This window comes from Nicotiana tabacum, chromosome 7 (assembly GCF_000715075.1).
Source record: "Nicotiana tabacum cultivar K326 chromosome 7, ASM71507v2, whole genome shotgun sequence".
Classification (NCBI taxonomy): domain Eukaryota; kingdom Viridiplantae; phylum Streptophyta; class Magnoliopsida; order Solanales; family Solanaceae; genus Nicotiana; species Nicotiana tabacum.
In genome coordinates, this window is record NC_134086.1 from 37,630,140 (window position 1) to 37,774,318 (window position 144,179).

The 144,179-nt window shown below is 38.9% G+C and overlaps 5 protein-coding genes across 6 annotated transcripts; 4 read left to right on the forward strand and 1 right to left on the reverse strand.

Annotated features, from left to right (window-relative positions):
* Window positions 1–2,828: 2,828 nt before the first annotated feature.
* Window positions 2,829–3,143, forward strand: LOC142162054 (uncharacterized). The gene has a single exon (XM_075218355.1). It carries the CDS (start codon window positions 2,829–2,831, stop codon window positions 3,141–3,143), a length of 315 nt encoding a protein of 104 aa, XP_075074456.1.
* Window positions 3,144–11,062: 7,919 nt separating this feature from the next.
* On the forward strand, window positions 11,063–19,080 carry LOC107764289 (putative acyl-CoA dehydrogenase IBR3). The gene is made up of 17 exons (XM_016582844.2): window positions 11,063–11,421; window positions 12,748–12,882; window positions 12,990–13,130; window positions 13,252–13,383; window positions 13,673–13,858; window positions 13,999–14,076; window positions 14,259–14,378; window positions 14,728–14,826; window positions 14,944–15,061; window positions 15,566–15,804; window positions 15,905–16,096; window positions 16,371–16,513; window positions 17,352–17,436; window positions 17,522–17,731; window positions 18,004–18,156; window positions 18,276–18,380; window positions 18,468–19,080. Exons 1-17 carry the CDS (start codon window positions 11,287–11,289, stop codon window positions 18,657–18,659), a joined length of 2,463 nt encoding a protein of 820 aa, XP_016438330.1. The 5' UTR covers window positions 11,063–11,286; the 3' UTR covers window positions 18,660–19,080.
* Window positions 19,081–20,049: 969 nt separating this feature from the next.
* On the forward strand, window positions 20,050–22,639 carry LOC107764290 (pectinesterase-like). Its single transcript, XM_016582845.2, has 2 exons — window positions 20,050–21,152; window positions 21,729–22,639. Exons 1-2 carry the CDS (start codon window positions 20,162–20,164, stop codon window positions 22,406–22,408), a joined length of 1,671 nt encoding a protein of 556 aa, XP_016438331.2. The 5' UTR covers window positions 20,050–20,161; the 3' UTR covers window positions 22,409–22,639.
* Window positions 22,640–53,744: 31,105 nt separating this feature from the next.
* On the reverse strand, window positions 53,745–59,311 carry LOC142162055 (uncharacterized). The gene is made up of 6 exons (XM_075218356.1): window positions 58,815–59,311; window positions 58,273–58,715; window positions 56,353–56,908; window positions 55,499–55,911; window positions 54,832–55,309; window positions 53,745–53,808 (listed from the first exon to the last, which is right to left on the reverse strand). The coding sequence occupies exons 1-6, from the start codon at window positions 59,309–59,311 to the stop codon at window positions 53,745–53,747; spliced, it is 2,451 nt and encodes an 816-aa protein (XP_075074457.1).
* A 22,988-nt stretch (window positions 59,312–82,299) lies between these two features.
* On the forward strand, window positions 82,300–88,553 carry LOC142182675 (uncharacterized). 2 transcript variants are annotated; one of them, XM_075257115.1, is made up of 2 exons: window positions 82,300–86,041; window positions 86,966–88,553. In XM_075257115.1, the coding sequence occupies exon 1, from the start codon at window positions 83,207–83,209 to the stop codon at window positions 84,863–84,865; it is 1,659 nt and encodes a 552-aa protein (XP_075113216.1). In that variant the 5' UTR covers window positions 82,300–83,206; the 3' UTR covers window positions 84,866–86,041; window positions 86,966–88,553. The 2 variants fall into 2 exon arrangements, with proteins under 2 accessions (XP_075113216.1, XP_075113217.1); XM_075257116.1 differs by having other exon boundaries at window positions 87,738–88,553.
* Window positions 88,554–144,179: the final 55,626 nt, after the last annotated feature.

The window sequence follows — 144,179 nt, forward strand, 5'->3', positions numbered from 1 at the left end:
CACGTCATTTGTGCGCGGTCCGCACCAGACCCTCAGGGATATTTTTATCCGATTTTTCCTGTGTAGTATAAATAGAACATTTTACTTTTTAGGAGCAGTTTTTAGATCTGTTTTGAGAGCATAGAGAAGCTGAACTTGGGATTTCATGATTTTAGCCTATTTTGGGCAATCTCTTCTAGTATTAACGTGGATTTGAGTAGATTAACATTGTAGTTAATTGTTATGTCAATTTCATCTATTATTTCTTCAATTTCTGTTCCTATTATGGCTAGCTGAACCCATTAGCTAGGGTTGTGGCTCAACCCTAGTGTGGGTAATTAATGGGTGTGATTGTTTAGTGCATGAATGATGTTGGGTATTTGTTAATTGAATTAATCTTATGTTTTCATTAAGATTTGGTGGTTGCAAACACTAAGTCTAGCTTAGTGAGTCTTGACTCTTCTTGAGAAAGAGAGTCTATGACCCCAAGATTAATTCTAACAAGGAATTGGGATGGACCCATGAGAATGGTAGTCCCAATTAACGGGTTAAACCTCGAGAGAGTAATTACCCAACTTGAACCATAAGTTGCTTGGGCAAATTGGCCTACCCAATTGGTCTCGAGAGAATCAATTGGGCAAAATCACTCTCTCTACCGAGAGGTGTGAGAGTGAGTGTAAAAGTGCAATGGTTATAGCATAAGTCCCATAGTCATCATTCTTGCATTAGGAATCTTTACCCGTTAGTTGACCACCTAGGTACATGCCACGGCCCTAGTGCCTTTCTCTATATTGCATACAACTTAGAATCATAATTTTAGCATAACTTAGCTTTACAATGGTAGTTGATAAATTGTAACTATTAATCAAAAGAAAACCAAAAATGTTAGAAGATCAATTAGGAGCTAAAACATAGTCCTAGACTATACAAACACGCAACTCCAAATTGAAGTTCCCTGTGGAAAATTGACCCCGATACCGCTATTGGGTAAAAGTATTAGTGCCCACTCTTCCTCAGGTCGAGTCCAACGCGATCAGTGGTCGTGGTCACGGTCGTGGCCGTGGACAAGGAAGAAATTTTCCTGGTGTTAATCACTCTCCAAAGAAATCACCAAAAGTGGAAAGGGAAACATGAGAAGCCAAAGGCAAATGGTTCAGAAACTAAATGTTATCGTTGCGGTGGAAAAGGGCATTGGGCAAATATTTATCGTGTACCAAGACATTTGATTGAGCTTTATCAAGCATCTCTAAAGAATAAAGGCCTGAATCCAATTTTGTCTCTGACAATGATTTTGACATCACCCACTTGCATGTGGCAGACTTCTTTGAGCATCCTGATGGGAAAATAGACCACTTGATCGGTGATGGATCTTTGGTTAAAGATGATTGAGTAGTTTGATTTTTATTTTTATATATTCGTAGTAGCTAATAAATATCATGTAATCATAGTTCTTTACATGAGTAGTACTCATTAATATCAATTAGTATTACTTTATGAATTAGTGTTAGTTCATTTGATTAAATATAATTCTAGTATTTGTTTTAAAGAATGTTTCAGTTTGCTTAATATTCAAGGATAATATATTCTTTTTTAGCCTAAACATATAAACATCATCATCATTGCCCCTTTATGTACCTTCCATCAAAAGGTTGTCGATTGAGGAAAGCAGATACGTAGTAGTACTAGGAGAAGTAGTATTCTTTATGTTTCTGTTTTTCTGTTTCATAAACAAAAGGTTGTTAGTTTATTTACTTGTTTTGATAACGGAGGAAAATCAATCGCGGAACAGAGAGCGGGAACCATCTTTTATATTGATACAAGCTACTGTATATAGAGACATTTAATCGCAATATGATTTAGTTATTTTTAATCATTCTAATATACACTCTGAAAATACTAATATTTATTTGTATATTTCTTTTGTATGACAAACAATGGGAAGCAAATATGGATATCTCACAAAACAAACTTGGATCAAAGTTCAATGGGAACAAGGTAGCCTGTAGGTTGAGAGTTGGATCGTGGAATATAGGGACGTTGACGAGTAAGTCTATAGAGCTGGCGAAGATTCTCCAGAAGAGGAAGTTCAATATAGCGTGTGTGCAAGAGACTAGGTGGGTAGGATCAAAGGCGAGGAATGTAGACGGGTATAAATTATGGTTCTCCAGAGTCGTGAAGGGCAAGAACGGAGTGGGCATTTTGGTGGACAGGGAGCTTAGAGAGTCGGTGGTAGAGTGAATGACAGATTGATGGCGATTAAGGTAGTAGTTGGAGGGAGCACTCTGAATGTCATTAGCGCTTACGCGCCGCAAACGGACTTGGACGAAGAGGTAAAAAGGCGCTTCTAGGAGGCGCTGGATGAGGTGGTGCGGGGTATTCTGCTGACGGAGAAGCTATTCATAGGAGAGAATTTCAATGGTCATATTGGGTCGTCGGCTAGTGGCTATGGTGAGGTGCACGGTGGCTTCGGCTTTGGTGATAGGAACGGGGGTGGTACCTCACTATTGGATTTCGCTAGAGCTTTTGAGTTGGTGATCGTGAACTCTATGTTTCCGAAGACGAAGGAACATTTGGTTACTTTCCGGAGTATGGTGGCTAAGACTCAAATTGACTATCTCCACCTCAAGAGGTGTGATAGGGGGTTGTGCGAGGATTGCAAGGTGATCCCGAGTGAGAACCTCGTAACTCAACATAGGCTCCTAGTGATGGACATCGGTATTTTGATGAAGAGGTTTATACGAGGTCCGTCGAGGATCAGGTGGGGAGCTTTGTCTAAGGATAATACGTAAGAGTTGGAGGGGCGGCTGACAAATATGGGTGCCTAGAAGAGTGGTGGAGACGCTAGCGCTATGTGGACGGCGACGGCGAACTGTATAAGGGAGGCAGCAAGAGAAGTGTTGGGAGTTTCAAAAGGCTATTATGGCGGGCACCAAGGCGACTGGTGGTGGAATGACATGGTCCAAGGTAAAGTGGAAGCCAAGAAAGCGGCATACATTAAGTTAGTAGAGAGCATTGACGAGGATCAAAGGAGAGCGAACAAAGAAAGATATAAGGAGGCTAGGAAGGAGGCAAAAGTAGCGGTCACAGAGGCTAAGACTGCTACTTTTTGTCGGCTTTATGAGGAACTAGGGGGAAAGGTGGGGATAAGAAGTTATTTCGATTAGACAAAGCGAGAGCGAAGAATGTTCGTGATCTGGATCAAGTGAGGTGTATCAAAGACGAGGACGGTCGAGTATTGATGGAAGAGGCCCAGATTAGGCAAAGATGGCAGTCGTACTTTCATAAGCTTCTGAATGAAGAGGGGGATGGAAACATCGTATTAGGGCAATTGGGGCACTCCAAGAGTCACCAAGACTTTAGGTATTGTAGGCGCATTAAGGTTGAGGAGGTCGTGGGTGCGATGGGTAAGATGAGTCAGGGCAAAGAAACCGGACCTGACGAGATTCCAGTAGAGTTTTGGAAATATGCGAGTAGGGCAGGCTTGGAGTGGCTGGCTGAGCTATTTAATGTTATCTTCAAGACAAAGAGGATGCCTGATGAGTGGCGGTGGAGTACAATGGTTCCGGTATACAAGAACAAAGGGGATATCCAAAATTGTAACAACTATAGGGGTATCAAGTTACTAAGTCATACCATGAAAGTCTGGGAGAGAGTGGTGGAAATGAGGATAAGGAGGGCGGTGTGTATATCGGAAAACCAGTTCGGGTTCATACCGGGCCGTTCTACAACGGAAGCTATCCACCTTATCAGGAGGTTGGTGGAACTATACATGGATAGGAAGCATTTGCATATGGTGTTTATTGACCTAGAGAAAGCATATGACAAGCTCCCTGGGGACGTCCTTTGGAGGTGTCTGGAGGTGAAAGGTCTGTCGGTGGCTTACATTAGGGCGATAAAGGATATGTATGATGGAGCTATGACTCGGGTTAGGACTGTGGGAGGTGACTCAAAGCCTTTTCCGGTGGTTATGGGATTGCACCAAGGATCTACGCTCAACCCGTTCTTATTTGCTCTAGCGATGGACGTACTGACACATCATATCCAAGGTGCCATGGTGTATGTTGTTCGCTGATGATATAGTTCTGATTGATGAGAGGCGAGGCGGCGTTAATGGGAGACTGGAGGTATGGAGGCAGACTCTAGAGTATAAAGGTTTCAAGTTGAGTAGGACTAAGACAGAATATGCGGAATGTAAGTTCAGCAACGTGACGGGGGAAGCGGATGTGGAAGTTAGGCTTGACTCACAGGTCATCCTCAAGAGAGAAAGTTTTAAGTACTTAGGGTCTATTATCCAGGGAGATGGGGAAACATGGGGATGTTACACACCGTATAGGAGTGGGGTGGATGAAATGGAGGTTAGCGTATGGAGTCCTGTGTGACAAGAATGTGCCACTGAAACTCAAAGGTAAGTTCTATAAAGCGGTGGTTAGACCGGCCATGTTGTGTGGATCTAAGTGTTGGCCAGTCAAGAATTCATCATATCTAGAAGATGAAAGTAACAGAAATGAGGATGTTGAGATGGATGTGTGGGCACACTAGGCTGGATAAGATTTGGAACGAAGATATTCGGGAGAGGGTGGACGTGGCTCCCGTGGACGACAAGATGCGGGAAGTGCGACTTAGATGGTTCGGACACGTGTGGAGGAGAAGCCTAGATGCACCGGTTAGGAGGTGTGAATGGTTGACTTTGGCAGGTACAAGAAGAGGCAGAGGGCGGCCTAGGAAGTATTGGGGCGAGGTGATGAGGAAGGACATGGCGCGACTTCAGATTTCTGAGGACATGGCTCTTGATAGGAACATGTGGAGGTCGATCATTAGGATGGTAGGCTAGGGGGTAGTCGAGAGTTCTTCCCTCTTTGTACCGGGTAGTCTGTTAGAGTTTCGCTAGGTTTGTTAGCGGTCTTTGTTGTATTCACATTGGTGTTTTGCATAGTTTTGTGTTATTGTCCTTTCACTTATTTGTTGTGGTTATTTTCTTTCTGGTATCTTTTATTGTTACATGTATTTTCTCTTATTTCTTTTCTGATATTATTGCCTTTCTTGTTGAGCCGAGAGTCTCCTGGAAACAGCCTCTTTGCCCTTTTCGGGGTGGGGGTAAGGTCTGCGTACACTCTATTCTCCCCAGACCCCACTAGTGGGATTTTACTGGGTATGTTGTTGTTTTTGATTCATGTACAACACATACAATATTCAAAGAGAAGAAATATTTCTCTCATTTAAGTATGTGTAAGGCAAATGTTGCTACAATTTCTGGTAGTAGTAAATTAATTGAAGGCTCTAGAAGAGCTACTATAACTCTGCCTAAGGGAACAATACTTATCATAGAGAATGCAATGTTCTCCTCCAAGTCCAAGAGGAACTTGTTGAGTTTTAAAGGTATCCGCCGAAATGGATATCATATTGAGACAATAGATGAGAATAATCTTGAATATCTCATTATTAACAAAAATGGCTCTGGCCAGAAAAGGGCTATTGAGAAGTTCCCATCTTTGTTTTGTGGCTTGTATTGGACAAGAATTAGTGCAATTGAGGCACATTCTATTGTAAACCAAAAGGTTACTGATTCCAATACTTTTGTACTTTGGCATGATCGATTAGGACACCCTAGATCAATTATGATGAGACGAATTATAGAAAATTCAAATGGGCATCCATTAAATAATGCATTTTCTTGCACTTCTTGTTAGGCAAGTTAATTATAAGACCATCAGCAACAAAGGTTGGGATTGGGTCCCCTGTGTTTTTAGAACGTATACAAGGGGACATTTGTGGACCTATTCACCCACCTAGTGGGTCGTTTAGATATTTTATGGTCTTAATAGATGCATCTTCTAGATGGTCTCATGTGTGCCTATTGTCATCTCGCAACCTCGCATTTGCAAAATTAATGGCACAAATAATTCGTTTACGGGCGCAATTTCCCGATAATCCAATTAAGTCTGTTAGACTTGATAATGCTGCTGAGTTTTCATCCCAAGCATTTAATGATTATTGCTTATCAATTGGGATAAAAGTGGAACATCCTGTAGCTCATGTTCACACTCAAAATGGTCTTGCAGAGTCTTTAATTAAACATCTGCAATTGATAGCAAGACCGTTACTCATGAAAACGAGGTTGCCCACTTCTGTTTGGGGTCACGCCATTTTACATGGAGCGACGCTAGTTCGTCTTAGACAGACAAATTATTATAAATATTCCCCGTTGCAATTAGTTTTGGGTCATAAACCTAATATATCCCATTTAAGAATTTTTGGATGCGCAATATATGTGCCTGTAGCACTGCCATATCGCACCAAAATGGGTCCCCAAAGAAGGTTAGGAACATATATTGGGTTTGAATCACCCTCTATTATTCGCTATCTTGAAACATTAACGGGAGATTTGTTTACTGCACGATTTGCAGACTGTCGATTCGATGAGACACTTTTCCCAAATTAGGGGGAGAAAATGGTGAAACCAAACGGAAAATTTTGTGGAAAAATCCATCATTATCTCATCTTGATCCACGTGCCTTTATTTGTGAAAAAAAGATGCAAAAGATTATCCATTTGCAGAGAATAGCAAATCAAATGCCAGACGCATTTACGGATCTAAAAAGGATAACATAATCACATATCCCTGTAGAGAATGTTCCAATCCATATTGATGTCCCTGTTGGACAATCTTCTAATGTCATAGCTAATGAGTCAAAAGCACGCCTAAAACGTAGGTTCTAAGGATCGAAATCCTAGAAAAAGGAAAATAAATGATCAAAAATGACACTACGAAAGAATCTCATGAAGAAATCCACGATTTAATAAATTCTGAGATTCATGAGGAATCCACTGAGGCCGAGACTCAAGAAAATAAGGAACTATCAATAAATCCAATCAATATTGAGACAAATTTGAATCAATTGGATATAGTGGTGGATTATGTCTTTGCATATAATGTTGCATCTATAATTATGCAAGATAGTGAGGATCTTGAACCTAAATCTGTTGGAGAATGTCTACAAAGACGTGATTGGCCAAAATGGCAAGAAGCAATCCATTCAGAGTTGAATTCACTTGCAAAACGTGAAGTTTTTGGGCCTGTAGTCCAAACACCTAACGGTGTTAAGCCTGTTGGCTATAAATGGGTCTTTGTACGCAAAAGGAATGAGAAAAATGAGGTATAAAGATATAAGGCACGCCTTGTTGCACAGGGATTTTCACAAATACTCGATGTCGATTATGAAGAGACATATTCACCCGTTATGGATGTTATAACTTTCATTATCTCATTAGTTTTGCTGTCCATGAAAAGCTTGACATGCATTTAATGGATGTGGTTACCGCCTACCTTTATGGATCACTTAATAATGAGATATACATGAAAATTCCCTAGGGATTTAAAATGCCTAACGCACATAATTCAAAGTCCCGGGAAATATTTTCAATCAAATTGCAAAGATCTTTGTATGGTCTAAAGCAATCAGGACGAATGTGGTATAATCGTCTTAGTGAGTATTTATTAAAGGAATGCTATATAAATGATGCCATTTGCACATGTGTTTTTATAAAGGAAACAACATCGGAATTTGTTATACTTGCTGTATATGTTGATGACATAAACCTTATTGGAACTCCTATAGAACGCCAAAAGGCAATTGATTATTTAAAGAAGGAATTCGAGATGAAAGATCTCGGAAAGACAAAATTATGTCTTGATTTGCAAATTGAACATTTGTCAAATGGAATTTTTGTTCATCAATCTGCCTACATAGAAAAGGTATTGAAACAGTTTTACATGGATGGAGCACATCCATTAAGTACTCCGATGGTTGTTCAATCACTTGATGTGAATAAGGACCCATTCCGACCTCAAGAAGAGAATGAAGAGCTACTTGGTCCTGAAGTACCCTATCTTAGTGCAATTTGGTGCACTAATGTATCTTGCCAATACTACAAGGCCTGACATAACCTTTTCAGTTAATGTCTTAGCAAGATATAGCTCTGCTCCTACAAGGAGACATTGGAATGAAATCAAACACATATTGCGGTATCTAAAAGGAACTACCGATATGAGTTTATTTTATGGCAATAATTGCAGACCTGATCTTGTTGGTTATGCCGATACTGGGTATTTATCCGATCCACACAAGGCTCGATCTTAAACAGGCTATGTGTTTACATGTGGAGGCACTGCCATATCTTGGCGATTGACTAAGCAATCAATTGTGGCTACTTCATCTAATCATGCTAAGATAATTGCTATTCATGAAGCAAGTCGAGAATGTGTGTGGTTGAGGTCTATAATACATCTTATTCGAGACAAATGTGGTTTGAAGTGCGACAAACTACCCACGATTTTGTATGAAGACAATGCAGCATGCATAGCCCAATTGAAGGGAGGATTCATAAAAGGAGATAGGACAAAGCACATTTCACCAAAGTTATTTTTCACATATGATCTTCAAAAGAATGGTGATATCAATGTGCAACAGATTCGTTCAAGTGATAATATGGCTGATTTGTTCACAAAATCTCTACCGACGTCAACCTTCAAGAAGCTAGTACATAAGATTGGGATGCGAAGGTTCAAGGATGTGAAATGATGCTCTTATCAGGGGGAGTTTAATACGCATTGCACTCTTTTTCCCTTACAAGGTTTTGTCCCACTGGGTTTTCCTTGCAAGGTTTTTAACAAGGCAACCAAAAGACGTATTGTTAGATATGTGTACTCTTTTTCCTTTTCTAGATTTTTTTCCCATTGGGTTTTATTTTAGTTTAGATTTTAATGAGGCACATTACCCATCGAGTAGACATTCAAGGGGGAGTGTTATGAATAGAATTTTATTTAGAGTGAATGTCTATCTTGTAGAGAGTTTTACTTTATGACTAAGTCATTTTTCCCCTATAAATAGAGAGGTCTTACCTCATTGTAGATCATCCCAAAATTCATTGAAAATTCCCTCTCTATTTCTCTGCAATATTGTTCTTCTACTTTTATTGTTTATTACACCTCCAATATTCTTGAACCGCTCAAAGTATCCTATTTGTTTAACTTTTTGCTATGCTTGGCGAAACAATCCTATAAAATGGAATAACTGAGTCTTAATCTTCACAATTTCTAGTCTAGTTAGTAAAAATAGAATATAAAAGACGAACTAGGATAAATAAGATATACACAAACCCCTTCGAGAAATCCAAATCCTTTGGCCAAAGATACATCATTGGTATTATTATACACTAGTGTATTTGTTCGCGTTTCGTATTGGCATTATTATACACTAGTGTATTTGTTCGCGCTTCGCGCGATTATATATATAATTTGTAAAAATTGAATAAAATCAGAAATATTAAGTATTTTCAATGACAATGTGATTGTAATTTTTATACCTTCAATACTATACATGTTACAAGTTTATCATGAAATGATATAATTGTCCTCACATATATAAAGGGATTAATTTGTATATGTAAAATCGATATGTATTTCTTATATTATCTCTTTGATTTTCTAAAAAGTTGAAGAAATTTAAGAGATCTATGTTTTTTTAATAGAATAATAATTGTCCTCACATATATAAAGGGATTAATTTGTATTTGTAAAGTCGATATGTATTTCTTATATAATTATCTCTTTGATTTTCTAAAAAGTTGAAGAAATTTAAGAGATCTATGTATTTTAATAGAATAATAAATGTCCTTATTTACTATATGCATATCTAAGTTAGTTTTATTTTTTAAAATTTTGTTCGGATATTTTTCCTTACATAAAAAAGAATGTAAAATTATAATACAGTAAAAATAAATTAAAATACAAACAAAGAAATTTGTACATGATGAAATAATAATTAAAAAAGGAAAGTTGCACCCATTTAGGCTGTTGGCCGTTTCTATGTTGAAAAACACAAAAAATAATTTTTTAGATGTGATCATCTCTTTTAAGAGATTTGTAAACTCAATTCTTGTCCTTCATAGTCGCTTGAAGATGATTTTGCTTAATTGTTTTAAAAAGAAAATAGAAAAATAAAAGACCCGATCTTACGTATTGCCATGAATTCTTGCATGATTTTTTTTACGGTTCTTGCTTTTTATCACTTACTTTGATGGAAATCAACTACCAATTGTATTTTTAGCAATGTTATTTGTTGAGTGTTCCAAGTTGGCATATTCCTTAAAACTATTAGAGAACTATTCTACGACATATGTATTTATATGTGTTTTCACTTGTAGTATACATCCAAAATACATTAACATCAGAAAAAATATGCTATTCATTCATGAATCTTACACCGATCTTAAAGCGAAGTACATAGATACAACATTTCTCAAAGTCAGAGAGAAAGAAAAAGGAAAAGAAGAAATAAAAGGAACCTTAATCATAAGAAAATAAAAGGAAAAAAGAAATATAGAAGCAGTGCATAGTTTCCCGAGCTGTTGTTGATACCTCTCTTGCAAACCGATCATCATTCAAGAGCCTTCTCCTCCAGCAAAACTAAAACATGAATCTAATATTGCAATAAATATAACACCATTACTATTTCAGATATGGAATGAAAAAGGTTAACCTTGGGTAGGAGTCTCATGAAACAAAAATTATGAATTTATATAGGCAAAAGTAGAGGAATACCATAAGGTATCTTAAATTTTTAAATTAAATATTTGAGGGTTATGAAAATCATAGGAGTTATAGATAATTGGACATTATTAAGAGTGGAAGTTAAAGAGGTGTGTGAGTTACCAAAATAAAAATTTTAAAACAAATAAAGGACAAAAGATGAATACAAATTATCATAAATTTACATATTTGGGGTTTATGGATATAGAAGGCAAGGAGTTATTGAGATTATTAAAAATATAGGTTATCAAGATAATAAGGTGAGAGTTACGAAGATAGAATAATGATAAAAACTTAAAAAGAAAAGGAGAAAAAAATAAATATATTTTTTGGGAGGTGTCACTTCACTTTTCTAGTGTAGATTTTTAAATATAAATAGATATAGATTTTTAAATATAAATAAATATAGATATAGATTTAAAAAAGACTAAATTAAGAGTGAGCATAATTTTGCATGAATATATTTAAGAGAAAAATCTTATCCAAGTTACAATCGTCAGCGTATTGTCATAATATCGTAACATGACAAATAATCAGTATCGCCAGTTCCAAGGCCAAAACCTTTGATCTTTACCAATACCCTTTTAACTTTTGTACATTGTTTCCCATTTCTTCTCTTTTTGGGTTTTTTTTCTAAGTTAAATTTCACAATTTTCTTACTCCAAAAAGTTCTGTATTTTCAGCTTCAACTTCTCTGATCTAATCCAAATTCCAAAGATATGGCAAATAAAACTTCCGATCTTGTTGGGCGAGTAGACCCAGCTCAGAGTTTCAATACTGAAGCGCTGCTTCGCTATGCCTCTGCTAATGTTGTTGGCTTCCCTACAAACCCTTCTCAATTTACTGTTTCTCAGGTTTTGTATGCTCCTTCTTTTTCCCCCTTTGTTCTTTTTTGTAATTATTTGCTAAAGAATCATCTGTAGGTTGTGACTTTGACAAGTAAATACTTGCCTTTTTTCTCTTTATTTTTGTTAATGAATTTATCAGTGTGCAAAGTAAAAAGGAAGCTCCAGAAACCATGTTGCGTGATTGATTGTATAAACATACATATAATGTGTTAAATGCTGGAATTAGCAAAAGAAGAGGATAAAGAAAAGACTGAATTTCTTGGAATTGGGGTAAATAAAAGAAGAAAAGTTTTGTGCTTTACTGTGTTTGGCTGGAGTTAAGCTTCAGTTAGGTGATTGGTATACCGGATTATGGTGGCAAAAGGAAGCTTAAGATTAAGAAATCCTCTGTTTTAGCTTAATGCAAATTTCTTTCTTTTTTCTCCTTCTTTCATTTGTTTGCTTTTTAAATTTAATCTTTTTGGGATTGGGCGTGTCGAATCGGTAGAGACTCCATGGAAGGTAGAGATATGTTTGGAGGGAATGTTGCCTGATACTAGGTGGTGTAATGTATATGGCAATGATAAGCTTATGGCTTTATGCTTTATGGGAGGGAATTGTAGCCTAGGCACTCCAATTTGTTTATCTAGTTAGAAAGAAAAATGCGTTATTGCAAAGGTCAAAATTGATCTACACAATGAGTGGCTATGAAACATGAAAAAAAGGGCAGCCTAATGCACGTAGCATCCCGCATTTACGTAGGGTCCAGGGAAGTGGGGTAAATGTAGGAAGTCTATCCTAAGGCAAGCATCAGTAGTTGATTCCACAACAATGAGTGTTATGAAACATAGTGATGAAAAAGAAACACCGTTTCATTGTAATTGATCTTGTTTTCTAAAGGAAAAGGAGAATTCTTAAAATGATAAACAAATGTTTTTATAAAACTTCAATTCTGGCATGTGCTTGTTACTAACATTATCATCTAAATTCAAAGTCATTATTATCTTGAACAAAATATAGAAGCTATCCGAAACAAAAATTGGAAGTGCTTTCCTCAGATTAGTAATAGAAGTTCTAGTTCCCTTTTAGGAATTCTTCCTAGCGAAGGAAGGAGAATAGAATCAACACTTCTAAAAGTATTCTTGCCAATCTGGATATGAGCTCAGTGTTAAACCTGCTGAGATTTGAATGCTGTCAATCTGTATTAGTTTGATATTGGAAGATACAATTTTCTTTACTTCTGTGCGGCTTTCATCTGTACTCAGAACAAAGGCTTCCATGTCTAATGCAGTTTTTTGTTGCAAAGTTCTCACTTTTCTTTTGTTTTTAAATGTCATCTTCATTGTGTTACAGTTTGGGCATGGTCAATCAAATCCCACTTTCCTCATTGAGGTCCATTCAGGAACCTTGGCAAAGAGATATGTGTTGAGAAAGAAACCTCATGGAACTTTGTTGACATCTGCTCATGCTGTTGAGAGAGAGTATAAGGTTGTGGTGTATTCTTTCTTTCTCTTGTGAAGTAAATATGTTCAGTAATATGTCATGCGTGTGCATGTTCTGTGTTTAACTTTGAGATTTTGATGTTGACATGGCAGGTTCTACATGCAATGAGTACTCATACGGTGGTTCCAGTCCCAAAAGTTTTCTGTTTGTGTACAGATTCAAGTGTGATCGGAACTCCATTTTACATCATGGAGTACTTGGAAGGACGTATTTTTATAGACCCTAAGTTACCAGTATGAATTCCGTTTTCAAATATTTATCTGATATTTTTTAGCTTATCAAAATGAAAATTGTGGTATCACTAGGATAATATTGATTCATAAGATAAATCGTACCTTCTATTGTCTGGAATAGGATGTACAGCCTGAAAGAAGAAGGGTCATATATCGTGCTGTTGCTCAAGCTTTGGCTGTTCTTCACTCTGCTGATGTTGATGCAATCGGTCTTGGTAACTATGGGAAGCGGACAGACTATTGTAAGCGACAGGTAAAGAAAACTAGATCTCTGTCCCAAAATAGTTGGGTTCGGGAACATGAATCCTGTACATATTCCTGTTAAGGCCCATTTCATTCTAATACATATCTGGAAAAAAAATTGTGCCTTATTTGCTTTTGGTTGGTCTACCGCTCTTGAGCATTGAAAATTGTAATGCAACTGGAAATATCACATTTGTTTATGGGTTTGTTACCTGAATAGTTCAGTTACTTTATTCATGACACTTTCTTGTGCTGGGTGACACTTAATATTGTCTGATTATTTGTGTAACCTAGTTCAGGTAGAGAGGTGGGCCAAACAATATCTTTTGTCTACTGGTGAGGGTAAGTCCAGGAGAAACCCTAAAATGTTAGAGCTGGCTGATTGGTTGCGGCAACATATTCCCCTTGAAGATTCCTCTGGGGCAACAGCAGGTCTAGTTCACGGTGACTTCCGAATTGATAATGTTGTGTTTCATCCTATTGAGGTGCGGTGCTTGAAAGCATCTGAAACTTCCTTCTGTTCCTTGTAGTAGCCTATGCTATAGGTGTTCTTTTTCATGTGTGCCGCCCTTCCCTGCCCCGAAAGCGCCTATAGTGCAACTGACTATGTTAGTTGATGTTGCAGGATAGAGTTATAGGTATTCTTGATTGGGAACTCTCCACTTTGGGTAATCAAATGTGTGACGTTGCCTACAGCTGCTTGGTACTACCACTCTTTTGCGGTTTCTACTTAATTTCTCGATATTATTAGGCCAATGACATGCACCATCCTCAGAGTCATGTTTTCTGTATTTAGTAGCCTTCACTAGGATTTTGTTTCACATGATTGATATATAGACCCAAATAACTTTTTTCAAAGTTATAATATCTTTTCTTTCTTATCAGGGACATATTGTGAACATAGCATCCGAAGATATAGAAGAGAATAATGGCTTTGAACTCACCAGCTTCCCTGAAGGAGTGCCTTCACTTGCCAATTATCTCGCAGATTACTGCTCAGCAGCTGTAAGGCCTAACTTTCTGCGTCTTTGTTAGATGGTTATTCCTGAGCAGGGATTTCTTGTATTTATCTTTGAACTGACTAATAGAGAATAAAAGTAATAAAGAAAGCATGGCCACATTTGTTCCTTTGTTATGCAAGGAAAAAAAAACTGACTGGAGTATAGAGATTGTGATGTCTTTTGAAAATGCCTGCCTTGTAGTATAATCCCGTATTCAAAATGTTAAAACGTTTGTGCATGGTTTATCATCTTTGTTTTTTTGGAGGGTTAATTATCAAGAGAAAATCAGCACTCTCTAATACGGTGCAACTACTTGTCTCTGACTTCTTTTGGCTTTGTTTTTTGGCATTCAGGGAAGACCTTGGCCAGTCGATCAATGGAAGTTCTACATTGCTTTTTCCTTATTTCGCGGGGCTTCAATATATGCTGGTGTACATTCCAGATGGATCATGGTAATCAGATTTCTTATTAATCTTGTGGTGACATCATTTTGATGTTTTGACCAACAATTTTGTTATGTACGTAAGATTTATTATCTATATTATAGATCTCTAATAATCGGTTTGCAGGGTAATGCTTCAGGAGGTGAACGTGCCCGGAGCACTGGAGAAAAGGCTGATTCCTTCATCAGAACTGCATGGTCGTTTATCCAAAGAAAATCTGTTCTCCCTCAGCACCCTCCAACCGGTAAATCCTATACCTTAACAACTTCTTTGCTGTTTCTAGTTTAACTAATCTCTCCAATTATGGATGGTCATTCTAGCCTTTTTAGTATCATGTACACTCTTATTATTCGTAATTCTTCGAATACCATTCTGCATACTCTCTATGTTTCAACTGTAATTTTGCTCCAGCTCTACATTCGAAACTCGTGTAACATTAAAAGTTTGAGCCAAAATTCTCCTGTGTTCAAACTCCACTTTTCAGTGAAATTGCAGATGATTCTAGTCAGTACCCAACCTTTAACATGTCTCTGCAGCAAAAAGAACAAATCTGCACTTGAAAAATTGCAACCTTTTGTCCTTCACATTCATTTTCATGGGCATTGAATGTCCATAAGAACTGGTCACTTTGCTGAATAAAATCTGATAGGCTACTATGACTTTATTGGTCATGTCGCTTGAGATAGTAAAACTCAGTTGTAATACCTGTTCCCTCTATCAAAGTTTTCTGTTGTACTCAACCATGCAGAGACAAGTTCAGAGCATAGCCCAAATCAAGGAATGCCAGTGGGAGGGAGATTTGTGCCCAGTGAGAAGGTTCAAAAGTTGAGGCAGAAATTGATAAAATTTATGGAGGATCATATATATCCAAGGGAAAATGAGTTTTCCAAGCTTGCACAGTCTAACATGCGTTGGACGATTCACCCAGATGAAGAGAAATTAAAGGAGCTGGCAAAAAAAGAAGGATTGTGGAACTTGTGGATACCAGTGAGTTTGTAAAGCTCTATTTTGGCATGAAGGAGTGAATGATTCCAGACATTTGCTTTCTAAGAATGTACCTTATGTCTTTTTTCCCACTAATATGCAGTTTGATAGTGCTGCTCGGGCAAGAGAACTGATCTATGGCAGCAGAAATGGTCTAAGCAATAATGATTCTGATAGATTATTGGGTGCTGGCCTTTCCAACCTGGAGTATGGATATCTATGTGAAATTATGGGTCGTTCTGTTTGGGCGCCGCAAATTTTCAACTGTGGGGCACCTGATACAGGAAATATGGAGGTAAAGTAAACATTACTTAATGTTTTGTAAAGAGATGGTTTGCGGGCGGCTACTACAGTAATATTCTTTTAACTAGAATCAACGAAAGACTCCAGTTGCAAATATATGATAAATAATATTAAGAATGCTTAACTAGCTCGTGCAGCTGTGGTGGAAAATTTAACTGGTGAAAAGTGAAAACAGTAATAGGTTCATAAAGACAACTTGCTATGCCCTTCGATGCATAATTGCTTATGTTCTGACTTATCTTTTTGGGAGTGATTCTTCTTGTCAGGTATTACTTCGGTATGGGAATGAGGTACAGATGAAGGAATGGCTTGTTCCCTTGCTTGAGGGAAAGATACGCTCTGGCTTTGCAATGACAGAGCCTCAAGTTGCATCCTCAGATGCCACCAATATAGAGTGTTCCATTAAAAGGTAGACACAAGCTACGATAAAAAGGATATGAGATCAATTTCCCCTCCCCCCCACACCCCCCTTAGGGGCTGAGGGAGCTAAAAAACAAGGAAAATGAATGACATGCGAAAATAACAGAAGCAAAGCTGAAAATGAGATTCTCAAGTGAAATCATTGGAATTATTAACAAGAAGTTCTGAATGGTTTTCCCTTTTTATCTTGTCCCTTATCTCATAATCACAACACTTCTCCAAATGTCATGTTACTATATATACAAAACTCCATTGCTCGGGCAATTATGATGAATTTATCTTTTCATCGTCGCAATCTTTTCCTCTTCTCTTGGTGACTTAGTACTTTAGATGTGTAAAATGAGATGCAAACGATATGTCTTATGTTCTTAGTGGTAGAGGAAACCATTGGTTCAATGGTCATATTAAGGTTTTAATCCCAAGATGGTAAACCTAAATTTCTCAAAATTTTGTCGGAATGTTGAAAAACATCTATGTGTCCTTTTTTTGGTTGAGAAAGATAACATTGAAGAACATTTATCTGTCTTAAACTACTTAATAAATATTTCGGAGAGAAATTTGTAACATTGGGATCAGAATATTGTGCAAGATGTTGAACATGAATCTTGAGGATTCTGATGGAACCTCTATTCAATTTAGAAGGGCTGTGTTCAGCTTAATCATCCTATGCTTTGTTAAATACACAGGAAACATTAGAGGGATTTTGGTCATATTAGAGTCAAATGACTAGGACTTACTCGCCCCCCAGCCCAGAAAAAAAAAAGAGAGTCAAATGCTGAAATTTGTTAGATTAATAAAAATAACTGTGGGAGCAATGGATTGTACAGGCACGGGGACTCATATATCGTCAACGGGACAAAATGGTGGACCAGTGGAGCCATGGACCCCCGGTGCAAAATTCTCATTGTGATGGTTAGTTATTTTTGCTTCTCAACGAGAAATAATTTGTTCTGTTTATACGTTTTTGTTCAACCCAATTAGTCTGGATGAATGGCAGGGAAAAACTGACTTGGCAGCTCCAAAGCATAAACAACAATCCATGATCTTGGTGGACGTCAACAGTCCTGGTATTACCGTGAAGAGACCGCTGACAGTATTTGGTTTTGATGATGCCCCTCATGGTCATGCAGAAATATTATTTGAGAATGTACGTGTTCCAGCCAATAATATCCTGCTTGGTGAGGGGCGTGGTTTCGAGATTGCACAGGTATTGACTTCAACATATCTTATGATATTTAATGAGCTCATTTTTTTATTCCTAAATCTGTTTTATTCAAACAATCATTATGCTTTTGCATTCTCCTTTGAATTTGATACATCCCAGGAAAGTAATTTAATCTCCCCGCATATATGTGCTATGATATTTGAGTATCACCCTTTGTTATTCAAAATATTAAACGTACGGGTTTGAGGAAAGATATCTGCAGCATGTCGAATAGTATCTGAAACTTGGTTGTTGCTGTATTCTTATTCTTGTAGGGTAGGTTGGGACCGGGAAGGTTGCATCATTGCATGAGACTAATAGGGGCAGCAGATCGCGGCATGCAGATGATGGTTCAAAGGGCCCTTCAGAGAAGAGCCTTTGGAAAATTAATTGCTCAACAAGGCTCATTCCTTTCTGATGTTGCTAGGGTAAGTTTTTGTGCATTTAAGCATAATCTCCCATAACAGAAACTGCTTTGCCAGAATATTTTTGTCTCTTCATTTTCCATAATTCTATTTGAAATGATACATGACAATGGACTTTACAGTGTCGAATTGATCTGGAGAAAACCAGATTACTGGTTCTGGAAGCTGCTGAGCAGCTTGATCGGCTTGGAAACAAAAAGGCCCGTGGTACAATTGCAATGGCAAAGGTTAGTAAGAGCATCGTGACAGTGATCTACGTGATGAGCGTTATGTCTCGTTCTGAAAATACTTTACCATGACTATATGGTTTATAGGTTGCTGCTCCGGATATGGCATTGAAGGTGCTTGACACAGCAATGCAAGTGCACGGAGCTGCTGGTTTATCAGGTGACACTGTTCTTGCCCATCTGTGGGCTACAGCTAGGACGTTAAGAATCGCAGATGGTCCTGATGAAGTACACTTGGGGACAATTGCAAAGATGGAACTACAAAGAGCCAGACTATAATGATATAAATCCTTTTCTACACCGTTGGATGATCCAAATAGTTTGTTTGTATATAACCTCAACCTCTACCCACAACAAGAAGAGAATAATTGATAAATCCAAATTATTGGAAAAAGCGGGCAGAGAGCATGAATCAGAAGTCTATAGATCATAAAGTAAAATAATCATGGTGAAAATGAGTATAAGCAATATGGTGCTTGGATTATATTATTTGTATTGGTCAATAATGGTGTCAGTTTGTGGCAGCTACCTAAATCTTACCAACTGATGTATGCATGATCTCCAAGTTCTTTGAGAATTCTGAGTTGCAACGTCTTGGTTTTTGCATGAGCTTTCTTCACTTTGCTCTGTTTGAAATTCTTGAAGTTGTATTAGATTGCGTTATTGGAACATAACTAGTGTTAATTTTGAGCTTTCCTCACTTTTCTCTATTCTTTATTTTTCCAATTTTCTTTTCATGATACGTAAAATAAGAGCACCTGCTTTGAAGGACTCGATTTTATGTCCAAACATCACATGCCAGCAAATGTGGTCACCATTGTAGGTACTCAAGATATTGTGTATGGGGAGGTGGATATATAGGATTATTAGTTGCTTGATCAGGAGCCTAGCTCTACTGCGAGTCAAAAATCCAATTTATACGTCCCTTTTTTTTTTATTTACGTAGATTTTATCAATTATCAGCCCCGATGAACCTCCTCATCTCGTGGCTTGGAACATCTATGTAGATGAGATTGGATTTATAGTGCTAATTAAGGGTGGTATAATGATTCTAAAGGTCACTAAAATGAAATTTATAATAAGGTTATCTGTCTTTTGAAAAAGTAACTGATGCATTATTAATAAACTTAATCAGTCGTGTTTTCATGTACTTTTTCATTTTTCGTTCGAAAAAAATAACATGCATTGTAAGTATCAAATTGTTTTCAAAGGGGAAGTTAGCATTGAAACATTTTATTTATCACTTTATTTATTTGATTAATGTGTTATCTAACTCTGTACGCCCTAATACTTCTATCAGTAACGTGATTACGTGAATGTTCACGAGTAAAAGATGATAATTTGCTGATATACTCTTCTAAAGTTATTTTTGCTGATAATTTATAGATTAATTATAAATTCTGATATTCAAAGGGCAAAGCTGTATAATGCACAAGTTAGAAACAAACAGGAATTGAATTGACCAGTACAATTCCATTTACCAAACCTTAATTGTAGGAAAATTAAAGTTAAAAATGAACACTAATTAACAGCCTCGTCTTTCCTTAAAGACCATTTCACAACCTCACATCCTCAACTGAAACCAACAATAATTTTGCTATTGTACTTTGTTCCATTACAATATAAATAGGTTTTCCATTTTGAACAAATATATCTTTCAGAGCCAAGGGGCATGTACCCTCTCTAATAAGAAAACACCCCCCAAAAGCTCTGCTATCAATAGAACAAAACAAAAAAAAAAACATTTTTTCTTTAAGGGAAAAAAAGAAAATTACAAAGTTATGGCTAACAAAATAGCCATTGCTGGCTTAGCCTCAATTCTTGTTGTGGCTTGTGTGGTAGCAGCAGCTGTTACCATTACTAAAAGAAATAGCAGTGATTCATCATCTAATAGTGGTGATCCTGTTTCCAATGATAGCCAAATTTCAACCTCTACAAAATCAGTACAAGCAATGTGTCAACCTACTGATTATAAAGAAGCTTGTGAAAAAAGTCTTGCATCAGCCAAGAACACAAGTGATCCAAAAGAACTTATAAAAGTTGCTTTTGAATCAACTATTACTGATATTAAAAATGCCATGAAAAATACTAGCTTGATTCAAGAAGCTGCTAAAGATCCAAGAACCAAAGATGCTTTACAAACTTGTGAATCTCTTCTTAATGTCTCTATTGATGATTTAAGAAGGTCATTTGATAAAGTTGGTACCTTTGATATCAACAAGATTAAGGATTATACTGATGATTTAAAAACATGGATTAGTGCTTCAATTACTTATCAAGAAACTTGTTTAGATGCTTTTGAAAACACAACTGGTGAAACTGGTGAGAAAATGAAAAAATTACTAAAAACTGCAGGGGAACTTACTAGTAATGGTCTTGCTATGGTTTCTAGTTTTGGTGAAATGCTTACAAATTTGCATATCCCTGGTATTAGTCGACGATTATTGACAACAGATTCTGAGTACACATCAGCGTTTGTTGAGGCCGGTTCTCGTCGGCTTCTTCAAGTTTCTGGTGCAAAGCCTAATGCTGTGGTTGCTCAAGATGGAAGTGGACAATATAAGACTATCAAAGAAGCACTTAAAGCTGTGCCCCCTAAGAATAACCAGACCTATGTTATCTTAATCAAGGCTGGTGAATATAAGGAAATGGTTGATATTCCAAGAAGTATAACAAATGTTGTATTTATTGGTGAAGGCCCAACCAAGACCAAGATTACTGGCAATAAGAATTTTGCTGATGGCACTGGCACTTATCACACTGCCACCGTTGGTATGTCATTCAGTTCAATAAATGAGTTTATGTTTTGTACACGAACGCCGCCAATCTTTTTTCTACACGAACTGTTTAACTTGATCAACAACAACAGATAACTCTTTACTTCAGTCCTGGTATAACAACTTGAAGAGTAATAGCTTGCCATAACCAGTTAAATTGCCCTATAGTGTAAGAAAAAATCTTTACAATGTTAGTATATATAACTTAAACAAATAGCCGACCGGATTCAGTGTTTACTTTTTCAGCCGGTATACATAGATTATACACTGAGTATACACATATTATACATAAAGTATGCATATATTATACATGTGTCAGCTATTTTTAGTCTAAACGGCTGGGTAGGCAGCTATATAGGTTACTTCTTCTAACTTAAACTCCTTATGAATACTATTTCACACTTTCTTGCTAAAATTTTGTTTGGAATTTTGAAGATATCAACTTTCATGTTACGAATTAGACTTTATTATAAACAGTTAAGTTAACCAGTTCTCCTTTGACAAACGTCATAATATATAGAGTTTATAAAAGAGTCAGGGTATAAAAGTTAAACTCTTCTAAATTGTGCAGCCGTGAATGGAGACGGATTCGTAGCAAGGGATATAGGATTCGAGAACACAGCAGGAGCAAAGAAGCACCAAGCAGTTGCGCTCCGCGTCTCAGCTGACAAGACAGTTTTCTACAACTGCAACATAGATGGATACCAAGACACACTCTACACACATTCCTACAGACAATTCTACAAGGACTGTACTATAACAGGCACCATTGACTTCATCTTTGGTGATGCATCGGCCGTGTTCCAGAACTGCAAGATGATTGTTAGAAAACCAGGAGACAATCAAGCTTGTATGGTCACTGCTCAAGGAAGAAAAGATCATCGCGGAGTTGGTGCAATCGTATTACAAAACTGCGATATCAGAGCTGAGCCAGCTTTTACTAGCACGCAGCCACCAATTAAAGCGTACCTTGGACGTCCATGGAAAGAATATTCAAGGACTATTATTATGCAGTCGTATATCGACGCGTTTATTGATCCTGAAGGGTGGGCCCCATGGAATGGAAATTTTGCACTTAATACTTTGTTTTATGCAGAGTATCAGAATAGAGGACCAGGAGCAAACATTGATAAAAGAGTTAAATGGGGTGGTTACAAAAGAAACATTTCACCACAAGAAGCTGAAAAATATGCTCCTGCTCATTTTATTGACCAAGATAACTGGATTAAGAAGACTGGTATTTCCTACTAGGAAGACGAATGTTTAACTGAAAAAAATGAGATTCCCTAATCCTTTTAACAAGTTTTATTTTTATTACAGATAAAAATATGTATTCAATTATGTTATTTAGGTTTCTATTACTCCTATCTAGTTTGCTTTTCTATTTTCTTTTTTCGTACCTTGTGATGTACTTAGTTTTAGGTTATTGATATCTATATTTTAGCTTATGCAAATTCAAACTTGGATTATTCTTTCTTTCCATTTTTATTTGCATTATTATATCCCTTAAAATCTTTTTCATGGTTTCTTTTAACCGTTTAATTTTAATTTGGGTTGCTCTGTCTTAATATATATCTGTCGACTGTCCTCTACCTCCCATTTTAAATTACTATAAGTTACGGAAATTTCATCGAGAATTATGTTGAACGCCACTTAATTAGTAATTATAGAAGTTAGTAGGATAAATGATGTAAAAGCATAAGTTGAGCATTTGTCTGAACTTCTCAATGTTATTATAAGACTAATTTGTGGATGAAATCACCAATATGTTGGTTTATATGTTGTACAAAAACAAGTGTAGAAATATCTCAGCAATGCATAACTTCCCAAATTAAACGAGGTGTGTTGTAAAATCATTTCTTTCTCCAGAATTATTGAGTCATTTTCCTATATATCCCCTAACCACCACCTACTGAATTAGAAACACTCAGTTCAGAATTCAAGAACTAAACTTATAAATTCTAGTATCATAGAATAAAAGTGGAACAGAATTCACATCATATAAAATGTAAGACTATATAGGGTAAAATATGCTCATATTAAATGTTCGCATAATAAAGCGACACATAGAACCGAATGCAGATGGAAAGCGAGGCAAATGACAATCAAGTCCGAAGGCAGCAATCTCATTTGTTCTCGAAGGGAATGTTGTTCATAAATACAAAATAAATACTTGCCATCCGGTAGCAGTTAATAATGAATATTCTATAACATTAAGTATTTAGTCCGTTACAGAGAATATAGTATTCATTGCCTACCGTTACACATTTTTTAATGGCTCCCATAATTGTCATTTAAGAGAGGCTTGATCCTAGAACCTTGTTCTCTAGGAACTTATAAATAGTGAGCTCAATAGCCATTGGAAGGGGCGAATTTTCTGACAAGCTTATGCTACATACTGTTCAAAGCTCAATAATATTTTATCTTCTTGCTTATTAATATCGTTACTACTGCCCCCAGAAGCTCTGCTCCCGGAACCAAGATCTCTGCTTTCTTATTTCAATTTCAACGCTAAGTCCTTCATTCTTGTTTAATTTATATATCATTTTGGGATCAAATCGATTCACTTGACTATAAACCACGTATAAATTTAACTGTAAAGTTTTACGGGTAAACAGTTTGGCACCCACTGTGGGGCTTAGATAGTTGTGTAATTGAACTGATCATTGCATCTATTACTAACCTGTTTGATTCTTTGTTCTTAGCAAAAATCATATGAAATGGCAGATAACAATGTCAACTTCGCATACAATGTTGAGGCCTAAGGAAATCAGCCTCAGCATGAAGATTCGATCAGTGATACCCGCAATAAGCGAGATGAGGCCACGCCAGTCCATGGCGGGCAATATCCACGATATGATCGATAGGCAACTCCTGATGATGCTGAATACGAGCACGTACAGTAAGGAACCTAAGGGAGCAACATAAGGCTATTATGGGTCATCTCTTGCGATAGGATCAAGTCATGATGAAGTTGAGGCAGACATTGTCTGGTGCTTCTAATAACGTGAATGGACGAGGTCTAGTTCCTTCGATACTCCCGCAAATCAAACAACACAGAGGGTCGACAATAACACCCCGAGGGCGAAGTTGATTTCAATAGGGCCCGGGGGGAGGGGGGACGTTAGCGGATCCGGTAACCACAATGAGAATGATCCCTTTAAAATCGAACTCATGAGGTTTATGAGGGAAATAAACATCTGAATGGATCAAATTACGGGTGCACCACCAGTATTAAAAGGACCGGACTCAAGATGCCAGAAGTGTCAAAGTATGATGGGACTTCGGATCCTCAGGAACACATCACCACCTATATAACGGCGGAGAAGGGGGACAATTTAGCTCCGCACGAGATTGAGTCAATCGTATTGAAAAAATTCGGGGAGACCCTCATGGAGGGAGCCCTGATATGGTATTCGCTATTACCCGAGTACTTAATAGATTCTTTCGAGATGCTCGTGGATTCTTTTATCAAAGCCCATGCAGGGGCCAAAATGGTACAGGCCCGAAAGGCCGACATATTCAAAATTGCACAAAGAGAGTCCGAATGGCTGCGAAAGTTCGTGACCAGATTCCAGAAAGAAAGAAAGCTACTACCGTCCATACTGGACGAATGGACAGCTGATGCATTTACTAAAGGGCTGAATCCAAAAGTTCCGATGCTTCTCAGAAATTGAAAGAAAGTCTGCTAGAGTTCCAAGAAATAACATGGGCGGATGTTCACAACCAATACAAGTCAAAAATAAGGATTGAGGATGATGAGCTCGATTTTCCGGCATCAACCACAGGTCGAGATGGGGAGAAGAATAAGGAGAAATTAAAGGATAATTTTGACACAGATCGATGGTCTTCAAGAGGTCGGTTTTTGCCCTATGAAAGGGCCAAAGGATGCGAAAGGGGTTTTCGGTCGGTGGATAGATTCATTACCGATAGGAGAGCTGATTGCATCCGGAATAATAGATTATTGCAGGACAAGGAGATATCGGGCTCACGGGATTCCTCCTACCCCAGGCTATCCAAATACACCTTCAACATCAGCATAGTGGAATGTCGGCTATGAGGAACATTAAGGAAGCACGTCCCAAAGCCAATGAGATCTGATCCCAGTCAGAGGGATCCTAAATTATGGTATGAATACTATGGGACCAACGGCCACCTGACATGGGATTGCCGACATTTGCGCGAGGAGGTGGAGACTTTGTTGAAAAATGGCTATCTTAGAGAATTCTTAAGCGACCGGGATAAAAACAACTACGGGCGCAATCGTGATAGCATGAAACCTTCGAAAGCAGGAGAAGATCTTCCTCGTCTGACGATCAACATGATTTTTTGGGGGAACAAGATTAATGGTGTGAATTTTTAGTGGCAAAAAAGATGAAGGTGTTAGTAACCCACAGTAAGAGACTCCTGGAAGTAGCTGAGGACGATGTTACTTTCACGGAGGAAGACGCAAATAGACTACTACTGCCGTACAATGATGCCTTGTTAATCTCTCAGTGTTTTAGATTTTAAAATAAAATGTATTTTGGTGGACCCAGGAAGTTTGGCCAATATTATCCAATAGAGAGTGCTGGAGCAAGCCAAGCTTAACGAAAGTATCATTTCGGGCACAAAACTGACGAGCGTGACTGATAACTGTGATTTCTACATATTTTATACCCATTCTTACCTAAGTTTTGTGCATTAACTGCCAGAAATTAGTCCCAAAATGTTTACAAGTTGTGCTTGATTTTAGGTTTGAGAGACAAGATGACAAATACTAAAGATCGGCTCAAAAAGGAGTGAAATCTGCCAAGTGTCAAAAGACAACTGAAAGGGGGGATCAAAAGGACCTGCGCGGTCCGCACTGTTTTGTCACGCGGCCGCGCAGGAGAGTTCAGAAGCTGGACATCTTCAAGTTCAACCTGCGCGGTCCGCACTGTTCTGCCACGCGGCCGCGCAGGAAAGTTCAGAGGCCATGATATCTTCAAGTCAAGTTGCGCGGTCCGCGCCCCTTTTTATGCGGTCTGCGCCTAAGAGTATTAGAGACTCAATCATTCAAGGAAAAAGCCCACGCGCCGCGCACCTAATCAGTGCGGTCCGCGTGGATGAAGTTCACGCGGCTGCGCGTCACTTTTGTGCGGTCCGCGCCCCCCAGTGCCAGAAGCAAGATATGAAGGCCCAAAACCCTACGCGGTCGCGCGTCATTTGTGCGCGGTCCGCGCCAGACCCTCAGGGGTATTTTTGTCCGGTTTTTCCTGTGTAGTATAAATAGAACATTTTACTTTTTAGCAGTAGCTTTTTCCAGATCTGTTTTGAGAGCATAGAGCAACTGAACTTGGGATTTCATGATTTTAGCCTATTTTGGGCAATTTCTTCTAGTATTAACGTGGATTTGAGTAGATTAACATTGTAGTTAATTGTTATGTCAATTTTATCTATTATTTCTTCAATTTCTGTTCCTATTATGGCTAGCTAAACCCATTAGCTAGGGTTGTGGCTCAATCCTAGTGTGGGTAATTAATGGGTGTGATTGTTTAGTGCATAAATGATGTTGGGTATTTGAATTAATCTTATGTTTTCATTAAGATTTGGTGGTTGCAAACACTAAGTCTAGCTTAGTGAGTTTTGACTCTTCTTGAGAAAGAGAGTCTATGACCCCAAGATTAATTCTAACAAGGAATTGGGATGGACCCATGAGAATGGTAGTCCCAATTAACGGGTTAAACCTCGAGAGAGTAATTACCCAACTTGAACCATAAGTTGCTTGGGCAAATTGGCCTACCCAATTGGTCTCGAGAGAGTCAATTGGGCAAAATCACTCTCTCTACCGAGAGGTGTGAGAGTGGGTGCAAAAGTGCGCAACGGTTATAGCATAAGTCCCATAGTCATCATTCTTGCATTAGGAATCTCTACCCGTTAGTTGACCACCTAGGTACATGCCACGACCCTAGTGCCTTTCTCTATATTGCATACAACTTAGAATCATAATTTTAGCATAACTTAGTTTTACAATTGTAGTTGATAAATTGTAGCTATTAATCAAAAGAAAACCAAAAATGTTAGAAGATCAATTAGGAGCTAAAATATAGTCCTAGACTATACAAATACGCAACTCCAAATTGAAGTTCCCTGTGAAAAATTGACCCCGATACCGCTATTGGGTAAAAGTATTAGCACCCACTCTTCCTCAGGTTGAGTCCGCTGCGATCACTTTTTGGCGCCGTTACCGGGGAACTTTACGGTGTTGACTATTTGTGCAGCTAGTATTGTGTTTTGCTTCTCTTTCCTTCTTATTTACTAACTTGGGTGTGTCAATCAATCAGGTACAATGGCTCTTAATGCAAATGACCCTCTCGACAATGTGATAGCGGGGGAGGAGGTAGAAGATCTAGAACAAGATGAGGTCTTACCTCAACTTCCACGGAGAGGCCGAAATGTCAATATAAATGCAAATTATGGTATGAATACTATGGGACCAACGTCCACCTGACATGGGATTGCCGACATTTGCGCGAGGAGGTGGAGACTTTGTTGAAAAATGGCTATCTTAGAGAATTCTTAAGCGACCGGGATAAAAACAACTACGGGCGCAATCGTGATAGCAGGGAACTTTCAAATCACAAATGTTATGCTGACCTTGCTCGAGCAAAGAGGTTATTTCACTGGTGCCTCCGATCAAAACGCCTACAAGCACTTGAAGGGGTTCGTGGATACATGTTGGGGTAGCAAGCAGACAAACGTGTCCGAGGATGCGTTGAGATTGAGGATTTTCCCATTTTCTCTTCGGGGTAAAGCATTGGATTGGTTAGAAAGGCTCCCCAATCATTCTATTACAACATGGGATGAATTGGCGGACAAATTTATTGCCAAGTTCTTCTCTCCAAGTCATATGGCAGCTCTTCGGGATGAAATTCTAGCTTTCAAGCAAGAACCAACGGAACCTTTGCATGAGATATGGGAAAGATATAGAACAATGGTGAAAGAGTGCCCTAATAACGACATGACCGAGACTATGATTCAACAAACCTTTTATCGGGGCATCAACACCACAAATTAATGCATTGTGAACCAATGGGCCGGAGGGAATTTTATGAAACTTTCTTACCAAGAGGCATGTGATGTACTTGATGAAATGGCCGACACCTCTTCGGCATGGCAAAACCGAGCAAACATGCCCCAAGGTGACCCCACGATCATCTATTTGCACAAGGAATTGCACGATCATGGCCAAGCTATAGCCGAGCTTACAACAACTATGAATCAATTGGCAAAGGCGCAATTGCAATAAGTCCAAAACCCGCGCCAAGTCAACGCAATGGAAGGTGTTTCTATGTTTAAAAGAAGGCAAAGAGGGCAACAACCTCAAAGTAATTGTGAACAATATGACAACAACAATGATGGTGGTGGATATTCGAACGAAGGTTTTGATGACCAAAGTGATGAAGTCCAATATGTCAACAACTACCAAGGGAATAGAGGTAATCAAGGGAATCAACAATGGAGACCCCAAGGTAATTGGGGCAATCAACAAGGTGGCAATTGGAATTACAATAACAATCAAGGAGGCAATTGGAGGAACAATAATTCGGGGAATCAAGGTAATTGGAATGGGAACAACAATTAGAACAACAACAATGGTTGTCAAGGTGGTTGGAACAACAATAGTGGACAAGGTAAGAGGGGGCAAGGCTTTCAAAGGCCCCCAATGTATCAACATCCCAATAACCCGCCTCCGTTTCACTCTCAAGGGTCGAGTTCGTCGGGCAATGACATGGGTCGAATAGAGAGCATGTTCGAGCAAATAATGAAAAAGAGTCAAGATTCCGAGGCCCAATTAGCTTCGCATAACACATCTATCCGGAACTTGGAAGTGCAATTAGGCCAAATCTCTCAATCTTTAAATACTCACCCAAAGGGTGCTCTACCAAGTGATACGGTAGTAAACCCCAAGGGTGGGCACAATAATCATGTGATGGCAGTGACAACGCGAAGTGGAAGAGGTGGTGATGTGCATACCTCAAGAGGAAACCAAGTTATGGTGGATGAAGATGAGTCGCAAAATGATGAGATCCCGTTGGTAGTTGAGGATGTTGTTGAACCAAGTGCAAATGATGATGTGAGAATTGAAATTGATGAAGGTGAGGAGGAGACTCAAGAGGCTGTGAACTCGTCTAGGGAACACGTCATTGATATACCCGAACCGGTGGTGCCAAAAGCCAAGGCACCCTTACCTAGACCTCCTCCGCCCTATCCTCAACGGTTGGCCAAGAAAAAGGGTGACAACCAATTTAAGAAATTCATTGAAATGATGAAGAGTTTGACTATCAACGTGCCTTTGGTGGAGGCACTCGAGCAAATGCCGGGATACGCAAAGTTCATGAAAGATTTCGTTACAAAAAAGAGATCAATGGAGTGTGAGACAATCAAGATGACCCATCAAGTGAGTGTAATTGTGCATTCTATGACTCCAAAACTTGAGGATCCCGGCGCATTCACTATCCCATATACCATTGGAAGTGCCGACTTTGCAAAAGCGCTTTGTGGCTTGGGGGAAGTATCAATTTAATGCCATATTCGGTCTTCAAGACCTTGGGAATCTGACAACCTCGTCCAACTTCTATGAGGCTTCAAATGGCGGACCGGTCAATGAAGCGGCCTTTGGGAATTATTGATGATGTCCTTGTTCGTGTTGATAACTTCATATTGCCGGCCGATTTTGTAGTTTTGGATTGCGAAGTGGATTTCGAGGTGCCTATTATTCTTGGGAGGCCCTTCCTAGCTACGGGGAAGGCCTTGGTTGATGTGGAAGCAGGAGAATTGACCTTCCGTGTTGGTGATGAAAAGGTGGTGTTCCACGTATGCAAATTAATGAGGCAACCAAATAGCACCGAGGTGTGCTCGTTTGTTGACATTGTCACGGCGGTGATAGTGGATGACACAAGCGCAATGGCAAATGTTGAGGACCCACTTGAGGCCGTGCTATTGAACATGGATGTTGATGATGATGCTAGAAGGGTGGAGTGTGTGAATGCATTATATGGCATGGGCTCGTATTCTTATGAACCGAGGAAGTTATCTCTTGATCTTGAAAATCGCAAAACTCCTCCCACCAAGCCATCTATTGAGGAGCCACCGGTGTTGGAGTTGAAACCACTTCCTCCTCACCTTAGGTATGAATTTCTTGGTCCTAATTTCACTTTGCCGGTTATTCTTTCTTCTTGCTTGACTAACGTGCAGGTTGATGCCACTTTGGCGGTTCTTCAAAAGCGCAAGTGGGCGATTGGATGGACCTTGGCAGATATTCGGGGTATTATCCCCTCGTTTTGCATGCACAAGATAATATTGGAGGAGGATGCTAGGCCGTCTTTTGAACATCAAAGGAGACTCAATGAGGCCATGCAAGAGGTGGTTAAAAAGGGAGTCATCAAGTGGCTTGACGCCGGTGTGGTGTATCCAATTTCTGACAGTTCGTGGACTTCTCTGGTACAATGTGTGCCAAAGAAGGGAGGAATGACGGTGGTGACCAATGACAACAATGAACTTATTCCGACTCGTACGGTGACGGGTTGGAGGGTATGCATGGACTACCGGAAGTTGAACAAGGTGACTAGAAAAGATCATTTCCCATTGCCGTTCTTGGACCAAATGCTTGATCGTCTTGCGGGCCAGGTTTTCTATTGTTTTCTGGATGGGTATTCAGGCTATAACCAAATTCTCATTGCCCAGGAATACCAAGAAAAGACAACCTTCACATGTCCTTATGGCACATTCGCCTTCTCTCGAATGCCATTTGGATTATGCAATGCACCGGCGACCTTCCAATGATGTATGATGGCAATCTTCACCGACATGGTGGAGGACATTTTGGAGGTCTTCATGGATGATTTTAGAGTGGTTGGGGACTCATTTGGTGATTGCTTGCAAAACTTGGATCGTGTGTTGGCCCGATGCGAAGACACGAACTTGGTTCTCAATTGGGAGAAATGCCATTTTATGGTAGAAGAAGGAATTGTGTTGGGTTACAAAATTTCAAAAAGAGGGATTGAGGTTGATAAGGCGAAAATTGAGGTTATCTCAAGGCTCCCTCCCCCTACTTCTGTCAAAGGGGTGAGGAGTTTTCTTGGTCACGCGGGTTTCTACCGAAGATTCATCAAAGACTTCTCTAAGGTAGTTAACCCGTTGTGTAAATTGCTAGAGAAAGATGCCAAATATGTGTTCGATGAGAAATGTATGGAGGCTTTCGAGCTTCTAAAGCAAAAGTTGACGACTACCCCCATCATTACTGCACCAAATTGGAGCTTGCCCTTTGAGCTCATGTGCGACGCTAGTGATGTTGCGGTGGGGGCGGTCTTGGGCCAAAGAATCAACAAAATGTTCCATCCGGTGTACTACGCAAGTAAGACAATGAATGAAGCTCAAAGGATCTACACGGTCACCGAGAAGGAATTGCTTGCCATTGTTTTTGCCATGGAGAAGTTTCGCCCATACCTTATGGGGGCCAAAGTGATTATTCATACCGATCACGCCACCCTTAGGTATTTGATGACGAAGAAAGATTCTAAAGCGAGGTTAATGAGATGGGTGCTTCTTCTTCAAGAATTTGATTTGGAGATTGTTGATAGAAAGGGTAGTGAATATCAAGTGGCGGACCACTTGTCTCGATTGGAGGAGGAAGGGAGGCCTTTGGACGGCCTTGAGATAAATATGCTTTTCCGGATGAACAACTCCTCTCGGTTTCAATGCTAGACATGCCATGGTTTGCCGACATTGCCAATTATCTTGTTACCGGTGTGGTTCCCTATTAGCTCTCTTCTAACCAAAAGAAGAAGCGAAAGCGGGACTGCTTGGACTACTATTGGGATGAGCCGTATCTTTTTAAAATTTGCACCGATGGTGTAATTCGCCGGTATGTTTCCGAAGAAGAGCAATTGAGTATTGTGGAAGCTTGTCACTCTTCGCCCTATGGTGGCCATCATGGCGGGGCGAGGACGACGTCTAAAGTGTTGAGCTGTGGTTTCTATTGGCCTTCGTTGTTCAAGGATGCCGGTGACTTTGTGAAAAGATGTTATGAATGCCAACATGCTGGAGGGATTTCGAAGAAAGATGAGATGCCCCTTAACACGATTCTAGAGGTTGACATTTTTGATGTTTGCGGGATAGACTTTATGGGACCATTCGTAAGTTCTTGTGGCAACACTTACATCTTGGTAGCGGTTGATTATGTGTCGAAATGGGTTGAGGCCATAGCTTTGCCAAATAATGAAGCTCGAAGTGTGGTGGCGTTCTTGAAAAAGAGTATCTTCACGAGGTTTGGCACTCCACGTGCTATCATCAGTGACGGGGGTTCTCATTTTTGCAACCGGGCTTTTGACTCTTTGCTATCCAAGTATGGGGTAAATCACAAGGTGACCACTCCTTATCATCCTCAAGCGAGTGGCCAAGTTGAAGTGTCCAACCGTGAGATCAAGAGTATTTTGTCCAAGACTGTCAATGCAAATAGGACCGACTGGTCGAAGAAATTGGATGATGCTCTTTGGGCTTATCGTACAGCTTTCAAAACTCCGATTGGTATGTCGCCGTATCGTTTGGTGTTTGGGAAGGCTTGCCATCTTCCGGTAGAATTGAAACATAAGGCTATGTGGGCTCTGAAAAAGTTGAACTTAGAATGGGATGTAGCTGCAAATCTCCGGGTTGAGCAATTGAATGAACTTGTTGAGTTTAGGTTTCATGCTTACTCTAGCTCGTCCTTGTATAAGGACAAGATGAAGTACCTTCATGACAAGTATGCCCGAGGGAAGGAATTCAAAGTTGGTGACATGGTTCTTCTTTTCAATTCCTGGTTGAGGTTATTTCCGGGCAAGCTGAAGTCTAAGTGGAGCGGCCCTTTTGAAGTGGTTGGTGTAACTCCCTTTGGTGCCATTGATCTCAAAAATAAAAATGGTGAAGTTTTCCGAGTCAATGGGCATCGTGTCAAGCACTATTTGGGAAAGATTGATGACAGCCACGTGGTGGCACGCATTCATTTGAAATGACTGTGATGGTAACATGCGTCGTGCCGCGACATTAAATCAGGCGCTTCTTGGGAGACAACCCATGTCTTTTCCTTTTCTTTGTTTTTCTGTTGTAGAGTAGGATTTTTGGGCTGATAATTTGTGAAGTGTTGCAGAGAATATTGTTGAACCAGTGCAGGGCAAAAGTGCAAAAAAAAATGGTCAATCCCTGAAAATGGCCTACACAGCCGCGCACCAAAGCAGTGCGGTCCGCGTGGGCTTGAGCAGCTGAAAGTTCATTCTCAGAAGATTCAACGCGGTCTGCGTCCCTTGCTATGCGGTCCGCGTGTGGAAACTTAAAATGGCATGCTCTCTGATAAAATTCATATGCGGCCGCGGTCCAAAGTAGTGCAGTCCGCGTGGGAAAAGCTGAAATCACCAAGTCTCTGATAACTTCCATGCGGCCGCACACCAAAACAGTGCGGACCGCGTACCATTTCTGTGCGGTCCGCGCTGAAGCCACGCGGCCACGGTCCAAAACAGTGTGGACCGCGTCGGCTTATTTAGAGAAACATGTGTGGGTATCAGTATACTGCGCGGACCGCATGCCTTTTGTTGCGGTCCGCGCCCCTCTGTCTGTGTAACTGTGTCGGCAACTGTGCATTCAACTGAACTGTTTATTTCATATTATGTGCTTCTACTAACAATGTTAGACACGTATTCCTTGCAGACAATGGTTCAAAAGCAAGTGGCTAAAAACGAGCGGGCAAACAAATACAACCAGGGAGAGGTGGTTCCTCCCGTGGGGGAAAAGGAAAAAGAATTGTAAAGTTGAATCCACAAACCAGGGAAGCAATAAAGAAAAACCGGAAGATAATCCGGGAAGTTGATAGAGCTGCATCTCACTCCACGAGGAGTGAGTATGCACCTTCGAGGAGTGTCACTTCAGAGTCTGCCCCCACACACATGTCCACATCTTTTCAGCTACGGGATTCCCCATCTCCTGGTTGTGCTGATGTAGCCACTTCCAAAAAGCCGATAAATGTCATCTCGGACTCGTCTGATGAGTACGGAGCAGAAAAAGCAAATGAGAACACCTACTACACTTCTCCCACAGCTTCACTATCAGGGGAAAGTGAAGGATATGCCGAAAGAGGTGCACCACAGGTTGGAGGTATAGAGAGGACCAGGAGACCGGAGGCATGGGAAGATAGGTTTGTCAGTGAGGTCGCTTTCCACAAATTCAGGGAATGGTGGCCCAAGAGAAAGTTGATTCCGGAAAGGCGGTTCATTGATGCCGATCTTGCCCCACTCAACCCTCATGTGCAAGCACAATTCCGCACTAGAGAGGGTTGGGGATTCTTCAAAGAGCGAGTTGAAATTGCAAACGAGCACATGGTGAAGAAGTTTTATTGCAATGTCCACCACACAGTTCGGGACTCCAAAGCAACAAAATTGAGGGACAAGATCGTGATATTTGATGGGAAGTCGCTGAGTGACTTCTTGGGGTTTGAAGAAGAGGATGAGTCTCAGTATCTTGAGAAGCTGGCAATAAAAGAGGAGGATAGGCCAAGGAAGAATAGAAAGCTCCCTAGCACAGAGGGAATAGTGATCAAGGTGGCTCCAGCTCAGGTGGGCCTGTCTAGTACTGCAGATGTTGAGCCCTCTTCAGTTCCACCAGTTGATGAGCCGGATCAGGAGCAGACACCTGTCCCAGCAGCACAACAGCAGCAGGCTAGGGACCAGTTTGATGAGGCTTGAGGGGCCGCTCTATATCCTTTGCTGATTTTTGATGTTTTATTTGGTAGTTAGCATTGGGGACAATGCTAGCTTTTATTCGTGGGGGTGGCCCTACTATTTTGATTAACTGCTGGATTTCTGTACATATTATCTTTACATTTAGCTTGTTGACATTAGTAATTGGTAGATGGTTTGTATATAACTGTTCATTCCAGATGCTCTTCAGATTCTATGTATATATTCATCCCCCCCCGGTTGTATATTCTACTCCCCTTTTGTACATATTCATTCGGGTTTCATTTTGTTTTTCTATTTTTTGATAAAAATTTTCGTGAGTCTTGACTCTTCTTGAGAAAGAGAGTCTATGACCCCAAGATTAATTCTAACAAGGATTTGGGATGGACCCATGAGAATGGTAGTCCCAATTAACGGGTTAAACCTCGAGAGAGTAATTACCCAACTTGAACCATAAGTTGCTTGGGCAAATTGGCCTACCCAATTGGTCTCGAGAGAGTCAATTGGGCAAAATCACTCTCTCTACCGAGAGGTGTGACAGTGAGTACAAAAGTGCAACAGTTATAGCATAAGTCCCATAGTCATCATTCTTGCATTAGGAATCTCTACCCGTTAGTTGACCACCTAGGTACATGCCACGATCCTAGTGCCTTTCTCTATTGCATACAACTTAGAATCATAATTTTAGCATTACTTAGTTTTACAATTGTAGTTGATAAATTGTAGCTATTAATCAAAAGAAAACCAAAAATGTTAGAAGATCAATTAGGAGCTAAAACATAGTCCTAGACTATACAAACACGCAACTCCAAATTGAAGTTCCCTGTGGAAAATTGACCCCGATACCGCTATTGGGTAAAAGTATTAGCGCCCACTCTTCCTCAGGTTGAGTCCGCTGTGATCATTGACCTAGAGAAGGCGTATGACAAGGTCCCTAGGGACGTTCTTTGGAGACGACCCTTTTCGAGGTAGTAGATGGTGATATGTGCTACAATATTATCCTGGGAGATCATGGTTGCACGAGATGAAGGCCGTGCGATTAACATATCATTAATTACTGAAATTCCCAACTACTGAAGGAATTAAACAAATAAGAGGAAACCCACCGGTGGCAAGGGAGATGAATGCAATATTAGTTTCTAGTAGCAACCAGAAAGAGCATACATCATAGCAATTACAGGAACCAACGCCTGATCTCAAGCCGAACGAAGTCAACCAGGGGGAGGATTCGTCGGATCCTATCAGGTGCCAATATTTCCAGGTAACAGAAGAAACAGACACAAGAAAGTCCACAACGGAAGAACTTAAGCAAGTTGCGTTGTTCGAAAAGTTCTTGGAGAGGAAGTTCCACTTGGGGACAGGATTAAACCCCGAGCTCAGGTCAGAATTCATAGAATTTTTTAAATTTAACGTTGTTTGCATGGTCGCATGTGGATATGACAGGTATCCTGCCAGAAGTGGTTGTGCACAAACTGAGTCTAGATCCTTACATCCCTCCGGTGAGGTAGAAAAAATGCCCTATTACCGAGGTCAGAAACAACTTTGTCAAAGAAGAGGTAACTCATTTGCTTGATATCAGTTCAATCCGAGAGGTAAAGTATCCTGACTGGCTAGCTAACGTAGTAGTAGTTCCAAAGAAGAATAATAAATTTCGCATGTGTGTAGACTATAAGGATCTAAATAAGGCATGCCAAAAAGATTCGTTTCTATTGTCGAACTCGATGCTTACTCTGGGTAAAACCAAATCAAGATAAACCCAGAGGATCTGGAAAAAACTTCGTTGATAACGAACTTCGGCACATATTGCTATAATGTGATGCCTTTCGAGCTAAAAAATACCGGATCCACTTCTCAGCGGCTCGTAAACAAAATATTTGAGAAACAAATCAGGAAAACCATGAAAGTTTACATAGATGATATGCTAGTTAAGTCTTTGAACATAGGTGCCTGCGAGAAACCTTTGACATCCTAAGGAAGCACAACATAAAGCTTAACCTCGAGATATGTGCCTTCAGAGTCAACTCCGGTAAGTTTTTGGTATTCCTAGCATTGCAAAGGTCCATCAAAATCAACCCCGATAAAATTAAAGTCATCGAAGACATCCTGACCATCTATCAAACATGAAAGAGGTTCAAAGGTTGACAGGAAGACTGGCCGCTTTGAGAAGATTCATTTCCCGATCTTAAGAGAATTGTCATCACTTCTTTTCACTCCTCAAAAAGAAGAATAACTTCAAATATACTGCGAAATGCCGATAGTCTCTGAAGGATTTGAAAAGGTATTTATTGAGTCCTATATTACTGTCAAAATCGGAAGAAGGCGAACAACTGCTGATTTACTTAGCGGTCTTGGAGGTAGCGGTAAGTGCCGTTTTAGTCCATGAGGATGAAGGTAGGCAATCTCCTATTTATTATGTTAGTAAAATTTTAGCGGGAGAAGAAACTCGCTACTAGCATCTGGAAATATTGGCCTTAGCTCTCGTGGTCACTACTCGAAAGCTTAGGCCTTATTTCCAGTGTCATTCGATAGTCGTGGTGACAACCTTTCCCCTGCGGAATATCCTTCATAAACCTGAACTTTCAGGTCAGCCGGCCAAGTGGGCAGTCGAAATGAGTGAATTTGACATAGAGTTTAAACCTAGGACTGCGATTAAATCACAAATTTTAGCTTACTTTGTGGCCGATTTCAGTCCCGGACTGTTACCTTTGGCTACCAAAGAAGCAGTGATGGTGTTAGAATCAACATCAGGAGTTTGGGTTTTGTTCTCGGATGGAGCCTCCAATGTGAAAGGGTCTAGGTTCGGCATAGTGCTAATCACGCCTTCGGGGAAAACCCTAAGGCAGTCCATAAGAACTATTCCTTTGACTAACAATGAAACAGAGTATGAAGCTTTGATTGCAGGACTCGAGCTGGCCCGAGGACTGGATTACGAGGTCATAGAAATCAAATACGATTCCAAATTGGTAGTAAATTAGGTCTATGGGATCTTCGAAGCCAAAGAGAAATGCATGCAACGATATTTAGTAAAAGTCCAGGCTCTGCTCTCACAATTTAGGGAATGGCCAATTACCCACATCCCGAGGGAAGAAAACGCGGAGGCAAACACGATCGTCCACAGAAATGAAGGGATTAGACTCCAGTACGGTCGTGCAGCTTGTGCATTCAGTATTGGACGCAAATGGCTATGAAAATGTGACCAATTTGGTCTGGGAATGGAGAAATGAGATTATTGACTATCTTGAGCACATAAAACTGCCTGAAGATCCCAAGGCATCTTGGGCGCTGCGCACTAAAGCAGCTCGATACAGCTTTAAGGAAGGCCAATTGTATAGAAGATCTTTCCAAGGCCTGTTGGTCTGATGTTTGGGAGCTTCCGAAGCTAACTATGTCACGAGAGAAGTCCACGAAAGGATCTGCGAAAATCACTCAAGTACGGAATCCTTACTATTAAAGCTAATTAGGGCAGGATACTACTGGCCCCGGATGGAACAAGACGCTAAGGCGTATGTTCGGAAATGCGATAAATGTCAACGCCACGCACTGTTGGTACATCAACCAGCAGAGCTACTGCACTCAGTTTTGTCGCCCTGGCCATTCATGAAGTGGGTAATGGATATAGTCTGTCCCTGCCGCCAACCCCCGGTAAGGTAAGATTTCTTTTGATTTTAACTGACTATTTTCTAAGTGGATTGAAACAGTTCCTTACTGATAGCACTAAAATAAGAGTAAATAAGGATTTATTTAAATTAAATATTAATAATTTACTTACAATAATTATGTTTATTTTGCAGAAATATCATCTTTTTACAAAAAGGAAGCAGAAGGTAAAGAAAGGCCAAAATGTTAAGAAAATGTATGGAAAGAAAGCTGGTGAAGATATTACAAAAAAAAAAAGAATACTTCGTCACATCAGCTAGATAGAGTTAAATGCAAGTTGCAAAGGCAAAAGGGCATCAGCCTGTCATGACAGACTTGAATTTCTCGTTGTAACGGGGCAGTGAATACTATAAAAGGGAAAAACACCACACAGGATAGCAAAGGGCGCAAATAGTGTTATAATGCTTTTGCATGAAAAGTTAGCAAAGGCTAATGTCAAAAACGCTCCTCCTTCTCTCTAGGAAGAAGGTAAATAGTAATTCTGCCACTATTCACGAACCATAACTCCGGCATCCAGTGGTGGATTTACGCAAATTTGGTGTCAAAAGAAGCATCTACTCAATGTGCACAAACCCCAATTGGTTTCATCTTCAAATTCATAACCATTTTTTCCAGATCTTAATTTTTCTTCTGCGGTTACTGTGGCAAGCAGAATTTCTACAAATTCATCATCTTCTTTTTCACGTAAATGGAGTTCTAAAGAATTCATGAATGTTGCGATCTCTCCCCAGCCTTTGGCTGTGGGAGAGACAAACCAAAACACCACAGAAATAATCCCAAACACCAAGCAAAAACAGTCCTACGCTGATCAAGTTCAAAAAAAAATATACTGTAGCAATTATATCCAAGATCGACTTGAATCCTGTCCATGTTATTCATGGAGAACCAACAGTGGAATTCACCATTGAAGAAGTTAATGCTTTCACCATTGAAGAGGGACTACATCAAGCTATCATACTCAAATTTTCATATAGAAAACCAAATTTGCAAGAATTGCGACAAACGATACCGAAACAGTTTGATATCAAGGGCTACTGTAACGTGGGACAACTAGAATTTTGACATATATTGGTAAGATTTGATTTGTTTGATGATTTTGTTCAGTGTTTATCAAGAACGACTGGTTTTATTAAGTCAAAAGGAGAGGAGTTCTTCTTTAGGACATTCCCATGGACAATGGGATTTAATCATCGTGAAGAAACGTCAAAAGTGGTTTAGATTTCGTTTCCTGATCTGCCAACAAATTTTTTGCAAAAAAAACCGTTAATGTCCATAGCATCAGCAGTGGGAAAGCCTCTTGCAGTAGATAAGGCAACTCTCACGATCAAGTACGACAAGGGTTAAAGTCTTAATCAATTTAATTGACAAATATCCTAAGAGAATTAGGATAAATATAGTGGACGAAAATTCTGGAAAAATAGTTGAACACTACCAGCAGATCGTGTTTGATAATTTACCAAAATACTGTACGTGTTGTAAACATCAAGGGCATGACGAAAAATCGTGTCGTTGGAGGATAGAGGAAAATAATGAAGAATCATTTCAAGTGAATGAATCTGAAGGCTTGGGAAATCTTGACAAACTAGAAGGTGATGCTAGGGATTTTTTGAATGCTAAACGAGGTGGACAAAATATGGTTGAAGGTGTTGAAAAAGCATATGACCAATCTGGAGACAAAGGATTTGAGTGTGATAAGGTTGTGGATGGGAATCGAGCAGCTGTTCAATCAATTGCTGTTAAGGTAACTGATAAGGTTGGTTCTGGTGATGCAAGGCAAAACTCTATTTCTGGTGCAATTGTTCCAGTTGCTGAAGCCATTGTAAGAGTTGTTCAAGATTTGATGGCTGCAAAAAGTACTGTGCTTGATCGAGGTTTATCTGGGGAGTCTAAACATTCAACTATTGAATCTGGGCAACTTATGATGGATTATAATGCATTAGCTGCAGCTGTGCGAGCAATTTTTACCAAAAATAATGCAACATTAGCAGAGTTAGGTCAACTGGACAAAGTTAAAAAACTACCAAGCCATGTAGATTCACAATTGGAAGCTACTGTTGCACTAAATACAACTGGTAATCGACCTAATATTGGGGTTATCAATACTACTGATGCACAAGATACTGTAGGGCAAGATGAGGAGCAACAACTTGAAGATGGTGATGCCTAATGTAGTGCAGCTGCAACAAGTGTTGAAGCTTCTGCACTTTTGAAACCTACTGTTACATTGGATTTGGTGGCATCACAGTATACAGCCCCAACAGGATCTAAGGTGTTGAATGTGGATAATTCAATTGCCAAAGGTGCTGGGCAGGTAAGGCAATCTGCTACAGCTCCAAATAAATCAAATATAAAGAGTACCAAATGGATAGTGGTGAATAAATCTACTAACAATAAGCAAGCTACAGGTGTGCAAAATCAGATTGTTCCATCAAATGTTATGGGGGTCTCGAACGCTTTTGATGCTATGGTGAATGAGGGTGAGCATGTTATGAAGGAGGCTGAAAATAGGGAGCAATAGATGGATGATGACACACGATCAATAGTTGGAAAAACCAGCTTTACAGGTAGTGGGAAACAACAGATAAATTCAAAGGACATAGGTGCTCGACTTGAGATTGCAACTGTTGATAATAACTCTAGTGAGGCAAGTCAAGTACCTGATGACTCTAAATCAACAATGAACATTTCAAATGCAGAGCTTACTAAAGTGGTAGAGAATGCCCGGGCAGCTATGATGAGGAACACAACTTCAAAAAATGGGCAACAACAAGCTTCAGGCAGTAACACACAGCAGCAAACTTTCACAAACACAAGTGATCAGATAATTATTTCGAAGGACATTGTTCCTGTTGATGCGCAAAAGGCAGAAGCACACAGTTCCAATGCTCCTAAGTTGCATTTTTCCAATGCCCAGAATGAAATGATGATGAAGCCTACTTTGCTGAAACAACCGTTCGCAACCTTGAACACCTCCGTACATGATATCCCTTCTCAATCTGTGGGGTCGTTTGGGGGAATTTGAAGGTGAATCTGGGAAGCTTATGTTGTCAATGGGGAATAACAACGAGGCTATACAAATAATCGCGAGGCTTAAGGCTATTAAATCCAAACTGTGGCAAGTTCAACGAGAGGAAGATGAAGAGGAGGACTGGGAAGATGGTTTTGCAGGTTACTCAGCTGAAGAAGGTGACGAGGAGGAGGATCAAGAGAGTGCAGGGGAGGAGCTTGACTCTCTAGTTAAGTCAAAGTCTCATGGGAAAATTGCAGCAGTCCCCACGAGCAATTAAACCTCCATGCTCCTGCATTTGTTCCCAGAATGTCTCCTAGTGCTGCAATTCCAATTGCACCAGCTGGAATTTTGCCTCAAGATGTAGCAACATCTTCCAAGCAACTTACTATAGGTGCTAACAACAGTTCCCCTACTACAAGTCCAAGTCAAGCTGCAACTGCAGGTACAAGGCGGACTGTTAAAGCTGAAAATCCTACAACTGATCAAGCAAAATCTGGGCAGCAGCAATTAGTGACCACTAAACCACTTATTCCAGACGAGGAGAGAAAGCTTTTGGAAGCTATGGTAAGTTCCATACATGTAATTCCTATTACATCTAGCACATGTCCTGTAGGTAGGAAAAAGAACAAATTACAACACATTGGACAACAACAAAGTAAGGCAATAGTGGCAACTGGAGAATCTGCCTTGGTGTCACTAGATAAGATTCAAAATGAACCACAACCTGTGAATTTAGTGAGAGAGCTTTTTGAACAAGGAGAAGAAGATGCAATGCTACAACAGTGTAGAGAAGAGGCAACAAAAAAAGGGGATCTATCACCAATGCATTGCGGCAAAGGTAAGAAGACTCATACAAGGAAAAATAGTTGGTACGACAAGGTTAGTGATTTTTTAAATGCTAGGCAACCTCCAATGAGAGTTGCCAAACAAAAGCAGGCTGCCCCAACTACATCAACGAGGTCCAACCATTCAAAAAAGAAATGCTGATTTTTGAATACATTTTGAACACGGTTGAGGAAAACAACAAAGAATTACAAATTGAAGATTTTACAAGTTTGGAAAAGAAGGGACAAGAATTTAATTCCTACTACATTCTATTTTATCATTTTATAAGCATACTCATTTGTAATATCATCACAGAGTATGTTATAAACTCTGTGATGATCATTGAATATTTGGTCAGTTCAAGTTCTTATTTTTTACATGCTTGTTAGTAGGTGAGGCCTTTTCTTTGCCTCAATAGGATTAGTAAGGTAAGGTTTAGCCCGGTTTGTGTTGCCTTGGTCCTATGCCTTTGGAAAAATATCCACACGACTATGAGATTATATGCCCTCGTGAGACTGTGCCGGCAGCTACTCCATGAATCCTCTACATGAGGCTTCCATCATAAGACAATGTGAGGCGCAGAGGAGTGATTATATAGCCAAGACATATGGGTAACAATACCGGTGCTATTGTCCCCCTTATTTGTACCTTTTCTAATTATTGTATTTTTCTTTTCTGTTATTAATAAAAAACTAGCCCTAGGCGCTTGCCTAACGGATTGACAAAAAAAAAAGAATACTATAAAGGGCAGCTTTAATCATTAAGAGTGCACACTATTTAAGAGAATTTCATAGGAGGAAACCTTTGACAATTTAAATTACTCTAAGCTTTTCCTTCGTTTCTGATCCTCTCTTATTATCTAAGTCATTAATTGCTTAATTTCCTTTTATCTCAGAATAAAAATTCAAGTTAGTTCAAGCTTCTGATCTTAATTATTCATTTCGAATATTTCGTTCTATGTTCTTAGGTGACGGAAAAGAATAATTCTTGTGGTTGTAATTACTTCACTATGGAGTAACTTTGTGGTATTGGAAAAATGACGGAGCTTGATATTTCGTTATAATTGTAGTAATTATTCTTCGATTTCACTTGCTTAACCTGAAACTTTGTATTTATCATCTGCTTCAGCAGTATATGTTATTTTACAACATCTATCTAACTTATTATAAATTAACTGTTTACAGATTTTGTAATCGAAAGAGCAAAATAAGTAATATAGTTGATTATAATGTAAATGAGCTGTCGTCTAAATATCATTTACGTGCAGCATATTATAATTTAGATTATATTAAATTGTAATCGCAACAACAATTTTAAATATAAATGAGTTATAATAAGTGAGTTAATCGAAAGAGGCTCGCTAAAAAAGAGCATGTTTCAATGTTAGTATATATTTCTGGCTCTGAATTTTGCTTATTTTGATAGTTAAAATTGTGTAATCGAAAAGGCACAATTAACTAATAAATTTAAGTAAAAACATGTAAATGTTAATCGCAAGAGACATTTATATACTTGCGAGAAGGGAAGTTGAAGAATAAGTAAACTTACTTTATAATTTGAATATCAATTGAAGACAACATCCCTACATATTTTATTATTTTTTTAAAAGAAAAACATAATATTTTCTCTACTACTCTATTTATAGATTGTCAGTTAAATCATTTCACCATTCTATTTGCAATCTTATTTTTTCTAATAGTAATTGAAATAAAAGAATTATTTGCAAGCTCAAATTAACCAATCCATGTGGATCGACATCTTTCTATATTATAAAATTTGACAAGATACGAGTTATATTTTGCACTATCCACTCGTCACATACCAGAAAATCGGCGAGCGCGAAGTGGTAGATTTCTTGTGGAAAAGTATAATTTGCAAATTCGGAATACCAAAAGAGATAGCCTGCAACAATAAGTCACAATTTATAGGTGCTAAGGTCACAAAATTCCTTGAAGACCTGAAAATCAAAATAATCACATCACCACCTTATCACCAGAGTGCAAACGGTTAAACAGAGTCAACGAACAAGGTGATTATCCAAAATCTCAAAAAGACATTGGAAGCAACCAAAGACAAATGACCCGAAGAGCTGCTGAGAGTATTATGGGTGTATCAGACAATGGCCAAATCAAGCACAGGGGAGACTCCTTTCTCTTTCGTATACGGAGCAGAAGCCTTGATCCCGGTGGAAGTAGGAGAACCTACCCTGAGAGATACTTCCGGGTGGATGAAGAAACAAATAATGAAGCATTATTAGTCCAATTGGAGATGCTCGATGAACGCAGAGACTTGGCGCGTATAAGGATGACAGCCCAAAAATAGAGAATGGAAAGATATTATAATCGAAGAGCCAACCTCCATTATGTTAAAGTAGGAGACTTGGTTTTAAGGAAAGTAACTCAAAACACTAGGGAGCTCACCGCAGGAAAGCTAGGTCCGACGTGGGAAGGCCCCTACCAGGTTTCAGCTGTCACTGGGAAAAGGTCATACAAATTGGAAAATCAAGACGAAATAAAGTTGCCGAGCAACTGGAATGTGGCACAGCTTAAAAGGTACTATTATTAACGAGCACCTTCTATGTTGAAAGTATGTGTTGCACTCTTTTTCCCTTTGTCCAGTTTTTGTTCAATTGAATTTTTTTGATAAGTTTTTTAACGAGGCAGTAACGAAAAGCATACTACGAAGGAAGCTTCATTGGCTGAAATAAGACCTTTAAATAACAATGCATGCAACGAACCACTACGGAGTGGTTAGATAGTCTTTTGCTCGATAGTGAAGTTCCTAACGGGAAATAAATCTTGCTATCGGACCAAATATTACCTGATCGTTCACGAGTACAAGTCACTAGGGGGTGGTTAGGTAATCTTTGGCTCTGTAGCAAATTTCCTAACGGGAAATGAATTTTGTTATCGAACTAAATATTATCCAACCACTCACTAGTGGAATCTTCAAAGGAGCAAGACTTTCAGTATTCAAATTCGCATTTTTCGCATTCAAACACTAGGGGAGGGATGATGTGAGAATACGACAACATGATTACCACGTCGACCGGGATTAGAGAAATTTGGTAATAAAGTTGTATCATTGGGATCGGGGATTGTGCGACAGCCCCGTAAAAATTCTACAACTAAGCCATAAGTAATGGCAATTTCTTTTTAGTACTATGAATGCTTGTGTACTTTTGAAAATGGAAGGAATAAAGTAAAGTCCTTTTATTTTTATCTTATTTCTTGTCCGAACAATAAATTAATTTTATCATTTGCAAGTACTTCAAATGCTAGTGGCGTAATGAACAACAGACGTCCTCTTCAATAGCAGCATAAACATAAGTGGGTATTCTCTTATGAAATCCTCACAATAAAGGGTTGATTCCAGAAGAACTTATGCCCGGAATCCAAATATTATTGGGGAAAAATGCACCCGAAGCCTCGCATAACTTGACGCAAAAAGAAAAACTTGCGCAATACTTAAACAAAAAGTACACAAAGAGAAAAACTTACTCAATACTTAAACGAAAAAATATTTTTATATACAACAAACGTGACAAGCAACACAAGTACAAAAGTATGGAAAAGAAAAGCAAAGTGTAAAGAAAGCAAAAAGCTAAATTACCACATCCCAGAATCCGGGGGAAGAGAAACATTCGCGGCCCCAGGAGAAATAGGTGGATCTGCCACCGGTTCAAGGTATTGATCTTCAACATCATCCCCTTCAAGTTCTTCTTCAATTCCCAAGAACTAGGAACTGGAACCAGAGGAATCAGTCGCATCAGTTTGGACCTGAAGGCCCCTTCGGGCAGTTGACTCCAGCTCGTGGGTCTTGGCGATTTCGGCATCAAATGAAGCCCGCTTTGGCCTTTTCCAAGGTTTTTCTCCTCATGCTATACATAGAATATGTTTTTTCAATAACGAGGGAAGCCTCTCAGCGCTGAAGTTCATCTTTAAGCTGGTCAACCTTGGTCGAAAGGTTATTTTGCTCAGATCTAGACGCCTAGAGGCTAAATCAAGGTCACGGATAGTGGAGTTATAAATTTTGTTATGCTCTATGAATCTCTTATGCCTCTCTTCCAACCGGGAATACTTCTCGCCAATAGTAGCAACTTCTTTAGCTTTAGAGTTCAAGGCTGACTCAAAATTATTCAATATTTCAGTAGAGGCAGCCTCGCGATCGGCAGCAGCAAGAACGATATTCTGGACCTCAACCCACTTTGCCTTAGCTTCTTCAAATTGTACCCTTAACAGGGCAGCCTCATGGCTGAGCTGACTCAAAATTATTCAATACCTCTTGCTCGCTTTGCTGCAAATGAGCCTCCAACTCAACGGCCTCAGCGGCGTGTGCTTCCAGTTTCGGAAGGCGAGCAACAATTTGATACCGCTTAGTCAACAATTGATTTCACTCGAAGGTGAGTTTCTCGTTGTCAAAGATCAACCTTTGAAGGCCTTCAGAAGCAAGGAAGTTAGCTTACAAAACAGAAGTACAAATTAAAAATCCTGCCATAACAAATATAGAAGGAATAACTGAAGGAACAAGGATCATCCGTCGCTGCATTGTGCATGGCATTGTTCACGATTCACTCTCCCGAGAGAGATTGTATTTTATTCCCATACTTTTCTGAAGCTAGAGGCTTCAAATAATTAGCAAGTTCCGCCGGCCGAGACAACATATGACCTCTAGTAGAAACCGAGAGGAAAACACTCATCCTCCTCTTGAATTTAATTAAGGGGTCCTACTCGAGTGCAGTCATTCATAGGTGCAAGGTACTTTACTTACTATTATAAGTGGATGACTACAGTAGATAGATCTGGCTTTCTTTACTTAGAGAGAAGTCCTAAGCTCTTTCTAAGTTTAATATATAGAAAGTTTGGAAAATAAGTCAAATCTCCAGATCAAGAGGTTGAGGTCTGAACTCCGGCGGAGAATACGTGTCAAGGGTCTTTGATTTCATGCTCCTGAAGATAGGAATCAAACGTGAGCTGTCGTGTGTTCATACTCCGCTGCAGAATGGGGTGTCCGAAAGAAAAGACCGACATATAGTTATAGTTGAAATGGCTTTGACTTTGATGATAAATAATGGAGTACCAAAGCATCTATGGGTTGAAGCATTCACTACTACAGTGTATTTAATCAACAGATTGCCATTTTCTGTTATCAACATGCAATCGACGATCTTTAACTAGAAGAGAAGACAGAAGCTGAACTTGCGAGTATGGTTCCATGATTCAGGAAAGGATGGAGTTGTAGCCGGGATGATGTCCCTGGTGGAAATTGCAATAAACCGTTCCATCCATCCACAGTCATTGCCATCGTCCATGCCAGTGAGCCTTATGGTGACCACGTTTGCTGAAGTTTATCATTCCCCTATTGAAAATCTTAGAGGAGTAAAGTTCATCACTCGAACCAGAGATAGCTCTTCCCTCGTCTCCTTGCATAGGCGCCGAAGACATGCGATAGTCCGCCACACAGAAGGGCTCACCTGTTCCATGGAGACTTGGTAACGGAGTCAAGTCACCCGATCAATGAATACGGGCCCAAAGCGAAGGGGTACGTATAAACATACGTAAAACCCTTTTTGGAGAAGGCTATCCGCTCCGCTAGATCAGGAGCGATGATGTTCAAATCTTAACAACCACAGTCTTTCTTCACAGCAGGAATGCTAGAAGGATGGATGGAAGAAGGATATACACCAACAACCCATGTGCGGGGGTTAGCGGAAGGGTATTTCTCTTCAAAATCTTTAGTTGTAGAAAGGCTTATGGTGATAATGGTGCTCACCGTAGGAGGAGCAGCATCATCAGTGTTTTCTTTGTTCTTTGAAGCACTGAAATTTCTGGAAGAGAATGCCATTTTTATTAGAAGGAAGTAAGAGTTTTTTCTCTGAAGAAGAAGATAAATGGAAGTTAAAACAAGTGTGAGTTGAGTAAAGAAAATTTGAGAGAGTTTAGAAATTTAGGAAGTGTAAAAGGATAAGATTGAGGCGTATAAGTAATAGACAGCTAAAATCATGGCCATAATTACCTCGTGAACCAGCGAAAGTTTTGCTGAATTATGGGATAACGTGTGTTCGGGGCATTAAATGCACAGAGATGTGCGTCTAATCAACCATTAGAAACTTTTCAGAGGGGGTCAGAAAATTTCCTGCCAAGAAAGGTATCTTCATCAACTTCCCGGTGACACAAGGGTGTGCCACCGAAAAACATGGGGACTATCTGTATAGGGTAAAATATGCTCATATTAAATGTTCGTATAATAAAGTGACACATGCAGCCGAACGCAGATGGAAATTGAGGCAAATGCCAATTAGTTCCGAAGGCAGCAATCTCGTTTGTTCCCGAAGAGAATGTTGTTCATAAAGACAAAATAAATGCCTGCCATGCGGTAGCATTTAATGGAGAATATTCTATAGCATTAAGTATGTAGTCCGTTACAGAGAATATGATATTGCCTACCGTTACACATTCTTCAATGACCCCCATAATTGTCATTTAAGAGGGGCTTGATCCAAGGACATTGTTCCTTATGAACAACTATAAATAGTAAGTTCAACAGCCATTATAAGGGACGAATTTTCTGACAAGCTTATGCTACATACTGTTCAAAGCTCAATAGTATTTTATCTTCTTGCTTATTAATATTGTTACTATTGCCTCCAGAAGTTTTGCTCGCAGAACCAAGATTTCTGATGTCTTATCTCAATTTCAACGCTAAGTCCTACATTTATATTTAATTTATTTATCATTTTGGAATCAAATCGATTCAATTGTCTATAAACCATGTATAAATTAGAAAATACCATTTTATGGATAAACAAAGATGATTCTTATTAGTTCTAGATAAATTATTCAAACACTCTTGTAATATGCATGATTTAGATTTTATGCAGATACATAGTACCCTTTAATGTAGACACGGTACCCTGGACTGCTCTCGACGGGAGCTTACACCACTACACTGAAATTATGTTCCACAGTGGAAAGAAACTTATATTTGCCCTCACCTAATATAGGGCGTTTGAAGCTTGGGAAGAGGCTTCTTATTCAGACTGAAGATTTTGGTACTGATTCTTAGCCTTGTTCTTTCGCGGATGATGCTGAGCTAAAGTACAAACCATCCTAATGTTGGGATATTGGGTACTTGGTATACCACCACCAAAGCCATGAGCTTTTTATTGTTACACGCTATATAACACATGGCATTGCCCAAGATGGGACTCAGGTATTGGGCATGGACAACGTTGAGGACGAATATAACTTTTGATATTTTCAAGCTTGATTTTACAGACAATGATGATGATATGGAGCTTCAGTACTTGCCGGGTACCTTGGCAATCACACATTCTTCATTGGCTCCAATTCTGGCTTTGCTCTCTCCGCCACCATGTTCCCGAAATTGAGGCCTAAGGGCTAAGTCTATTCGTCGATGTAGACAAAATACGGAGGATTCTAGAAGCTCCTATTTGGTTCGCCCCTGATGTTGATGTAACATGCTTGGCCGACTCTAGGTCCACTTATTGAGGATCATTTTGCATCAAGCAGTCTGATGTTGACTTATTTTTGTATTTCTTTTAAATTAAACTCAAGGTTTCTATTTATGTAGCTCCAACATCTAAGCTGATGTCCAAAGCAATTTGATTTCTAGGTTGTTTCTTTTCACCACAAAAAAGAGGAGGAGGAGGAGGAAGCAAACACTTAAATCCCTTACATAATGGAAATCTTACACAATACGAATTTTGTTATTTTAAAATAAAATCAGCTTTCATGTTCAAAATGCAAGAAAATTACTTATTAGTTATTGATTTTGTCACACCCAAAAAAACTGGAGGGACAGACCGACACTCGATGCCTTAAACTTAACACAAAGAGGACCAACTAATCATGGCTTGCTAAACATTTTTCAATACATGAACATGATTCATTTTGTAAATAGTTTCATAAACTTGTAAATTATAATACTTCAATGATATCATGGAAGACTTCAAATGAAATGACAAAAGAATACTACTTGACCCACAACGTCTTGGAGCTTCCATTACATGACGAATAAAAAATACCGATGACAAGGCCCTGCCATATCCAAAAATAAAAGAAATATCAATACAAAATCCCCAAAAGCTGATAATGTGAAGGGAAGCCTAACAGGTGGTAAAATCGTTCGGGGTATCAAACCTACAATCACCCCCCCCCCCCCCCCCCCCCCCCCCCCCCCCACCAAAAGGGAGTAAAATAATGGAGATGAAACGTAGTATCACTGACTTCTCATATACGGATGGACGATATATATGAATGCAGTAATCAAAACAATTTATAAGCATTTGAAAACTGAAAAACATTTACGAAACTTTAAATCGTAAATATTTTCATTTCATATCATAAAGCTTCTCAATAACTGAGGAGTACATATGCTCACTGATTCACAATCCAATCTAGGGTAGTAGTTCGCCCGGGGGAACTATCTCACCACAATGTCGCATGATGTAACATGTCATGTCCTATCTAGGGTATATATTAACTTGATTGAGTGAGCCGTCTCCCGTTACATAACCATGTATGGATCTTGTTTGGCCCAAAAGATATTGAAATTTTTGTGATTAAATCAATTAAAAAAGATGAAGAGGTAAATCTCAGCCAAGTATAATAAACTCTAGAATGAAAGATGTAAGGGATGAATAAGGTGGATAATATTTCTTGATCTCGTGGAACCGTCAAATATGACAACCTTCAATGTAGAAAGATATTACAATAGGTGCTCTTAGCCAAAAGTTCGTGTCCTTTACAAGGTTTTTTACTCACTATATATAGGGACAATCCCCTCCTGAACCCTAAAAGACATATCATAGAGAATATTTGAAATTATATTCCTACTATCTCCTGTTGGGTATATACTACTGCAGAAGTCATGCGTCCTCTAACAGCTGTCGATCGTTGCCGTCTTCAACGGCCACAGGACGTCAAGTCGTGAAGATCTCGTCTCTTGTCGTATTCGTCAGTATCCGTGGTCGTCCAAATTTGAACCTATACAGTTAGTCCCTCTGCTTGTCAAGGTTGCGGCTTGGTGCGTCCTCGATAAGCGGACATCGCCCACAACTGTGGAGAAATTTGGTTTTACGAATCACCATGGTTTGGCTAACAACGGAAGGTTAGCGTGCCTAACGATACCCTGGGTGGTGTGTCTTATCGGGAAATGACGTCACTTCCACGTGCGTCATCATTATGCGTGTTTTTGAGATAGAGGCTAATGGTTTGTCGCTTCGATTTCAGTGCCATTTTGCAGCCTTTCGCTTTAATTTTGGCGCCACCCAATCCTATAAATAGGTGGAAGGTTTGTTTTTTCAAAAATTTTTGGCCATTTCGTCTCTGGTTATTCTTTCTCATCCCTCCCATGTTTGCTCCAACGATTTCTTTGCTTTCTCTCTTCCATCCTCCGTTCTTAGCTTTTTCTATTTTATTAACATATCTTCCGCCATAGAGATGCCTAGAGCACATCGATCTCGTGAGGAGGTTTCTGACGCCACCCCGTTGTCCATGGCGCTCCCCTCTGGTGGTGAGGACATGAGGTGGAGGAAGGGGATAGCTTTCCCACCGTGGAGGAATTACTGCCGAGACACCCCATGTCTCGAAGCGACTTTCTTAAAGATCCTCCCCTACTCCCGCCTCAATATTTTCTGAAACTGAGCAAGTCCATATCGATGCCCTCCATGCAAAATATAACATTCCCGCTCATATTGAGATGGTTCCAGCGGGAAGGGATTTCGTGGAAGTCCATAGACCGGAGTACTATGCTTTTTATGAGTACCCCTTTTTGATTGGACATTCCTTCCCCCTTCTCCTATTAGCGGAATAATTCTGTCGATTTTATCAGGTTTGCCCGACGCAACTTTCCCCGTACACGCTCAAAATACTCATGTTGTTGACAAAATATGCGGAGTTGGCGGGGTGCAAAGTTACCGTTCACCACTTCCTACACTTGTTTTCACCCAGCTTTCATAGGGGTACTATGGTGCATCTGAGGCATCGTGGGAGAAAAGGGCTGGTGGTCGGAACTGAGACCAGGCGAGTAGCAAATTTTGGCATAAGTACTTCTTCGTCAGAACTGAACACATCATGTCTGACCCCGCTAGATTCCCGGAGCAGTGGAACGAGAATCGTAAGTGTCGCCACTTGTTTACTCTTTCTTTTCTTCTTCATTCACCTTAGTGTTTATTTGCGGCTCTCTTTTGCAGCTACGAGGCACCCACCCATCCCATTGCAGGTATAAGGGATTGGGTAGCCCGTCTGCTGCCCCATGCAGCGGTGACTCGAGACTGGCCCACTTTCGTGAAACGCTTTGGGCCGAAAGTTTCATCTGGTAAGTGTCTTCCTCTGTATCACTCTTCAGCTATATACCATTGTCTATTGATACGACTCTTTATGATGACAGGTCGTGGAGCTTCTAGGCGGAAGGCCCCCGTCCCTGTATTTCATCAGGTTGTCGCCTCCGCAGGAATGCAATTCACTTTGGATGAGTCTGCCCGAGAGGGTCGTGCTCAGTCGGTACAAGCGAGGGACTCCTCTCGGGATATGGTTGTGAGGGGGGTCTGCGTGCTCTACCGAGGGTGGCGCATCATCTACTGTCGGTGAGGGTTTACGCGCCGACGGTGATGGCTCGGGCTCTGATGTCGACCCAGGGGATGTTCGCGAGTTTTTGGAGTGTCACACTCACGTAGAGGTTAGAATGGAGGGTTCTGATCGACACATAGTTGTTCCTGGGGACTACGACTTGCTGTCGGACTGTGATCAGGTGGCATCCATTTTTGCCCCTTTGTGTGTTTCCCTCGAGAGCGAGGCACTTAAATCAATGAGTGATGCAGAGTTGTCTCGGAGCGTTTCTGGCATGGCTCTACGGGTAAATGTCTTTCTTTTTATTTCGTCGTTGGATCTGTGTTACTCTTTTTGGCCCATTTGTTTTAACTTTACTTCTCGTGCTAGACCCTCATCATGGAGATCGAGCGTGAGCGTCGGGAAAGGAGGAGGACGACCATCTATGGAAGAATATCTTCCAAGTACCAAGAAAATCGCACCAAGCATCGTGCGATGGTCGACATCTACAATCAGGATCGCGACTTCCAACTGTTCCGCGAAGGGCTCAAGCAGAGGGAGGATCAACTGGCACGTAAGGTCGAAGAGTTGAATGAACGAGATGAGGACCTTATGAAGGCTGTTGCCCGTAGTAGTGAGCTTGAGGCAACCCTCAGAGCTAGGGAAGATGAGCTTGATCTAAGTAGGAGAGTAGTGGCCGAAAATGCCAACCTTCAAGCAAAGGTGGCCAGTTTAACTTCGAACTAGATATGAAGATGGCTGAGGTCTGAGCTTAAGGGTGAGTTGAGTGTGAATGCTCAGATTGGCCCATGCTGAGAAGGAGAGGGTGACAGCCATTTCTGAGGTGGCGGTGAAGACGCCCTCCATGTTTTTAGATTAGAGCGGACTAAGGAGATGGAGACATCTGTGCTTAAGACATCGGAACTTGAGGGGCATATTCAAGGGTTGGAGGCGAAATTGTCCGCATTGAGCAAGCAAGTGGATTTTTTGAAAGCGGAGGAAGTACGACGACAGTCGTAGCCTTCTACATCTTATGCTCCAGCTGATCCTATTGTGCCTCGACATTTATATGAGTTGTGGGTTGATAGCATCAAGAACAAGGATATAGTTAAGGACAATGATAGAGATGATAGAGTTTTGGAAGCTCCAAGGCCATTTACAAGATCTCAAGCTAAAGAGTTGCAAGCTAAGGTTGCTAGACTTCAATGGCAAATAAAGAAGCTTTTAATTGTAGAGGAAGAGCTCAAGCCCAAAGGAGATGAATTGTCCAAGTTTTACAATTATTTGGTAGTCCAAATTGAAGTCCAAGAGGAGGAAGATTGGGTTACCAAATCAGCCCTTGAAGTCCACCAATAAGGCTCAAAATGACCTTAAAAGAGGTCCAAAAGGGGGTGTTTCAAAAGGAGCCCAATTGGAGTCCAAACCAATGGCCCAAACTAATAGTTTTAAGGCCCAAATCTGCCCCAAAAGGATTTGGCCGCCCCCCACTTAATTTTGATGGCTTTTGTTACCCCTTAGGAGCCACCTACCTAAGTTTGATGGCTATTGTGACCCCTAGCAGCCCCCTACCTAATTTAGATGACTTTTTAGCAACCCCCTACATTATTTTAAGTGCTTTTAATTCCTATAAATAAGGAGTTCTTCTCATTCATAAGACACAACATTTATTGATTAAGTATATCATACTTTGAGAGTTCTTTTGAACCTTTGTTACTTGTGCTTTGAGATTTATCTTTCAGCCTTTACTAGTTCTTAGTTCAAGGTAGTAAGATTACTTCTCTTTTATGATATCTTTGATTCCTTTGTGGTATTCTTAGAAGGCGATTAATATCCTCAACATTAAGATCATGATACATCTTTGTGGAACCTGGGTGAATAGAATACCTGGAATTGTGGGCTTCTGACATAATCCGCTCTCTGAGCCCATTTACGTCTGGAACGCATAGTCTGCCTCTGTATCTCAAGGTGCCATCATCTCCCCCTTGTTCAAAAACCATAGTCTTGTGTTTGTGAATTCCTTCCTTTAGCTGCAATAAATAGGGATCACTGAACTGTTTTTCTTTTACTTCGGCTACTAAGGAGGATTCAGCCCTGTTCTGGAGAACAACGCCACCATCTTCGGAGTCCAAAAGTCGAACTCCTAGATTTGCTAAGCGGTGGACTTCCTTCATCATAGTTCGCTGGTCTGCCTCAATATGAGCTAAACTGCCCATAGAACGCCGACTGAGAGCATCGGCTACAATATTTGTTTTCCCCGGATGATAGAGGATATCAACATCATAATCCTTAAGCAATTCGAACCACCTTCTCTGACGTAGATTTAATTCTCTTTGCTTGAAGATGTACTGGAGACTCTTGTGATCTGTAAAAATGTCAACATGTACCCCATACAAATAATGGCACCAAATCTTAAGCGCGAACACCACAGCTGCTAATTCAAGGTCATGAGTCGGATAATTCTTCTCGTGAGCCTTGAGCTATCTCGACGCGTAGGCTATGACTTTACCGTGCTGCATTAATACACACCCAAGACCAACCCCTGAAGCATCACAATAAACAACGAACCCTTCGGTTCCTTCTGGTAGTGTCAGGACTGGAGCTGAAGTCAATCTCTTCTTTAACTCCTCAAAACTTTTCTCGCACGCGTCCGACCATTGAAACTTGACTTTCTTCTGAGTTAATCTAGTCAAAGGGGACGAGATAGAAGAAAATCCCTCTACGAAACGCCTATAATATCCTGCTAGGCCCAAGAAACTTCTTATATCGGATACTGAGGCGGGTCTAGGCCAATTCTTCACTGCCTCTATATTCTGAGAGTCCACCCTCACGCCTTCCCCTGAGATGATATGGCCCAAAAATGCTACTGATTTTAACCAGAATTCACACTTAGAAAATTTGGCATATAGCTTGTGATCCTGCAGTGTCTGCAACACAATTCTGAGATGTTCAGCATGGTCAGTCTCGCTACAGGAATAAATCAAGATGTCATCAATAAACACGATAACAAACAAATCAAGATAAGGCTTGAAGACCCTATTCATAAGGTCCATGAAAGCTGCTGGTGCATTCGTTAAACCGAATGACATTACCAAAAACTCAAAATGCCCATATCGAGTCCTAAAAGCTGTTTTTGGAATATCAACTTCCTTAACCTTCAACTGATGGTATCCCGATCTGAGGTCAATCTTGGAATAACACTGGGCACCCTGAAGTTGATCAAATAAATCATCTATTCTGGGAAGAGGGTACTTGTTCTTGATGATGACTTTATTCAACTGACGACAGTCAATGCACATGCGCAACGACCCATCCTTCTTTCGGACAAACAAGACCGGTGCGCCCCAAGGTGAGACACTTGGCCTTATAAATCCCTTATCTAGAAGGTCTTTCAACTAGACTTTTAACTCTTTCAACTCTGCTGGAGCCATTATGTAAGGCGGAATAGATATTGGCTTAGTGCCTGGAAGTAGATCAGTTCCAAAGTCAATCTCTCTATCGGGAGGAATTCCAGGGAGATCTTCGGGAAACACTTCTGGAAACTCATTTACAATTGGTACAGATTGGAGAGTGGGGATCTGAGCATCTGCATCCTTAACTCGAACCAGGTGATAGATATATCCCTTGGAGATCATCTTTCTGGCTTTAAGATAGGAAATAAACCTACCCCTAGGTGCTACTACATCACCCTTCCATTCTAAGACTGGTTCACCGGGAAATTCAAAACTTACAATTTTGGTTCTACAACCCACTTTGGCATAACATGACTCTAACCAAACCATGCCCATGATCACATCGAAGTCTAACATCTCCAATTCTACTAAGTCTGCTACAGTAAGACGAAGATGCACTTTAACTGGACATCCCTTATAGATATACCTTGCTATAACTGATTCTCCAACTGGAGTGGACACTTCAAAGGGTTCACACAATGATAACAACACGATAGGGGATTCAAGAAGTACTAGAGAAAATCAAAAAAACATGCGGAAGCTAAAAGAAAATAAAGAAACGATAAAGACGAAAATTACAGATAGATTGAATAAGAGAAAGAGTTTCTTGAATTCAAGAAGTCTATTCTTGAAGTTGAATCCTAGCAACAACAATTAGCTAACGAAGAACTAATCGCCTTTGGTAGAGAATTAAAAACAAGATATAGATTGTGAAACCCGACCCTTTAGAATAACAAGAACAACAATAAGCCTAAACTTATCACATTCCTTGAATACCTAGAAGTGATCTAAGATTTTGAAAATGGTGAAATCTGACCCTTGAGAATAACAACAACAACAATAAGCCTAAACTTATCACCTTTCTTGAATACCTAGAAGTGATCTAAGATTTCAAAAATGGTTTAATCTTACCACCTTAAGTTGATTCTTGAAGGTTGAAGAATAAATCCAAGAGTAACCACACACAAGGGTGCAAGAAAATTTCTCACATTTCTTTATTGATATTGTCCATCATAATATTCCCTAAAAACAAAGAAGACACCCCTTTATATAGAGAGCGAGTCACTTAACTCTACCAAAACAAAGAAAGAAAGTCATAACTACTTTGGACAAAAAGTCCTAATTACTTTGGACAAAATGTCCAACTACCTTAGGATATGATCTTGAAAGTCCAAAACCAATCTTGAAAATCTTAGAAATCTTTGAAAAAGAAATAAAGTCCTTCTACTTTGGACAAACTGTCCAACTACCTTAGGATATGATCTTGAAAGTCAAAAATAAATCTTTGACTTGGAAATCTTGAAAATCTTGAAGGAAATTTGCAAGCAACTTGGTACCAACTTGTACTCAACTTCTAGCACAACTATTGTACCCTTCTTTGACATCAAGTAAGTCCTTTTTATGTTATAAAATCGTGACTTCATGTAAAACTTATTAGGCTGCAAGTTTGGACACATTTTAGGTGCCAAAATGGTCCAAAAATGGGCTGATTAGGACCTTCTTCAAAGGATGTCTCTTGGAATCCAATAATCGTCTTCTTGGACATTAATTTGGGCCATAAAACAATTGTAATACCTAGCCAATTCATATCCTTTATCCTTGAGCTCTTTCTCCCAATTAACAACTTCTTTATTTGCACTTGAAGTCTAATGACCTTGTTTTTGCAACTCTTTAGCTTGACATCTTGTTAAAGGCCCTCTTTGAGATTTCAAAGTTTCATCCTTGTCCTTGAGTAGAGTTTAGCTTCCTAGGATGCTATCACACAACTTTTCTGGTTCTACCCCAAATTTCTTTGCAATATATGGGGTTACATAAGATAGGGTGGATCCCGGATCTATAAGAGCATAGGCATCAAAAGTGAATATTGTTAGCATACCTATGACAACATCTCCACGAGCCTCTGTATCCTGACGGTCTGCCAGTGCATACAACTGGTTTCGACCATCGCCTACATTATTAGACTTTGTTGCACCGCGCACTTGTTGGGCCTGAGAGTTATGATGGGCTACTGAATTAGTGGACTGAGCTGCGTTGCCACCATTGTTCTGTTTTGCCGATGGACAATCCCTCAAGAAGTGGCCCTGCTGACCGTACCCAAAGCAACCATTTGTGCCCAAACGACACAACCCCGGGTGCCTCTTACCACACGTGTTACAAATAGGGTAACCAGGGACTCTGTAGCCCACACTAGCCTGTGACTGTGAGTCTGCTGTTCTGAAATTCTGGTTTTTCTTGTTAAACTTCGACCTCGGAACCGGTGCACTAGCTGAAGATGGAGCAGGTCCTGATTTTGATTTCTTGAAAAACTGGTGTTTGCCTCTTGCTTGAGATCCCCCATGGTTGAAATTTCCTGCAGACTTAGCTCTCTTGCTGAATTGCCTCTCCTTCTCTCTCCGTAGCCGCTATTCTTCCTTCAACCTGTCTTCGTTCCCTTGAACAAAGGCAACCATCTTAGTGATGGCCATGTCATTATTCTGAGCAGCTATATTAGCATCAGCAAACAAATCATCTGAAAGCCCCAACACAAACCGCCTAACTCTGGCCCTCATATCACGTACCATTTCCGGAGCATACTTGGCCAGAGAGATGAACTTGAGGTAGTACTCATTCACACTCATATCATTCTGTCTAAGTCTCTCAAACTCCAAAGCCTTAGCTTCCAAGACCTCAATGGGTAGAAAGTGCTCAAGGAACGCATCTGCAAAATCTTTCCAAGTCCCAGGATCTGCATCCTCCCCCCGGGAGTCTTCCCATGTTTCATACCACGTGTTGGCAACATCCTTCAGCTGGTACGTAGCCAACTCTACTGCCTCAGTGTCTGTGGCATGCATCACTCGAAATATCTTCTGAACCTCATCAATGAAGTTTTGCGGATCCTCATCCTTTTTAGACCCTGTAAAGACGGGAGGTTTCATGTTGAGGAATTCCCTAGACCTGGAACTACCCGTCTCATGAACCTCACTTGTTCCCTGCCTTTGAGCCTGATTAGCAACAATCTAGGTGAGCAACCGGATAGCTCCCCTGATATCCATGTCTGAAGCACTGGGCACTGAGCCCGATGCAACCCCCTAGGCTGGAGTGTCCTCCTCCTGAGTAGTATTAGTTGTGGCCCCCTGGCTAGTAGCTAAGGCCCTCCTGGTGTACTTTCTTTTTGCAGGCATTTTTCTGAAATATGCAATTCGCACGGGTTAGAAAGATTCCTGAAAGCAAAGCTCTAACTGCACGATCTAGAGTATGAAAGAATTGGAACAATCCTAGATGTCTTGGTGGTCAACTACTTACATGTGTGGCGCGCACACACACATAAAAAAGACCCCACTAGACACGGCTTCATAGACTTCCTAGGACTCTTGAACCTGGGGCTCTGATACCAAGCTTTGTCACGCACCAAACCTGGGCCTGGACGTAACACGGCACTCGGTGCCTGACTACATGTGACCGAGCGAACCAACTGGCTGGCTGAATCAACATGTGGTGTAACTATGAGCTAGAGGTAAATATAAAACATGATAATCTACTAAAGAGTCTGACTGAAATATCATAGATGTGGAAAATACTGAAAGGTCTGCAAGTATAAACAAGTAGCCGACAAGGCTAACACATGAAATCCTGCTAAGATCTGACTGACTGGGTTATAATCTACGAAGCCTCTAAAGAATACTGAAAATGCTAACTGTTTACCGAGACAAGGTCCCCGGTATACCTTATTAACTGAAATACTATAATGACTAAAATAAAAGAGAGACAAGGCCCCGGAAAACTGGGGCTCACCAATAGCTGATACGAGATGTCCTAGCAAGCAGAATCGTCAACCTTAAAATTGTTACCTGCATCGCGAGATGCAGGCTCCGGGCAAAAGGGACGTCAGTACATTTGAATTGTACTGGTATGTAAAATAGCTGAACAAAAGAACTGTCAACACTGAAACTAAAACTGAACTGCTAGCTGATAAACTGATAACTGAACAAGGAAGTAAGGATGTAAATACTCCCTTTTCTGAATGATGAACAACCTGTTTATCTGAACATTAAACTGCGGCCTCGGGCCCAAGTATACGTATACATAACTGTGACCTCAGGTCCAAAATGCATAAAGCATAAACTGCGGCCTCAGGCCCAAATGCAGGTGTTCAACATTCAGGAATTTAAATCAAGAACTGAGAATCATACTGTAATATGTGATACTGAAATAATGAGCCATACCGACTTACATGATACTGGTATAGTGAATAGGATTAAACTGAGATGAGTATTCATAATAAGTTGATTTTTCATAACTGAAACTCATAGAATATCGAATGATTATGAAACTATGTCATCTAGAGAATATAAGTTCTACTTCTATTCATGGAACCAAGGCATAATTACTTTCTGAGGAAACTAGTAATGTTCATGATGAATGGGACGTAGGGAGAATCATAGATATTCCCAAACGTAAAGAGTTAGCCTTACATACCTCAATTTGCCCCTTAGTGATACTACAATGATCCACACTACTAAGAACCTTCAATCTACAACAACAACATCCAATGGAACCCAACTATCACCATTAACCAACAATTCATTCCACCATCATTCCTAACAAATTTATAACTTCCAACAACATATGTATGACCATCCATTCACACCCAACCAACAAATCCTATCAAATAATCACCTTTAAATCCCTACCATGGTCATGCATTTAAATTGGGAATTTATGACTTCCAATCACCATACCATAAGTTGTGATACTTGATTCATAGTCATAATTCCATAATAACACCATATATGTAAGTCTAAGGGTGTAGGATTACCTCTTAGAGACCAAATCTTGAAAGACAACTTTTGGGTTGTTCTTGAGATTTTGAAGAAATCCTATGAAACACAATCAAAATCATGTTGTAACTAGTGATTGAGAAGTGAAATCACCATGACAACACACTTAAAAACTCACATTAGGTGTGCAATTGGATGCCTTGGTCGAGTTGGGGGTGTAGAGGAAGCCATAAGCTTGAGAAATGACTCAATTTCTCTTATTTACGATCTTTAAGATATTTAAAACCTTCCAGACACGCGAGCTCGTGCGCTTGTTCGCGCGCTGGAGGCAGAACACTCAGCAAAAACGCGCGACTTCGCGTTCTTGTTCGCGCTAGTGACACCTGCCCATTAAAATGGTCATAACTTTCTGTATACATCGCCCAAATGACAAACGGTTTGTTGCGTTGGAAACTAGACTCAAAGGGATTTAATTTGATAGGTTGTTCATCACACAACTCATTATATCCAGGTATATATGCTCGCCCAAAGTGAGGTCTTGTGCATACTCATTTGCAAATTTTCAGCTATAATGAAAATTTTCAACTTGGCTTGGACTTAAGCCTCTCCTTAGACCCCAAATCACCTATAATATGCCTCGTACACTTATTATCATAACCACTCAATTACCATCACGCTAATACTCGTTTAATGCATCCACAATCGATTCAAATTACGGGGTGTTACACTAACACAGGATCAAGTCCAAAGCCAATATTTCCATAACATGTCTTAACAAAATAAATGCAAGTACAAAAGAGATATCTCGAATGTAAAATACTCAGCTCGTTCACATGGTTTTGCTTTTCAAATATCTCAGTGAAAGAAAATCCCAAATCTCTTACGAAAATGCCAAAAGTACGAATAAGTTTGAAACTTGTAAATTTCCAAATATCCTTTCCACAATAAATAAAATATTTCATTTTCTATCCAAATAACAAGTATAAAGGGCCTCTCCATACCCACACATCAATGTATACAATAAGGCATGAATGACGTAATACTATATGCCTATGTCATGAGGAAGAATGCATCTCTATGCCTGTATGTCATGTATGCATGTGAATGCCATGTATCTCAGAGATGAAACATGTACTCACACTCTCAGAGTACTCAATCTCATTACCTTGCATCCTCTCTTACTAAGCTCAATACTCAGCACACTAAATCACTCAATGTTGTATAATAAATGTTGCGGCGTGCAGCCCGATCCATATATATATAGTCGACTGCGCTCACTGGGGGTGTATAGACTCCGGAGGGCTATATCGCTACAACGTGCAGCCCTACCCAATATCTCTACGGTGTGCAGCCCGATCCATATATATATAGTCGACTGCGCTCACTAGGGGTGTATAGACTCCGGAGGGCTATATCGCTACAGCGTGCAGCCCTACCCAATATCTCTGCGGCGTGCAGCCCGATCCATATATCGCTACGGCGTACAGCCCGATCCATATATCAATTTATATCCTCACAATCAGGCCATCGCCCTCACTCAGTCATCACTCTCTCCATTCTCGCTCACTGGCTCAAAATGTCATGAAACTAGCCTGACAACAATGATATGATGCATCAACAACAACAGCTGAGACTTAGATGCGATATGAAATGAATATGACTGAGTACAAAATATCAATGGAAATCAGTGCGATGAAAACAAGAAATGACCACTATGGGTACAAAATATCATACTAAACATGATATTTAGCATGATTGACAGCTCAGTTACTTTAACACATGATGAAAACACAAATACAACAAAATAGGGCCACTATACAGGGCCATGGGAACAACAGAGTCCCATTTCATAGGGTGCACGCCCACACACCCATCACCTAGCATGTGCGACACATCAATACCAATCATATAACATGTAGTTCAGGGTTTCATACCCTCAACACTAAGCTTAGAAGAATTACTTATCTTAAACCAGCCAATTCCGACACCGAGTAAGCCAAGCGATGCTCCAAGAATCCCATCACATGCGTTCCGACCTCCGAATGGCTCGAAACTAATAAAAAAACAACTCAAATACTTCAAATAATGCTAAAGGAACCAATTCCAATCAGAAAAGGTCTAATCTTTAATCAAAAGCCCAACATCGGCCAAAAAGCCCATCCCGGACCCGCACCTTGGAACCCGATAAAACTCAAAAAATCCGTCAACCCATTCAATTACGAGTGCAACCATACTAGTTTCACTCAAATCCGACTCTGAATTGGTGTTCAAAACTCAAAAATTCATATTATGAAACTTTAGGCCAAAACCCTCAATTTCTTCTTTAAAATTCATCAACCAAAAGCTAAAATCGGAGATTGATTCATGAAATATAAATAAAAAGGAGTAGAGAACACTTACCCCAATTCATATGCTAAAAATCTTCTCGAAAAATAGCCAATTCCGAGCTCCCCAACTCAAAATATGTTAAATGCTTAAAACCCTCGTTTTAACACTGTTCTGCCTCGTTTCTCACACCAAAAGATCTCGAAACTCACTTTTGATACCTCCAATAGATTCCTTTGGAAATTCTAGTCAAGATAGGCTCCTGAATCACTCCATTTGACCTTATCTTGAAGGAGATATGTTGGTTTTAATATTTGAAAATAGTGCAGATTTTTAAATACGCAACGGTGACAATTTCGTAATTAATCTAAAAAATATGGCAACCCAATTCTTAGAAATCCTCATACGATATCCAAATGTGACGATTCTTTTTGCTATGGCTCCGTAATTACGATACGGATCTAATGCTTTTATAAAAACAGAAATCGGAGCTTATTTGTTCAATGTGGTACCATTTATGCTTGAAGAAATGACGTCGAAGCATAAGAAAAACGAGCGCAACACAACCCAAACTTTTCCGAAACTCACCTGAGACCCTCGGGACCCCGTCTAAACGTATCAAAAAGTTCCATATCATAATATGGACCTATTCGATGCCTCAAAACATACATAACAATATCGAACCGACGAAATGCACCTCAAATCAAACTTAATGAACTTTCGACTTCAAAAAACCCACGCCGAAACATATCAGATCAACTCGGAATGAATCCAAATTTTCAACACAAGTCCTAATACATCATACGGAGCTACTCGTGCCCCCAAACTACCGAGCAAAGTGCAAATGTTCAAAACGACCGGTCGGGTCGTTACATCAAGCTATAGAGAGAAAATCTATGTAAATATTACTTGGTAAATAAAATTTTTTAGTTGCCAAAACAAAAATAATCTAAAACCTCAAAGGTCAGCAACTGTATAAAGTAAAAACTGCAACTCAAAGTACATGCAACTCCCAAAACCTGGTAGATATAAGTCACAAGCTCTAGATACAATGTTGCACAATCCTATACATCATCTCTATCAAGAAACATAAAGAACAAGGAAAAGACGGGGTAAAAGGGGATTTCGAGGCATGCGGACGCCGATAGGTGTACCTTGAAGTCTCCAAGAAGCAACATAACACTCTAATATCGAGGATGATAGGATGTACCTGGATCTACACAAAACATGTGCAGAAGCGTAGTTTGAGTGCATCACAAGGGTACCAAGTAAGTGCTAAACCTAACCTCGGTAGAATAGTGACGAGGTCAGGCCAGGGCTCTACTGAAAATATAAGAAACAAGGCAGAAGATAGAATGATATAATAAAATGGCGAGGAAATAAAACAATAAGAATTTACGGGAAGTGACAACACGAAAATCAAAGAAAAACAACTATAACATGAAAGGAAGCAAGAATCTTACATATTAAGGAAAAAAAACAACAACAAACAATACATCAAATAGAAAAGAATAACAGGGCACTCCCGAAGTACCGCCTCGTAGTCCTAAAAGTAAAAATAGCTTACAGTCTTTCCTTATATCACCGCGGGAGCCTTTATATTTTTGGTTTGAAAATCATTTTCCCGAATTAGCACCCCGCTTATTAGATTACCTTATCACACTGCATGGCTTCTAGTAGTTCCTCTACTAACCATGCGTATCAAGGATACCTTATCTCACTGCATATGTTTCAACACCCAGACCTTATACCACCACATGCGTATCAATAATCACAATGGCATGGCAGAAACCTCACAATCGCATGGCTGAAACCTCATGCAACAATAACAACCACCTCAACAATAATCACGAAAACCTTCATAACAATTGAAACAATGATATTTCAGGGATATCAATGTCAAGTAAAGAATACCATAGTTAAATAATGAATACAGAATCAAAGAAGTAGGTAATTCAACTAAGCATGTTGTACAAGTTGCAAATAAGAAATAAGACACGTAGACATGTAAAATTAGGCTAAACATGATGACTACACATGCTAAAGTAACTCAATTGAGGAAATAAAAGGAAACTACTTATCAAAAACCGGATTTTCAACATTTAGCCCGTGTACGCACCCGTCACCTCGCGTACACGGCCTTCACATATAGCAAATTACTACAAGATTGCCAAATACTAAACGGAAATTTTCTCCACAAGAGGTTAGACAAGTTACTTACCTCAAACCACACCAAATCAATCAATTAGAAGGCCTTTCCCTCAATTTTCCGACTCTGAACAACTCAAATCTAACCAAAAGAAATTACATACTATAAAATATAGCTATTGGAAACGAATCTAAATAATGGAATAATGATTTTAGCAAAGAATTGGAAAATCGCTCCAAAAAGTCAATCCGGGCCCACGTCTCGTAACCCGACCAAAATAATAAAATCAAAAACACCCAAACGACATCGATTTCAACTATATAAGAATTATACAAATCCGACCTCTTTTATCCTTTCCAAACCTAAAAATTTGGTCTAGGAACTTCTACACTTTTTCCCCAATTTTAAACTCCAAAATAATAATTAAAAGGTGTAATAGGAATTAATCAAAAACGAGTCAAGAATCCTTACCCAAATACTTCCTCTGAAAATCCCTCAAAATTTTGCCTCAATCCGAGCACTCAAATTCCCAAAATGAAAACGAAGTCAAACCCTCGATTTTTCCCCTTTTCTGCCCAGTTATGTCGCACATGCAACCTTACTACCGCATCTGCGGCTCCGCACCTGCGAAAAAATCATCATAGGTGTGGATTTCACTTAAATATACAAAGTCCGCTTCTACGAGCCAAGGGCCACACCTGCGTGTGCGCGCCTGCGACCAAAAGTGTTGCACCTGCGACCCCAAGCTCTCCCACGCATCTCCTCACTGCAGAAGCGAAACCGCTTCTGCAGAACCTATTTCCGCACCTGAGAGCCTTGGCATGGGCTGCCTTCTCCGCTTCTACATTCCCTCACTCGCATATGTGAGTCCGCACTTGCGGCGATACCAGAACTGGGAGCTTCAACACTTGCACAAGTCCAAGTTTTGTTTCGATATTTATCCGAATTACACCCAGGGACCCCGTCCGAATATACCCACAAGTCCTAAGACATGATACAAACTTAGTCGAGGCCTCAAATCATCTCAAACAACATCAAAAACATAAATTGCACCCCAATTTAAGCCTAATGAACTTATTGACTTTTAACATATTCGTTCGATGTCGAATCCTATCAAATGAATCCAATTAACCTCAAGTTTCGCATAGAAGTCATTGAAAAAATTAAATACCTATTAGAACTTCCGGAATTGAAATCTGACCCCGATAGTAAAAAGTCCACTCCAGGTCAAACCTTCCAAAATCTTTCAACTTTGCAACTTTCACCAATTTACGCTGAAATGACCTACGCACCTCCAAATCAACATCTGGACACGTTCCTAAATCCAAAATCACACTACGAAACGAAAGGAACCGTCAAAACTCCATTCGCGAGTCATTTTCACACAAGCCAAACCACGGTCAACTCCTACAACTTAAATTTCCAATTTAAAGACTATGTGTCACATTTCACTTCGAAACTCACCCGAACCTGATACCAAGTGCTCCGGCAAGTCCCATAAATACAAAATAAAATAGAGGGAGCAATAAATAGGGGGTCGGGGCTAATATTTTTAAAACGACCAGCCGGGTCGTTACATTCTCAGCGACCTTGAGAAAGTTCTTAATAAATATAATAAGTTGAGGAAAGAGAAGAAGAAATGGGAGACCCAACTTGAAGAATATAACAAGTTGAGAAACGAAAAGAAAGACTAAGATGTTCAGCTTGAAGAAAATTTGGTGAAGAGCAACTTACATCAAGAAGAGAATTTTGAGCTTCGCAAACAAATACCAAGCTTTCACAAATCCTCCGACCACACATTTGATCGATCAAAGTCGTCTTCTTGTCTTAACAACTTTAAGTCAACTGAAAAGGGATCTACTAGTGGAAATCTTATTTCAAACAAGTTGACTAAGGGAAGTTACAAGTCGACTAATAAGGCATCTGCAGGTAAACAATCTTCTTCTCATATAATATGCCACTACTATGGTAATTTTGGATATAAGGCATTTTCCTATAATTATGCCAAAAGTCATGTTAAATAAAATTTATTTGGAGACCTCAATAGTTACATGTTGTAACGACCCGGCCGGTCGTTTTGAGAATTAACACCTCGATCCCCTATAACTACTTTTCCCGTGTTTATTTCTACTATTGTGATTTGCTGGGAAGATTCGTTTTAAGTTTCGGAGTGTTTTGGGACACTTAGTCCCCAAATGAGAGTTTAAGCTTTAGAATTTGGACCGTAGTCAAAATGGTGTGAAGACAGCCTCGGAATGGAATTCCGTCGATTCTGTTAGCTCCGTTGGGTGATTTCAGGCTTAGGGACATGTTTGGATTTTGTTTTGAAGGTATGTAGCTTATTCAAGCTTGAAATGACAAAAGTTGAATATTTGAAGTTTCCAGATTAGTAAGATTTTTACATCGGGGTCAGAATCCAATTCTGAAAGTTGAAATAGTTTCGTAGTGTTGAATGTGACTTGTGTGCAAAATTTGGGGTCAATCGGACATGGTTTGGTTGGTTCCAGCATCGGTTGTAGAATTCTTGAGATTTCAAGTTCATTAGCCTGGATTGGAGGGTGTTTCATGGTTTTAGCATTATTTGATGTGATTTTGAGGGTTCGACTGAATCTGTATTATGTTTTAGGATTGGTTGGTATGTTTGGTTGAGGTCCCGGATGCCTCGGGTGTGTTTCGAATGCTCAACGGGTCATTTTTGGACTAAAGAAGTTGGCAAATTTGCTGATATTTCTGTTGCAGATGACATTCTTCACGATCACGTGAGGAGGCTCGCGATCTCGTAGGTTTAGCTGAGGCAGAGGGAGTTTTGTTCATCGCGTTCACGGGAAGTGGTACGCGAACACGTAGTAGTGATGGAAGGGTGAATTGTGAACGCGTGGGCTATGCCGCGTTCGCGAAGAAAAAGTGAGGCTGCAGTGGAGTAGAGAGTTACTCTTTGCGATCACGTGAGGTCAACCGCGATCGTGTAGGGATGAGCAGTGTAGGAATCGCGTTCGCGGTGGGAGTTACACGTTCGCGTAGTGTAAACCTGGGAGCCAGCGAAGTTGTTCTTCGCGATCGCGAGGGAGTTTCCGCAATCGCGATTAAGGTCGTATCTGGGCAGAATTTAAAGTTCAAATCGAGGGTCTGAGTTCATAACTCAAAAATTGGATTGAGAGCTCGGTAGGAGGCGAAATTTGGAGAGATTTTCGGAGGAAGTTTGTGGGTAATGATTCCTAACTCCTTTTTGATTATATCTCATTAATCTAAACATGAATTCATCACTTAATTTCAGATTTGGGTGAAATTTTGGGGAAAAATGAGAAAATTTCTTAGGCCTAATTTTGGGATTTTGATCAAGATTTTGGTATTGGATTTGAGTGAAATTGGTATAGTTAGACTCGGTAGTGAATGGGTGTTCATAATTTGTGAGTTTTACCTGATTTACAGACATGGGCCCGGGGAGGATTTTTCGGCATTTTTCTTATTTCTCGTCGTAGCTTCAAATTCATTAGTTAAATTAGTTGCTTGTAGTTTTATTTACGTTATGTAATTGATTTGACTAGATTTGAGTCACTCGGAGTTGGATACTCGTGGCAAGAGCAAGATATCAGATTCATATTTGAGCTGGTTCGAGGTAAGTCACTTGCCTAACCTTGTGTGGGGAGCTCCCCTTAGTTTTTTTGTACTGTTGTTATATAAGTGTTGTGTACGTGAGGTGACGAGTGCGTACATGTGCTAATTATTGAAAAATCTCGTTTTCAGTAAGTAAATATCTATGTCTTCTCTTATCTGAGCAACACTAGTATATGAAGCCTCATGTTTAGCTTAGGAAAGCAAGCTTATGTGACTTAACTGCCTTATCTGCATTAACTGCTTATTTGGATTTTGTGCAGCATGTTAGATTAGAAATTCCCTGTTTTTCCTGATATAAACTTGAATAGAAATTGTAAAATTCCTTCTTGAGATTGTTGTGTATTTACTATGGGAATACAGATCGGTATTCCGGGAGATCTCCATGCATGTTTTATTTGGGACTACGGATCGATATTCTAGGAGATCCCCCTGCATATTTAAGATTTGGACTACAGGACGATATCGTGGGAGATCCTTCGCACATTTACGTTTGGGACTAAGGGACACTATCTTAGGAGATCCCCTGTTGATATCTCTGTGTATTGAGTTATTTCTTTCTGTGATTTCATCCTTATTGACTGCTAGCATTTAATTATACTGCCTCATTTCACATTATTTTTCCTTGTTATATATATAACTAGTAGGGCCCTGACCTGATCTCGTCACTATTCGACCGAGGTAAGGCTTGGCACTTACTGGGTACCGCTGTGGTGTACTCATGCCATTTCCTGCATATGTTTTTCGTGTGTTGATCCAGGTTCTTCTGCCCAGCAATACTATCCGTGAGGCGAGGCGATTCAGAGACTTCAAGGTATATTTGCAGCGTCCGCAGACCTTGAAGTCCCTCTCTATTCTCCCATCAGTTATAGGCTTTTCCCTGTATTTCCTTGTTATTAGACTTCTGGAGTTAGAAACCTTATGTATTTTTCTTAGCTTGTGATTCATGAGATTCCGGGTTTTGGGAGTGTTATTGTTGGTCGAGAGTGTTACTATTGTGTATGCCAAATGGCATTTTAAACACTTTATCTTTATTTACATATTAGATGGCTAGTTTGTGCTTTTAGTTCCTTTTTCCGCAAAGTGTTTAGGTTACCTAGTCATAGAGACTAGGTGCCATCACAACAGTTCACGGAGGGAGAACTTAGGTCGTGACAAGTTGGTATAAGAGCTCTAGGTTCATTGGAGTCATGAATCACAAGCCAGTTTATTAGAGTCTCGCGGATCGGCACCTAGACTTCTGTACTTTTCTATGAGAGGCTATGTAATTATTAGGAAAATTGATTTCCTTGTCGTGCGAGATTTTTGATATCAAAATTCTAAACCTCTGTCTTTTATTCTCTCATAGATGGTGAGAACATGTGCTACCAGAGATGACCAGGCACCCGCGTTCCCTGCTAGAGCCGCCAGAGGTTGGGGTCAGGGTAGAGGCAAAGGACATGCACGTGGTGCAGTAGAGCACCAGCGCGAGCTACCACAGAGGAGCCACCAGCAGCTCCAGTCGGAGTCCCCAGGAACCTGATACGCCTACTGGTACTACTACTCCAGCTCTCCAGGAGACTCTTGCGTAGTTCATGAGCATATACACCACTCTCGCTCAAGCAGGGTTGCTTCCCCTTGCTGCAGCCACATCTCAGGCCGGGGGAGGAGTACAGACTCCCGCCGCCCGCACTCCTGAGCAGCGAGTGCAGGTTGATCAGATCCTAGAGGTTATACCGGTACTGCCTATAGCCCCAGTCCAGCCTGAGGATAGGGTAGCAGCTTCAGAGGATGAGCAGTAGAGGCTTGAGAGGTTCAAAAAGTACAAGCCTCCTACATTCAGTGGTCTAACGTTAGATGATACTCTAGGATTTCTGGAGGAGTGCTACTGTATCCTCTGCACTATGGGTATATCGGGATCGAGTGGGGTTTCTTTCACTGCCTTCCAGCTTCGAGGAGTAGCCTATCAGTGGTGGCATACTTTTGAGTTGGACAGTCCGGCTGAGGTAGCTTCCCTTACATGGACCCAGTTTTCAGATATGTTCTTGAGGGAGTTTGTTCCTTAGAGCCTCAGGGACACATGGCGCGTAGAGTATGAGCATTTGCGCCAGGGTACTATGACTGTTTCGGAGTATGATGTCCGCTTCACCGACTTAGCTAGACATGCACCGGCCTTGGTTTCTACAGCCCGTGAGAGAGTTTGCCGGTTTATTGTGGGACTCATTCCCAGCATCAGGTTTAGCATGGCCCGAGAGTTGGGAATGGATGTTACTTATCAGCAGGTGGTGAGCATTGTTAGGAGAGTAGAGGGAATGCTTGCTCGAGATAGAGAGGAGAAAGAGAGAGGCCAAGAGGTCTCGAGAGTCGGGCAATTATTCCGGTGACCATGCTCCAACTGCAGTTCGTCATGGTAGGAGTTATATGAGTCGCCCCGTTCATTCTGCTCTTTCAGCAGCCTGTGGTATTCCAGCTCCTTCTAGACCTTAGGAGCCTTATTATGCACCTCCAGTATCTAGTGTGCCTCTTACATGGGGTGCTTTCACTGATCAGTTCAGCAGACCTGGCCCGAGCCAATCACAGCCACCACATCCTCCTAGAGCTTGTTTTGAGTGTGGCGACTCACGCCATATGGTGAGGGATTGCCCTAAACTTAGGAAGGGTGCACCTCCACAACCTTCTTAGCCACAGCGTGCTCCACCAAGTCTTCAGGTTACGATTGCAGTACCAGTTGCCACGCCACCTACTCAGCTAGCCCGAGGTGGAGGTCGGGGAGGTGGCGGTCGTCCTAGAGGGGGAGGTCAGGCCAAATACTATGCCCTACCTGCCCCTACTGAGGCTGTTACCTCTGATTCTATCATCAGAGGTATTGTTCTGGTATGTCAGAGATGCATCGGTTCTATTCGATCCAGGCTCCACTTATTCTTATGTGTCCTCTTATTTTGCCCCGCATTTGGGCGTATCTCGGGATTGTTTGAGTTCCCCTATTTATGTTTCTACTCATGTGGGAGATTCTCTTGTTGTAGAGTGCGTTTATCGATTGTGTGTGATTACTCTTAGTGGTTTTGAGACCAGAGCCGATTTATTATTGCTCAACATGGTAGATTTGATGTTATCTTGGGCATGGACTGGTTATCGTCCCATTATGCTATTCTTGATTGTCACCCCAAAATCGTGACCCTGGTTATGCCAGGTGTACCGCGAGTAGAGTGGAGGGGTACTTTAGATCACACTACAAGTAGAGTTATTTCATTTCTTAAAGCTCAACGAAGGTTGAGAAGGGGCGTGACGTGTACTTTAGCTTATGTCAGTATTGATACTCGTATAGTTGATTCAGTCCCAATAGTGAGGGATTTTCCTGATGTGTTTCAAGCTGATCTTCCGGGTATGCCACCCGACAGAGATATTGATTTCGACATTGATTTGTTGCAGGGCACTCAACCCATTTCTATTCCTCTTTATTGTATGGCTCCTCTTGAGTTAAAGGATTTGAAGGAGTAGTTGTAGGAATTGCTTGATACGGGCTTTATTTGGCCAAGTGTGTCGTCTTGGGCTGCTCCTGTCTTGTTGGTAAAGAAAAAGCATGGTTCTATGCGTATGTGCATCGATTATTGCCTGTTGAACAAAGTTACAGTGAAGAACTTGTATCCTTTGCCTCATATTGATGATCTGTTTGACCAGTTGTAGGGTACTCGAGTATTTTCTAAGATTGACTTTCATTCAGGTTATCATCATTTGAAGATTCGGGAGCCAAATATACCAAAGACTGCTTTCAGGACTCGGTGAGGTCATTATGAGTTCCTTGTTATATCATTTAGTCTGACAAATGCCCCAACAACATTTATGCATTTGATGCTCAGTGTATTCCGACGATATCTTGACTCATTCGTCATTGTCTTTATTGATGACATTCTGGTATACTCCCGGAGTCGGTAGGATCATGAACAGCACCTGAGGACAGTGCTTCAAACTTTGATAAAAAAGAAATTTTATGCAAAGTTCTTGAAATGTGAGTTCTGGTTGGATTCCGTGGCATTCTTGGGTCACGTGGTATCGAGTGAAGGGATGAAGGTGGATCCGAAGAAGGTGGTAGTAGAGCAGAGTTGGCCCAGACCATCCTCAGCTACAGAGATCCATAGTTTTCTTGGCTTGACAGGTAATTACCGTCGATTTGTTGAGGAATTTTCATCTATTGCAGCACCTATGACCAGGTTGACCCAGAAGGGTGCTCCGTTCAGGTGGGCGGAAGAGTATGAGGAGAGCTTTCAGAAGCTTAAGACAGCTTTAACTACTACCCCAGTATTGATATTGCCTACGGGTTCGGGGTCTTATACTATCTATTGTGATGCTTTGAGGATTGGCCTTGGGGCGATATTGATGCTTTTTGCAAAAAATGATTTCTTTCTGAATTTAGCAATTACTTTGATTTTTAGCATGTTTAAACATCACCTGAGTCTTTCCTTTTTGCTCGATTAATTTTTTGGTCAAGAAACTGTAACACCCCGTAATTTGAATCGGTTGTGGATGCATTAAACGAGTATTAGCGTGATGGTAATTGAGTGGTTATGATAATAAGTGTACGAGGCATATTATAGGTAATTTGGGGTCTAAGGAGAGGCTTAAGTCCAAGCCAAGTTGAAAATTTTCATTATAGCTGAAAATTTGCAAATGAGTATGCACAAGACCTCACTTTGAGCGAGCATATCTACCTGGATACAATGAGTTGTCTGATGCACAACCTATCAAATTAAAGCCCTTTGAGTCTAGTTTCCAACGCAACAAACCATTTGTCATTTGGAGGTGTATACAGAAAGTTATGACCATTTTACTGTGTAGGTGTCACTAGCGCGAACAAGAGCGCGAAGTCTCGCGCGAACAAGCGCGTTTTTGCTGAGTATTCTGCCTCCAGTGCGCGAACAAGCGCATGAGCTCGCGCGTCTGGAAGGTTTTAAATATATTAAAGACCGGAAATAAGAGAAATTGAGTCATTTCTCAAGCTTAGGGCTTCCTCTACACCCCCAACTCGACCAAGGCATCCAATTGCACACCTAAGGTGAGTTTTTAAGTGTGTTACCATGGTGATTTCACTTCTCAATCACTAGTTACAACATGATTTTGATTGAGTTTCATAGGATTTCTTCAAAATCTCAAGAACACCCCAAAAGTTGTCTTTCAAGATTTGGTCTACAAGAGGTAATCCTACACCCTTAGACTTACATATATGGTGTTATTATGGAATTATGAGTATGAATCAAGTATTACAACTTATGGTATGGTGATTGGAAGTCATAAATTCCCAATTTAAATGCATGACCATGGTAGGGATTTAAAGGTGATTATTTGATAGGATTTGTTGGTTGGGTGTGAATGGATGGTCATACATATGTTGTTGGAAGTTATAAATTTGTTAGGAATGATGGTGGAATGAATTGTTGGTTAATGGTGATAGTTGGATGAACCAACACTATAGTTATGAGGTGTAAATATCTATGCCTACGAGGTGTTTGATAATATGCCTAAATGGCATAAGTTATGGAATTTATTACTAATATTGGGTTCCATTGGATGTTGTTGTTGTAGATTGAAGGTTCTTAGTAGTGTGGATCATTGTAGTATCACTAAGGGGCAAATTGAGGTATGTGAGGCTAACTCTCTATGTTTGGGGAAATGTTAATGATTCTCCCTACATTACGTTTCTTTTATGACGTATCAATTGCCTCAGAAATATAGTTAAGCCTAGTTCCTTGAATCGTTGTAGAACTTCTATTCTTTAGCTTCATAACTCGTTCATGACTTTCATTCTGAACGTTGTGAGCTCAGTGTGTATTTAATATAGACTTGGGTTTGATGCCCCCAAGTCTTAGTATAGATTACTCAGTATGCCATAAACAGTTGAAGTTTCAGTGTTCACAGTCAGTTCAAGAATACATGTCTCAGTCTAGTCCTATTCAGTATTCCAGTATTATGTAACTCAGTGTGATGCGGTATTCCAGTATCATGTAACTCAATGTGATTCAGTATTTCACTCTCATATATTGCAGTATGATTCTCAGTTCTTGATTTTAAATCCCTGAATGTTGAACACTTGTATTTGGGCCTGAGGCCGCAGTTTATGCTTTATGCATCTTTGGGCCTGAGGCCACAATTTATGCTTTATGCATCTTTGGGCCTGAGGCCACAGTTTATGCTTTATGCATCTTTGGACCTGAGGCCGCAGTTTATGCTTTATGCATTTTGGACCTGAGGTCGCAGTTATGTATACGTATACTTGGGCTCGAGGCCGCAGTTTGTATATATACATATTGGGCCTGAGGCCGCAGTTTAATGTTCAGATAAACAGGTTGTTCATCATTCAGAAGAGGGAGTATTCACATCCTTACTTCCTTGTTCAGTTATCAATTTATCAGCTAGCAGTTCAGTTTCAGTTTCAATGTTGACAGTTCTTTTGTTCAGCTATTTTACATACCAGTACAATTCAAATGTACTAACGTCTCTTTTGCTCGGGGCCTGCATCTTGCGATGCAGGTAATGATTTACAGGTTAATGATTCAGAGCGCTAGGATTCTCGTACCAGCTATTTGGTGATCCCCAGTTCTTTCAGGGCATTATCATTGCTACAGTCTTAAGTATTCACATACAGTCAGTGTTTCCAGTACTCAAATAGAGGCTTCATAGACTAGAGTAACAGTTAGGCAGAGTCTCAGACTTTTCATGTTAAGCCATGTTGGCTGCAAATATGTTTCAGAATTGTATTAGCATTTTTGACTTTCAGTATATCAACATGTGTTAGTTTATCTTCCAAATTCAGTATGTTATGATACCACATGTTGATTCAGCTAGCCAGTTGGTTCGCTCGGTCACATGTAGTCAGGCACCGAGTGTCGTGTTACGTCCAGGCTCAGGTTCGGGGTGTGACATGTACGGTGTTCCTTGTGAGATCTACACTGATCACCAGAGTTTGTAGCATCTGTTCAAGCAGAAGGACCTTAATTTGCTTCAGAGGAGGTGGTTAGAGCTTCTTAAGGATTATGACATCACTATATTGTACCATCCGGGAAAGGCCAATGTGGTGACCGATGCTTTGAGTCGCTGGGCAGAGAGTTTGGCTTATCTACCAGCAGCAAAGAGGCCCATGGTGATGGATGTTCCGGCCCTTGCCAGCCAGTTTGTGAGGTTGGGTATTTCGGAGCCTAGTCGGGTCCTAGCTTGTATGGTTTTCTCGGTCTTCCTTGTTTGATCGCATTAGAGAGCTTCAATATGATGACCCACATTGGCTTGTCCTCAAGGACAAGGTTTTGTGTGGTGATGCTAGAGATGTGACCATTGGTGATGACGGGGTATTGAGGATGCAAGGTCAGATATGTGTACCCAATGTTGGTAGGCTTCGGGAGTTGATTCTAGAGGAGGCCCACAGTTCGCGGTATTCCATCCATCCAGGTGCCATGAAGATGTACCAGGATTTGAGGCAGCACTATTGGTGGAGGCGGATGAAGAAAGATATAGTTGGGTTTGTAGCTCGGTGCCTCAATTGTCAACAGGTGAAGTATGAACACCAGAGACCGGGTGGCTTGCTTCAGCAGATAGAGATTCTGAAGTGGAAGTGGGAGCGGATCGCCATGGACTTTGAGGAAGTTCGATGCCATTTGGGTGATTGTGGATCGCCTGACCAAGTCCGCACACTTCATTCCTATGTGTACCACCTATTCTTCGGAGCGGTTGGCGGAGATTTATATCCGGGAGATTGTTCATCTGCATGGTATTCCAGTTTCCATCACTTCAGATAGAGGTACTCAATTCACATCATGGTTTTGGAGGGCCATACAACATGAGTTGGGTACTCGGGTGGAATTGAGCGCAGCATTTCACCCTCAGACGGGCGGATAGTCCGAGTGCACTATTCAGATTCTTGAGGATATGCTCCGTGCATGTGTGATGGAGTTTGAAGGTTCTTGGGATCAGTTCTTGCCACTTGCGGAGTTTGCCTACAACAACAGTTATTAGTCCAGCATTCAGATGGCACCATATGAGGCTCTGTATGAAAGGCCGTGTAGATCTCCGGTGGGTTGGTTCTAGCCGGGCGAGACTAGATTATTGGGCATAAACTTGGTTCAGGATGTTTTGGAGAAGGTTAAGGTGATTCAAGATAGCACCGCACAGCCCAGTCCAGGCAGAAGAGTAATGCAGACCGAAGGTTCACGATGTTTCATTTATGGTTAGAGAGCGGGATTTGCTTCGGGTTTCACCTATGAAGGGCGTTATGAGATTTGGGAATTTGGACAAGTTGAGCCCAAGGTTTATTGGCCCCTTCGAGGTGTTGCGCGCGTGTTGGAGAGGTTGCTTATGAGGCCTTACCTCCCAGCTCGGCAGGAGTTCATCCGGTATTTCATGTTTCGATACTCTGGAGATATCACGGTGATCTATCGTATGTGTTGGGTTTCAACTCAGTCTAGTTGGACAAGGATCTATCATATATTGAGGAGCTATTGGCTATATTGGACAGGCAGGTTCGAAAGCTAAGGTCAAAGAATATTGCATCAGTAAAGGTTCGGTGGCGGGGTCAGTTGGTCGAGGCAGCGACTTGGGAGACTGAGCAGGATATGTGCAGCTGTTACCCTCATCTTTTCGCCACTTCATGTATGTCTCTATGCTCGTTCGAGGACGAATGAATGTTTTAAGAGGGGGCAGGATGTAACGACCTGGCCGGTAATTTTGAGAATTAATGCCCTGATCCCCTATTAACTAATTTTCCCGTGTTTATTTCTGCTATTGTGATTTGCCGGGAAGATTCGTTTTGAGTTTCCGAGTGTTTTGGGACACTTAGTTCCCAAATGAGAGTTTAAGCTTTAGAATTTTGACGGTAGTCGGAACGATATGAAGATGGCCTCGGAATGGAATTCCATCAATTCCGTTAGCTCCATTGGGTGATTTCGGGCTTACGGGCGTGTTTGGATTGTGTTTTGGAGGTCTGTAGCTTATTTAGGCTTGAAATGCCGAAGGTTAAATTTTTGATGTTTTCGGATCGATAGTGAGATTTTGATATCGGGGTCGGAATCCGATTCTGAAAGTTGGAATAGTTCTGTAGTGTTGAATGTGATTTGTATGCAAAATTTAGGGTCAATCGGACATGGTTTGGTTGGTTTTGGCATCGATTGTAGAATTCTTGAGATTTGAAGTTCATTAGGCTTGGATTGGAGGGTGATTCGTGATTTTAGCATAGTTTGATGTGATTTGAGGGTTCGACTGAGTCTGCATAATGCTTTAGGATTGGTTGGTATTTTTGGTTAAGGTCCTGGGGTCGTCGGGTGTGTTTCGGATGCTCAATGGGTCATTTTTGGACTAAAGAAGTTGGCAGATTTGCTGATATTTCTGTTGCAGACAATCCTTCTTCGCGAACGTGTGAGATGGCTCGCGATCGCGTAGGTTGGAGTTTTGTTCATTGCGTTTGCGGGAAGTGGTACACGAACGCTGAGTAGTGATGGAAGGGTGAATTGCGAACGCGTGGGCCATGCCGCGTTCGCGAAGAAGAAGCAAGGCTGTAGTTGAGTGGAGAGTTACTCTTTGCGATCGTGTGAGGTCAACCGCGATCGCGTAGGGCTGAGCAGTGTAGGCATCGCGTTCGCATTAGGAGTTACGTGTTCACGTTGTGTAAACTTGGGAGCCAGTGAAGTTGTTCTTCGCGATCGCGAGGGAGTTTCCGCGATCACGATTAAGGTCGTATCTGGGCAGAATTTAATGTTCAAATCGAGGGTTTGAGTTCATAACTCAAAAATTGGGTTGTCAACTCGGTAGGAAGCAAAATTTGGAGATATTTTCGGAGGAATTTTGTGGGTAATGATTCCTAACTCCTTTTTGATTATATCCTATTAATCTAAATATGAATTCATCTTCTAATTTCGGATTTGGGGTGAAAAAGTGGGAAAAATTGAGAAAAGTTCTTAGGGCTAATGTTGGGATTTTGATCAAGATTTTGATATCGGATTTGAGTAAAATTGTTATGGTAAGACTCGTGAGTGAATGAGTGTTCATAATTTGTGACTTTTACCTGATTCCGAAACATGGGGCCGATGAGGATTTTTGGGCATTTTTCTTATTTCTCGTCGTAGCTTCAAATTCATTAGTTAAATTAGCTGCTTGTAGTTTTATTTACGTTATGTAATTGATTTGATTAGATGTGGGCCAATCGGAGTTGGATACTCGCGGCAAGAGCGTGATATTAGATTGATTTTTGAGCTGGTTCGAGGTAAGTGGTTTGCCTAACCTTGTGTGGGAGAACTTCCCTTAAGATTTTGGTATTGTTGTTATATGAATGTTGTGTTCGTGAGGTGACGAGTTCATACATGTGCTAATTGTTTAAAACCCCCATTTTCGTTAAGTAAATATCTATGTCTTCTCTTATATGAGCAACACTAGTATATGAAGCCTCTTGTTTAGCTTAGGAAATCATGCTTATGTGACTTAACTACCTTATCTGCTTTAACTGCTTACTTGGATTTTGTGTAGCATGTTTAGATTAGAAATTTCCTATTTTCCTCATACAAACTTGAATAGAAATTGTAATATTTCGTCTTGAGACTATTGTTTATTTACTTTGGGACTACGGATCGGTATTCTGGGAGATCACCCTGCATATTTACTTTGGGACTACGGGATGATATCCTGGGAGATCCTCCGCATATTTACGTTGGGGACTACGGAATGCTATCCTGGGAGATCCTCTGTTGCTATCTCTGTGTATTGAGTTATTTCTTTCTGTGATTTCATCCTTATTGACTGTTAGCATTTAATTATACTATCTCATTTCACATTATTTTTCCTTGTTATATATATAACCAGTAGGGCCCTGACCTGATCTCGTCGCTACTCGACTGAGGTTAGGCTTGACACTTACTGGGTACCACTGTGGTGTACTCATGCCCTTTCCTACACATTTTTTTCGTGTGCAGATCCGGGTTCTTCTGCTCAGCCATATTATCTGTGAGGCAAGGTAGTTCAAAGAATTCAAGGTATATCTGCCGTATCCGTAGACCTAGAAATCCCTCTCTATTCTCCATTCAGTTATAGGCTTTTCCCCTGTATTTCCTTGTTATTAGATTTCTGGAGTTAGAAACCTTCTGTATTTTTCTTGGCTTGTGATTCATGAGATTCCGGGTTTTGGGAGTGTTATTATTGGTCGAGACTATTACTATTATGTGTGCCGAGTGGCATTTTAAACACTTTATCTATATTTACCTGTTAGATGGCTAGTTTGTATTTTAAATTCCTTTTTCCGCAAAGTGTTAGGCTTAGCTAGTCATAAAGACTAGGTGTCGTCACGACAGTTGATGGAGGAAGAACTCGGGTCATGACACATGTATCTCTAATTATACAAGCTACTAACCATGAAGGATCCCAAAAGGTCTGGGTACCAAAAAAAAACTAATTTATTTTGCAGAAATTCCTAAGTCCAGCCATAAGAAGGATCAATGATATTTGTTGGCTAGCCAAGATACATGCTTAAAGATACTTCAAAGTTCATATATATTCTACAAAGGATAAAGGAACTATGACGTATAATCTAAAGCTGAAGTGATTTGTATCTCAAAGGTTTATTCAAGTTCTTCTTGCTGCATTAGATTATGCATATTTAATTATTGGTTCAGTGAAGTATATCCTAGTATATACATATTATTCACCTATATACAGTTTGAGTCCACTAGCTACATTACATTGTTAGTCCATTCAGAGTTATTTTTATCCATGAATTAGAGCCTTTAAATAGATTGAATATATGTCTTGCATGAACCATGTCAATTGCATAAGATATTAGGAAGAAAGCATGCAATTTTATTGATATCATACAAACATGATTCATGCCTACATGTCTTAGATTATTTTTGAAGTGAATCAATTGTGTAGTATTTACTTTCTTGGTAAGAATACTAATACTTCACTCAAGACCAAGAAAGTTATATAACTTTGAGGCCACTTCTACACATGAAACATTTTAGGCAATACTCAAATGCTTAAAGAGGAAAGATATTTATTTCTGTTATTGAAGATTATTTGCTTTAGTTGGGTTACGTTCTGGATCAATATTAGAGGTCCCCTTATGTGAGATATAGAAGGAAGAAAAATAAAGTGTAGATTATTTCTATCGTTTTTGTTACAAATGCTTGCCCACACCATGGTAAGGAATCAGTAAGATTTATGATATCACTTTTAGCATTTCACTACTAATAACTCTGTATTATTTGGAATATGATAGCATCTTAGGAAGCTCAACTCTATTCAAGGACAGAGATGAAGCTTTTGAATCTCAAAGATGACCTTTAATAAGATGCCAAGCTAAAGAATTACAAAACAAGATCATTAGACTTCAAGTGCAAATGAAGAAGTTATTAATTGGGAGGAAGAGCTCAAGGATAAAGGATGTGAATTGGCAAGGTAATAGCATCAAGGACAAGGATAGAGTTTTGGAAACTCCAAGGCCATATACAAGATCTCAAGCTAAAGAGTTGCAAACTAAGGTTGCTAGACTTCAATGGCAAATAAAAAAGCTTTTAATTGTAGAGGAAGAGCTCAAGCCCAAAGAAGATGAATTGTCCAAGTTTTACAATTATTTGGTAGTCCAAATTAAAGTCCAAGAGGAGGAAGATTGGGTTACCAAATCAGCCCTTGAAGTCCACCAATAGGGCTCAAAATGACCTTAAAAGAGGTCCAAAAGGGGGTGTTTCAAAAGGAACCCAATTGGAGTCCAAACCAATGGCCCAAACTAATAGTTTTAAGGCCCAAATCTGCCCCAAAAGGATTTGGCCGCCCCCCACTTAATTTTGATGGCTTTTGTTACCCCTTAGGAGCCACCTACCTAAGTTTGATGGCTATTGTGACCCCTAGCAGCCCCCTACCTAATTTAGATGACTTTTTAGCAACCCCCTACATTATTTTAAGTGCTTTTAACTCTTATAAATAAGGAGTTCTTCTCATTCATAAGACTACATTTATTGATTAAGTATATCATACTTTGAGAGTTCTTTTGAACCTTTGTTACTTGTGCTTTGAGATTTATCTTTCAACCTTTACTAGTTCTTAGTTCAAGGTAGTAAGATTACTTCTCTTTTATGATATCTTTGATTCCTTTGTGGTATTCTTAGAAGGCGATTAATACTAGTTATTAATTGTTGTCTCAAGTTACTCGTAAAGTGGTCAAGATCTGAATCTATTGTTTTGATTTGCTTTTTAAGTAAAGGCGTTTGATTTCTTCCATAAATCAAGACGTTGTTACTTTGATCTTGTCAAGGCTATAGAACTTACGTTCTTGGAAGTTCTTGGAATTCTTTCCTTGAATTCTTCCCATATTCTTTATTTTCATCTCTTTAATTCTAGTTGTTCAATTCCTTGTTGTTATTGTTTCCGCATTACTTCTCAAATTCTTACTCTAATTTGGATTTCCGACCTAGTTGTTATCAAGTGGTATCAGAGCGATTTTATCAAGATTTCGTTCTTGGTAAGTCTTGGGATTTCTTGAATACTAAGAGCAAAGAAAAGGAAAGAAAAAAATTAAAAAAAAAACGAAAATCAGTTTTTAGAACAAAAAATAGAATTGCGTGCTCTCCGGGATATTTCTTTTGTATCTAATTTGTTACCAAAAATTAACAAAGGAAACAAGAAGAGGAGATCCTAGATTTTCTTACTCTTTCTAATCTAAACATATAATCCTTTCCTTTTTGTTCGCGTCATGTTTCAACCGAGCCTAATAGTTCTAGGATTTGGTTTTTCTTTCATTAGTTCCCCAAAAATCTGAATTTTACTACTAAGAACTTCATACGAGTTGGTTTAACTATAAATCTATAAAGTATTTTGTTCAAAGGTTATTTCGAGAGAAAAAAAAGGGTAAAGTGTGTGAGAGAACAATTGAAAAAAAAAACAAAGAAGCCAAATTTGAGAGATACATATTTCCTTTAATCTATGTCAAGATATCTCAAATATGTAGTTGCAGTGAAAGGAGTAGATCTATGACTCAGCAACTTGAAAGGTCGATATTACAATATATCGAATGGAAAGAAGACAATGGTAAAGTTATTTTTCAAACAAGAGCTAAAGTGATGTCTACAATTTATACCCTTAGAATTGACAAAGCATTTAACTATAACTTAATTAGCACTTATATGATTGAGAAATTGAACTTGCCTTGTGTTGAACATATTGATCCCTACATGTTGAAAGGAGTAAAGGATAAAAGAGTGTTATTACCATTCTCTATTGGAAGGTATGAGGATGTGATTTGGTGTGATGTCATTCCCATGAATCGTTTTCATATCTTGTTGGGAAGGCCATGGAATATTTATAGAAGTGCTTCATATAGTATCGAAAAAAATAGATACTCTTTTGAAGTTAATGGGAAGAAACTCAGTCTTGGACCTTTGACTCCCTCACAAATTTGTGCAGATGAAAAGATTGTTAAAGAGAATATGGAAAAATACGAGAGAGAAAAGAATGAGAGGAGTAAGGGAGTGCATGTTGACATTCCAAGAGAGGAAAAAAGAGAGGTTGTCTTGAGTAAAAAGAGTGGGATGTCAAGTGAGGTAAACAATGATCTTGAGAAAAAAGAAAAGAGAGAAAGCAATAAGAGAAACAAAGTCTGTGAGGTAGAGAGAGAAAAACAAGAGAGATTGAGTGAAGGAAAAGAACTCTTTAGTGAGAGAAAAGAGGCTAAGGGTGAGGAAAACATTAGTCTTGCGATAAAAGCCAAAGAGAGTGTAAGCAAAAAAAAAGTTTCTTTACTTCCTAACCCATTAACTCTTTCTTGTTTTAGTTCTTGTGATTTTGTGCAGCCGCGTGATGAAATACCTTTTGAAAGGAGTGGTGAGGCGCAAGAGATGGTGGCAAAAGATCCAATTGGATTCCAACATAAATTCAGCAATATCAATTCTTGTTGGATGGTGGAAGACAAAAGCTTGATTAAATTCTTTGTTATTAAACCTTTTGACTATTTCGATTCTTATTTACAGGGTTATGACATGGAGTTGCCTAAAAGCATTGCTAAGGTGGAGCCATTGCATAAAAGAATACAAGGTGATGATGTTCCATTGGTAAATAAGTCCAAGTATGGTATGTATAATTGGTTTATTTGCATTCTTGGTCTTTCTAGAACACCTAAGGTATTTTTGGAGGTAATGAATTACACTCTTATTTCTTATATTGGTGACTTTATAATTTTTGTAGATGATGATATTTTGATGCACATCAAATCATTAACTATAATATCTAAGTTAATGTGTAAGAGTAATTCGTTTCCTTTTGAAATTGTGTATGACATAGATGATTACTTATTCCAACTTGGTGGAAAGAGGCATGAAATTTCTGAGAAGAGACTTGCGAATGAGTTAAATATTTCTTCTTATCTTATTCAAGTGGCTAATGAGTTTTCATGTGCTAAAGTGCTAGAATGTGATCTTTGTTATGTGATGGGGAGTCATTCTTCAAGTCATGTTCATTGTAAGCTTGTAAAAGTATTTGTTTCTAGTAAAGAGGATATGCATGATTGTTGTAATACTGGTGATCAAATACTCTTTCATGTAGAGGAATCCATGAGATTTGTAATTGTAGTTAGTAGTCTATATCATGAATGTATCTTGTTTGATAAATGTGGTAAAGGTACTTATATTATATGAATGTGTAGTCACTCTTTTATAATTTCTTTGTCATGTATACCCATGGACTGCCGTACTGACAAGATCGAATTGCAAGTTCCATTGCATGGTGCATCTAAGAGAGGTTTTTAATGTATTAATCTAGGTAGACATAAATTTTATTGGGATGATGATGTCCATATGCTTTATAAGGGAGTATTTATACCTATTAGGATTGATTGGGTTAAATGGACACATTGTCACTATCTTATTTTATTCCTACTATTTTTTCAGATTAGTGGATACCATTTACTAGTGCGTGTTTTCTTTTTCTTGCAAGGTCGAAATTCGAGGACGAATTTTCTTCAAGAAGAGGGGAATGATAGCATCCTAGGAAGCTCAACTCTATTCAAGGACAGGGATGAAGCTTTTGAATCTCAAAGATAGCCTTTAATAAGATGTCAAGCTAAAGAATTACAAAATAAGATCATTAGACTTCAAGTGCAAATGAAGAAGTTATTAATTGGGAGGAAGAGCTCAAGGATAAAGGATGTGAATTGGCAAGGTGATAGCATCAAGGACAAGGATAGAGTTTTGGAAGCTCCAAGGCCATATACAAGATCTCAAGCTAAAGAGTTGTAAACTAAGGTTGCTAGACTTCAATGGCAAATAAAGAAGCTTTTAATTGTAGAGGAAGAGCTCAAGCCCAAAGGAGATGAATTGTCCAAGTTTTACAATTATTTGGTAGTCCAAATTGAAGTCCAAGAGGAGGAAGATTGAGTTACCAAATCAGCCCTTGAAGTCCACCAATAGGGCTCAAAATGACCTTAAAAGAGGTCCAAAAGGGGGTGTTTCAAAAGGAGCCCAATTGGAGTCCAAACCAATGACCCAAACTAATAGTTTTAAGGCCCAAATCTGCCCCAAAAGGATTTGGCCGCCCCCCACTTAATTTTGATGGCTTTTGTTACCCCTTAGGAGCCACCTACCTAAGTTTGATGGCTATTGTGACTCCTAGCAGCCCCCTACCTAATTTAGATGACTTTTTAGCAACCCCCTACATTATTTTAAGTGCTTTTAACTCCTATAAATAAGGAGTTCTTCTCATTCATAAGACACAACATTTATTGATTAAGTATATCATACTTTGAGAGTTCTTTGAACCTTTGTTACTTGTGCTTTGAGATTTATCTTTCAACCTTTATTAGTTCTTAGTTCAAGGTAGTAAGATTACTTCTCTTTTATGATATCTTTGATTCCTTTGTGGTATTCTTAGAAGGCGATTAATACTAGTTATTAATTGTTGTCTCAAGTTACTCGTAAAGTGGTCAAGATCCGAATCTATTGTTTTGATTTGCTTTTTAAGTAAAGGCGTTTGATTTCTTCCATAAATCAAGACGTTGTTACTTTGATCTTGTCAAGGCTATAGAACTTACGTTCTTGGAAGTTCTTGGAATTCTTTCCTTGAATTCTTCCCATATCCTTTATTTTCATCTCTTTAATTCTAGTTGTTCAATTCCTTGTTGTTATTGCTTCCGCATTTACTTCTCAAATTCTTACTCTAATTTGGATTCTCGACCTAGTTGTTATCAGAATAGTAATTGTAAAATCATCTCTACACGGTTTCTTTTGACTAATATCTCTTTAGGTAATTTTGTGAATAAGGATGAAGAACATATTTCGAGAACAAGCAATAAGCCAATATGGGTACATTTGCACAAGCTGGATAATAAATATTTGTACTAAGCATAACGAGTTCGAGCCGAAAGAATTTGAATGAATTAAAGTGTGAGAATTTTATTACCAAGACAAGTGAGCTACTATTGAGATTCAACAATGAGCATAATAAAAATGGTAAGATTGTGAATAACAAGGGTAAACTTATAGCCCAAGGTTTCATAATAAGAAGTTTTGTTTCTTCATTGAGATTATTGTTATATGATAACTTTATGGTCATCTTACAGAGTTCTTAAATATTTTTGATATATTTGAAATAATTGAAGAATATTCTTTTAAGCATCCCTTAATGTTGAGAATTTTCAAAAACTATTCATGTGACCAAGAAGTTTTATTTCTCTTTCCAAAAATGATTTTTTTTCGGTAATTTCCATTTTCATTTAACCAAAAAAGATCATTACAATGCAGGGACTGCTGACTAGTTTTTTGATTCTGTTTGACAACTGATTCATCAACTATAACCTATACAAGGTTCTACTTTCAGCTATATCCTATACATAAACTTCAACCTATACAATTTGCACTATACAACAAAAGGCAGTACATTTGATAGAATAAAGAGCTAATCTTGTCTAAGGATACCAATTCAATGCCTCCAAATGCTTCTGCCATCTGATATGTGTATTGCCTTTGATATATATATGGCTTGCAATTTCTCTACATATTTTCTATGATGATGAACTTCCACTTTGAAATCTAATTTTGTTCCTGTCTCTCCAAATGAGGTATACCATCATTCCAAAAACAGGTGAGACAATTGTCCCAATTCCCTTATTTTGCCTAGCACAGGTTGTCACCCATTTCAACTCATCTTGCCATGTTTTTATCTATCTTGGACAACTAAGCCATTCAATAATTTTTGCCAAATATTCTTCATATATGGATAGCCTAAGAATAAATGATCAAATAGTTCATCCTCCAAGCCACAGAAAACACAATTTTAAGGAAGTTGAATACCAATTTTTTGTAGCCTCTCAATAGTAGGTAATCTCCCCTTTACAGAACCATAAGTTAAATTTGTGTCGAGGGTGAATATGAGGTTGTAGGATCAGGCCTTTCCAGTACACCTTTTGGACCTGAGGAATCCGCAACTTATATAGTTTCTTTATGCTGAATCTTCCATCTGTACTTTGCAATGTCATCAGTCTTGAAGCCACATGCAGAACATTCTTATGGACAGGACAAGCAGAAATCTCTAGGGAAGCACATGTATCTTGGGACAAGATTTTCTTGCCACAAGTAGTGGGAGGTCTAAATGTTATCAACCTGTACAACTGGAACAAAGCAGCAGTGGAAAAACACTTATGGGCTATCACCAAGAAGAAGAATTGCCTTTGGATTAGGTGGATTCATGCCTACTACATCAAGAACAAGTCCATTGATACTATGTCCATACCCAAGAATGCAACTTGGGTAGTGAGGAAAATTCTTGAACTCGAGAAGATTATCCTTGAGATACCTACCTTGCAAGGTGTCCAAAAATGATTTTTGAAAGGCATGTATTTGTATTTTTTAAGTTGCACAATTTGTATTGTCGATATTATATTTTGAAGTACTGATATAAAGTTGTATCAAGAATTCTATAAGATTTTGCGAGGTGGTCGAATTCGAGATGAGAACGAGGGATAATTAAAATTCTTCTTCAAGTTCTATGACAATGAAGAAAGTGTTATTGACCAAGCCAAATGCACAAAGGAGAAATTCAAAAGATTTGGTTTGAAGAATTCAACAGTCACAAATTTTTCTGTGAGTCGTCTACTTCTTTGGACAAGGATAAAAGTGGTGGACAACAAAAGAAAAAAATGGTTTGTGTCACTTACTTTGGAATTTTATTTGTGCAATGAAAGCAAAGTTATTCAGCCCCATCTACAGCAAAAGGTGGATACATCTCCATGAGAAGATATTTTCTCATATGAGGGAAGAAACTGGTATTACTAATGATGTTTCTTGTATCCTTTCATGGTAAAAAATGATCATCTTGGTTCTTATGTGCTTAGTATTTGTGTGTTTCCAAGTATATCTTGCAATCTGCCTAAGGCTCTAGAAAGCTACATATATTTTTGAATCAACTCAATTATCTTTTTCTATATTCTTTTGATCTAGCATGGTTGAAAGTATTTTACTAAAATACTCACTGATTATAAAATCCTCCAGTCTTTTGTGAAGTGATTATATGCTGGGCACCTATTGTGATTCTTAAGCACTCTCATTGATTGGATGCTTGGTAAGGAGAATATATATCGAATTATATTTGTCGCTTGCGTTGGGTTTTTAAATTTAATGTAGCTTAAAAGAGGGTGAATAAGAAATAGATAATATTTGAGATTCCCTCCTTGACAAAGAGACATTGTCCTATATTGAAATAGGAAAAGGTTTTTGATGAGTATATATACAATTGCTCTTCTTCTAGCTCTTAAAGAGTTAAGAAGAAGGCAAGCCTCGCGCTGTCGTCGCTCGCTCGGCTCGGGTTCGGTCAAATGATCGATTGATTAATTAATTTTTTGGACCAAATTTATTTGTGAATAGTGAATATTAACGTAATATTATTAAATATCTGTTTTTTGTAAACGGAAAATAAATATTAAATCCAACAAAATATTAAGCGTTTTTCCGTTATCCGTTTTCTGTTTGTCGTTTTTGTAACGAAAAATTAAGTTTCCTCCTCGTTATGAATTCCTGGTTTATTGTTGCGTAAATAGTCATTTACGTTATGGCCATTTTACGTAAATAGCTCTTCTAAAGAGATGCACCTCTTCAATTTGAGCCCAATATAGCAGTTCATTCTCTCAGATTTTTCATACGAGTTTTTGAGTTCTCCTCCTTTCTTCTGCATTGTTTTAACTATAAAGAAAGCAACAATAAGTGTGATTTGCTACCGATCTTTGTATTCGCTGAAACACTGGGAGTTTGAAGTACTGCTACACCAATGTGTAATTCGTCTATCCTGCGAGGAAATAATCCATAACATTAGGTACTAGGAGGGGATTAAATTCCTTAAGGAAACACTGTGATTTCAGTGGGCTTGGATTAAATTCTGTTTCGTTTATATTTCTGTTTATATGTTATTTTATCTTCTCCAAAATTATTTTACAAATACAGTTTGTTAACAACTTGACTTTTATATCCTTAGGTTCATGTATTTGGAATATGTTGCACCCTTTTGATGATAACAAAAGGGGAAAAATTTATGGTACAAAACAAAACTTTCCTTGCAAATGTTATAGATAAAATGCATGAGGGGGGGGGGGGCATGACTATGGAAGTAAGGGGGAACCTTTGCTTGCCATGGAAGAATAAGCTAGATAGAAAATATATGGTGCAAAACAAAACTTTCTTGCTAATGTTATAGATAAAATGCATGAAGGCAGGGGGAGCATGACTATGGAACCCTTTAAGTAAGGGAGAGCCTTCACCTGCCATGGAAGAGTAAGCTCGATATACCTGGAACATTTCAGGGAAGTAACCAGTCTATCTAGCTTATTACATTAGATGCACTTTAATTAAGTCTTTGATGCAATCTTCATATTTTATACTCAATGGTTCGCCATCATCAAAAAGGGGAAGATTGTTAGCCCCAAATTTTTACATATTAATTTTGATGATACCAAACTAACATAACTTTTAGTAAAAAATATTTACTTATGACAAATTATTTTTGTACAAGTTTGCTAAAATAAGAATGATCAAAGACGATATATAGAAGATTTGCAGAAGAATGAAGGAGATATGGAAGATGGGATAAAGAAGGAAAGTCTAAAGCTAATGGCTATATTATAGAAGCATACTATGGTAAAAGATTGTGAAAGAATTAACTAAAAAAAATTATATTCAAAAGATATGAAGAAAATATTTTATTGGAAGGAGATATCATAGAATATTTTAAGGAGCAAATATATTGCATTGATCAAGGAATTCGTTATGGAAGAGATTTGTGTTAGCGCCAAAGTTCATTCAATAGAGAAAAGAAGATACAGAAAGTATCAATAATATGCAAGTTATACAATGGATTTATGAAAAAAAAAATATTCTCAATGAATGATGTGTGTAAAAATCAAAGATCTACCGAGATATTGCAAGACTCAAGAACTAGGAATTATAAAAGAGAATTAATTGGGAAAAGAATCAAGAGAGCTGCAACAAGATTATTTAGAATATTCGAGAAAGGAAAAAAATCTATTAGTGATCACTTCCACAAATTATGCTAGAATAGTGAAGAGTGAGAATGAATTATACTACTAGACTTTACATGTCTGAAAATCCCATTAATTATGTCTTTACCATAAAAGGAAGGCAATGTACGAAGGAAGATACCATAAGCTGCTAGGATATTTTGAATTTGCAAAGAATCAAAAAGAGTCCAGATTCATGAATAAATGGAAGAAGCTATTTATGGAATGAAAAAACAAATCATTCCATAAAAGATGCAACGACAAAATTATAAAAGGGAGGAGCGGCTCATAAGGGCAAGAATATTTATGACTAAATATTTTATGGATTGGCCGAAGAAGTTGTTCGAATTGACTATGAAGAAATATGATATCCGGAATGAAAGCTGCAGACAAAAATCAATCGGCGAGGCTATTTGAGGAAAAAATAAAGAAGACTATCGACATTGGAGTTTGAAATTTAAATGGCACCTTTCAAAAGGAAAGCATATTTTGACACAAGATGTGGTGATACGATATTACTACATTGGAAAATATTCAAGTCCACTTTTAGGAGACATGTCAGCAACAATCAAGGATTCTAAAAGAAGACATGCCAAGATTCAAGATAATCATGCAACTGTACGAAATAAATTCTCTTGGGTTATACAGTAGCTGGAACAAGTTGAAAACGCTATAAAGAAGAGCTGTGCACATAAAGAAAAGTACAGCCTTCTATACAATTGTCTATCCAACTACAAGTTTCTTTTTCTACTCTTAACAAGTATTGAAATTCACTTCTAGTAGATTTACTATATACACAAAAGTGAGAAGAGAGGCAGAACAGTATTGGAGAGGGTGTCCAAAGAGGTTGTGTCATTGTTCGTTACTTTGGTGAGAGAGTGCAAATTAAAGGGTCGTTGTTTTTGAGCGAGTGAAAACCAACCCTGTAAACATTGGTGGTAACATTGAAAATTACAAAGAGCTCAAGAGTAACATCCTTGCAAACCAAGGAGACTGGAATAGGATATCACATTGGTTCTGAACCAGTGTAAATTTTTTGGTGTCATTTATTTTATTTCTCTCATATTTTATTATACACATTTACTGTTTTTTGTGAGTAGTACTTGTTTAAATTGGATTACTAACAGGTTTGGTGCAGGTTGTCTCCGCTTTAGTCGACTAGGTTTGAAGAGTCGTCGATTGAAAATTTAAAAAGGCTACAATTCATCCCCCTTCTTGTACTTTTAATTGATATCAGTGCAGGTCTCACATCTTTATTTTTTGCTAAACAGCAAGTGAGAAAAGATCTGTGGCAGGTCACCAAATTACTGGAACCGCACTTCAAGAGGGATATTCAACAAGAAGGCCTTCGTACTTCAATAGTCAATATTATAGTCATTGAAAAAAAGGAATAAAGGTTTATGTTCAATCAATAGATAGGTAACTTTGATAACGATATGACTTATTAATTAGTTTGTTAGATTAGTTAGTATTGATAGGTTATTTTTTGGGAGAAGGAAGCTTGTCTTTGATTGGAGAAAATAATAAAAGAAGAAAGAAATGTTTTTAATCACTTCATGTAGGGCTATTCAAAACCGAACCATAACCGGTAACCAAACCGATGGCTTATTGATTTATCGGTATCGGATTATCGGTGTAATGGATGGTGAACAAATTGAAATTTTTAATTAACGGCTTAACGATTTAGGGGAAGATTACTCAATTTTCTTATTGAATAAACTGTTAACATGTTAAGAATTTTTATATTTACACTTAACCTTCAATATACTATGTTGGATATGAGAACGACATAGTATATTTCTATTTCTAGAGTTTATATTTAACAACATAGAATTTTTATATGAGAACGACATAGAATTTTTATATTTATACTTTACCTTCAATAAACCATTAACATATTAAGAATTTCTATTTCTAGAGTAATAAATCCCACAATATACTATGTATATGTTGGATATGAGAACGACATATACATTAGAACAGTGAGAGTGCCGCAAGATGCTATGATAAAAGAAATGGCCAATGGAAAGTGATCACAGTCCTTTCTTCTCTGTTCCATTTCTGTTATTGGCTTGATAATTAAGGCTGCTGTTTCATTTGGGTGCAGTAATTAAGATAGTCTCAAATCCAACATGTACATAATATACTGTGGGATTTATTGTCATGTGCAGAGAAAGTGCCTCGCATATACATTAGAACATCAAATGACCGAGTTGTTAGGCTAGAGCAACAAGATGCTATGAGACCTCCACAGAACGTGTACACTTTGGAATGTGATCACAGTCCTTTCTTCTCTGCTCCATCCGTGTTATTTGGCTTGATAATTAAGGTTGCTGCTTGATTTGGGTGGAGTGATTGAGATATCTTCATTGAGTATTTAAAAAAAATTATTCTAAAGATTTTTCTATGTACTCCATGACAAGTCTTCATTGAATAATGTACTGAGGATTACGAATCGTAAATTGAAATGATAAAAGCCAGTTAACTATGCAGTTTGGCCGTTTGGTATACACAAGACTAGGATTGTTCAAATATTATCTATTTAGTTTAGCCGATAAACCGTCCGATAATAATTAATCTGATAATCCACACGGTGTCTTATTGGATGGCTAGCGAATTACTACATTTATAATCTAATAACTGATAAGTCGAACCATTAAGCATAATTATCCGCCCGATGCGCCGGATACGCACCCCTAACTTCATATCTTATATAGTTTGAATAATTTGAGAGATTTTGGAGAGAAATCAAAGTATGAATATATTATTAATAATCAAGATTAGGTTTGAAATTGTCACTACCCAGTGTCTCCCTCCGTGAACTGTCATGATGACACTTAGTCTCTATGACTAGGTAAGCCTAACATTTCTGAAACAAAAAATAAAGGACGAAACATAAAAGCCATCAACTAATAAGTAAATCTAAAAAACGAAATTAGATGTCGCTCCGCATATACATTAATCACTTCCGAACAGTTCATAAAATCTCCCAGGACTAGGAATGTCATAAGTCACAAGCTAAAGAAAAAACAGTACTCCCATATTCCAGAGTCTAATACAAAGAAGAAAAATACAAGAAGGGTTGACATGGGATGGAATAGATAGGGACTTCGAGGCCTGCGGACGTGGAAGATATACCTTGAAGTCTCTATAGCTGACTCGCATCACTGATGATGTTGCTGGTAAGAGGTACCTGAATCTGCACACGAAAAATATGTATAGGAAAGGGCATGAGTACACCATAACGATACCCAGTAAGTGCTAAGCCTAACCTCGATCAAGTAGTGATGAGATCAGGTCAGGGCCCTACTAGTATATATATAATAAAATGCAGCAGATTGAAATAGTTCAGTAAAGATAAATACTAAGATTTAACGAGAATGAAATCACAAAAAAACAACAGCTTAGTATACAAATATAATAACAGGGGATCTTCCGGGATACCGTCCCGTAGTCCCAAACGTAAATGTGCAGGGGGTCTCCCGGAATACCGTCCCGTATTTTCAAATGTAAATGTGCAAGGGGATCTCCCGAAATACGATTCCGTAGTCCCAAAATAAATATGTAGTTGTATACGGTAAAATCAGAGGGTCCAATTTTCGGTCATTACGATGCCTCGTAAGCATGTTTTCAAAGGTTCAAGGCTATGGTCGAGATTCACACCCGAGGGGCTATCGATGTCTGACCTCGGGGCAGTATAGATCGATGGTTATGGTGAAAAAGTGGGAAGTTCCCAAGGCGCGTAACTAGAGCTGACAAAGTCTAGTGGGCTAGTTCAGACCCGAATCAAGGCATTAAATGGTTGTACCTGCCCCATATTTTTATAATAAATGCATTTGTACTAGAATTTTAAATGAGACGATTAACTCATATTCTGATTTGAAAGCTTGTTGTGTTTACTGAGTTTATCATGATGTGGAATTATCATTTCCTACTACTCAATCTTTATTTACTTTTATTACTTACTGAGTTGGCGTACTCACATTACTCCCTGCACCTTGTGTGCAGATCAAGGTATTTTTGAGCTCGGTGGCAGGTTCATCGGAGTTAGCAAGGTAGCTGCCTGGCGATTGCAACCCTGCTTTTCTCCCTCCTTATCCCTTAGTGTATTTTGTGATTTTCCCGACCATGTTAGTCTTGATATTGTCAATCAGTTGTAATAGGTGCTCATGACTAGTGACACCCTGATGTCGGGCTTGTGTTATATTTCCGCACTGCCTATTTAAACTTATATCATGCGATTTTAGTTAATTAATGGCTTAAAATGACTCCTTCTGATTTTTTGGTTGGTTTTGGGTTTGTGTCGGCTGGCTTAGTTTCACGATAGGTGCCATCACGACCGAGTCAGTTTTAGGGTTGTGAAAAATTGGTATCAGAGCCTAGGTTACATATGTCTCATAAGTCATGAGAGGGTTTAGTAGAGTGTCGCGGATCGGTACGGAGACGTCTGTATTTATCCTCGGGAGGCTGCAGAACCTTGAGGAAATCCCACATTCTTGAATTCTTATCGTGCAATATTGATTTAGCTTGAAATATAACTCTTGAAATTCCTTCCACACGTTCGTATGCACGCATGAGCGCTCGGTATTAGTTGTGCATCGATGGCTTGTGATTCCCTTATCGAGGAGCGAGATGTGATTTATGTGTGTTGATGTTGGGCCAGTCAGGAGGACATGAGGCCAGGCTCTGCTTGTAGCTTGAGCACTGAGGTGTTGATTATGTGAGCACGTGCTTTTGGATTTATATGTTCGATAGTGTCCCTATTTGGGGAAGTGATGACTGGATAGCTATGTGATGAGTATGATGAGACTGCAATATGTGTTCATATGATTTGAATGAGACGAGAAGGGTCTTCTTGGGGGTAGCAAGAACTATCTGGTGCTTGATTTCCATCGTGATTTGATGTATAGCCCCGAGTTGTGGGTGTGTTGAAGGATCTTTTCATGTTGTCTAGTCGGGGAGTGAAGTAGGTTTCATGTTGTGATATGAGTTCAAACTCAGGAAGATTAAGTAATTGCGTGACTTTTATGACGGTGGAAGGGTATAAAGAGATGTTAGTTGAGGTGACGCAGGTAGGTTATCTCTTGCAGAGTGTTTTGAAGTTTGTGTGATCCTTATGTTGTTTGTTGGAAGACCTCTTTTACCAGTGAAATATATGTATTGCAATTTGAATTAGGATCGCTTTAGAGAGTGGGCTTGACTATTACGAGGGTGAATACGAGATTTGAAGTACTAGATAGTCTGTGTTGCACGAGCTTATAAGGGATTGAGTTTAATCTCACTATGGTATTATGGCATTAATAGGATTTAGGCATTATGAGTTATTGTGTGTTTTGATCTATGGCTTTGAGCCAAGTGGGGGAGTCTGCTATTGATCAGTTGATTACACGGTTATGTGCTATGTTGGTTCCAATTTGAAGCATATTGGTGAACCAGTTTTGGCTTACAGAGGTTGAGATCGAGGATGACCCGAATAAAGAAAATTTTGGATAGGAGTTGTGTTATTCTTTGTGGGTGTATAAGAATTTGGAATGACTTGAGTTGTTATTGGTGAAGGATGTAATGTACGTGGAGCAGGAATTTATTTGGTTTCATTAAGATGGGGTTACTTTCTGCGGTGTTGGAGTGCTAATAAAGCACAGATCATTCCGTCCGGTTGATCAGTCTAATTGAGTTTGAGCAGAGTGGATGACTCTCGAGAATGGTTTTAATGAATTCAAGATTTACATGTAATAATTGGAGATTTTCAGGATGTGTATTTGGCTAGAAATTGAGGCTTACAATGGAGGATGACAAGACTTGAGGCATTTCTGTATCATTATGGATTCTACATACCAGTATCAGGAAGGCAAAGGTAAGCTTTAGATTCGCAGAAGGTCTCTTCAGGGCGGGTGTCTCGCCTGTGGTACTTTTGGGAGTGCTTCAGAAGTATACAATGGTTTATGAGCCTTAGGGCAGGGCAGTTTTATGCTTGGGTCTCGTGTGGTGAGTCTGGGTTGGGGACTTTGGTATCATGGCAATGAGAAGTATCAATTTGAAGGTATTAGAAGAAACTTGGGATGATATGATAGCTTGGTAGTAGGTCGGATCGGCATAGTAAGGGATATAATTAGTTCTTTGGGTGCCTATAAGGTAATGAGTTTCTACAGGTATTTTGTGGCAATGCTCTTAGGTTTTGATGGCTTGCGTAGCTTGGCTAAGATAAAGGATTCAGTCCTGACGGTTTGGTTTTGTGCAAATGGGATTCGGAGAGTTCTTGATGATTTCAACCACAATTAGAGATGTATATTTTCTACTAGCGTGAGGAGCATGTGATGTATAGTGATTTTCTTCTAGATGGGATCAAATGGAAAGTTCTTGGCTAGTTGAGTACGTAGTTGTTTATGGCTCGCAATGGATTATGAAGTTCTCATATTTGACATAGGATGGCATGGTATATGCGGTATGTAGGGTTGAGATTGCACGTAAAAGGTTACGGTTCAGTTTTTGGAAGGAAGGTTATAATCTGTTAGGCAGCATGGACAGTTTCAGATGGCTAGATAAATGAGATCACCGATTGGTATGACTTGATGAGGGTATACATTTCAGAAAGGGCGATGCGCTTGAGTTATGAATATTTCATTGATATTGCGGCACTCTCTTTTTGATCAATTGCTGGAGTTCAGATTTTTCCTTGTGGCATAGAAAATTTTTAGGAGTATTCCTCGTAGGATGACCGTGTAATTAAAGAAGTGTAGATATTCAGGTGGTGGAGTTGAGACCAGAAATGGTGATTTGCATGTTCTAATGGATTTGGAGACTGAGAGTTTTCGTGAGTAGATGGTTTCGTGATTGTGGACTGTGAAAATGTAGCTAAGTTTAGTCAAAGGGTAGTATGTGTTGTCATTCAGTCACTATGGACTTTTGGAGGCTTATTTATCGGTTGTGGGTGACCAGAGTTTATTTGTGGTGCCTTGGTAGGCCCAATATGGATGTGTGTTCTACACCAGATCGGATTTGTTGACTCCAAACTGCTATTGTTGAGAGACGTGCCATTCGATTGTTGGTGAGCTTATTTGTGTTCTGGAGTGACCTATGAGTTACTCTCCTGTGTTACGAGGAATTGTGATTGGTTGGTTATATGCACATATGGTGCGCCATCTGGACTTTATAGCAGAATTTGAATGAAACGGGTATTTGGGTGTTGCATGATTTGTTGCGCATTGGATATGTTCTTTCGGACTGTTATGGCATTGTGTCAATTGCTTCTCCAGGTTTATGGTGATTCACTTTTGAGTGCTAGGCATCAAATTGCGCTTGGTTGATGATTTTGAGCTTGGTGACTTGGGGTGTCTCATGCGAACCAGTGTTTGGATAGGGTCGCGCATTGCGACGAAGTTATGGGGAAGTATGATCCTTCGGGTTAGATTCATGCGTTCTGGTTCTATGACGTGCGATGGGTTCTCAGCATTGTGTTTTGGTGGTACTGGTGAGCTTGCGGTACAACTCTCTCATTTGAGTCGTTTTTCTTTGATTTTAGTACATTTGGAATGTTGCCTATTGGTGCGCGGGTCGCACGAGTTGTGGATTTAGATTGTATCGATGTGTCATGTCACTAGAGTGGTCATGTTGGATGAGATGAGGTCATTAGGATATAGAATGAATACTATCGGATTCAACTTTAGCATGTTGGAAGGATAATATCGGGATTCGGCTTAGAAATTTACTATGGTCCTTGCCAAAGGAGATGGAGCTTTATGCATGGTTGATTTGAGGAATGGTTATGACATTTGCGTGTTCCTTTCATCAATTGGCAGTATACGAAATTGTTGGAATAAGGCTTTATCTGATAAGAGATTTATTATCGGTATTCGGTTGTTTTGAGCAGCTGCTGTGACTAGAAGTTATCGCTACAAGTTCTTGAGGCATGTGGTATATCATGTAATTACATCTAGGGTTACCGATATGGTTTGTTGTAGCTTGTTTGGACTTATTCAGAGTATAGATGTGAGGTTTTTATCTTATAGATAATTTCGGAAGTGGAAATTTTGTTCTAAGGTTAATGGGCTAGGCTGGATTGTGAAAGTTCAGTTAAGTTGTGCTATCAGCCTATATAGGGTAGGGTGACGTGGGATCACCCTCGGGTATGTGCATGGTAAGGTTACATAGTGGTTTGATGGTTTTCGGAACAACTCTGGGTACGTTCGAGGACGAACGTATGTTTAAGTGGGGGAGGATGTAACAACCCAACCGGTTGTTTTGAGTTTTTGCACTTCGTTCGCCAGTTCTCGGGTATGACTAGCCCCGTGTGATGTATTATGATTTATGTAAATCGTCGGTTTTGCTTTTCAGTATAATCGGAATAGATTGGAAGAACAATTCTCAATTTGAAGCTTTAAATTTGAAAGGTTTGACCAAGTTTTGACTTCTTAGTATTCAATCTCGGATTTGAATTTTTATGATTTGGTTAGCTCCGTTATGTGATTTTGGCTTGGGAGCGCATCCAATATGTATTTTGGACGTCCGTGGTAGATTTAAGCTTGAATTGGCGAAACTGGAAATTCGGCGTTTTCCGATCGGCAGCGGAAATCTTCATATAGAGGTCGAAATAGAATTTCGAAAATTGGAGTAGGTCCGTTGTGTCATTTGGGACGTGTGTGCAAAATTTTAGGTCATTCGGACGTGATTTGATAAGTTTCGGCGTCGTTTCTGAAATTTGGAAGTTTATAAATCCTTAGACTTGAATCCGATGTGATTCGATGTTTTGATGTTGTTTTGAGTGTTCCGAGGGTTGGTACAAGTTTGAATGATGTTACGGGATATATTGGCATATTTGGTTGAGGTCTCGAGGGCCCCGGGTGTGTTTCGGATGCTCAACGGGACATATTTGGACTTAAAGAGTTAGCAGATTTTGCTGGTTTTATGTTGTAGAGGATTTGTTCTATGCGATCACCAACTTAGGTCTGCGATCACGAAGTTTTGTGAATTTGGATATCGCCAACGTGTGGCTGAGGTCGCGTTCGCGTAGTGTTGGGTCTGAGCTGAGGTCGATGGTTATCTCATTGCATTCACGAGGTTAGTTCCGCGAACGCGTAGTTCATTCAACAGTGTTTAACGCGATCACGAAAGGGATTATGCGATCACATAGGGCATTATTCAGGAGCATCTTTTATTCTTCTTCGCAATCGCGATGATGCTTCCGCGATTGCGATGAATGTGTATCTGGGCAGATTTAAAAGATTCAAACGAGGGTTCCGAGTTCATAACATAAAATGGAAGTGGGAGCTCGGTATAAGACGATTTTGGAAGGGATTTTCGAAGAAGTGATTGGAGTAAGTGTTCTTCACTTAATTTTTGTTAAATTCCATGATTGTATTTTGATTTTTATCATATAAATTGGAAATTTGGGGTGAAAATTGGGGGAAAAATAGAAGAGAATTGGAGAGATGATTTTGGGAATTAGAATGGGCATTTGAGGTCCAATTTTGATGATCTTGGTATGTATGCTCGTGGAAGGATAAGGATTCTAGTATTGTGATTTTTATCGAATTTTGAGACGTAAGCCCTAGGGTCGGGTTTGGCCAATTTCGGGATTTTGAGTTTAATTTGATCATTTTTGCGTGGGCTTTGTCCCTTTCGCATGTATTGATGATATGATTCTGATTTTGGATAGATTCGAGGTGATTTGAGGCTGAGTCCAGAGGCAAGGGAATTGCGGAGTAGATTCTCATCAGGTTGAGGTAAGTAATAATTGTAAAACCTATCCTGAGGGTATTGTGAGCACGTGATTTTTGCCTCATACGAATTACTCCAAAAGAATTCCCAAAATTAGGTATTTTCTTTAATTATGTGTTATATTTAGGAATTATTATGCTATTTTCTTGATTATTTGCATATGTTTGTGTACATGTTTAATGCATTAAAAATACAAAAATAAAGTATTTGCATTTAGGATTTAATTTTATATTTTTTAGATTAATTAAGTAAATTGTTGTTTTACAAAAATGAAAAATTCAAAAAATAATGTATTTTGCATTTTTAGTGTTTAATGTCAAAATTTCGTGATTTTCTTTTTTGATTTGGTAAAATAATATTGTGATAATTATTATTTAGAGTTAATTAGTATTTTTGATAGGATGATTCGGTTTTATAATTTAATTTAGGATTTTAGTTTTAATTTTTCGAAAAAAGAAAAGGGAAGAAAAGAAAAGGAAAAGAAGTAAAGAGAAGGAAATCGGAATTGGGCCAAAATTCAATTTAATTTAAGAAGCCCAAACAATTACCCAGCCAAACATGTCCAATCCAGCCCAAACCCGTGTCAAAATCCAGTCCATCCCAGGCCACATCAAACGACGTCGTTTGGTATAGTTTGATCAGGACCGTCGATCTCACTTGATCGAATGGTCCCTAACCTCGCCCATGACCCAAGCCCGACCCGTTTGCATCAGAGACCAATCCGGTCTCTATTTAAAACGTCGTCGTTCTATTTAGTCAAACGATCCAAGTCGTTGATCTCGTTTGATCGAACGGCCTGGATCCAACGGCCTGGATCCAATTCCACCTCCAGTATATAATTACCCAAACGGACCCCGCCCCCCTCAGAACCCCCCAATCTCATATCATCACTCATTTTCCTCACCCAAACCCTAGAGACCAGCCGCCACCATTCCCACCGCCTTCCGGTGGCAGCCCTGGCCTCAACCCGCCTAAAAATTACACCATAGAACCCCCTCACTCCCCTCATGCCAAATCCCCACTCCCTTTTCCTCGAACCACTCCATAACTCTTCGAATCTTGGATCGAAGATCGGACCTCGACCCCTAGCCTACCCAACCAGCCCTAAATCGATACCCTAGAACTATCTCACTACCCTCTTTCCAAATTCCCACTTCACGCCCTTCGAATGACACCAGAACTGTTCGAATCTTAAAGGAACCCTAAAATCCCAAACTCCAAATCGGTTAGATATTTGAAGGTTTGAGGTCGAAATCGACCTTAGTTATGTGTTCTCAGTCGAGAACACTCGATTATGGTCTATTCCGGCTTCATATTCAAAAATTGAAGATCTAATTCAAGATGGGGTTCAATCATTTGGAGGTAGGTGTCCTAATTTTAGTTTTTCTAATTCTTTTTTATTATCTTCCTCTACTCCTTTCTTTTATTTTTAGAATGGTTATTTGGTCAGATTCGATTTGTTTTTTTAGTTTAGTTTCTGTGTCGAACTAAAAATTGTTCGTCGATTTGGTCTGGTTTATTCATGAGCTTCTTTAGCTATTATTCATGTCATCTGAATTCTTGATTTCTTCTGTTAATTATGGTAACCTCTGAGTCCTTCGTATTCTAGGTTTAGTCAGAATAATTAGGATTAATTTAATAATTTGGTTTAAATTCTTGTTTAATTGTGTTGATAAAAATTGATTAGTATAAGTTTAAAGTGGTCACTCAATTGAGAAGCTTCTATAATGGTAGGGATAACAATTCACTACTGAATAATTTAAAGCCATAAGAATTGAGTGGAATCAAATTTTTAAATATTGAAAGGGCATTCTGTGAATCCTAATGAAATTTCTCATTGCCTATTTAAGAAAACAGAACTCTGAATACGGAGGAGACAGTCTGGTACTCTGAAAATACTGAAATATACATATATAGAGAGATTTAAGTGAAAAAATCCATCCTTTCTAAAGCAAAAAAGAATGTCATCATTCTGATCGTGACTTGAAAAAAATACCAACGGTTGAACTGCTACTGTTTCATTGAATTTTGAGTCATACTCAATTTCTTTCTAATTCTTGAAATTACTTTTACTCATTTGAATGGAAATGGATTGATTTTCTGGTAATTGAGAGTCTGTTGGTTCAAAGTTTTGCTAAAAGTGCACTGTTCCATCGAATTTCATAAGCTGAATCTACTGTTTAACTGATTAAATCTGGGCTAGTTGCTGCTGTCGTAGCTAATCCGTCATTTTTCTGTTGTGTTTTTCTTTTCCAGGTATTCATCTCACCTTCCAAAGTATGAGAATGAATAAATATGAAGATTTGTTCCTTTAAATAGAGATTTGTACTAATGCAATTGGTTATTCAATGTTTCTGCACTTTCGGAACTGTTTAGCTTAGCTTGATCTTCTTATATTTCTTTCTGTTTGATCTGAGTATGGACTGTTGTAGTAGTATTAGCTTGATAGTTCATTGTGGAGCATCAAAGGTGCATGAAAAGTCATGTTAAACGCTTGGTAATGTTTGAAAGTCGTATGTGTCCATAAGACTGGATAATTAGTCCATTTGACGATCAGTATGTAGGCTAGCTTCTATATTTGTATTGTCGAAAGGAGTATGTTCAAATTTAAATTATCAATGTGATTAGTGTAGAGTCCACGTTAGAAGGAGTTGGTTTATGTTTGGTTTGATCTATTTTCGGCTTAGGATTTATACAGCTAAGGGCTTCATCTCATTTTTATAGCAGCTAACATGGGGCTAAAGTTCACAGGTGACTAATGATTGGTCAAATGCAGAGATTTCATTTTAAATCATATACATAATAAGCTTAAAACTTAAACTTACATAATTACTTTGCTGAAATTTTTTAGAGTACTTGTTTTGGATCTTTCAAAAAATGGGAATTGCGGCTTAGATCAATATTGCTAAATTTCGATGTTCTGTGTTATTTTCTTTAGCGATGCATTTCGGCTTAGATTAATATTGCTAGTGAATGGATTCGTGAACTAGTATAATCTTACTGTTGAATTTATTAATTAGTTGTAAAATGTTGGTTTCTTGTCATATGTATTTGGAATTGCTATTCCAGTTATTATGTCCATTTGATCTCATGGTTTTGTGATTTGGAAGTAGCATGTGTAAAATTTAAAGAAGTAACCACTATTTTGTTTTCTTAAGTTGAATAAAGCAGATTTTCTTTCAATTTGCTAAAAGTGGTTTATTAACATGTAATAAGATCATTGATTCCAAGGAAAATACACTCAAATCTTGTGTCCATTTAGTGGAACTCACGTTTGAACCCAATTAATTTTCATAATTCCTTGATGTTTAATAACCTCAAATTTAGGAAAGGAATAATCTTGAACATCCATCATGGCCCTCGTTCAACTAATCTTGTTTTGATCCTTAGAATTCAGGGCGTGCCATCTAGTGGAATTTTCATGGCCCTCGCAAACTTAAAAGACACGTAGTTACTTTAGGCGCGTCATTTTAATAATTTACCTTCCTAAACTCGGGTGCGCATTTATGTGACCCAAATCCAAATCTCAATAACGTTAGATAAAATGTGTTGTGGACTACGAGTGCATTTATGTGACGTGGTTCAAGATGCGTTTTATGTGACGTTGAATCTTCCTAAAAATATTTAAATAAAAGCAGTTTTAAAGTTAAAATGCACATAGGTTTAAAAGTGTTTTAAAATCAGATAATTAGGCCAATAATAACAGTTGAGCGACCGTGCTAGAACCACGGAACTTGGAAATGCCTAACCCCTTTTCCCAGGTTAACAGAATTCCTTACCCGGATTTCTGGTTCGCAAACTGTAATACAGACTCAATCTCTTCCTCGATTCGGGATTTTGAACCGGTGACTTGGGACACCATGAATTATCCCAAGTGGCGACTCTGAATCTTTTAATAAAAATAATCCCGTTTCGATTGTCCTTTAATTGGAAAAACTCCCTTATGTGTATTCCTTCTCGGGGGTTGTAGGTAAAAAGGAGGTGTGATAGCTCTGGCGACTCTGCTGGGGACAAGAACCCAGAATCTCTGGTTCAGGGTTCAAGAATTTGAGCTTAGAATAATTGTTATATTTGGCTTTATTTATTATCTGGTTTATTCACATATTTGGGCTTAATGTGCTAAATGTTGCTTTTTACCGCTTTGATATTATCTGAACTGTATATATAAACTGTTACGAAACCCTTCTTCTTTCTGAGTCTTCTGAATTTATGGTGCACACGTGCGCGTGACCCACCTTTCTGTTAGAAGTCATACCAAATAGAACGAAGTTGGGCCAAGTAACTAGGTCGGGTAGACTTTCGTGCTCCCAGTACGTTGCCCCCACTTCGGTTCAAGCTGTCCGCTTGGGTAAGCCAGGTCTAGAACAGTATACCCCAGGTTTTACACTTAGAATAACTCAGCTTCATGCCGGATCCCTAGTAGGAACATTTGTTTGCATCATGTGCATTTGACTTCGGAGACTCAACACAGGGGTTGGGTCTGTCTAGGACAGGTGTACCCGAAATGAAAAGACCATCCTGATGCATCTTACTTGCTACTTGTGCATTCATTTGTTTCGGATTTGCATGTTGACCAGCTTATAGGAAAAAGTTAGAAAAGGAAAATCAATGTGAGAACCGAGAAAGAAAATTGGCTGTTTTCGAAAAAAAAATAATTTCCAAAATATTTTGAAATTTTGTCGAAATTTTGAAAAGAAAAGGAAATGTTGTAAAATAGTTTTATTATTACGAACTACGTAAGTTTGATTCTCGTTGGATGTGAGATACGTAGGCAACCCACATCGGGCCCAACTATTTAAAAAAAATAAAAAATAAATAGATAATAAATAATTAAAATGTGGGTACATAAATGTCATTGTGTTGTCATAAGTAAGGCGATGCCATTCTTGTCCAAAATATGCCGAACGTCCCCAAAAGGGCGCCGGAAGGCTGTTTTTGGAAGAACAACCGCCTTTGGTCATTTTTTTTTCAAAAAAAAAAATATATATTTTGCCGGTTAGCAAACACAGCCCTTAAATCTTCTTCATCGAAGTGTTTTTTTTTATGAATTTTTTTTAGAAATATTAATGATTTTTTCAAAATGAGTCTTGCTTTTGTTTTTTTTTAAAATTAAAATCACTCACAGGTACAAAATGAGCACCATCCAAAACCCACCATTCACAGATCTAGATGAGTTTCTATTTCGGCTTCAGATGTGGTGGCATGAGTTAGGAGGAGATGGTCAGAAATGGGTCATTAAGTATTTGGGAGCTCTCACAGATATTATGAAAGTTAAACCACGCAATGATTTGATTACGACACTAGTGACTTTTTGGGACCCTGTTCACAATGTCTTTCACTTCTCTGATTTCGAGCTTACTCCCACATTAGAAGAAATAGCTGGATATTCCGGTTTTGACGGAGATTTGAGAAACCAGAATCTTATCTTCCCAAAGGCTCCCTCAGTACACCGATTCTTTGGTCTTCTGAATATCAGTAATCAAATTAGAAAAAGCAACGTTGTCAAAGGGTGTTGTTCTTTCAACTTCCTATATTCAAGGTTCGGAAAGCCGGATGGATTTGAAATTCATGAAAAGGGCCTTACTAACAAACAATACAAGGACACTTGGCAGATTCATCGACGCTTCGCTTTCATGGTGGCTTTTCTGGGAATCATGGTCTTCCCAAACAAAAGTGGACAATTGATATTCGCATAGCCAGAATCGTACAAGTCCTCACTACCAAGGAACATCACACTCTTGCCCCGATCATTCTCTCAGACATTTATCGGGCGTTGACTTTGTGTAAGTCCGGGGCAAAATTCTTCGAAGGGTGCAATATTTTTTTGCAAATGTGGTTGACTGAACATCTCCGACATCACCCCAAGTTCATACAGTATGGTCCAAGCAAGGACAATTTCATCGAGAGTTATGAAGAGAGAATAAAAGATTATAAATCTCCAGAAGGGGTGGAAGCCTGGATATCCCATTTAAGATCTTTAATGGCAAGTCAAATTGAGTGGACTTTGGGATGGCTCCCGGTAAGAGAGGTGATACACATGTCAACCTTGAAGAGTTATTTGTTGTTGTTGGGTTTAAGAAGCATCCAGCCGTATGCGCCACAGAGAGTTCTAAGACACTAGGGAGATACCAAGTGGTGCATGATGATGAAGATTTGAGTGTGCAAGTGATTGAACTACACCCCGAAGCCACTCTCCCTGAGGCTTTAATCCAGCGGATTTGGAATGGTTGTCGATATATGAAAGATGATACCCAAGTTCCAGATCCTGCGAAAGGCGAGATAAATCCGGGTTATGCTAGGTGGTTTGAGAAAAGATCCCGTGTGGATGATGAACCAAAACCTGATACTAGAAGGCCCATAAAAAGACCGCATGTTCAAGCCTTTGATGGCAAAATCCAAGAACGGTTGGCTTGGGGTGAAAAGGAAAAGGGGTACAATTCATGCCTTAGAAGAAAGCCTAAGGAACCTCAATTTGGAGAGAGACTTACAAGCACAAGAAGCAGAAGGTGAAAAGAAGAGTCTGATTAGCGAGAATAAAACTCTCTGCGCTCAGTTTCAACAGATGAAGAAAGCCTCTGAAGCGCCAGTGAGAAGTTGGAAAGATCAGAAAATCATTGCCAATCTGATGGAAAAAATGCAAGATTATGACTCCATCTTGACAAAGACTGAAAAGGCCTTAGACAAAGCTAAGAAAAAAATCATACAGTTAAATGAGGAGGCCAAATCTAGTAAGGAATTCCAAGTAATGAGATGTGAAGAAGAAATGGCTCAATTCAAGAGAGAGAAGGACCATTGGATACATTCAGAAGCTCAATTCCATGCAAAGTTGGAAGAAATGAGAAGATACAATAGAGAACATCAACACGCAGATCATAGGGAGAGAGCACAGGCAAGACTCGATCAGGCCAGACTTCGAGCTCAATTAGAGTCAGCTTTAGATCGCGAAGACCACATAAGAGATATAGCCACCACTCGCCAACAACAATTGCAAAACCAACACCAAAATCTCCAAGATTTCAGAGCACAAATCCATGATTTGGCCGTTTATACTTCTCAAAGTTATGTGAACTGCCAAGGGATAGATTATGAAAGGTTTCTAGAGCATGCACCTACTTTTGCCCGTCATCTTGCAATGGAGTTAGAGAGGATGTACCGTACACTAGGAGGTCAGCCGGGTCAAGCCCCACCATGAGCAGATGTTCCAGTGATTAAAAGCAAAAGATTGTGGAGTGAAGCGTAGTCATAGTTGTTGGAACTTTTCATATAATAGTCATGTTTTAGTTTAAGTCCATGTTGAGTCTTTTAAACCATTTTCTTAAAAGTATTGTCCAAATGTAATGTCATTTCTGTCTTTGCACTATTTCGTTTGTAAATAAAAAAAGTAATAATAGTTGTTTCCGCCAGAACTACGCTCAGTCTGATTCATGCGGGGTCATGATACGTAGGCAATCTTCATAAGATTCGACCACAACCAAAAGAAAAGAATAAAATGAAAAAAAAGGGAGGGAAATAAAAGATAGGCGTGAGTGACAATAAAAGGGAAAGGTCAGGAAAAGCTGGGATGACACAAGCAACCGAGCAAATACATGGTAGAAATGACTAATTGCCTAGGTGCATAGCATCCCTATGTGTGGTTGTTTATTTGTTAAAACTCTGATCACTAACAAGTTTGGTTGTTGTTACCAGAATTCAAGCAGTTAGTACACCTAAGCATACTGGCAACCCACCCCTACCAAACCAGATCCAAAGGAGAAATAATCATGTTTATCCCAGATATAGACACCAGTGTCATTGAAGGAGAAGAGTTGGACGTCAACGCCATAAAAGAAGAGATGTACAAATTAAAACAACAAATGGCCGAAATGTATCAGGCCTGGGCTAAAGGACAATCGCCATCCGCCTACCCGGCTAACCCTACCTTCACTCCACCACCGGCTCAAACTCAGGATCGTCCTACCACCGATCTATCCTCGAGCTTTCCCATTTACCAGCACTACCGGGGCACCACTTCTCATACACCACAATCTCCACCCCCAAAAACCATCCCATACCCCCCCTCCACCAGTAACTCCTGTCTTCATAGCACCTCCACCAGCTACACTCCACAAATCTCCTAGCGAGCCTATGTTTCAGGCCCAGGACAACCAATACCACCCCTCGGAGCCCACTTTCAAAGCTCCAGAAACCTTTTCCTATACTCCGCACTTTGACCTCCCAATAGAAGCTGATAAACCAGTCAAAATATCGAACAGGAGGAGATGTTCAGGAAAGTTAAAAGCTTAGAACAATCATTTAGAGACATGCGGGGGTTGGGAGGGCAAGTCAGCGTGGCCTACAAGGACCTATGTCTGTTCCCCAATATGCAATTACCGGCAGGTTTCAAGATGCCCAAGTTCGATCTATACAACGGGCACGGCGATCCAGTAGCCCACTTGAGGGGTTTTTGCAGCAAGATGAGGGGAGCTAGAGGAAAAGATGAATTGTTAATAGCTTACTTCAGTCAAAGTTTGAGTGGATCAGCATTGGAATGGTATACCCGCCAAGACCATGGGAAATGGTACACATGGGATGATCTGGCGCAAGCATTTGCTTGTCACTTCCAATACAATCTTGAGATCATTCCAAATCGACTGTCCTTGACTAAACTTGAGAAGAAGCACAATGAAAGCTTTAGAGAATATGGTTTCAGATGGAGGGAGCAAGCAGCAAGAGTAGATCCCCCAATGAAGGAAAGTGAGATGGTAGATTACTTCCTACAGGCTTTGGAACCTACTTACTATGGCCATTTGGTCTCAGCTATGGGAAAGTCATTCAACGAAGTAGTAAAGATGGGGGGCATGGTAGAAGAAGGCCTCAAGTCGAATAAAATCATGAGCTATTCGGCTATCAAAGCGACTACTCAGGCTATTCAGGGTGGCATAGGAGAGATTGGGAAGAAGAAGAGAGAGAAAGCAGCAATGGTTGATTCAGGAACTTGGTCCGGATCCAGAGGTTCACCTTACCACTACAATCAACCTCGACCCCACCAATAAACATATCACCACAATCCACCCCAACACTACTATCCCCCACCAGAACCTCATTTTTCCGTCCACCATGCACAAGCATACAACCAACCTCCTGTCCACACTCAATGGCGTGCTCCTGTCCTACCAAATACTTATCCACATCCACGAGCCTACCAAAACACTCCCAGACCAAGTTTCAGGCCTAGTCAAGCATTCAAGGGTGAAAGGTTGCAGAAAAAGAAAACCTTTACTCCATTGGGAGAATCATACACTAGTCTATTCCACAGGCTAAAACAGCTAGATATGCTAAGGCCGATACAGTCCAAACTGCCAAATCATCATCCAAAGAATCTTGACTATACTGTCAGCTGTGAATATTGTTCTGGTACTCCAGGTCATGATACAGAAAAGTGCTGGCACTTGAAAAGTGCGATACAGGAGCTTATTGATACCAATAGAATTGAAGTTCAAGCTCTCGAAGCACCCAATATCAACAGGAATCCGATGCCAGCCCATCAGGAGGCAAATATGATCGAAATAGTGCATACGGAGGGAGAACCCAAGAAACCGTCACAGACCGTCATGATGATTCGGTCTAGTGGAGTCAAGACAGATGAACAATCAGCAGATGAGAAGTTGGTGCTCAAGTAGAGCAAAAAGAGTGTTGAGCCATCTGTGGCAGTTGAGAAGGGGTTTTTAAGCAAAGTTGCAACGAAACAGGAAGGGGTGAAGGTGATTGTACCGGGAGCGGCCAGCAAACCCATCATAATCGTGGAAGGAGCCCGCGCAGATCGGGTTATTATCAAGCCAGTAACCCAGTTACCAATAATCAACAGCAAGGCTATTCCATGGAATTACGAACGGGTAACGGTGATGTACAAAGGGAAGGAAGTCAAATAAGAAATCTGTGAAGTACAGGTTTTGACTCGCTCGGGAAGGTGTTTTACTCCCGAGGAGTTAAGAAGAGCTAAAGATAATCCAGCGCTAGTAAAGAAAGCCGTAACTGAAGAAGAAGCAGAAGAATTCTTGAGGAAGATGAAGTTACAGGACTACTCTATCGTGGAACAATTAAGAAAGACGCCTGCTCAAATTTCCCTATTGTCATTATTGATCCATTCGGATGAGCACCGTCAAGCTTTAATGAAGATCTTGAATGAGGCGCACGTTCCCGATAAGATCTCCGTGAACCATTTGGAAAAAAATAGCCAACAAAATCTTCGAAGTAAACAGAGTCACATTTTCCGATGATCAATTGCCTGTAGAAGGTACTGAGCACAACAGAGCTCTTTACCTCACATTAAACTCTCTCCACTCTAAGCAAGTTAAAAATAGAAGATGAGAGGATCCATAAGAACAATATTTGCGTGCGGGGATTTGACGGCGGAGGTAAAGATTCGGTTGGGGACATAGTGCTGGAGCTGACAATAGGGTCAATTGAGTTCACAAATGGAGTTTCAGGTGCTGGATATAGCTGTTTCCTATAATTTACTATTGGGTCGACCATGGATCCACGCCGCTAAAGCAGTCCCATCAACACTACACCAGGTAGTCAAATTTGAATGGGATAGACAAGAAATAGTTGTGCATGGGGAAGACAGTTTATGTGCTCGCAGCAATGCCATTGTACCAGTTATTGAAGTGGAAGATGACTAGGGACCATGGGTCTACCAGGTTTCAGACACGATGTTGGTAGAGAAAGTTCCGGAAGGGAAATACATTCCAAATCCAAAGATAACAGTCGCATCAGTCATAGTAGCCTATGAGATGTTGAAGAATGGTTTTGTACTCGGTAAAGGTTTGGGCTCGTCTTTGCAAGGCATCATACAGCCGGTGTCTCTTCCCGAAAACTTGGGAACATTTGGTTTGGGATTCAAGCCCACTGCCGCAGACATAAGAAAGGCCAGAAAGCTAAAACATAAGGCATGGGTCCTTCCAAAGCCAGTCCCACATCTTTCCAAATCATTTGTCAAGTCCGGTACCAGAAGTCGCCCAGTAACAACAATTCCTAGTTCTATGATTCATCCTGACGAGGAGTTAATTGAAAGATTTGAAAAGTTGTTTGACGGTGTGACATGGTAGAAAGTGGTGAAGGTCCTAGCAACGCAGAAATTCAATTCGTTGGGCCAGAAACAAAGCTTAATAATTGGAAATCTACTCCTCTCCCCATTCGAAAGGAGTCTTGGTAGTTTATTTTGATTTTCCTTCAGTTTGTCTGGATCATTCCAGGGTTGTAATCCAGATTTTTATCTTTCAGTCTGTGTGAAGTGTGCAAACCTTGTTATCTTCCGTCATTCAATGAAATGCAGTTTCCCTTTCTTTATCATTTCTGATAATTTTTCTTTTGTTTTTATTTCTTTTCTGTACAGTTCTTTTTACGCTGGCTCTAGTGATTTGGCATGCATAAGGAATCCTCAACCCAATCTTAAAAATCAATCTGATTCCGAAATAATAGTTCAAGAAGTAGATTATGATTACGAATCAGAATACGATGAGGATGAGACCTTCGAAGAGATTATTAAGGAGTTAATTCACTTCGAAGAAAAACCCAAACCTAACCTGAATGATACAGAACCCGTCAATTTAGGAGACACAAATAATATTTGAGAGACTAAAATAAGTGTCCACCTCGAGCCAAATATCTGGGAAGAGTTAATCAAAGCACTCATCGAATTCAAAGATGTTTTTGCATGGTCATATGACGACATGCCGGGTTTGAGCACTGATTTAGTGGTCCACAAATTGCCCACTGATCCAGTGTTTCCTCCCGTCAAGCAAAAGTTGAGGAAATTCAAAACTGATATGAGTGTGAAAATTAAAGAAGAAATCACCAAACAGTTGGATGCAAAGGTCATTCGGGTCACTCGATATCCTGTTTGGTTGGCTAATGTCGTGCATGTGCCAAAGAAAGACGGCAAGATCAGAGTATGCGTCGATTACCGCAATCTCAACAAATCAAGTCCGAAGGACAACTTCCCACTACTCAATATCCACATTTTGATCGATAATTGTGCCAAGCATGAGATAGGATCTTTTGTGGATTGCTATGCCGGGTATCATTAGATTCTAATGGATGAAGAAGATGCAGAAAAGACGGCATTCATCACGCCATGGGGAACTTATTGCTACCGGGTAATGCCATTTGGTTTGAAGAACGCCGGGGCAACTTACATGAGAGCAATGACTACGGTGTTTCATGATATGATACATAAGGAGATTGAGGTATACGTGGATGATGTGATCATAAAGTCAAAACGTCAAGCCGACCATGTTGGGGATTTGAGAAAATTCTTCCTGAGACTTCGCAGGTACAACCTCAAGTTTAACCCTGCCAAGTGCGCATTTGGTGTTCCATCCGGAAAGCTATTGGGATTCATAGTCAGCCGGCGAGGCATCGAGTTGGACCCATCAAAGATCAAAGCCATCCAAGAATTGCCACCTCCAAGGAACAAGACTGAAGTGATGAGTGTGTTAGGGAGGTTGAACTACATCAGCAGGTTTATTGCTCAGCTCACGACAACTTGTGAGCCTATTTTCAAATTGCTGAAGAAGGATGTTGCGGTCAAATGGACTAATGAGTGTCAAGAAGCATTTGATAAGATAAAAGGATACTTGTCAAACCCACCCGTGCTGGTTCCACCAGAACCAAGAAGACCTTTGATTCTTTACTTGACAGTCTTGGAAAATTCATTTGGCTGTGTACTGGGGCAGCATGACATCACCGGCAGAAAGGAACATGCCATCTACTATCTTAGCAAGAAGTTCACGGCTTATGAGGTTAAGTACACTCATCTGGAAAGGACATGTTGCGCCCTAACTTGGGTGGCTCAGAAATTGAAACATTATTTGTCATCCTACACTACTTACCTCATTTCGCACTTGGATCCGTTGAAGTATATCTTTCAAAAGCCTATGCCGACAGGGAGACTTGCGAAGTGGCAGATATTGCTCACAGAGTTTGACATCATCTATGTGACTCGAACTGCGATGAAAACCCAAGCATTGGTCGATCATTTAGCCGAAAACCCGGTCGATGAAGATTACGAGCCATTGAGAACTTATTTTCCCGATGAAGAAGTGATGCATATCGATGAACTGGAGCAAATTGAAAAACCAGACTGGAAACTTTTCTTTGATGGGGCTGCCAACATGAAAGGAGTTGGAATAGGAGCTGTGCTTATTTCTGAAACAGGGCATCACTATCCTGTTATGGCTCGGCTTTGGTTTTATTGCACCAACAATATGGCTGAGTATGAAACCTGTATTTTGGGTCTAAGGCTAGCTGCAAACATGGATGTCCAGGAAGTCTTGGTCTTGTGAGACTCGGATCTTCTGGTACATCAAATTCAAGGAGAATGGGAAACGCGAGATTTGAAGCTCATACCATACCGACAATGTTTGCATGATCTTTGTCAACGGTTTCGATCAGTGGAGTTCAGGCATATTCCAAGGGTCCATAATGAGGTCGTCGATGCTTTGGCTACCCTGGCATCAATGTTGCACCATCTAGACAAAGCTTATATCGATCCTCTGCATATTCAAGTCCGAGATCAGCATACTTACTGTAACATGATTAAAGAAGAACTTGATGGCGAACCATAGTTCCACGATATCAAGGAGTACATCAGAATGGGGATATATCCAGTGCAAGCCACGGGGGATCAAAAGAGAACAATTCGATGGTTGGCAAATGGATTCTTCTTAAGTGGAGGAGTTTTGTATAAGAGAACACCAGACCTTGGATTATTAAGATGCATAGATGCTAGACAAGCTACGGTTGTCATGTCCGAAGTACATTCGGGAGTCTGCAGACCACATATGAGCGGATATGTGTTAGCAAAGAAAATTCTCCGAGCAGGCTATTATTGGCTTACCATGGAGCGAGATTGTATCAATTTTGTGCGCAAATGTCATCAGTGCCAGATACACAGAGATTTGATTCATTCTCCACCATCGGAAGTACACACAATGTCGGCACCATGCCCCTTCGATGCTTGGGGCATGGATGTCATTGGACCAATTGAGCCAGCAGTATCCAACGGGCACAGGTTCATTCTGGTAGCCATTGATTATTTCACCAAGTGGGTTGAGGCCAAAACTTTCAAATCGGTGACCAAGAAAGTAGTGGTCGATTTTGTTCACTCAAATATCATTTGTCGATTCGGAATCCCAAAGGTGATCATCACAGATAATGGTGCTAATCTTAATAGTAACTTGATGAAAGAGGTATGTCAACAGTTTAAGATTACACATCGCAATTCTACCCCATATCGTCCCACGGCAAATGGAGCAGTCGAGGCAGCCAACAAAAACATGAAGAAGATACTTCGGAAAATGGTAGAAGGTTCGAGGCAATGGCACGAAAAATTACCATTTGCGTTGTTGGGATATCACACTACTATTCGTACTTCGGTAGGTGCAACTCCTTATTTGTTGGTATATGGCACTGAAGCAGTAATACCTGTAGAAGTTGAAATCCCTTCCCTTCGGATTGTCGCTGAGGCTAAGATTGATGATGATGAGTGGGTCAAAACCCGTTTGGAGCAATTGAACTTGATTGATGAAAAAAGATTGGCAGCAGTATGTCATGGCCAGTTATATCAAAAGAGAATGGCAAGAGCATACAACAAAAGGGTGCGTCCCCGAAAGTTTGAAGTGGGTCAGCAAGTGCTGAAACGTATCCTTCCACATCAGGTTGAAGCAAAAGGCAAGTTCGCCCCGAATTGGCAAGGGCCATTCATTGTGACCAGAGTATTGTCCAATGGTGCTTTATGTTTAACAGATATTGAAGGAAAATGCATAGACATGGCTATCAATTCTGATGCAGTAAAGAGATATTATGCATGATTTTCTTTGGTATAATTGTTGATTTTATTTGGCATTGTTTCGAAGATTGAAATGATGAAGGCAATTTGTTCTGCTATCTAAACACTCTACCCTTTGTTCCCCCTTTTGAGCCGCATTTGCTTCTTTCAGGTGTAAACTACGTTTGACCTGATTCCTGTTAAGGATACGCAGGCAGCCTCATGGCTCGGTCATAGTAAAAGAAAATATCAAAAAATCCCCAAGCAAGAAACTGGGACAGAAGTTGTACTAAGAAATGTGATTCCAAGAATTGTAATTTTAAACCCATGTCAAATTATTTTGAGCCTTTGATACTCTTTCTTTCTAGTCTCATCCAAAAGCCCATATTACGGTCCAAAGAAAGATCTTCCGATCAGTCTTCGAGAGATGCCAAGTTGAGCAAATAGAAGTGATTCATATCAGGATAACACTCTTGTCCAAGCAGGAAAAGTAATGAAAATGAGAAAATCTTATTGGTAAAAACCCTCATGGGCACCATAAGGCGACAAAAGTTGAGAGAAAGTAAAAATGAGAGAGTCTTATCGGTGAAAACCTTCGCGGGCACCATAAGGCGACAAGGAATTGAGGAACAAACAAATGAGAGAGGTTTGTCGGTGAAAACCCTTCTGGGTACTGCAAGTCGAACAAGGTCCGTAAGTTGGCGGAAAGTAAAATTGGGTTGTGGAAATCTTGGAGAACAAAGTGAAACAATTGGAAAGGAGATTGGTTAAATAGATTGGGCTGATTAATCCAAAATGCATACCATGATCATTGGTGCCAGTACTCCACTCAGATAAGTTCCTTTTTCCTATCCCCAACAGTCATCCAAATTTGGATTTTCTTCTTTATTCTTAAAATCGTCGCATTTCATTGTTGTTAATTTTTACTCTTCTAAATCTCTTCCAAGGTTAGCTTTGTTCCAACAAATAAGAAGGAATGCCAAAGTATACTACCAGATTTAAAATTGCACAAAGCAAAATACGGCTAGGACATGCTGGAGATAATATGATGAAAAATGGGACATAGGGTGTAAGCAAAAGTTATATCGGTGGAATGGTTCAGTAATGTCGTGGGAGATGTGCGGGTTCAGGCAGAAAGGTCGGAAGTGGAGAACAACAGTTGGGGGATCCTGCAGTTAAGGATCAGTCAGAAGGTCAAAATAACCCTTCGACCAGTTCGAGGCAGTCGATCAAAGAAAAGCATGGCAAAGAGAAAACCATCCCCGGCAAGAATGCCACAACTAACTGCCACGTTTTAAACTGACAAGATTTTCTTTGATTTGAAATAGGGACAAAGATGGCATTTGTTTCAGGAAGCACCCTGTGAGGAAAGCAAGTACCATGCAGGTTTGATCGTATAAATTTTCAGGACCCTCCTGGAAAATGGGACCTAGTTTAACATTCAAAACAATCATGAGTAGCAAGATCTAGTATAAATGTACCCCAAAAGAATATAAGTTGGCTTTAAAGTTTTTATTCCTAGGATAAGATTTAATTTGAAGTTTTCAGGACCCTCCTGGAAAATGGGACCTAGGTTAAACCCTAAAACAATCATAAGTAGTAAATATAGGACAAATGTGCACCAAAAGGAATATAAGTTGGCTTCAAAGTTCGCATAAGAGTTGTCAGGACCCTCCTGAATAATGGGACGTAGTTTAAAACTAGTTTGGATAACAAGATTTAGCATAAGACATACCTTCAGTAGACATAATTTAGCTTTAAATTGTCGTTAATTAAGAGTTGTCAGGACCCTCCCGGATAATGGGGAGTAGTTTAAGACCTTCTTAGGTAACAAGATTTAGCAGAAGTCATACCTTTAAAAGATATAGCTTAGATTTAAAATTTTCGTTTAGTTAAAAGTTGTGAGGACCCCCCCTGGATAATGGGACCTAACTTTCAAATTCTTAGTAATGTTTGGTAATATGATTCAGTTTAACACTCACAGATGCGCCCAGCTACCAAACTGGGGCAGAAAATTTTCTTTTGTTTTGTCTATTTTTGTTGAAGTCAGGTGCCCATCTGAAGAACAGGGAGAACAACGCGGATGTTAAAGATAAGAGCATGACCAAGTACTAGCAATCAGGCGTCCACCTGGAGAACAAGGAAGAACAGTTGAAGTATCAGCAATCAGGCGTCCACCTGGAGAACAAGGCAGGAACAACAGTTGAAGTATCAGCAATCAGGCGTCCACCTGGAGAACAAGGAACAACAGTTGAAGTATCAACAATCAGGCGCCCACCTGGAGAACAAGGAACTACAGTTGAAGTATCAGCAATCAGGCGTCCATCTGGAGAACAAGGAAAAGCAGTTGAAGATTCAGTAATCGGGCGTCCACCTGGAGAACAAGGAACAACAATTCAAGTTTCAACAATCAGGCGCTCACCTGGAGAGCAAGGGAGTACAATTCAAGTTTCAGCTTTCAAGTTCTTACTAATATTTGGTAATATGATTTAGTTTACACTCATATATATGCCCAGCTACCAAACTGGGGCAGAAATTTTCCTTTGTTTTGTCTATTAAGAGTTGTCAGGAGCCCACCTGGAGAACAAGGGAATACATTTCAAGTTTCAGCAATCAGAAGCCCACCTGGAGAACAAGGGAACACATTTCGAGTCTCAGCAATCAGGAGCCCACCTAGAGAACAAGGGAATACAATTCAAATTTCAAGTAATCAGGAGCCCACCTGGAGAACAAGGGAATACAATTCAAATTTCAAGTAATTAGGAGCCCGCTTGGAGAACGAAGGGAAGAAGCAATTCAAATTTCAAATAATCAGGAGCCCACTGGAGAACAGAGGAAAGGAGACAATAGTCAAAGGAAGACATTTAAAAGGTTCAGCAATCAGGCATCCGCCTGGAGAAGAAGGGAAAGCATTTCAAAGAATACCATTCAAGTCAGCCACAAAGGAACTTCTAAGGAAAATACAAGTCAACGAGGCAACGTCAGTCACAAGATCAAGTTTGGAAATAAATATTTGTAAAGCATAGATTATAGCTTAGTCTAGTTTCTTCATTTTTGTCATGGTGTAATAAGGAGGTCAGTAGGCAGTATCAGCAGTAGCAACAACAGTAACAGTGAAACCACAGCTTCATGGTAGTCCCAGCTACCGAAACTTCCCGAACTACATTGACCTGATTCCTTTATAGCCAAGGATATGTAGGAAACCTTTGAAACAGAGGTTCGGTCAAATCTTTCAAAAAATGCTTCCCACGGAGTATTCAAACGGGCAAAAAATCGATCGTATCCTCTCACTTTATCTTTGCACGAAAACTCTTCATGTTTCCGCGCAAAGAGGGGCAGCTGTGAGCACGTGATTTTTGCCTCATACGAATTACTCCAAAAGAATTCCCAAAATTAGGTCTTTTCTTTAATTACGTGTTATTTTTAGGAATTATTATGCTATTTTCTTGATTATTTGCATATGTTTGTGTACATGTTTAATGCATTAAAAATACAAAATAAAGTATTTGCATTTAGGATTTAATTTTACATTTTTTTAGATTAATTAAGTAAATCGTTGTTTTACAAAAATGAAAAATTCAAAAAATAACGTATTTTGCATTTTTAGTGTTTAATGTCGAAATTTAGTGATTTTCTTTTTTGATTTGGTAAAATAATATTGTGATAATTATTATTTAGAGTTAATTAGTATTTTTGATAGGATGATTTGGTTTTATAATTTAATTTAGGATTTTAGTTTTAATTTTTCGAAAAAAGAAAAGGGAAGAAAAGAAGTAAAGAGAAGGAAATCGGAATTGGGCCAAAATTCAATTTAATTTAAGAAGCCCAAACAATTACCCAGCCAAACATGCCCGATCCAGCCCAAACCCGTGTCAAAATCCGGTCCATCCCAAGCCACATCAAACGACGTCGTTTGGTATAGTTTGATCAGGACCGTCGATCTCACTTGATCGAGCGGTCCCTAACCTCGCCCATGACCCAAGCCCGACCCGTTTGCATTAGAGACCAATCCGGTCTCTATTTAAAACGTCGTCGTTCTATTTAGTCAAACGATCCAAGCCGTTGATCTCGTTTGATCGAATGGCCTGGATCCAATTCCACCCCTAGTATATAATTACCCAAACGGACACCGCCCCCCACAGAACCCCCCCCGCCCCCTCATAACCCCCATCTCATCACTCATCTTCCTCACCCAAACCCTAGAGACCAGCCGCCACCATTCCCCACCGCCTTCCGGTGGCGGCGCCGGCCTCAACCCGCCTAAAAATTACACCATAGAACCCCCTCACTCCCCTCATGCCAAATGGCTCCCTTTTCCTCGAATCACCCCATAACTCTTCGAATCTTGGATCGAAAATCAGACCCCGAACCCTAGCCTACCCAACCAGCCCCAAATTGATACCCGAGAACCATCTCACTACCCTCTTTCCAAATCCCCACTTCACGCCCTTCGAATGACACCAGAACTGTTCGAATCTTAAAGGAACCCTGAAATCCCAAACTCCAAATCGGTTAGATATTTGAAGGTTTGAGGTCGAAATCGACCTTAGTTGTGTGTTCTCAGTCGAGAACACTCGATTAAGGTCTATTCCGACTTCATATTCAAAAATTGAAGATCTAATTCAAGATGGGGTTCAATCATTTGGAGGTAGGTGTCCGAATTTTAGTTTTTCTAATTCTTTTTTATTATCTTCCTCTAACTCCTTTCTTTTATTTTTAGAATGGTTATTTGGTTGGATTCGATTTGTTTTTTAGTTTAGTTTCTGTGTCGAACTAAAAATTGTTCGTCGATTTGGTCTGGTTTATTCATGAGCTTCTTTAGCTATTATTCATGTCATCTGAATTCTTGATTTCTTGTTAATTATGGTAACCTCTGAGTCCTTCGTATTCTAGGTTTAGTCAGAATAATTAGGATTAGTTTAATAATTTGGTTTAAATTCTTGTTTAATTGTGTTGATAAGAATTGATTAGTATACGTTTAAAGTGGTCACTCAATTGAGAAGCTTCTATAATGGTAGGGATAACAATTCACTACTGAATAATTTAAAGCCATAAGAATTGAGTGGAATCAAATTTTTAAATATTGAAAGTGCATTCTGTGAATCCTAAGGGCATTTCTCATTGCCTATTTAAGAAAACAGAACTCTGAATACGGAGGAGATAGTCTGGTACTCTGAAAATACTGAAATATACATATATAGAGAGATTTAAGTGAAAAAATCCAAAAAATACCAACGGTTGAACTGCTACTGTTTCATTGAATTTTGAGTCATACTCAATTTCTTTCTAATTCCTGAAATTACTTTAACTCATTTGAATGGAAATGGATTGATTTTCTGGTAATTGAGAGTCTGTTGGTTCAAAGTTTTGCTAAAAGTGCACAGTTCCATTGAATTTCATAAGTTGAATCTACTGTTTAACTGATTAAATCTGGGCTAGCTGTTGCTGTCGTAGCTAATCCTTCATTTTTCTGTTGTGTTTTGCTTTTCCAGGTATTCATCTCACCTTCCAAAGTATGAGAATGAATAAATATGAAGATTGGTTCCTTTAAATAGAGATTTGTACTAATGCAATTGGTTATTCAATGTTTCTGCACTTTCGGAACTGTTTAGCTTAGCTTGATCTTCTTATATTTCTTTCTGTTTGATCTGAGTATGAACTGTTGTAGTAGTATTAGCTTGGTAGTTCATTGTGGAGCATCAAAGGTGCATGAAAAGTCATGTTAAACGCTTGGTAATGTTTGAAAGTCGTATGTGTCCATAAGACTGGATAATTAGTCCATAAGACTTGATTCCAAGGAAAATACACTCAAATCTTGTGTCCATTTAGTGGAACTCACGTTTGAACCCAATTAATTTTCACAATTCCTTGACGTTTAATAACCTCAAATTTAGGAAAGGAATAATCTTGAACATCCATCGTTTACTTTGGTTGAGTACAATCTCCGGAATAAATCGAGGTGTGCCGTGCCGAACAAAAAAATTTAATTGCATGGCCCTCGTTCAAATAATCTTGTTTTGATCCTTAGAATTCGGGGCGTGCCATCTAGTGGAATTTTCATGGCCCTCGCAAACTTAAAAGACACGTAGTTACTTTAGGCGCGTCATTTTAATAATTTATCTTCCTAAACTCGGGTGCGCATTTATGTGACCCAAATCCAAATCTCAATAGCGTTAGATAAAATGTGTTGTGGACTACGGGTGCATTTATGTGACGTGGTTCAAGACGCGTTTTATGTGACGTTGAATCTTCCTAAAATATTTAAATAAAAGCAGTTTTAAAGTTAAAATGCACATAGGTTTAAAAGTGTTTTAAAATCAGATAATTAGGCCAATAATAACAGTTGAGCGACCGTACTAGAACCATGGAACTTGGGAATGCCTAACCCCTTCTCCCAGGTTAACAGAATTCCTTACCCGGATTTCTGGTTCGCGGACTGTAATACAGAGTCAATCTCTTCCTTGATTCGGGATTTTGAACTGGTGACTTGGGACACCATGAATTATCACAAGTGACGACTCTGAATCTTTTAATAAAAATAATCTCGTTTCGATTGTCCTTTAATTGGAAAAACTCCCTTATGTGTAGGTTCTCGGGGGGTGTAGGTAAAAAGGAGGTGTGACAGGTATGAAACCACGAATTTCACTTCATTTCACTATATGGAGGTGACGCACACGCTAGATGAAGAGTGTGGGGCGTACACCGTTGGGGATTATGACTTGGTCCGCCCCGTAGAGACTCTTAAGTTGCGTATTTGCCTGAAAACTATTTGATACACTTGTGTTTTGGAAAATATTACTATGTTTTGGGTTGAATGTCATATTTGGGCCTCATGCCAAGTTGTTTGGACCTTTAGGGGCTTTCCCTTATTAATTCCTCATTGTTTTGACTTAAGATCTGTACTCAGTCATGTTATGTCTTTATTGATTTCATAACTCAATATTTATTATTCTTTTGATGCATAAAAATGATATTTTGGGCTGAGCACCCTATTTTTACTAATAGTCCGAGTGGCTTGTAAGGTTGATGACTAAGAGAGGCCAAGGGCGTGATTGTGAGGTTGATGACTGAGAGAGGCCAAGGGCCTGCTTGTGAGGTTGATGAATGTGAGAGGCCGAGGGCCTGATTGTTAGGTTGATGACTAAGAGAGGCCGAGGGCCTGGTTGTGAGGATTATATATTTATGGATCAGGCTGCATGCTGCAGCGATACACACACACACACACACACATATATATATATATATATATATATATATATATATATATATATATATATATATATATATATATATATATATATATGTGTGTGTGTGTGTGTGTGTGTATGTATGCATATGGATCGGGTTGCACGCCACAGCAATATGTTGGATCGGGCTGCACGCCATAGCAATATAGCGTTTGGGCTGTAGGAGCCCCTCCGGAATCTGCACACCCCCAGTGAGCACAGTCGACTATATAGTTATGGACCCGGCTGCACGCCGCAGTGGTTATTATAAGGTACCTATTGAGCGTGAATGCTGAGTGTGAGCGCTGATTGATGAGAGTTGAGTCTCGAGTGACTGAGAGGCTTGCCCGAGGAGCTATATATATATATATATATATATATATATATGTGTGTGTGTGTGTGTGTGTGTGTGTGTGTGTGTGTATGTATGTATGTATGTATGTGGGATGCTTTGCCCGAGGGGCTTGTTTTTATGAAATTACTATTTTCAGTCCTCTTTATACTGAGCCTCTGTTTAAAATGTTGAACAAATGCTTTTAAACAACTTTCATTTAAACTGGAGTTTTTACGAGATGTTCGGAATTTAATCACTGATTTGGCTTTGTTATTTTCACAGAGATTTTTATGTTATGAGATGTAAATGATTTATGTTAGCCCGAGGGGCTGTATACGAACTATATTTTCCCGAGGGGCCGATTATGATTTTCATCACTTTTAATATATATCGAACCTCTATTGAAACTGTTGGAAAGCATCTTCAAACGATTTTTTTACCAAAAACTGGAATTTTAAATGAGACGATTGACTCATATTCTTATTTGAAAGCTTGTTGTGCTTACTGAGTTTATCATGATGTGGAATTATCGTTTCCTACTACTCAGACTTTATTTACTTTTATTACTTACTGAGTTGGCGTACTCAAATTACTCCCTGCACCTTGTGTGTAGATCCAGGTATCTTTAAGCTCGGTGGCAGGTTCATCGGAGTTAGCAAGGTAGTTGTCTGGCGATCGCAGCCCTGTATTCTCCCTCCTTACTCTCTCGTGACTAGTGACACCCTGATGTCGGGCTTGTGTTATATTTCCGCACTGCCTATTTAAACTTATATCATGGGATTTAATTAATTAATAGCTTAAAATGACTCCTTATGATTTTCTGGTTGGTTTTAGGTTTGTGTCGGCTGGCCTAGTTTTACGATAGGCGCCATCATGACCGGATCAGTTTTAGGGTCGTGACATACATACAATCCATTGTTAGTTCCTTGAATTAGGGGATTTAGTTACATCATTTTCCTTTTTTCTCTCCTCTCCTCTTTCCTCACTGCCACTTCTCTCATCAATTTTTCTTTCTTTCTTCATCTTTCTCTCTCACCATTTTTCTCTCTTAAGGTAAGCCTAAAAATTGTCCTCTTCCAATCAACCTATTGAAGTAACCTCTAGGTCGTAGGAATTGAATATTCGAACACTAATCTATCACAAAGCTTTGAATTTGAATTGGGGTTTTCAAAAATTATTATTTGTTTGGATTGGGTATTGTTGCAAGCAATTGGGAATATTGTTTGAAGTTTATACCTCAATTTTGAGGATGCTTGGTGAAGATTAGACTTGGTTCTGACTGAATTTCAGATTGAAACTCGAAGAAGAAGAAGAAGAAGAAGAAGAAGAAGAAGAAGAAGAAGAAGAAGAAGAAGAAGAAGAAGAAGAAGAAGAAGAAGAAGAAGAAGAAGAAGAAGAAGAAGAAGAAGAAGAAGAAGAAGAAGAAGATTGTAGTAAAGGTGTAGTAAAATTGTAGATAAATTGTATTATGTTGTAGTTGTAGATATTATTTTTATTTGAATGTTGTATCAAAGTTGAAAAATAATCTTATGAAGATAAAATCTAGTTGCCTCCCCATGTATAATTTGAGAAACTGGTGATATTTGACATAACAACACCTCTTGGCATTTAACTCTAATATTCACACAATTAAGCATCACGAAATTCTTCTTTAGCAAATATATTTCAACGAATAAAAATTATATGATTATGCTATTATCTTAACACAATTGATTTCCTTAAACATGCATTACTTTTTGTAACGTGGAGGAAATCAAAACTACATCATAAGCACCGAAAGCCTGCAGGTCTATCACGTAACCAACTTGAAAATAGGGCTCCTTATTACTAAGAGAAATGGCAATATTCAGCACAAGTACTTTTGACCTTATTGACATTTTTGACAATTATAGTCAAAAGTTATTTGGTCAAATTACATAATCAAATTTTACCCTCAATGAAATTATAGTCAATTGTGACTTGGAATGTAATATTGAATTAGTCACATTGCATTTGATTTTGAGATATTGAATTACAACTAACTATACATTATACACTTATTTATAACTAATCTACAATTTATCTACAATTTTTCTATATTATTTCTACCCAGTTAAATACAACTACAATATCATACAATTTAAATACAATTATTTATACAAATCAGATACAAAATATATAAAAGATATATTGTATAAAATTTGTAAAATAATTGTGTGTGGTGTGTGCTTGTTCCTCTCTAAAATTCCAATCAAAACTTACTCTATTAATACAATTTTGATACATGTCAACAACATTATGTAAAAAGATAGTACTGATAATTTAAATACAAATATTATATAACGATTCATATATAATACAACCATTTTTTAACTTTCATATAATATTCAATTTTATATATATATACAACATAATACAATTTACCTACAACTTTACTACAATTTCGTAAATATATTGTATGTCATGTCTTCTTCTTCTTCTTCGACGAGTTTCAATATGAAATTCAGCAAAAATCAAGTCTAATCTTCACCAAAAAATCCTCAAAATTGAGATATAAACTACAGACAATATTCCCAATTGTTTGCAACAACACCCAATCTAAACAAATAATGATTTTTAAAAACTCAAATTCAATTTTAAAGCTTCAAAGCTTTTTAATGGTTGTCAATGGTGGAAACTTTATACGGTAAGAAATCCATTGATGAATTACTACAATATCTTCGTGTTGAATTTAGTAATTCTTTTCAATGTTGTAGTCCGCACTTTTGAGTTGCAATCTTTGTTCTGTGAAAGTTCCACTGCCAGAAATTATATTCTTTTATTATATGATGGGTACACTGAAAAAAGCAGGGAGAGAAACGAAGAGGGAGAGTGGACAAGTATAAAGGAATAAGAAAATAATTGATATTCTTTTTTCAATTCATAATATAAAGGGATACTCATTTAAAACTTATTTGTATATAATTGGTAAATTATATATTACCATGTAATTAAAGTGAAACTTGAGCACGGAGGGTAAGAAGGTTTCAAATAGTGTATAGGAATGTAAAAATCTCATGGAATTGGATTTTCCTTGACACCTGACGGCTCTTTTGTTGCTCCTGAATTATCAAAGTCAGGTTCTTGAATTGTTTTGGTAGCCTTTTCCTTTTTGTGTTACACATTTTTTTTTATTTCTGAAGTACATCGATTGCAATTATTTTAGTACAAAATTTGCAAACAGATTATTGTTTTGTTGAAAAAAGGTATATCGATAACTAGAAACTGGACATGTTTGTTTCCTTACCTTCCAATAATGTGGAATTTTTTTCATCTAATTGGTATTTTGCCCTTAAGATTCACCTTTTTATCCGGCAAGTTTCTTATCATGTCTCCATAAATTATTCTTTTGGTGCAGAAATAATAGGATATAAAGCATGCCCAATATGTCGATTTTCTTGGAATTTTCGAGGATGAACCGATTGTTACTTTTTGTACTTCTTTTTTGCAAACCACCTTCTTACTCCATTAATGAAGTTTCTTATCTTATCAAAAAAAAGAAGTATTTCGTTAGTATTACTTATTGTGGCTATTAGCTTTCTTATCTCCTACTTCATTCTCGATGTTTTGTATCAGGTGGAATCTTTAGTCGTAGCTCTAAAGAACCAAAATATAAGATTGAACTTCGTCCTTAAGATTCACCTTTTCAACCAGTAAGTTGCATGTCATGTTTTTTACTTTTTGAAGTTCGATTAGATTCCCCTGTTAAACTTTGTATGCAATTGAAAATTCAAGATTTTGATGTTTTTACATATAAATCAGGATTTTGGACCTAATGTGACCGCTTAGTCTTACTCACACAAGATCATACAAGAGTTTCATTTTATTTGGATGAATCATTGGTCTTAATTGGTAAAATAAAATTGCACATTTAGATACATTATGTAAGCTAGACTAATGTTTTTCTTTCATAAGAACCAATTATTCATCGTGCATGCCATAAGTAGTATTCATGCTTCATTATTGTTTAGTGCTCCTTAGATAAGACTGGCAATTTATACTTAAACTGTTTGTATACAATATACCTATCCATTGTTTAACACCATTCAAATGAGACAACAATTAATGCTCAAATTGTTCTAGAACTTGCCAAGTTCTTACTGTAAAACTTATAATTTTTCTTTAGTTTTCTTATTCTTTTGACACGTCTTTAACTTTCACAGTTAATTCTTTTAAGGGGATTGGTTACTGTTGTAGTATTTTGACTTGGCTTAGAATTTTGTGGTTAATTTTTAATGTGCTATGTTGGAGTTTCAATACATAAAAGACAATGATGCCTGCGACATAGGCTGCCACTTCATTTTGCATATTTGAACTTGAGAAGAAAAGGCATAAATGAAGTAAAGCCAGGAAAGTGCCTTGATCTATACATGCTCAAATTGGATTAGAACTTTCTAATCCAATTTTTTAAGTAGAAAGTTTCTGAGTAGATACCGTAGATCCTCAGATTAAGCAGATTAAACATATTTGGATGCATATTATTTTTATCTGGTAAGTAAAAGGAAAGCAGATCTAGGCGAATCATTTTGCTAGATCAAGGAAATCTACATTTAACCTAAAAATGCCTAAGCTTTTAGTCATCTCTATTCCATTCAACATTTGATATATCCGCGTGCCAGCTTTGTCATGACAAAAAGTAGGAATAATTTTATTAAGTTGTGTCTCTTTGTTTTGTCTGAATGAAATGGCATGGGAGGATGGCTTCTACCAAAGGTACCCCTGCCTCTAGATGAGTCACCAATGAAGCTATCGGAATGACGATGCCTCTTATCAAACATCGGCCCCCTCTCTTGAGCACGAACCATCTCGATCTGTTTGACAATATCTACGGCCTTTTAAAAAGTAATAGCGTCTCCGGTCTCTTTGGCCATATGTTACCTGATAGTGAAAGTGAGTCCATCAATGAATCTTCCCACTCTCTCCCTCTCAGTAGGAAGCAAGATAATAGCATGATGATTTAAGTCCACAAATCGAGTCTCATACTGGGTAACAGTCATACTACCCTGCTGAAGACGCTCAAACTGCCTGCAGTAATCCTCTCTAAGAGTTACAGGATAAACTTCTCGAGAAATAGCTATAAAAACTGATCCCAGGTAAGTGCAGCCAGCTGGTCTAGTCAACATATAATCTCTCCAGCATGTCTTGGCGGAACCAGTCATCTGAAACACTGCAAAATCAACCCCATTGATCTCAATTATGACCATGTTTCGCAGCACCTCATGGCAGCGGTCTAGATAATTATGGGGTCCTCAAAAGATGCACCAATGAAATGAATAGGAAAGAGCTTGGTAAACTTATCCAACCTTACCAAAGCCTCAGAAGACATAGCGAGTCTATCACCGGCATGTGCTACAATAACCAACTGAGCCACCTCAACTAACTAGGTTGCTGGAGTCTGATACTGGGGAGCCGCCTGCTCTAGCGTGTGAGTAACGGGAGTCTGTGCTCCTCCCCCAGCCCGAGAGATGGCCGGTGCCACCGGAAATGTGCCGGTCTGAGCCATACTCTCTATAAAGCCTACCAAACGGACTAGAGTGTCCTAAAGTACCGGAGTGGCCATGAACCTCTCTGGGACCTGAGCTGGTCCAACGGGTATAGTCTGAGCTGGAACCTCCCCCTCGTGATCAATTTGAGGCTCCAGTGCGAGTGCTGCTGCTCGAGCTCTAAGTTGAACTCTACCTTTGCTTCGGCATTGGCCTCGACCTCTGCCTCTAGTAGTAGCTGCCACAGGGGGCTCCGGTTGTAGAAGTAGTGTGTGTTCTCGCCATCTGCGAGAGAACAAGAATAGAATGGTTCAATAATTAGTGATAAATTAAAATCGCACGATAGAGAAAGAAAGAAGTGAAACTTTTCTTAAACTCCATAGCCTCTGGAAGATAAGTACAAACGTCTCTGTACAGATTCTCCAGACTCTACTAAGCTTGCTCGTGACTTGTGAAACCTAGGTAATTTAGTGCTCTGATACCAACTTGTCACATTCCGGAATTTCCACCCTTGGGACCGTGATGATGCCTAACAATTCACTTGGCAAGCCAACGTTAGAATAATTTCTAGTCATTTTTAACAATTCAAATTAAATAATAATCAGGAACTAAATAAACTGAAATAGAGTGAGAAGATCATACAATCGCGATATCTAAATACAATCCCAAAATTGGTATCACAAGAGCACAAGCGACTAGAATAATATAAATAATGGTCTGAATAAAAGTACAACTATCTGAAATGAAATAACATCTAGAATAAGGTAGAAGGGGACTTCAGGGCTGCGAGTGTCGTGCAGTTGTACCTCAAGTCTCCGAACCGGCAATCAACCCGAGAAATCTACCGACCGCCGCTAGGACCGACTCCAAAATCTGCACAAAAAGTGCAGAGTATAGTATGAGTACAACCAAATTTATTTACACTGTAAGTACCGAGTCTAACCTCGACGAAGTAGTGATGAGGCTTAGACGGGTCACTTACAATAACCTATACGCAATATAATAATAATAACATGAAAGGAACACAAAAAAGTAAGGCAGTCAACTTATGAAAATAAACTCAATCTTCGAAATCAGTAAAACCAGAAATATACTCCCAGAACCTCGTATAAAAACACTGAAAGTCAACACAATGCACGATGAATACAAAATACAAAATCATTTGCGGCATGCAACCCGATCCCACCGTACAAACACAATCATCCTTTATTTCACCATATGAATATCAAGAATAACATGTAAAATCCGTTGCGGCACACAACCCGATCCCACCATATAATCAGAATCAATATCATATTCCTCCCTTATTTCACCATAACAACATCACATAGAAAATCCATTGCGGCGTGTAACCCGATCGCACCATATCAATATCAATCCTCCCTTATTCTACCTGTTGCGGCGTGCAACCCGATCCATAAACAAAAATCAACAAATATAATCAACTCAACAACTCAAATAACAAGAATCTCTACGATTAAAGAATATGAAAACAAGCCATAATGGAACCTCGTACCAAATCAAAAAACTCTACAATTAATACAAAGTAATGAGACAAGAAAATATATGACAACTAAAGTGTACAAGCAAGACAATTAAGGAAAGTAGTAATTATTCATGGAAGCATGAAAGAAACGAACATTTTAATACGAGAGAAATAAGTGACAAATAGCAAGTTAAGGCATAGGAAGCAATTAAAGCATGTAACATTTAAGCATAGAATAGAATAATTAATGAAATACGGGAAAGCATGGAAACGAGTATTTTGACGGCGTATATACACTCGTCACCTCGCATATACGCCACTACACATGTAATTCATATAACATATAGCTCAAGGGTTCCTAATTCCCTCAAATCAAGGTTAGACCCAATAATTACCTCGCTCCGCAAGCAAATCAAAGCTCAATCGGGGCCTTTCCTCTAAAATCCGTCTCCAAATCAATTGAATCTAACCAAATCGACTCAACAACATCAAACAATGCTAGATAAATTAATTACAATACATAAATTTCAGATCTTTATACTTTTCCCAAAAAATCAACAAAATCCAATCCCACGCCCGCTTGGTCAAAACCCTAGATTCAGACTAAAACCCAATTACACATTTACCCCCGAGTCTGATTATGTAATTAGTTTCGAAATCCGACCTCAATTTGAGGTCTAAATCTCAATTTTACAAAAGCCTCCCAATTCTTTCGAAATCCCTAATTTTCTACCATGAAAGAACATAGATTAAAGTTAGAAATCAATGGGTGTTGATGGAAATGGAAGAAAACAAGTTAAAGTACACTAACCTATGAAATGATGATGAAATTTCTCTTCAAAATTGCCTCTAGGCCGAGCTCTAATGAGAAGATGGTGAAAAATGGGTGAAATCCCGTATTTGGGACATTTTAAATCACTAGCGTCAAGTCTTCATTGTGTTCGCGAAGGACCTGACGCGATCGCGAAGCATTGAGGCCCAAATGGCCTTCGGTTCGCGAGACGTTCTTCGTGTTCGCGATGGCTCTTCCCCCTGGACATCGCGTTCGCATAGAACACCAACCCAGCTTCCCCTAGAGTCCCACAAACCTTCGCGTTTGCGACCTGTTCCCCGCATTCGCGTAGGGTAAATCCTTCCCCAGCCCAGATTACTCTTCGCGATCGCAGGAGTATCTTTGTGATCGCAAAGAAGAAAGCACCAGATAACAAAAAAAACTCTTAACAAAAGAAGAATACTTCAGTAAGGATCCAAACTTCCTCGGCCATACTTTGATCACTAGTATAACAAATAATTTGTTAGAACAAAGAACCAATTTGATAACCCAAATATTTAGAATTTGAAGATGTAATTGGAAGGATTTATAGCATTAAGGTGGTTGTAAGGTATTTGTAGCTAGAAATATTGTTGCCACAGAGATGGCAAGGAGGGGGAAAAGGAAAACAAACAAGCTTAACCGTTCCTGAGCTTCTTGGTGAAAATGGGCAATACAGTGCAGAAGAGTCAGAGTGGTCAATTTATATGTGTGTGCGCGCTCTTTATTTCTAGTAGTAGTGTGGGGCTTGAATGCTTGATCCAAGAGGTGTGCGTTGCAATATTATATAGGGATTTTTGAGGTTCCTTGGCAAATGGAATGAACAATGTAACACCAAATATTGGATGCCGAGTCTGGAGCACCCTTCCGATTGTGCCCATATGATGACCTGACTCACTTAAAGTGAATATGCATGCCCTTTTTCATTCAATGCTATTCTTTCTCTTCTTAGTCATTTTTACTTATAATATAATATTTGTGTTGTCATTTTGGTTGTAGTGTTTAATGATTACTTTATCTGTTTTGTGTACTGATTGATTTATGTCTTTTGCTTAATATCGATTCAAAAAATCAGAAAGTTTAAGTGACTTGGAGTTGTAAATATCATTGTAGGTATCACTATTTCTCCAAAATTCTGAATTGGAATACGTGCTTACATAAATAAAATTTGAGCATGGCTTTCTATGTCTGAAAGGGAAGCGGGACAAGTTGCCTTATAAAAGTTGATCCTCTGGCGTATCCGAAGGGTAGAACTTTCAAGGGCTTGCAATATTTACAAACTCTATTTAGCTCATATAATGCCAAACGTTAAGCCTGTTACTTAGCTTTTGCCAAACTACTAAGTAGGAGTTAATCCACTTAATTGCTCACAGTAAAATTATCTGTTACATAAATGAGAAGATTACTTATATGGCTCTTGGTGATCAGTTTGAGCTTGAAACAGCCAACACTAGTTCTCTACTCTAAAATATGTACTTAATACTTTCTGTAAAAGTGGACCAAAGTAATTTCTTGAATTTATGAAATACTCTGCATGCAAATAAGCTGAGTTTGTTCCTTTTGATCTATTCTACATGAGTGTTGTGTCCTTTTCAGCTTTGTGATATTACTAGGTTACATATTTTGTTTTAGACAATTGTAGGTAAAGATTGCATTAAGCAAGACCTTAAGATGTAGTCCATAAATTCTGCAGTTGATTTTCTCAGATGCTTATAACACTTCCAGCAGATGTTACTGACATGATATTCATTCTTGGAGAAAGTGCCTCTCTTAGCAATGGCTATATTGCAGTTTCGAAAGCTTTAAATACACTTTTGAGAGAAAATAACTAAACCTATAGAAAATTAAGTGTTCACATCATACCAAAATTATATTTTTTCTCCGCTAATAAAATTTTACTGGGTCGTTGTTATTGTATCATACCAGAATTATGTTTTAAAAATCTATCTCAAACGATTTTTTCCATAACTAAAGTAAAAATAAAAATAGACTTTGTTCAAATTGTTGGGCATATGCTAGCACGAGCTATTCACATCTAGTCTCGGTAATACTTAATAGGAATTTTTACCTCCTATAGCAAAGGTTAAGACCTTATTTATTTTAAATAAATACCATTTAAAAATATTATATTCTATAGATACCTTTTAAGGTTTATAGCAAATTATTTAATTTTGGTTACCTCCTAGCCCTAAGCCACTAAATACGCTAATCAGTTACACTATTTTCTTTCTCTCTCTACTTTGATACATCCCATTCTCTTCCCCCATCCCATTAAAATTTCCGATCTCCTCCTCCTTCCACCGAATTTGTGCAAAATCCACCTCAAATATTGCTCCGACTTCCACATCCGACGACTGCAACGACATATTCCTAATGGTTAATCAATTATTCTTAGTGAAAGAATAATTACTTTCTGCACACGATAGATTGGTAATTTGGTATTTGAACTTAAAGGACAACTCCACAAACAGGGAATAGATTTTTGCTTTTTCTTGCTTCAATAGCATAGTTTGGGGTTGCAGTCGTTTTCTTCTTCTACAGGAGACGACTCCAACGGATTTGGATCTTTCTCGTTGTCTTCTTTTTTTTCTTCTTTCTCTCAACACTGCTTATGGAATCATGGTCGGAATTCGATGGGTCGTCGGAAATTATCGACTAAAATTGATCGTCTGAAGTTTGGGGTTGAGCAATTTGAAAATTCTGTTACCTTTTTTTTAAAGAGCATTTCAATGTATCTCGCTGTATTTCTATGTATTTCATTGTATTCAATATCTTTTTTTTTCTTTGTAAATCAATGTATCTCGTTGTATTCCATATATTTCATTGTATTCAGTGTCTTTTTTTCTCATTGTATTTCAATGTATCCCTCTGTATTCTGTCTATTTCATTGTATTCATTGTCTCGCTATATGTATGAATGTATTCGATTGTATTTTTTTAATTAATATAATTTATGTATTCAGATGTATTATATAATTTCTCTGAAGATTGCTATGTTTTTGGGGTATTTTGCGGTTGAGAATCTTTTTTATAAGTGAAAAATACAAAATTTGTGTGTTATAATTGAGTTTGAGTTATATTAGGAGTCCATTATGTTAATTGGTTCACTTTCCATTTTAAAAATAGTGTAATCCCCTATTTCACGCAGTGAATACAGTCAAATACAATTGAATACAATAATTTGTCCAGCTGTAATCCCATATTTCACTCCATGAATACAGTCGAATACACTCGAATACAACAACTGATTAGCTGGACTTCCAAATACATCTTATAACCACAGAAAATGTATCTATATTCCGTAATATAGCAAATGGTATCTATAAATGACTAATTACTACTAAAAGATAGTGCTTTATGAAAATTTCTCTACTTAATACTATTACACTTTGTTACAGAGTGTCAAAACCGCCATACGTTAAATATTAATACTTTTTATATAGATATATGAAATCTTGAATACTGTATCCCTAAAAAATCTTAATGAACTTCATGCGTTACCACTCACATATAGCCACTTAACTTTATTCACCATAATGTAAACTTACAAAATTATATTTTATCATATTAAATTAATAAAATTTTATCTACTATAACAGTTAAATTACTAAATTTCACTTACTAAAAACAGAAAATAAATCTATCTTTTTTCTATCAATTGCATTGTCTAATAGCATGCCGAGTTAAATTGCTTCTTTCAAGGTTATGTTTTCTTGTATGTGAAGGGTCAAACTAAAACGAAAGGAATATTGTGACTGCTTTATATGTTCATTCCAAATGATAGTTATTTACCCCAAATGTGAATGAGGCTCCACTTCGCACTTTTTACTTCATTTAGGTGTTCTTACCTTTATCAAATAGGAGTAATGAAATTATTCACAATCCGGGGCCAGGTACCGTTATAAGTCTAGAATAATTGAAATGGCATTTCTTTGGCGCTTTTTCCCCTTAGAATTTATTCCATTTAGCCAAGATTAGATCATGGCGGTGACATCACCATGATTGTTAATTGGGCGTCAATTAAAAAAAAAAACTTAAATAGCCATCAATCCTTTAAATTAAAAATAGTCCATAGATATATAATCCATATATAATGTATGTATAACCATGTACAATCTCTGTAATTTATGTATATTGACAAGCAAACAGCGAATCCGGCCGGTTATTTGTTTAAAGATCTTGAAATATCACTAGTATTTAAAATATCGCAAATATTTACAAATATTGATGACCAATAAAAATTGTTGCACTTCAATATTTAAAAATAGTGAATTATTTGTGACCTAAAGAGAAAAAATCAAAAAGGTTGCTTGTAAATGACGATACACAATATTTTCCCTTTTTATGCACAGACTTCTTATTTTTCTTTCTAGGGTATTACCAAGACTCCTACTCTACGTACTAATTAAGATTACATAAGAAAATCCGTCTTGGATAAAAAAAGAAAAAGGATAGGCAAAGGCTATTTTAGCTTGTCGATATAGATATTTAGATCTTAACAATTAAGAACAACTGCGACTTGTGCGACTTGTGTAACGCAATGATCTTTTAGATTTCAACAGAGTTGTATGTGACTAGTCAAATCAAAATAAATTGGAATATATGACTGCTTTCATATTTAATTATCCCAAGTGATATTTATTTACCTCCTATATGGATGGAGAGACAAATTCCCACGGCCTTTTTCTTACTTTAATCTCGCAACACATATCTTAAAGGAATCAAAGAAAGTTGGAATTAAGGGTAAGGACACTTTTATATAAAGGGACTCTATCCATTAGCCGATGAAATAAACACAACCAACATCTCTTCTTTCTATAGCCAAACCAAAAGAAAATCGTCTTTGTAGTTTTAACACTTTAATTTCTCCAACACCTAAAATATGGCACCAAAAAAAGACATTTCTAAGATAGGCCAAGAAGGCTTTACTCTTCTTGACGAAATGTATGACAGGAAGAAAAGGCCTTCTTCTGCTTCATACCAACAAAAGAAGTCTCATATTGTTCAGCTGAAACCAGCTACTGCCTTTCAAGAGGGAGTTATAAACAGTCATGAAGCTGTAAAGTTATATGGAGGGATTGTTTTCTCTGATTATTCTAAGAGAAAATCAACAACTTTGGCTTATTAATAAGTTCCTGCTGCAGGTGGCTATTGTAGCTATGTATATGTATGTGATGAAGCTTTTTTTTCTTTTCTTTTTTTTAATTCTAGACTAATTCATCCACCCGAGCTTTCACCTCTCGTGGTGTTGGGGATTTGGCATAGATTCCTAGCATGTAAGCTATAGCTTGCTACTTGTATGTGTATTATACGTGGTCTAGGGATTAGTTATGTTCCCTAGGTAGTCTTAGCTGAGCATGTAAGTGATGATGTTTTATATTTCACTTATATATAATAATATATATCATGCTCCCTTGTGATTTAATTAGGTCATGAACCATCTTTAGTTAATATACCACCGTGTGCCATTGATATACCCTGCAGCCATTTTCATTGGGGTTGAAGTTGGGTGTGGAGCCAGAAAAATATAACACATTGAATTTGGGGATTTGGATAACTTGTTGCCTGAACTTGCCGGCTCCGACCAGACCCTTTTCCGGTGGATCTTCGACGATGTGGAGGACCCCATCAGTCAGCTTTCTTAAGGGTTAGCAACAAAAAGGAGTGGCAAACGGGCGGATGCGGGTCGGGTCGGATATGGTTCGAATTGAAAACAAGCAATAAAAACGGATAAATTATTCGATCAAACTCATATTTAATACGGATAAAAAATGGGTTAATCGATGGATAATATAGGTAACTGTATTATCTATGACTTCTTGCATATGATCACTTTTGAGAGAATTCTTAGTTTCCCTAATTTGAGGAACCCCTAATTTGAGGCTTTACAAATATAAAAGTTAGACAAATTGGTTATCCATTGGTTACTTATTGGTTATCCATTTTCTAAGTGGATAATATGGTTATTATCCATATTTGACCCATTTCTAAGAAGTTCATTATTTAACCCATTTTTTAGTGGATAATATGGGTGGTTAACTGTTTTCTTTTAACCATTTTGCCACCCCTAGTCACAAGTAATAGGGTCGGATTCGGTTAATGGGGCAAGGTTTCTGAACGAGGGTGTCATGACCCCAATTTCTTACCTTAGGACGTCGTAATGGTACCTAGTCTTTAAGACTAGGTAAGCCTAACACATGCTGATTATAAATGAAATTTAACTAACTTAACTGGAATACATTAAATAATATCTGTAACAACATAGTTGTACCAACATCAGTTATATAACCCTAAACCGGTAGTACAAGTCATAAGCTTTTCTAAGAGTCACAAGAAATAACAATACATCACTGTCCCGAGATAATAGGAAACAATGGAAATAAAATACAATAGAATGTGACTTTGGAGCCTGCGAATGTCAAGCAGATATACCTTGAAGTCTCCCGCCGCGCAAAGATATGTCTCAAACCAACTCGATCATAAGTACTTGAATCTGCACAAAATGTGCAGAAGTGTAGCATGAGTACACCACAACGGTACCCAGTAAGTATCAAGCTTAACCTCGCTAGAGTAGTGACGAGGCCAGGTCAAGACACCTATCAAACATGTAAATCTGTACACGGTATAACTTAAAGCTAATAATGAAAAGAACATCATTGTAGACCAACAGTAGAAGGATCAAAATTTACAATTTAACAGTGAAAATAATAGAAGCGCGAATAGCAACAAGAAGTAAATAAGTAATATATAAACGGATAAAACTCAATCAATCAAATCGTTCATAATGTACAATTTACAACAAAAATTAAGGGAGGTACCACTCTTCGTAATCTCAAACCATAAGTCACAACTTTCAAATTTTACATGTATGGCACCTCGTGCCCACATTTTTTTAAATCACTTTCGCACGGCAAAACCCACATGCCACCATGTACATTGTATCCATGTCAAATGCTAATTAAAATGTTCAAGAGATTTATTTGTATAAGATAAGACATAATAACAACCTTGAATAAAGTAGGAAATCAAATGAGAAAATGAGTTTATTTTAAAAATTATTTGAGTGAAGAAAATAACATTTTTCAAATAAAATAAAGTATCGGATAAGCTACTAAATTAAATATAAAATTTGCTAAATTAAAACATAATAACGATTTTTAGTAAAGTAAAAACATCAAATAGGGTAAGGAGTTTAAGTTGAGACATCAATTAAAGTGTAATATGACAACTATTAAGAATAGTAAAGTACCGAACGAAACGTCGAGTTTTAAATTAAGAGTCACATAAGGTAAGCATGTTAATAATTCTTTTATTTAAAACTATTATGTTACCAACAACTCAACATGGTATGAGATAATGACTCTGCGCAGTAAATTCATCTTGAAAATCAATTCACCAAGTAACCACGGAAGCACATATTAATACCTTGAAGTAATACGACAGTTGATGTAGGATACATGACTCACACAAAACATAACAACAACAGCAAGTATAACATACACAATCCGTTGCGGGGCAACCCGATCCCACAATATCATCATTTATCAATATCATAATCCTCCCTCATTCCACCATAATAATCAATAAGCAATATCAAGTATCACATATACAAACCGTTGCGGCGCGCAACCCGATCCCACAGTATCATCATATATCAATATCAAAATCCCCCATTATTCCACCCGTTGAGACGTGTAACCCGATCCCACTGTATCATCATATATCAATATCAAATCCTTCCTTATTCCACTCCTTGCGGCGTGCGGCCCGATTCTATCGTAACATTCTACTCGTTGCAGCGCGCAACCCGATCCACAAATAATTTCAAATAACAATAACAATTCAATAACTCAATTTACAAGAATTTCTAAAATCCAAGGGTACGAGTGCACAGAAATAAGGAACCACGTAGTAACCAAAGGAATGCAACAAATATTACAAAAATAACAGGACAAGTAAAGCACGTGACAACTAAGGTGTGCAAGTAAAACAGTTAAGACAAGTAGCAAATAGGCACGGAGTCACGGAAGGGACGAACACTTCAATATTTCAACAACAAATAGCCTATGACTCAACCACAATGTGTACAAAAATTTCGACAATAATAACGTGAATGGGAATACTCAACAAGGAAAGGTAACAAGACAATAAGGAAGCCAATAACTTCAACTAAAGCATATAAGAGCAAAATAACAAAGAGGTAGAACAAGTGCTAACAACGTCAACTAGAGCATGTAAGAGTAGATTAACAATGAGAGATATCACATGATATGACGATTCAATTAAAGGCATGGAAAGGGTCTAGATAATCTAAACCGGTCAAATACCACATTAGGTTGTGTACCCACTCGACACTTTGCGTACACGGCTTTCACAAAACACGAATAGCACAATTAACCCAAATTCCAAGGGGTAGTTCCCAACACAAAGTTAGGCAAGATACTTACCTCAAAGAAACTAAACTAATGCACTAAAATGACCTTCTCGTGTGAAACAATTTCCGGACGACTCAAATCTAGCCAAATAACTTCATATCATAAATAAAAGTTATAGGAAACAATTCTGAATAATAAAGTTTCGATTTTTAAAGAAAACTAAAAAGTCAACCCAAAAAGTTAGCCCCGAGCCCACACCTCGGAATCCGACAAAATTACAAAATTCGAACACCCATTCAGATACGAGACTAACTATACCAAAATTATCAAATTCCGACATCAAATCGGCCTTCAAATTCTCATTTTATATATTTTTTAAGTTTATACAAAATTTCTCACTTTCTCTCGTTCAAATCACTAATTTAATGTTAAAAATAAAGATTGAATCACAAAATATAATTAAATCCGGATCAAGAAGACTTACCTCAATCCTAACGCGTAAAAATACCCTCGAGGTTCGTGAATGAGGATCCAATTCGCACTTCTTACTTCATTTAGGTGTTCTTACCTTTATCAAATAGGAGTAATGAAATTATCCACAAACATTCAAGGCGAAGTACTACTTACGATTCGTGTTCCATTTGTCAGGAAATGGCATGTCTTTGGCAGGGATCTGGTTAGAAGTCTTTATTCAAACAAATAGGCTTAGATTTTGCGTAATAACTGATAAATATATAATATATGTATAATTTATGTATACCAATTAGAAAAAACAAACAGTAAATCCGGCCGTTTATTTATATAAGTTTTTTGAAATATCACTAGTATTTTAAATATCGGAAGTATTTGTAAATATTGAAGACCAATAAATAGTACTTAAAATTGTTGCACTTTAATATTTAAATATACTGAATTATTTGTGACCTATAAAGAAAATATCAAAAAGGCTGCTCGTACAGGCTGCTCGTACAGACTATCAAAATATTTTCCCTTTTTATGCACAGACGATCTTATTTTTTCTTTTTTGGGTATTTACCAGTACTTCCTACTCTACGTACTAATTAAGATTACACAAGAATATTCGTCTTGGTTAAAAAAAAGACAGGTAAAGGCTGCTATAGCTTGTTGAAATAGATATTTAGATTTTAACAATTAAGAATAACTGCGACTTGTGTAACACAATGATGTTTTAGGTTTTAACAAAGTTGTACGTGACTGAGTCAAATCAAAATAAAATGGAATACAATAACTGCTTTCATACTTAATTATCGCAAGCGATATTTATTCACCTCCTATATGGATGGAGAGACTAGTTCCCACGGCCTTTTTCTTACTTTAATCTCGCAACACATATCTTAAAGGAATCAAAGGAAGTTGGATTCAAGGGTAAGGACACTTTTATATAAAGGGACTCTATCCATTAGCCTATGAAATAAACACAATCAACATCTCTTCTTTCTATAGCTAAACCAAAAGAAAATCTTTGTAGTTTTAACACTTTAATTTCTCCAACACCTAAAATATGGCACAAAAGAAAGACATTTCTAAGATAGGCCAAGAAGGCTTTACTCTGTTGGGAAGCGTATCAAGCTAATAGAAAGAAAAGAATATTTAAGATAGAAAAGCAATAAATTGCACAAGACAAGACAAGACAAGATTTACGTGGTTCGACAATTTTTGCCTACTCCACGGCCACACAAAGAATAGTTCTTTATTAATTGAAGAGAGAAAGAAGAAGTTTTAGGATGATCTACAAATGAAAATGTAGACCCCTATTTATAGGCATTTGAATGCCTGCCGAGGTAAGCGCTTACATCATAAGAATGTCGATGTAAGCGCTTACATCATAAGAATGCCGAGGTAAGCGCTTACATCACAAGAATGTCGATGTAAGCGCTTACATCATATTTTCATCTCTTTTTGATTTTTCTTTCTTTTGTTTTGTCTACTTTCACATACAAAAATAGGTTTGGTCCTATCAATCTCCCCCTCAAACCTATGTTACATCAAGAAAGAAAATAAAAAAAGATTTGCTATTCTCTGGTGGTGCCTTCACTCTATCAGTCTTGAAGGCTAACTGAGGCAGTGCACAGCCTCAGTTTGTCAACACCGACAACTTTGGTCAACATGTCTGACGGGTTCTTTGATCCTGGTATCTTCTGTAGGGAAAGAGTTCCTTCATTTATCAACTCTCGGATATGATGATACCTCAACTGGATATGCTTCGATCTTGCATGAAACACTGGATTCTTGGCAAGATGAATTGCAGTCTGGCTATCGCTGAAAAGCTCACAATTGTCCTGCTCTTTACCTAGCTCTTTAAGAAAATTCTTGAGCCAAATCATTTCTTTTCCAGCTTCTGAGATTGCCATGTACTCTGCTTCAGTGGTAGATAGAGCAACACTTTTCTGAAGTTTGGACATCCAACTAACAGCAGTACCACCCAAGGTGAACACGTAGCCCGTGGTACTTTTTCGACTATCCAGATCGCCGCCTAAATTTGCATCAGCAAAACCTTGTAAGATAATATTGCTCTTTTTAAAACAAAGTGCCATACCTAAGGTGCCTTTGAGATATCGCAATATCCATTTTACACCTTCCCAATGCTCCTTTCCTGGATCTGACATGTATCTACTGACAACTCCAACAGCATGGGCTATGTCAGGTCTAGTGCAAACCATAACATACATCAAACTTCCTACTGCTGAAGCATACAGAACTTTGGACATGTACTTCCTTTCTTCGTCTGTCTTAGGTGATTGGTCTTTTGACAGATTTAGATGGCTTCCGAGTGGAGTGCTTCTAGTCTTTGTATCATGAAGACTGAACCTGCTTAGTACCTTCTGTATGTAGTTTTCTTAACACAATTTTAAGGTTCCTTCCAACATGTTTCTGCTAATCCTCATCCCAAGCATTTGCTTAGCTGGTCCTAAGTCTTTCATTTCAAACTCCTCTGCCAGTTGTTGCTTAACCAAGTTGATCTCATTTATGCTAGATCCTGCAATTAGCATATCATCAACGTACAACAATAAAATGATATAGGATTCATCAAGATTTTTGATATAACAAGAATGGTCCATCTCACATCGTGTGAAACTATTTTTATGCATGAATCCATCAAATTTCTTGTACCATTGTCGGAAAGCTTGTTTCAATCCATACAAACTCTTCTTCAACTTACACACAAGGTTTTCTTTACCAGAAACTTGAAAACCTTCAGTTTGCTTCATGTAGATGTCTTCTTCAAGGTCACCATGAAAGAAAGCAGTTTTAATATCTAGCTGCTCCAAATGCAAATTTTTTGCAGCTACGATACTTAGCACCAACCTGATAGGAGTTAATTTGACTACATGAGAGAAGATCTCGGTGTAGTCAATTCCTTACTTCTGCTGAAAGCCTTTTAGTACTAATCGTGCTTTGTATCTCTTCTTACCATCATGCTCTTCCTTGACTCTGTACAGCCACTTATTCTACAATGCCTTCTTTCCTTTTGGTAACTCCGTAAGTATCCATGTTTTATTCTTTTGAAGAGAATTCATCTCTTCTTTCATGGCTAGCTTCCACTTATCAGAGTCTATCACCTGCATTGCTTCAACAAAATGCTCTGGTTCTCCAGCATCAGTAAGAAGTAAATAGTGAAGAGAGAGAGTTAACCTATCTGGAGCATTCATGACTCTTTTAGATCTCCTCAATGTAGGTTCATGAGTAACAGAATCCGAATTTGATTCAGGTCCTGATTCCAGATTTAGTTCTGCATTTGATTCTATCTCTGGTTCCGGTTCTGGTTCTGATCCAGGTTCGACTTCTAGTTCTTCTTCAAATTCGGCTTCTGGTTCTTCATCTTTAATTTCAAAATCAGTTGTAATCCCTCTAGCCACTTCATTTTCTGAGATTTCTTCTAACTCAACTGTTTCAGACATTGTCTGTTTGCTGGTGTTGGTTGGTTCTACTTCAAGCTTGTCCTTGTACATCACATTTTCATTAAATGTGACATTCTTGTGTCTTAGGATCTTTCTATTCTGATCATCCCAAAACCGATAACCAAAATTATCATCACCATAGCCAATAAAGAAACATTTTTTGGCTTTAGGATCAAGCTTATCTCTATCATTAGAGTTTACATGCACATAAGCAACACAACCAAAAATTTTCAGATGTGAGAGAGTTACCTTCTTTCCTGTCCATACCTCCTCGGGAATTTCAAAATTCAGTGGTACAGAGGGTCCCCTATTTATGAGGTAAGCTGGCGTGTTAACAGCCTCAGCCCAAAAATACTTCGGCAATCCAGAATGTATTCTCATACTTCTGGCTCGTTCATTCAGGGTTCTGTTCATCCTTTCAGCAAAACCATTTTGTTCCGGTGTTCCAGGAACTGTCTTGATCATTCTGATCCCATTCTCCAAGCAAAATGCTTTGAACTCTTGGCTATCATACTCTCCTCCATTGTCAGACTTCAGACATTTTAACTTTAGGCTTGTCTGATTTTCAGTTTCAGCTTTCCATCTTTTAAAGGTAACAAACACATCAGATTTATTTTTCAGAAAATAAACTCATAACTTTCTTGTGGAGTCATCAATGAAGGTGACATAAAAGCGTGAGCCTCCTAGAGAAGTTACAGGGGCTGGTCCCCACACATCTGTATGCACTAGTTCCAGCTTCTCTTTCTTTAGCGTCCTTCCCACCTTTGAGAAACTAACTCTCTTTTGTTTCCCGTAAATGCAATCTTCGCACAAACCTAATTCAACATGTTTTAGGTTTGGAAACTTTTCTTTTGATGCCAAAAGCTTCATTCCCTTCTCACTCATATGCCCAAGCCTCCGGTGCCACAATGTTGTATCACGACCATGATCAACGGTTGCTATAGTACCTCTTTCTACTGCAGTTGCATACAGTGTTCCCCTTTTGAAGCCTCGTGCCACAACCAAATTCCCTTTGGTTATCTTCCACGATCCGTTGCCGAATGTTGTTGTATATCCTTCATCGTCAATCTGACCCTTAGATATCAGATTTTTCTTGAGGCCAGGAACATGTCGTACATTTTGCAATTTCCATAGCGTGCCTTGTGAAGTCTTTATATGAACTTCACCTTTTCCGGCAATGTCGAGAGGTTCGCCGTCTGCTAGATAAACTTTCCCAAATTTTCCAGCAATATAATTATGAAATAATTCTTTGCATGATGTAGAGTGAAAGAATGTACC

What these genes read in the sequence shown, in the direction of transcription:
- LOC107764289 (XM_016582844.2), top strand. Translation starts at nt 11,287, where the DNA reads ATGGCAAATAAAACTTCCGATCTTGTTGGGCGAGTAGACCCAGCTCAG. An exon ending in TTATAGACCCTAAGTTACCA is followed by an intron (nt 13,131 to 13,251) that starts GTATGAATTCCG and finishes TGTCTGGAATAG; the next exon opens with GATGTACAGCCTGAAAGAAG. An exon ending in ATAGAGTGTTCCATTAAAAG is followed by an intron (nt 16,514 to 17,351) that starts GTAGACACAAGC and finishes TGGATTGTACAG; the next exon opens with GCACGGGGACTCATATATCG.
- LOC142182675 (XM_075257115.1), top strand. Translation starts at nt 83,207, where the DNA reads ATGACTCAGCAACTTGAAAGGTCGATATTACAATATATCGAATGGAAA.
- LOC142162055 (XM_075218356.1), bottom strand. Translation starts at nt 59,311, where the DNA reads ATGAAACCTCCCGTCTTTACAGGGTCTAAAAAGGATGAGGATCCGCAA. An exon ending in GTTCAAGGGAACGAAGACAG is followed by an intron (nt 58,716 to 58,814) that starts GTTGAAGGAAGA and finishes ATCTCAAGCAAG; the next exon opens with AGGCAAACACCAGTTTTTCA. An exon ending in TCGTGGAGATGTTGTCATAG is followed by an intron (nt 56,909 to 58,272) that starts GTATGCTAACAA and finishes GATTTTCTCTAG; the next exon opens with TACTTCTTGAATCCCCTATC.
- LOC107764290 (XM_016582845.2), top strand. Translation starts at nt 20,162, where the DNA reads ATGGCTAACAAAATAGCCATTGCTGGCTTAGCCTCAATTCTTGTTGTG. An exon ending in TTATCACACTGCCACCGTTG is followed by an intron (nt 21,153 to 21,728) that starts GTATGTCATTCA and finishes TAAATTGTGCAG; the next exon opens with CCGTGAATGGAGACGGATTC.
- LOC142162054 (XM_075218355.1), top strand. Translation starts at nt 2,829, where the DNA reads ATGTGGACGGCGACGGCGAACTGTATAAGGGAGGCAGCAAGAGAAGTG.